Source organism: Bos indicus x Bos taurus, chromosome 10 (genome assembly GCF_003369695.1).
Source record: "Bos indicus x Bos taurus breed Angus x Brahman F1 hybrid chromosome 10, Bos_hybrid_MaternalHap_v2.0, whole genome shotgun sequence".
NCBI lineage: Eukaryota > Metazoa > Chordata > Mammalia > Artiodactyla > Bovidae > Bos > Bos indicus x Bos taurus.
The window spans coordinates 9,438,670-9,582,848 of NC_040085.1; the positions used below are offsets into that span (position 1 = coordinate 9,438,670).

Genomic DNA, 144,179 nt, shown 5'->3' on the forward strand with positions numbered 1-144,179 from the left:
TCAGCTTTAACATCATTCCTTCCAAAGAACACCCAGGATTGATCTTCTTTAGAATGGACTGGTTGGATCTCTTTGCAGTCCAAGGGACTCTCAAGAGTCTTCTCCAACACCACAGTTCAAAAGCATCAATTCTTTGGCGCTTAGCTTTCTTCACAGTCCAACTGTCACATCCATACATGACAACAGGAAAAACCATAGTCTTGACTAGACGGACCTTTGTTGAAAAAGTAATGTCTCTGCTTTTCAATATACTATCTAGGTTGGTCATAACTTTCCTTCCAAGGAGTAAGCCTCTTTTAATTTCATGGTTGCAATCACCATCTGCAGTGACTTTGGAACCCCCCCAAAATAAAGTCTGACGCTGTTTCCACTGTTTCCCCATCTATTTCCCATGAAGTGATGGGACCAGATGCCATGATCTTTGTTTTCTGAATGTTGAGCTTTAAGCCAACTTTTTCACTCTCCTCTTTCACTTTCATCAAGAGGCTTTTTAGTTCCTCTTCACTTTCTGCCATAAGGGTGGTGTGATCTGCATATCTGAGGTTATTGATATTTCTCCCAGCAATCTTGATTCCAGCTTGTGCTTCTTCCTGCTCAGCGTTTCTCATGATGTACTCTGCATATGAGTTAAATAAACAGACAGAATGTGGTCCACTGGAGAAGGGAATGGCAAACCACTTCAGTATTCTTGCCTTGAGAACCCCATGAACAGTATGAAAAGGCAAAATTATAGGATACTGAAAGGGGAACTCCCCCGGTTGGTAGGTGCCCAATATGCTTCTGGAGATCAGTGGAGAAATAACTCCAGAAAGAATGAAGGGATGGAGCCAAAGCAAAAACAATACCCAGTTGTGGATGTGACTGCTGATAGAAGCAAGGTCCCATGCTGCAAAGAGCAATATTGCATAGGAACCTGGAATGTCAGGTCCATGAATCAAGGCAAATTAGAAGTGGTCAAACAGGAGATGGCAAGAGTGAACGTCGACATTCTAGGAATCAGCAAACTAAAATGGACTGGAATGGGTGAATTTAACTCAGATGACTATTATATCTACTACTGTGGGCAGGAATCCCTTAGAAGAAATGGAGTAGCCATCATGGTCAACAAAAGAGTCTGAAATGCAGTACTTGGATGCAATCTAAAAAGGACAGAGTGATCTCTGTTCGTTTGCAAGGCAAACCATTCAATATCACGGTAATCCAAGCCTATGCCCCAACCAGTAATGCTGAGGAAGCTGAAGTTGAATGGTTCTATGAAGACCTATAAGACCTTTTAGAACTAACACCCAAAAAAGATGTCCTTTTCATTATAGAAGACTGGAATGCAAAAGTAGGAAGTCAAGAAACACCTGGAGTAACAGGCAAATTTGGCCTTGGAGTACAGAATGAAGCAGGGCAAAGGCTAATAGAGTTTTGCCAATAGAATGCACTGGTCATAACAAACACTCTCTTCCAACAACACAAGAGAAGACTCTACACATGGACATCACCAGATAGTCAACACCGAAATCAGATTGATTATATTCTTTGCAGCCAAAGATGGAGATGCTCTATACAATCAGGAAAAACAAGACCAGGAACTGACTGTGACTCAGATCATGAACTCCTTATTGCCAAATTCAGACTGAAATCAAAGAAAGTGGTGAAAACCCCTAGACCATTCAGGTATGACCTAAATCAAATCCCTTATGATTATACAGTGGAAGTGAGAAATAGATTTAGGGGACCAGATCTGATAGAGTGCCTGATGAACTATGGATGGAGGTTTGTGACATTGTACAGGAGACAGGGATCAAGACCATTCCCATGGAAAAGAAATGCAAAAAAGCAAAATGGCTGTCTGGGGAGGCCTTACAAATAGCTGTGAAAAGAAGAGAAGCAAAAAGCAAAGGAGAAATGGAAAGATATAAGCATCTGAATGCAGAGTTTCAAAGAATAGCAAGGAGAGATAAGAAAGCCTTCCTCAGGGATCAATGCAAAGAAATAAAGGAAAACAACTGAATGGGAAAGACTAGAGATCTCTTCAAGAAAATGAGAGATACCAAGGGAACATTTCATGCAAAGATGGGCTCGATAAAGGACAGAAATGGTATGGACCTAACAGAAGCAGAAGATATTAAGAAGAGGTGGCAAGAATACACAGAAGAACTGTACAAAAAAGATCTTCACTACCCAGATAATCACGATGGTGTGATCACTGACCTAGAGCCAGATATCCTGGAATGTGAAGTCAAGTGGGCCTTAGAAAGCATCACTACGAGCAAAGCTAGTGGAGGTGACGGAATTCCAGTGGAGCTATTACAAATCCTGAAAGATGATGCTGTGAAAGTGCCGCACTCAATATGCCAGCAAATTTGGAAACTCAGCAGTGGCCACAGGACTGGAAAATGTCAGTTTTCATTCCAATCCCAAAGAAAGGCAATGCCAAAGAATGCTCAAACTACCGCACAGTTGCACTCATCTCACACGCTAGTAAAGTAATGCTCAAAATTCTCCAAGCCAGGCTTCAGCAGTACATGAACCGTGAAATTCCAGATGTTCAAGCTGGTTTTAGAAAAGGCAGAGGAACCCGAGATCAAATTGCCAACATCTGCTGAATCATGAAAAAAGCAAGAGAGTTCCAGAAAAACATCTATTTCTGCTTTATTGACTATGCCAAAGCCTTTGACTGTGTGGATCACAATAAACTGTGGAAAATTCTGAAAGAGATGGGAATAGCAGACCACCTGACCTGCCTCTTGAGAAACCTCTATACAGGTCAGGAAGCAACAGTTAGAACTGGACATGGAACAACAGACTGGTTCCAAATAGGAAAAAGAGTACATCAAGGCTGTATATTGTCACCCTGCTTATTTATTTAGGAAATAGTCAAGGGTTAAAGAGGTATCTATGAAATTTTGGATTTACTTCTTTTATTTATTGATTTTTTAATCAGGAAAATCGCTTTACAATGTTGTGTTGGTTTCTGCCATAAAACAATGATTGGATTGCCTTCTTTTGTGACTTTTTCCTTTCTGAGCCCCCCACCTCCTACCCCACCGACTTCTTTCTCCCTGATTTCCAGTGCTTCTGGATCATTTCTAAGACTCCAACTTCTGTCTCATCATTCTAGTAAAACTGCTACTCTCTCAGTCAGTTTAGTTCAGTTGCTCAGTCGTGTCTCACTCTTTGTGATCCCATGGACTGCAGCACACCAGGCTTCCCTGCCCATCAACAACTCCCGGAGCTTGCTCAAATTCATGTCTATCGAGTCAGTGATGCCATCCAACTGTCTCATCCTCTATCATCCTCTTCTCCTCTTGCCCTCAATCTTTCCCACCATCAGGGTCTTTTCCAATGAGTCATTTCTTTGCATCAGGTGTCCAAAGTATTGGAGCTTCAGCTTCAGCATAAATCCTTCCAATGAATATTCAGGACTGATTCTAAATATCTCCTTTAGAATGGACTGGTTGGATCTCCTTGCAGTCCAAGGGACTCTCAAGAGTTTTCTCCAACACCACAGTTCAAAAGCATCAATTCTTTGGTGCTCAGCTTTCTTTATAGTCCAACTCTCACATTCCATACATGACCACTGGAAAAACCATAGCTTTGATTACACAGACCTTTGTTGGCAAAGTAATGTCTCTGCTTTTTAATATGTTGTCTAGATTGGTCATAGCTTTTCTTTCAAGGAGCAAACGTCTTTTAATTTCATGGCTGCAGTCACCATCTGCAGTGATTTTGGAGCCCAAGAAAAGAAAGTCTGTCACTGTTTCCATTGTTTCCCCATCTATTTGCCATGAAGTGATGGGACTGTATGCCATGATCTTTGTTTTTTAAATGTTGAGTTTTAAGTCAAGTTTTTCACTCTCCTTTTCCACTTTCATCAAGAGGCTCTTTAGTTCCTCTTTGCTTTCTGCCATAAGGGTGATGTCATCTGCATATCTGAGGTTATTGATATTTCTCCCTACAGTCTTGATTCCAGCTTGTGCTTCATCCAGCCTGGCATTTCGCGTGAGGTACTCTACATCTAAGTTAAATAAGCAGGGTGATAATATACAACATTGATGTACTCCTTTCCCTATTTGGAACCAGTCTGTTGTTCCTTGTCTGGCTCTAACTGTTGCTTCTTGACCTGCATACAGATTTCTCAGTAGGCAGGTAAGGTGGTGCTAATCTCTGCTTGAACTCAATTTGCCCACACACTGCAATAAACTATGAAATGCTCCCAGGGGAAAGCCAAATGTAGGTCTCATGGTGGCTCATATGGCAAAGAATCACCTGCAATGCAGAAGATCAGGGTTCGATCCCTAGGTCAGGAACATCCTCTGGAGAAGGGAATGGCTACCCACTCCAATGTTCTTGCCTGAAGAATTCCAAGGGCAGAGGAGCCTGGCAAGCTACAGTCCATGGGGTCCCAAAGAGTCAGACGTGACTGAGTGACTTTCATTTTCACCCAGTAAGCTTCTCTTCTTCAAGGATAATATCCTTTCCATTTCTCTTTGTGTTGTACTTTGTGTTGGTCTCTAGTGTCTTCATACAGTTGTTTTTTATATCTTATCAAAGATTTATAATTGTTATTGGCAAGAAAGTTAATCTAATACAGGCTACTCCTCCAGTCAGTAGAACTGGATAGGTGTGTTTTGAGTCAAGGTTATTTAGAATTCACTATAAAGATGAACAAGTAAATGAAACAAGCAGCAATAATATTTATATTTTAATGGGTTAGTTTCTGTTTGGTATTTTGGGTGTTTGTGATATTTAGAAAAATTTGACATGATAGGTTTGCAGTCCTAACTTACAATGTGTAATTAAATAATTTGTTTAAGTCTGTGGTTTAATGTTTAACTCTCACTTATTTTATAAATAATATGGGAAGAATGAAAGGCAGTTTAGATTCTTACTCATATTTAACTTATTGGATATACAAATATTCTTAAATACTTGAGAGAGGTCTCCCTGTAAATCAGATATTGAAATACTTAAAAAGGTAATAGACTATATTGGATTCAAAATTCAATTTGAAATGATTAACACATTTAATGAAATTTGTAAATAAGACCAGAATTAATACTAACTCCTTATTAAAGACTATTAAAATTTTCTACATTTACATGGAAAATAAGATAGTGATTAATAAGTTGAATGTTGTATTTGTAATTTTATTTTATTTATTTTTAAAATTAATTTTTATTGGAGTATAGTTGATTTACAATGTTTTAGTTTCTGCTGTACAGCAAAGTGAATCAGTAATACATATATCCTCTCTTTTTAAAGATTCTATTCCCATATAAGTCATTACGGAGTATTAATAGAATTCCCTGTGCTATACAGTATATTTGTAATTTTACTATGTTGGACAATTAATTTTAAACCAATATTCTAAATGAGTATTTATTGATATAAAGTCCATGGATTTGGACTCTTGTAACTCTTTAACTCTTGGGTTAAAGTGACTCTGGGTCACAATTTACTTAATGTCGTCCTCAGTTTCTTTATCTATAAAATGAGAATAGTGATGCTTCCCTAAAAGTACGTGTCTCAATAAATAATAATGTTCATGATAGTAATAATGATGATTTAATGATAATATTTTAAAAAGAGAGTTATAGAGCAATGTGCACAGTATGAATCCATTTATTTTGGTTAAAAATAAGGTATGCAAAGATATGTATTTAAAAATTTCCAGAAGATTAATTACATTAATTTTTACATATAACTATCATTTAAAAAATTTCCACAATGTAAATATATTATGATATCTATTTGTTGTACGTATATGTGTGTGTGGGAGAAGACAATGGCACCCCACTCCAGTACTCTTACCTGGAAAATCCCATGGATGGAGGGGCCTGGTAGGCTGCAGTCCATGGGGTCTCTAAGACTCGGCCACGACTGAGCGACTTCACTTTCACTTTCCACTTTCATGCATTGGAGAAGGAAATGGCAACCCACTCCAGTGTTCTTGCCTGGAGAATCCCATGGACGGAGAAGCCTGGTGGGCTGCAGTCCATGGGGTCGCACAGAGTTGGACACGACTGAAGTGACTTGGCAGCATATGTGTGTGTGTGTTCATATACAAAACTTCCAGTTAGTTATTTTGTGAAATACGATCATGAGTAACTTTTACTACTTGTTTTAGTAATGTATAACTAAAAATGTGTAACTTTTACTACTACTTCAATAACCAGATAAATGTATGTAACCTTGTATGTCATTTCCTCCTAGAGGCTTTTCCTGACCATCTCTCTCCCAGAGAATAAACCTTCCCTCACCTGGGCAATCCAGGCTCCATGGCACAAATACCTTTTAGAGCACCTATCACTTTAGACCATGACTGTTTGCTCCTTGAAGCTAGGGATACATCAGGATATCCCAGAACTGACCACGATCCCTGTAAAGACACTCTAATCACTTGTTAACTGTCTTGAAGCAAAAGCAATCCATTTTACTCCCTCACTGAGAAGAGGCAACATTTCTTTACAGAGGAATCCCAAATAATCTTTGTAGATACCTTCACCTCCTACTCCATGTATGGCCTGGACTGTTACTCACTTCCAAAGAGTAGCATATAGGAAGGAAAAAACAATAACTTTACAGTTCAGATAACTTGCCAATACCACCTTTATCAAGTGACAAAGGTTAACATCGTCAGTGAGTACCTTGAGCTATCTTGTAGATAGCAGGCACCCCTGATGGGATGTGATGAGAAAGGCACTTCACCTCTGCACTACACTTCCCCCAAACCTGTAACCTTAGTCTAACCTTGAGAAAACACCTGACTAACCCAGACCAGGGGACAGTCTACAAATACCTGGTCTGTACTCCTCAAAACTGTCGAGGTCATTAGAAACACAAATTTTAAAAGGAAAGACTTGAAAAACTGCCCCAGACCAGAGAAAACTGAAAAAATGATAAGTAAATGTAATGTGGGATCTTGATTTGGATCCTGGAACAGGAAAAGGACAACCTGGTGAAATCTGATAAAATCTGGAGTTTAGTTAATGGTAATGTACCATGAGAAACACTGGACTGGAAGAAGCACAAGCTGGAATCAAGATTGCAGGGAGAAATATCAATAACTTCAGATATGCAGATGACACCACGCTTATGGCAGAAAGTGAAGAGGAACTAAAGAGCCTCTTGATGAAAGTGAAAGAGGAGAGTGAAAAAGTTTGCTTAAAGCTCAACATTCAGAAAACTAAGATCATGGCATCCAGTCCCATCACTTCATGGGAAATAGATGGGGAAACAGTGGCTGAGTTTATTTTTCTGGGCTTCAAAATCACTGCAGATGGTGATGGCAGCAATGAAATTAAAAGACGCTTACTCCTTGGAAGGAAAGTTATGACCAACCTAGATAGCATATTAACAAGCAGAGACATTACTTTGCCAGCAAAGGTCCGTCTAGTCAAGGCTATGGTTTTTCCAGTGGTCATGAATGGATGTGAGAGTTGGACTGTGAAGAAGGCTGAGCGCTGAAGAATTGATGCTTTTGAACTGTGGTGTTGGAGAAGACTCTTGAGAGTCCCTTGGACTGCAAGGAGATCCAGCCAGTCCATCCTAAAGGAAATCAGTCTTGGGTGTTCATTGGAAGGACTGATGTTGAAGCTGAAACTCCAATACTTTGACCACCTGATGCAAAGAAATGACTCATTGGAAAAGACCCTGTTGCTGGGAAAGATTGAGGGCAGGAGGAGAAGGGGATGACAGGATGAGATGGTTGGATGGCATCACCGACTCGATGGACATGGGTTTGGGTGGACTCTGGGATTTGTTGATGGACAGGGAGGCCTGGCGTGCTGCGGTTCATGGGGTTGCAAAGAGTTGGATACGACTGAGAGACTAAACTGAACTGAACTGAATGTACCATGTACCAATGTTGCCTTTTTAGTTCTGACAAATGCACCATGGTAATTTAAGATGACAGTATTTGGAGAAACCAAAACTGGGTAGATGAGGAGTTCTCGGTACTACATTTGCAATTTTCTGTAAGTCTAAAATTTTCCAAAATTAAAAGTTTATTTCAAAAAATCACTCCCCATGTACTATACCCTCTGTAATAGGCTGAAAGGTTAAACATCTATGTTTGGATATAAATGGAACCTAGTTAGAAAATATGTAGTAGAATTGAGCAATTAAAGCAACATAATTTATTTTTATTTTATAGTGATTATAATGGTCTATACAAGAGAATATCAATTGGCTGCACATCCTTTCTCAACTAACTGAACCTATGTTGTCACTCAGCTGAATGGCTATATTTATTGCCTCCCTTGTAGCTCGGGTGACCCTGTGACTAGCTTCTGGTCAATGCTATGGAAACAAGGGTATGACATTTCCAGGAAAACTTCTTTAAAGGGCTAGGTGCTTCCTTCCTCTTTCCTGCTACTGGTATGGGAATGGGAAGCCTCTGAGGTGGCACACTGAGGTGGTTGGAGCCACAAGAAGGCATTAGTCTGAATCTGATGACATCTTGGAGGTATCATACCTAATCCTCACTAACACAAGATCATACACATCCATTTTTTAAAAGGGAAAAATTCAGAAAAGAATATTGTTGCATATGAAGGAAAATAAAAATGGCCTGTAATTCTACCATGTAGAAATCCAGTACCATTTGTGAGATAAATACATACATATTCAAATGAAAAAAAAAACTCTTACGATCCTATACGTGGAGTTTTCTATTTTACTTTTAAAAACTTAATATTATATCATCGACACTTTTGTATATATGTATTTTTTGAAAATACTGTTTGGAAAATTTATTATTTTGGAAATACTGTTTATCAAAATATTGTTCAATGTTTGTACAATATGCATTATGGTGATGAATGACTGTGATGAGTATGAATTTGATTCACTCTGACTCGTGTTCAAGACTCACTTGGGCCACTGGCTGTGTAACTCCGGCAAGTTGTGCCACCTCTTGAAATAAAATGGGAGTAACCTTTTAGAGTTATTGGGAAGATTAAATTAGTTAATGCATATAAGATCTAGCACAAGGCCTAGATCTTAGTAAGTTGTTTTTTTAAAAATTAATTCATTAATTTGACTGTACAGGTTCTTAGTTGGAGCATGGAGGATCTTTAACTGTAGTGTGTGGGATCTAGATCCCTGGTCAGGGATCGAACCGAGGCCACTGGAAGCATGGAGTCTTAGCCACTGGACCCCAGCGTCATCCCAGTAAGTTCTTAATAAATATAAACTACTGTGATTATCATTATCATTCTTTAGTCAGTTTCTTCTTCATGGGCAGTTAACCTGTCAGGGTCTAATTAAGAAATAGACAATCAATTAGAGTTCAGTTTAAAAAAAGAAAGCAATGGAAGCCACATGAGAACTTAGAAGAAATGTAACACAGAGAATTGGTTACAAAGGTGATAAGAAAGCTGAGAAATAAAATAGGGGAAATTAGAAACCCCAAAGATTGCCAGTAGCAAGAAGGCACTACTACTGTTAGGTGGGAGAGAGGGAAAGGTGGTAACCAGAGCCCAGGGCCAGGGTCACTGGTAGAAGCTACCATCATGGCAGACCTTTCCTATGGGAGCTCAAACCAGGGAGGAAATTCACCTACTTCTGGAGGTGCCATCTGACATGAAGAGGGCTGGATTTTCTACCTCCAGAACCTCCCATTGCAGACCCATCAAGGCACCTGGAAATGCAGTCTTCAGGGATCAGCCTTGAGATATAGAGCAGAGCAGAGGAAGAGAATCTGGATGGAGTGGATCTGATGGAAACAGACTCAGGACCAGCGTAGTCCACCCCTTTTACTATCCAGCATTCATTCTTATGCTCCCACCTATGTTTAATGTCAGATGTGAAACACCTCTCTCCTACAAAAGCCTTCTCCATCTTCCCTCTGACAAGAGGAGCTGCAAATTCCATCAGTCATCATGTTAATCTTGGAACCAACACCTCCAGGTAAATTTTAGCACTCCCCATCTAGTTTGGATGTGGCTTCTCATGGCCTAGTGAATTCATTGTGAAATTAAGCATCAACAACATTTTTCACATAAAATATGAGGGGGGGAGGAAAAGGGGAAAAAATGATCAATAGATAATAGGTCCATAAAAATATGTACAGACCCTTCAGTTCTTATTTCTCTAACTGATCACAAAGGTCATCACTGATATTTTCTCACTGAAAAAGTAAAATTTTTCATTGAGATTCCATCACCATTCCATGTTACCTTGGCTGTTAGTCAGTCCATTGGTTATTCGGGATTATTTCCTTGATGAAAAACATCTTCATACCTAAATGGTCTAAGCAGTGGAAGCCACATGAAAACTTAGAAGAAGTGTAACACAGAGAATTGGTTACAAAGGTGATAAGAAAGCTGAGAAATATGTTTCTATGGTTTTATTGGGTTACTTTCATCTTTAATTGAACTTTAATATTGGACATGCAATTACTGTTCTTTAGCTATTTCCAGATTCTAAATGGCTCCCTAATGACTATCCTAAGTCCCAAATATGGTCATTCCTGCACCAGATGTGTAGCAGCAACTTAATTTTCCCATGATAATTAACACCAATAACCCCTGACCTGCTTTCTCAGTTTGACCTGAGGAATCCTGAATGGTCAGTAGCCCCTACTCCGCTTCAAGTTTAATGGGACCATTCTTTTATCTCCTGAAGAAATAACACTTTTCCTGAGGACCTAGTTCACAAAAGTAGTAGAACCCAAGGTTTGGGGATGGGGAACAAGAGCTTGCCCAGTGATTTATCGGGTATAACAGTGAAGTGGCCCCTCCCAGTTTTACACGTTAGTTCCCAGAGCCTTCAGGGCAGCACTTCAGCCTTGTAGGGGCTAACTCTGACTTGTTGCTGCTGTTGCTGTTTAGTCACTAAGTCGTGTCCGACTTTGTCCATCAGCTGGGCAATAGAAGGTCCTCATACGGTGGTGTGAATTGCAGGAGGAGACGCACTGTAGCAAATGGTGATAGATGTAACTTGCTTGTTTCTTCCAGATGTGCTTGAACCTAATCTCACAGACAGCACTTCCAATGAAAAGAAATTGTTTCTGTTCGCACCAACCCTTATGGCTTAGCGGGTTTGAGAGCACTCAATTCATGATAGGAGGCTCAAGCCACATCGTCACTCAGAGTCCATGGTATAGTAGATGCTGTGGCACCCTGCCCCAATCCAGGACTGAGACAGCCCTTGTCTTCCTGAAATAACACTTTCTGCAAGAACATGATCATAGTCGATCCCCCTTTGGAAATCTCCCAGAGCCTGTGGAAGCAGACTTGCTCAAAGTTCTGCCCCCTTCTCTGGGGGAAGCCCACATCCAGTACCTGGTCGTTGTAGCAATATCTGGCTCCCTTTTCTCTTAAAGGCAAGACAACTCTATAGAGACAGCTCTACTCCAGAACTCCCTGTGTGATCAATTGAGGCTTCTGTTGAAACTGCATCACCATTCAACTTCTCCTCTTGCCCAGTCCTGACTCTTTTAGTCTCTTACAGTTGCTGTACCCAAGTGCAGTCCCCAATATGCCTCCTGTCTCAGATCTCCATCTCAGACATTCTCCATCTCAGAGTTGACTTTTTGGGAAACCAAACACACAGTCGAGTGTTTAAACTCTGTGAAGTCCTTGAGGCATGTCAGGGTCTGCTCAGGGGAAGAATAGTTATCAACTCAGAAAGGCACAGCTTTGCTTCAAAACTCTATGGGACTATGCTGTGATTCTTACTGGAATTTCCTATTCCACACAACTTTGAGGACTTCTCTGGTGGTCCAGTGGTTAAGTAACCACCTGCCAATGCAGGGGACATGGGTTCAATCCCTGGTCCGGGAAAATCCTGTGTGCTGTGGGGCAGCTAAGCCCATGCACCACAACTACTGGATCTATGCTCTGCAACAAGATAAGCCACCACAAGCAGCCTGTGCTCCCAGCTAGAGAGTAGCCTCTGCTCACTGCAATGAGAGAAAGCTTGCATGCGGCAATGAAGACCTAGCACAGCCAAAAACAAATAAAAATAAAGCTTTGAGTACACTGAATCTGTTGTGTCATAAGCCTGAGTGACAGCCTGTACCCACTAAAGAATTTGCTCTTATTCTGAGCCCCACTTGAAGACTTAGTCTTGCAGATCACTTGGTAGATAGGTTGGACCATCATACCCAAGTACAGAATATATACCCTCAGAAATGGTACAGATAGTTCAGTAAGATACATTAATTTTACATATACTCACTGATGTCTACTGTACATCAGTCACTCTGGGAGATGTAGGGAAAAAATGAAAAGTGGATTCAGCCTTAGAAGAATTACATCTAGTCAGTTGCAAAGCAAAATGAGCCATGATGATGGCTGTCTGTGGGCAGTGCCAGATTATATTTATGTATGAAGTGTCATGAGCATGCAAGAAGAGAGTCATCATTCCTACCCTGGCAGGCTGGAGGAGGAGGTGATATCTGGTCATATCAAACTGTGGACTGATCAGCTCAATGAACAACAAAATACTTTTCTGAAGCCAGATATTAAAAGTATTTATATGACTTATGAGATTTAATGATTTAAATTTAATGATTCTGAGATTTAAGCTGTTTCTAAGTACATAATTCACCTATCATTTAAGTTTGTTTTCTGGGTTTGGATCCTAAAAAATACAACAGAATGAATTTCTGTTTCTATTTTGTGAAGGGGTAATTTAAAAATAATTAAGATAATTTCTTCTCTTCAGAACAACAATATAATTCTCACTATTTTAATTTTCTGCTCATGGCCTGGCATTGAACAATGATTAAAAAACTATACACTTAATTATAGATTATGTGCTAAATGAATGTTCTAAGTAGATTGTTGAATATGCAATATTGGCACCAAATTTTGAGAGTTGAACACAGCCTTTCTTTTGTTTCATGAATCAGATGCAAGATACTCAGAACACCCTGGCATTAATTCTCATTTACTATTTCTAAAGTTTTTCTTTTTTAACTAGGAAGTCTTTTTGGAAATAAAATCAGGAAATGTTTAGCAACTTGGAGCAATAATCTATATACAATATATCATATACTCAAGTCAACATAATCAAGATTGAATAATTTATATTTTACTATTAACATGAAAGATTATTTTGAGATTTTTTTTTTAAAAGGAAATTTTCTGATGCCTTTTTCCCCCTAAACCAACATGCACACAGCTATTGAAATGTCTTGCTTTACATTTGTGTACTTGAGGTGATGTTGATAGCTAATAATAATGTGTGTAAATTAATATACCTCTAATAGTATAAATTAGATACATTTGATGAATTCAAGCCTTTTTGGCTGACTGTCAGACCTGATTGTTGGATGGTTGCTGATTCAAACCTTGTAAATTCACAGGAGATATGTCAGGTTTGCCCCTTTGTTGTTGTTGAGTTGTGCTTGCTTTGTTAGTGTTATCTTTGATCCAAGGTCCTTTTGTAGGCCCAATTTTACCACATGTGGGGCAGGTTACTTAAGCTAAAAGGAGATAGTATAGTCTGTAGATCCATGTAGCCCAGTATCTGTAAACTTCAGTGCATTGCCACGAGAAACCGTCAGGGGCACAGTTGTCACTGCTCCAGGGCATGGGGACGCCGCTCATCCCTCACCTCCTGGGAGTCCCCTGGAGAACACATGGATGTCATGGTATCGGTGTGATAGGAACTGAATATTATCACTAATCTAATTCTGTGTCTCTGAAATTTGACAGTAAAAGGATTTAGGGCCCAGTGAGGTAGGTGACATCTGAGGACAGAGGTCCATCAGCAGTGGCTACAGATGGACTCCACTGCTTCTAGCAGAGGTGACAGAGCTTGTGATGCTGGGCAACCCCCTCTGCAGCGGCTCCCCTGGGGGGTGGTTTAGGCCAGGGCTGTTCCAGGAGGCAGTCAGATTTTTCTGTGTACCCTGTATGGGGTAAAACTAAGCGAGCCTTTGAGGCTGGATGATGGGGAGTCTGCTGCATGATTCGGTGAGCCAGACCCACCCCCCCACCCCACCCCACAAGCGTCAGCCCCTTGGAGACCACTGCAGGGGTGTAGTTGGAAGGAGGCTAAAAGACTAGATCTTACCAAAGGGGGAAGGTGGGTTGGGATGAATTGGGAGATTGGGATTGACATATATACACTCTTGATACTGTGTATAAAAAAGGTTACTAATGAGAACCTACTGTATAGCCAGAGAACTCTACTCAGTGCTCTGCTGCTGCTAAGTCGCTTCAGTTGTGTCCAACTCTGTGCGACCCCATAGATGGCAGCCCACGAGGCTCCCGTCCCTGGGATTCTCCAGGCAAGAACACTGGAGTGGGTTGCCATTTCCTTCTCCAATGCATGAAAGTGAAAAGTGAAAGTGAAGTCGCTCAGTCGTGTCAGACTCTTAGCGACCCCATGGACTGAAGCCTACCAGGCTCCTCCGTCCATGGGATTTTCCAGGCAAGAGTACTGGAGTTGGGTGCCATTGCCTTCTCCGACTCAGTGCTCAGTGATGACCTAAATGGGAAGGAAAGTAAAAAAAAGAGGTGGCGCTAGTGGTAAAGGGAGGCCCATGCAGGAGACATAAGAGATGTGGATTTGATCCCTAGGTTGGGAAAATCCCCTGGAGGAGGGCATGGCAGCCCACTGCAGTATTCCTTCCTGGAGAATCCCATGGACAGAGGAGCCTGGTAGGCCACAGTCCATAGGGTCGCACAGAGTCGGACACGACTGAAGTGACTTAGCACGCACACATGCACGTAGCTGATTCACTTTGCTGTACAGCAGAAACTATCACAACATTGTAAAGCAACTATATTCCAATAAAAATTAAAAAAGAAAAAAGACTAGGTCGTAAATGCTCTCACCACACCGAAGAAGCGGGTCATCTTGTGGGGTGACCTTTGCCAAGAAGGAGGAATCAAGTGACACCAGTCAGAGGCTGGTAAGGTCCTGCTGGTAAGGTGCAGTCCTTGGGTCCGCAGTCCTCTTTGGGGAGGGGGGATATACTACAGAAGCCCAGAGCCGCTGGAGGGGGAGCGCCCCCTTCAGGTGTCAGGAGCCCTGCCCGAGAGCCTGTCTGTCACTCCTGCCCAGGCCCACAGTGTCCTGCTTGGTGGGGCACAGTGAGTGGTGGCTTCTCCAGCCCGGGGGCCTGGTGGCAGATCAAGAACACTCAGTCACTGTCTAGGAGAGCCCCCTCCAACCTGAGCCTGGCAGGGGACCCTCTCTGACATGCACCCAAACCTCACTGTCCTCCCTCGCTGACTCAGTCTCAGCCTTACATAGGGGCTACCGGTTGAATTTGGTAGGCTCTGCTCTGTTCATTGCCCTCCTGTGTTCTCTTTGATTTATGTTTATTTTCATATATTTAAATGTTTATGAGGGCTCCCCAGGTGGCTCTGGGGTAAAGAATCTTCCTGCCAATGCAGGAGATGTGGATTCAATCCCTGGGAGAGAAGATCCCCTGGACTAGGTAGTGGCAACTACTCCAGTACTCTTGCCTGGAGAAATCGCACGAACAGAGGACCCTGGAGGGGCTACAGTCCGTAGGGTTGCAAAAGAGTCGAACATGACTTAGCGACTAAACAATGATGACAACAAATGTTTATGAATAAGTGATACAATGATGTAGCCTGGAATTAAACAGCAATAAATGGTTATATACAGTGAAAACGCTTCCCTTCCACCCCCTAGTCCATCTTTCTCTCCAGAGGCAACTGTTACTGTCAGATCCTTGTGACTATCTGAGATTTTATATGCATACATATATCTGTGTCTCAACAAGTATCTATTTTCTATCCCTGGCAGCCTCCTGGTAGAATACCATGTACATAGTCTTACACATTTTTCACTTAATTTATCTCGGGGAGGTTTGTTTTCATAGTAGTACATTAAAAGCTTTGTTACTATTTTTGACAGTTACGTGATTTTTCCACTGTATGTATGTATCACATTTTATTTAACCAGTCACCTATTGATGGATATTTAGATGGTTTCTGATTTTTTGATGTTACTATGTTGTATAGAATGACCTGGTACAGTATAATTTCCATGTGTGAAAATATGTATAGGGATCAATTCTGAGAAGAGAAAAATCCTAAGTCAAAAGGTACGAATAGTCAGGATTTTTATAGATACTGCCAAATTATCCACCATAAATGTCATACCAGTTTTCAGTCCCTCACAGACTGTGTGAAAGAACTGGGTTTTTTGAATCTTTACCATCCGAGTGTATTATCCATCTTTTTTATTTTTGCCAGCCTACTAGATTAAAAGTGAGATCTCAGTGGGATTTTAATTTGTTTTTCCTTAATAAGAGTGAAGTTACACATAGATTCATATGTCTAAGATGAATGCATTTTTATTTATCTGTGAACTGTCTGTTCCAATCCTTTATCCATTTTTCTACTGAGTTATTTGTCTACCGGTGCTTTATATGTTCCTTTGGGTTGTACTTTGAGTATTTCTGGTACTTGCATGTTTATTTTTCTCATGGTATTTTGAGTGTGTGTGTAGTCAGATTTATCATATATGCATATATGTATGTACATGTATATATATCCCCCCTACTTTTTGCATGGCTTCTGGATTTGTGTTTTAGAAAAGGATTCCTCACTCTTACACTGAAATTTTTTCATCGTTATTTATTCTAGTACTTTGATTGTTTCTTCCATTTTTATACATACATTTTGATCCATTTGTCATTTGTCCTTGTGTAAGCTGCATGGCTACCCAAATGTTGCAATACCATTTGTTAAATAATTCATCTTTTCCCCACTGATTAGAACTATAATCTATAATTATTTATATATTTATATTTATAATTATAAACTATATTATTACCACATTCTTTCATTTAGATCTCCTGAATCTTCTATTATTTTCCATTGATTTCAGTACCACCTTTTAAATTACTATACTAAAATAAGTGAAAGGAATGTTGGTCCCTCATTATTTTTATCAGAATTCTTCTGAATATTATTGCTTATTTATTGCCTTATTGTTAAAAATAAAAACTCAGGGTTTCCCTGGTGATCCAGTGGTTAAGAATCCACCTTGCAGTGCAGGGGACACAGGTTCGATCCCTGGTCAGTGAAGATCCGACATGCTGCTGGCTAACAAAACTTGTGCACCACAGCTACTGACCCCGATGCTCTAGAGTCCGTGAGCCACGACTACTGAGCCCCTGTGGCACAACTACTGAAGACCGTGCACCCTGGAGCGCATGCTCCTCAACAGGAGAAGCCACTGCGATGAGAGGACTGCACGCTGCAGCTAGGGCGTAGCCCCTGCTTGCTGCAGCTAGAGAAAGCCCGTGAACAGCGATGAAGACGAGTGCAGCCAGAAAAAACAATCTAGAACCAGCCTGTCTATACACACGTAAAAGATGAAAGACCCATGTTAACTTAAAGAATATTGACATCTTTGACATATTGATTGATTCTTCTCATGCATGTGGTAAATTTACATTTATTCAAGTATTTTCTTGAGCCTCACAGTTAAAGTTCTCATGTCATAGATCTTGCCCTGGACTTCAAGTCTACCATCGTGTGGCCACTACTGAACCAGTGAGAAGGGTCCAGACTGTGCTAACCACCCAAGGGACTACCAGTGGTATGAATCGTTTTTTTTTAGAAAATCAACTTAATTGAGATATAATTTACATACAATAAATTATATATTATTCATGAATTTTTACTCAAAACATAACATGTAAAAGAATTTTGTTCACCACAATGAGATATCATTCTACACCTTTCAGAAAGGCTATAATCAGAAAGACAACAAATGACAAATGTTGGAAAGGATATGGAGAAAAGAGAAGCTTCATGCGCTGTTGGGAATGTAAACTGGTGCAGCCGCTATGGAAAACAGTATGGAAATACCTCAAAAAATTAGAGGTACCATCAGATTAGATCAGATCAGATCAGATCAGTCACTCGGTCGTGTCCGACTCTTTGCAACCCCATGAATTGCAGCACGCCAGGCCTCCCTGTCCATCACCAACTCCCGGAGTTCACTGAGACTCACGTCCATTGAGTCAGTGATGCCATCCAGCCATCTCATCCTCTGTCATCCCCTTCTCCTCCTGCCCCCAATCCCTCCCAGCATCACAGTCTTTTCCAATGAGTCAACTCTTCGCATGAGGTGGCCAAAGTATTGGAGTTTCAGCTTTAGCATCATTCCTTCCAAAGAAAGCCCAGGGCTGATCTCATTCAGAATGGACTGGTTGGATCTCCTTGCAGTCCAAGGGACTCTCAAGAGTCTTCTCCAACACCACAGTTCAAAAGCATCAATTCTTCGGCACTCGGCCTTCTTCACAGTCCAACTCTTACATCCATACATGACCACAGGAAAAACCATAGCCTTGACTATACAAACCTTTGTTGGCAAAGTAACATCTCTGCTTTTGAACATGCTATCTAGGTTGGTCATAACTTTCCTTCCAAGGAGTAAGCGTCTTTTAATTTCATGGCTGCAGTCACCATCTGCAGTGATTTTGGAGCCCAGAAAAATAAAGTCTGACACTGTTTCCACTGTTTCCCCATCTATTTCCCATGAAGTGGTGGTACTGGATGCCATGATCTTCGTTTTCTGAATGTTGAGCTTTAAGCCAACTTTTTCACTCTCCTCTTTCACTTTCATCAAGAGGCTTTTGAATTCCTCTTCACTTTCTGCCATAAGGGTGGTGTCATCTGCATATCTGAGGTTATTGAGATTTCTCCCGGCAATCTTGATTCCAGTTTGTGTTTCTTCCATGATGTACTCTGCATATAAGTTAAATAAACAAGGTGACAATATACAGCCTTGACATACTCCTTTTCCTATTTGGAACCAGTCTGTTGTTCCATGTCCAGTTCTAACTGTTGCTTCCTGACCTGCATACAGATTTCTCAAGAGGCAAGTCAGGTGGTCTGGTATTCCTATGTCTTTCAGAATTTTCCACAGTTTCTTGTGATCCACACAGTCAAAGGCTTTGGCATAGTCAATAAAGCAGAAATAGATGTTTTTCTGGAACTCTCTTGCTTTTTCTATGATCCAGTGGATGTTGGCTGCCTTTTCTAAAACCAGCTTGAACATCAGGAAGTTCACGGTTCACATATTGCTGAAGCTTGGCTTGGAGAATTTTGAGCATTACTTTACTAGCATGTGAGATGAGTGCAATTGTGCGGTAGTCTGAGCATTCTTTGGCATTGCCTTTCTTTGGGATTGGAATGAAAACTGGTCTTTTCCAATCCTGTGGCCACTGTTGAGTTTTCCAAATTTGCTGGCATATTGAGTGCAGCACTTTCACAGCATCATCTTTCAGGATTTGGAATGTGAAGTCAAGTGGGCCTTAGAAAGCATCACTACCAACAAAGCTAGTGGAGGTGATGGAATTCCAGTTGAGCTATTCCAAATCCTGAAAGAGGTACCATACAGTCCAGCAATTCCACTTCTGGGTATTTTTCAAACCCCCCCACCCCAAATATTAATTTGAAAAGACATATGTTCCCATATGTTCACTGCAGCATTATCCACAACAGTCAAGATACAGAAACAACCTATGTATCCATCAATATATGAATAGATAAAAAAGATGTGGTATGTGTATGTACACACACACACACACAATGGAATGCTACTCAGCCATAAGAAATAAGGAAGTCCTGCCATTTGTGACAACATGGATGAACCTAGAGGGTATTACGCTAAAGAAACAAGTCAGATGAAGATAAATATCATATGAGCTCACTTATATGTGGAAACAAAAACAAAACAATCCAACCAATGAAACAAAATGAAAAAGGACTCAGAGGACAAATGGGTGATTGCCAGAAGAGAGGAAGTGGAGGGGGGAGCAAAATAGGTGAAGAGGACTAAGAGGCACAAATCTCTGGTAATAAAATAAATGTCATGAATATGTAATATATAGCATAAGCAATATGTCAATAATGTAATAACATTGTATGGGGATAGATGGTTACAAGACTCGTGGTAAATATATGCAAATGTAAGATCACTGTGTAATATTCCTAAAACTAACATAATATTGTACATCAACTATATTTCGGTTTTAAAAAGGGAAAAAAATATAGCACATTGACACTAAGATGGAGGATTCTAGGAGCTTTTCCCAAGCCCATGAGCACATTGCTTAATCAAGGACTGCTTGGTACACTTTGTTGTTGTTTAGTCACTAGTTCAGTTCAGTTCAGTCACTCAGTTGTGTTTGATTCTTTGTGACCCATTGGACTGTGGCACACCAGGCTTCCCTGTCCATCACCAACTCCCAGAGCTTACTCAAACTCATGTCCATCAAAGCAGTGATGCCATCCAACCATCTCGTCCTCTGTCGTCTTCTTCTCCTCTTGCCTTCAATCTTTCCCAGCATCAGGGTCTTTTCCAATGAGTCGGTTCTTTACATCAGGTGGCCAAAGTATTGGAGCTTCAGCTTCAGCATCAATCCTTCCAATGAATAATCAGGAGTGATTTCCTTTAGGATGGACTGGTTGGATCTTCTTGCCATCCAAGGGACTCTCAAGAGTCTTCTCCAACACCTCAGTTCAAAAGCATCAATTCTTCAGCTTTCTTTTGTTCAACTCTCTGCAACCCCATGGATTGCAGCCAGCCAGGCTTCTCTGTCCATAGAATTTCCCAGGCAAGAATACTGGAGTAAGTTGCCATTTCCTTCTCCAGAGGATCTTCCTGACCCAGGGGTCAAATGTGCATCTCCTGCATTGAAAGGTGAATTCTTGACTGCTGAGCCAGCAGGGAAACCATATTGCATTTGCCTCCTTCTGGTCCCAGATAGGTCATATTTAACTCCTTTTTGAAGTCTATGATCCCAAAACATCATGGGTTGTTGGAACAGGAAGATGCCATTTGGAGGCTAATGAGTCCAGTTGACCAGATCAGTATTATGTAGGAGAAAGAATTATGCATTAAGGCCAAGGAGATCTGGGCATACTCATCTTGGCCCATCTGGTATCCACCTGACTGGCCAAGACTTTCAGCTTTTTTGAGAGTCAATTTCTACAACAGAGAGATATGTATTGATAATACCTGCTTGGTCTACATTTAGGATTATGAGGGTTAAATGAGATAGAGTGTACAAAAGGTATTAGTAAAGTCAAAAGGTAATGAAAATATAAGGGATTATTATCTCTGCTCTAAAGAAACTCATCATCTAATGGGGTAATATATAGCTTTTGGGGTGTTGGTTACATGACTATGTTCACTTTGTGAAAATCCATTGAGCTGTACAATGATAACTTGTGTACCTTTCTGTATGTATGTTAGGTTCAGTAGAGTTTACTGAAAAGTAAACTGGATTCATTTGAACTTTGTAATATGCATTCATAGATTTCAATGTAGCATTGCATTTTATCGGATGTTCCAATACAATTTATTTGCCTCTTCTCCTGTTGATGGACATTTGGGTTGTTTCTGGTATGGGGCATTCGTGAACAATGCTTGTGCGTGTCTCCTAGGACACATGAGCACAAGTTTCTCAGGGAGTGGAACAGCTGAATCATTGTCTGTGGGCATCTTCAAGTTTATTAGATTATGCTAAACTGGTATTTGAAGTTAAGCTCCAGTTCTCCTCCCCACCAGAACTGTATGAAATTACTCTTATTGGCTTGATGATGGTGGTGGTGGTTTAGTTGCTAAGTCATGTCTGACTCTTGCAACCCCATGGACTGTAGCCCGCCAGACTCCTCTGTCCATTGGATTTTCCAGGCAAGAGTTCTGGAGTGGGTTTGCTTGACAGTCATTAGAATTTTTGCCAATCTCACCAGTGTTCTGTGATATCTAATTGTGATGTTATTTTGCATTTTCCTCACACTGAACCTATGTGTACTGGACTTTTGGATTTCTTCATTTGAGAACTCCTTCCTCAAGGCTTTGCCCACTTCCCTACTGGGTTGTTGTTTTCTTATTGATTTGGATTGAGTATTACTTAAGAATTCTGGGACTCTGAGTGGACAAATCCTCAGACACATTCTAATATGTTCCCATGGGAAGAAGTTACAGCTCTGACATCTCTGAGGTCACCAGCTGTGCTTCTTCTCTCCACGTGTCACAGGGGAGGATGGATTTTCCATTATGTTTTTATTACTGATTCCTGTCTTAATGGCATTATAGCTAATCCTTTTGAAACTGACTTATAGCCTTACTGTATAGGCAATTTTTCTAAATATTCCAGGTGTGATGTGAAGGATGTATATTTCGCAGATGGTTGTTGTGGGTCTACACATGTGCATGATGTCAAGTGTGTTACATGAGCTATTCAAATCTGTATCCCTTGTTGATTATTTTGTCTGCTTGTCCTATTAATTACTGAGATGAATATGCTAAAATATTCCATTGAAATAAAAGATGTGTCTATTTATCCTTGTAGTTCTGTCCATTTTTGCTTTACATAAGACTGTTTCGGTCTATGTCACTTTCCATAGTACACGTCCATGTCCTTAGTCCAGCTCATTGTCAACAGGAAAACAGAGCCCCTATATCTGCCTTGTGGTGTGGCCACAACCCCTGCATCATGAATCTTTTCCTTTCATCTTCCTTTATAATCCTGCCTCACTCACTTTACAGAAGAAAGGGACTTTATACACCCTTTTCCCTTCTTACTATGGTTCTTTGCCTCCAGAGCACCAAAGGGTACTCTGAAGTATTAGTTATTAATATTAATCAAGAACCCATAAATTGAAGTCAAGGCTTTGTGTTTTTCATTAGTTAGACATATATGTGTTAGGGACACAGCATGGCATTAGATTATGATGGGATTTTGATATATAAGTTAAGACTGTTTAAAAAGCTGCATGACATTATGTAGTAAAATTTCTCCCATTTCCACCCACTGATATATATATATAAACATATTTTCTAATGATTTACATATATAGAGATGGAAAGAGGAACAGAAGTTGTGTTAATCTTTGTCTCAATCTAATCAGTTCAATTCAGTCTCTCAGTCATGTCCAACTCTTTGTGACCCTGTGGACTGCAGCATGCCAGGCTTCCCTGTCCATCACCAACTCCCAGAGCTTGCTCAAATTCATGTTCATCGAGGTAGTGATGCCATCCAACCATCTCATCCTCTGTCATCCCCTTCTCCTCCTGCCTTCAATCTTTCCCAGTATCAGGGTCTTTTCTAATGAGTCTGTTCTTTGCATCACGTGGCCAAGGAATTGGAGTTTCAGCTTCAGCATCAGTCCTTCCAATGAATATTCAGGACTGATTTCCTTTAGGATGGACTGGTTGGATCTCCTTGCAGTCCAAGGGACTCTCAAGAGTCTTCTCCAACACCATAGTTCAAAAGCATCAGTTCTTTGGCACTCAGCTTTCATTATAGTCCAACTCTCACGTCCAAACATGACTACTGGAAAAATCACAGCTTTGACCAGATGGACCTTTGTCAGCAAAGTAATGTCTGTGCTTTTTAATATGCTGTCTAGGTTGGTCATAGCTTTTCTTCCAAGAAGCAAATGTCTTTTAATTTCATGGCTTCAGTCACCATCTGCAGTGATTTTGGAGCCCAAGAAAAGAAAGTCTTTCACTGTTTCCATTGTTTCCCCATCTATTTGATATGAAGTGATGGGACCAGATGCCATGATCTTAGTTTTCTGAATGCTGAGTTTTAAGCCAACTTTTTCACTCTCCTCTTTCACTTTCACCAAGAGGCTCTGTAGTTCTTCTTCACTTTCTGCCATAAGGGTGGTGTCATCTGCATATCTGAGATTATTGATATTTCTCCTAGCAATCTTGATTCCAGCTTGTGGTTCATCCAGCCTGGCATTTTGCATGGTGTACTCTCCATCTAAGTTAAATAAGCAGGGTGACAATATATAGCCTTGATGTAATCCTTTCCCTATTTGGAACCAGTCTGTTGTTCCATGTCCAGTTCTAACTGTTGCTTCTTGACCTGCATACAGTTTTTGCAGAAGGTAGGTAAGGTGGTCTGGTATTCCCATCTCTTTCAGAATTTTCCACAGTTTGTTGTGATCTACACAATCAAAAGTTTTGGTTTAGTCAGTAAAGCAGAAATAGATGTTTTTCTGTAATTCTCTTGCTTTTTCTGTGATCCAACAGATGTTGGCAATTTGATCTCTGGTTCCTCTGCCTTTTCTAAAACCAGCTTGAACATCTGAAAGTTCACGGTTCACATACTGTTGAAGCCTGGCTTGGAGAATTTTGAGCATTACTTTGCTACTGTGTGAGATGAGTGCAATTGTGTGGTAGTTTGAGCATTCATTGGCATTGCCCTTCTTTAGGATTGGAATGAAAACTGACCTTTTCCAATCCTGTGGCCACTGCTTAGTTTTCCAAATTTGCTGGCATATTGAGTGCAGCACTTTCACAGCATCATCTTTTAGAATTTGAAATAGCTACACTGGAATTCCATCACCTCTACTAGCTTTGTGCATAGTGATGCTTCCTAAGGCCCACTTGACTTCGCATTCCAGGATGTCTGGCTCTAAGTGAGTGATCACACTGTTGTGGTTGTCTGGGTCATGAAGATCTTTTTTTGTATAGCTTTTCTGTGTATTTTTGCCACTTCTTAATATCTTCTGCTTCTGTTAGTTCCATACCGTTTCTGTCCTTTATTGTTCCCATCTTTGCATAAAATGTTCCCTTGGTATCTCTAATTTTCTTAAAGAGATCTCTAGTCTTTCCTATTCTATTTTTTCCCTCTATTTCTTTGTATTGATCACTGAGGAACGCTTTCTTATCTCTCCTTGCTATTCTTTGGAACTCTGCATTCAAATGGGTATATCTTTCCTTTCTTCCTTTCCTCTCACTTCTCTTCTTTTATCAGCTATTTGTAAGGCCTCCTCAGACAACCATTTGCCTTTTTGCATTTCTTTTTCTTGGTGATGGTCTTGATCACTGCCTCCTGTACAGTGTCATGAACCTCCATCCATAGTTCTTCAGGCACTCTGTCTATCAGATCTAATCCCTTGAATCTGTTTGTCACTTCCACTGCATAATTGTAAGGGATTTGATTTAGAGCATACCTGAATGGTCTAGTGGTTTACCGTACTTTCCTCAATTTAAGTCTGAATTTGTCAATAAGGAGTTCATGATCTGAGCCACAGTCAGCTCCTGGTCTTATTTTTGCTGACTGTATAGAGCTTCTCCATCTTTGGCTGCAAAGATATAGTCAGTCTGATTTCAGTATTGACCATCTGGTGATGTCCATGTGTAGAGTCTTCTCTTGTGTTGCTGGAAGTGAGTGTTTGCTATGACCAGTGCATTCTCTTGACAAAACTCTGTTAGCCTTTGTCCTGCTTCAATCTGTACTCCAAGGCCAAATTTGTCTGTTACTCCAGTTATGTCTTGACTTCCTACTTTTGCATTCCAGTCCCCTATGATGCAAAGGACATCTTTTTTTGGGTATTAGTTCTAGAAGGTCTTGTAGATCTTCATAGAGCTATTCAACTTCAGCTTCTTTGGGATTACTGGTTGGCACATACCCCAACCAGTTGGGGCATAGACTTAGATTACTGTGATGTTGGTTTGCCTTGGAAATGAATGGAGATCATTCTGTCATTTTTTGAGATTGCACCCAAGTACTGCATTTTGAACTTTTGTTGACTATGAGGGCTGCTCTGTTTCTTCTAAGGAATTCTTTCCCACAGTTTGAGATTGAGTTCTGGATTGAGTTATCATTGTCATTAATATTAGCATGTGCTGTGCTGTGCTTATTTGCTCAGTCATGTAGTAGTCAGGACTGTAGCCTGCCAGGCTCTTATTAATATTAGGGGCTTCCCAGGTAGCTCAGCTGGTAAAGAATCTGCCTGCAATGTGAGAGACCCCAGTTTGATTCCTGGGTTGGGAATTTCCCTTGGAGAAGGGATAGTCTACCCACTCCAGTATTCTTGGATTCCCTGGTGGCTCAGATGGTAAAGAATCTGCCTACAGTGCGAGAATCCTGGGTTGGATCCCTGGGTTGGGAAGATCCCTGGAGGAGGGCTTAGGAAACCCACTCCAATATTCTTGCCTAGAGAATCCCCATGGACAGAGGAGCCTGGCAGGCCACAGTCCATGGGGTTGCAAAGAGTCAGACACGACTGAGCAACTAAGCACAGCACAGCAGAGCACATACTAATATTAATGGCAATGATAACTCAATCTAGAATTTTTTTTTTAACATTTAGAGCTCCATGGTCATTTGAAACTAAAAAGTTTAAATCAATTTTCCCATGTCTTAGTTGCAGATAAGGATGATAAGATAATAGTTTTTAAAACTTTGAGATATAAAGCTATTTTTATGCAAAATTCTGAGTTCAAGAAAAAAAATTATGTGGAATTTTTGACTGTTAAAGATGAGTTCATTCATGTTTTAAATGGACAACAATGGGAATCAAATTGCATAGTATTTATTTTCCATTGTGTGTATTTAAAAGAATGTGAAAGTTTTTTGTTAAAATGTCAACTTCTGTGATATGCAAGAAATAACAAAAGTTTCTGAGATCAACTTTTTAAAAGTGTACAATTCTTTTAGGGGTTTGCAAGCAGAACACCGTGGAAGACCCTGACCTCATGCTGGCCTAGTCCATCTCCTGCCTCTGGGCATTCAAACCATGCCGGACATTTGAAAAACCATGGATTTCCTGGGAAGAAGTTTCCTGCCTTGGTAAAAGTGTTTCAGTAGCTCAGCACATTCACCATGTGGAAATTCTGATACTTTCCTTTTTATCTAATAGAAGGCACATGTGATAAAGGGCTTTATTGTCCAATCAGGAAAGGAGTGTCACCATGTAGCACTGAGTGCTCAGAGTACTTCAAAGGTGCTGGAGTGGTGGACCTCACTCCCTTTTTGAGCTCACGTCTGATCGCCCACCTTATTCCAGCTGGAAAGAATAAGGGAGGAAGGGAAAACGAACAGATTAATTTATGAAGTGCCTACCATGTTTGGGTACCTTACTAGCTACTTTCCTGTACGTTGTCTGATTTCTATAATGATCCATCCTACAGATGAAGAAATGAAACCCCAGGAAGATGACAGGTGTGCCAAGTTTATACAGCCAGTCAGTGGCATGGCTGGGATTTGATCCCAGGTCTCTCTGACTTGGTTATATCCCTGGCCTCAGAATCAAAAGATACATGTGCCTGCAGTCAAATTACTTAGCATCTCTGAGCTTAACCTTTCTCATCTGTAAAATGGGCTAGTAATAGCTATTTTGCAGGTTGGCATTCACAGTCTAGGGAGTTAATGTGTGGGCGTACTCAAATCTTTCACATAGGCCTGGCCCACGGAAGGCGCTGAAAATGAGGTAGTAAATAAGCAGGCACAAAGTTGGGCATTCTGGCATAATACTGTTGCCAGCAACATGATGGCTAGTACTGGGGATATAGCTACGTCTTGAAGGTGACACACTGAGGAGTGCTTGCCTTGAACTCTGAGACTAAGCAGTTAAGACTGAAGGATGGACTGGATTTTGTGGTAGGCAAAAGGAAAGGTGGCTATTGCCTCCCAGGCCTATCCATTCCACACGCTTCTCACCAAGAATTTCCCACCGTCCACTGTGTTAAGACAAAACAATGCAGTCCACAGAGCTCATTCTGCTGTCTGTTGGAGAAGAATAAAAAACCTCATGTTGCCTCATCCGGGCAAGGCAGTAGCCACAAGGGAACACCCTGCCTCCAAGACTCCCTTCCAGTTTTTCCACATGAGAAAGCAGTTTCAAGCCTAAGACCCATCCTCAGCTCAGCTCAGTAAACTTTATCAGAAAATGGCAAACAGAAAAACTCTAGGTATCCTGGGCTGAGGCAAATGTCAGAGTGAGAGCTATTCTTTATTATTTTTTATGTTTAAATCACTATTCATATAACCGTCATGATCTTTGATGGATTGGCATTTAAAGCGCTAATGTGTGTGTCTAAACCTTGCACCGAAGAGATGAATTTATTAATCCGGGAGAATCTAGCCCAATGTTCTTGGAGCCATTGGTGTTGTTTGGGTGCCACCTGGTGGCCAATGATCTTCCCTGTTGGAGAGGTTGTTGGCACTGGTCATCAGTTTTCCTAGCCCTGGCTACCTGTTAAGGATCGCCCTGAGATTCTCACAGGACTTCCAGTTGCTAGTTCTGCATATAAACATTACTCTGTCCTGATAACATGTGAAAAGCTGAGCAGATTGAAAGTCAACCAAGAATTCTTTTAGGATGCCTAAGAGAGGCAGGACACAGTAAACCGCTGCTCCCAAGATTACAGAGAATAATAGCTTAATGGAGCAGAGACTCGTTCACTAGCCGAGACAGCTACAGGAGCCAGTGCTGGCCAGGAAAACCTGCACTGTAACTGGTGAATGGGGACCCAGCCATAGTGCAACTGCCACAATATTCTGGGATGTGCCTGCAGGAGCTTGATCAGGTTCCCACAGTAAACAGCACAGAAAAATCCCCTCCAGCTTCCTGGAGCGGGACAGGAAAAGGAACCATTCTGAAATATACCAGAGCACTCTGTGCTTCTTAACACCTGTCCTCAGGAGAAACTACGTAAGCAGGGCATAGCTGAGCCTGCTCAGTTATGGGAGAACCCAACTCCAGCCCAGTCTAGGCAGCCTGTTCACCTAAGAGGGTGGGGAGCAAAACGAGAAACACTTGAGAAGTTCCCAGTCCAGCGGCAGAGGCTCACTAAGAGACTAAGACATAATCACAGGACTATAGAAATCTTCTCATATGCCTACAACTTCCCCTCATATCACTAAAGGCCCAGCACTTCCTTCTACCTGGTACATCATCTCCAGCTATCAAGAAAAAGCTTACAAACCACCCCAAAAGGCAAAAATTTGAAGAGACTGACCAAACATCAGAGCCAGACATGGCAGGAATATTGACATTATCAGTTCAGGAATTTAAAATAACTATGATTAATATGTTAGGGGCTCTAATGGATAAAGTAATGAGCATGCAAAAACAGAGGGACAATGTAAACACAGAGATGGAAATCCTAAGAAAGAACCAAAAAGAAATGCTAGAGATAGAAAACACTTTTACAGGAATGAAGAATGTCTCTGATGGGCTCATTAGTAGACTGGACACAGCTGAGGAAAGAATCTCTGAGTTTGAGGATCTCTCAATAGAATCCTCTGAGATGAAAAGCAAAGAAAACAGAGACTAAGAAACAGAACAGAATATTCAGGCTGTGGGGAAACTCTGAAAGGTGTAACACACTTAATGGAAATACCAGAAGGAGAGGAAAGGGAGAAAAGAACAGAAGAAATACCTGAAACCATGACCGGGAATTTCCCCCAATTAAAGTCAGACATCAAACCACAGAGGATAAATGCCAAAAAAAAAACCACCTTACAGGGCCTTCCGTGGTGGTCCAGTGGTTAAGAATCCACCTTCCAGGGAAGGATTGCACGTTTCATCCCTGGTTGGGGAGCTGAGATCCCACATGCCGCAGGGCAGCTAAGCCCACGCACCACATCTAGAGAGAAGCCAGCGCACCACAACGGAAGATCGTGAGTGCCACGACTGAGTCGAAGCAGCAAAATAGGTATATAAAGAAGTGAATAGTAAACAAAACACCCTACACCTGGGCACATGATTTTCTCATTACGAACATCAAAGATAAAGAAAAAATCCCGAAAGGAACTGGGGGAGCGATCTTATCTATAGAGGATGAAAGATAAGAATTACACCTACTATCTCCTCAGAACCCAGGAAAGCAAGACGAGAGTGGAGCTAAATGTTTAAAGTGTTGAGTGAAAACTCCCACCAACCTAGAATTCTGAACTGTGTGAAATTATTCTTCAAAAGCGAAGGATAGATAAAGGCTTTCTTGGACCAACACAACTGAGGGACTTTGCTGCCAGTGGATTTTCCTTCAAAAAATGTTTAAAAAGTTCTTTAGCGAGAATGAAAATAATATAGGACAGAAAACATGATTGACATTAAAAAAGGAAGAACATCAAAGAAGGATTAAATAATGGTAAAACAAAAACTATCATTTTTCTTATTTTAAAAACTTTATTACTTATCATTAAATAATATTATTATAATTTTCTTATTCTTAGTTGTTTAATAGTTTGTTGAAAATAATAATGGCAAAATATATTATGATTTTATATATATTTACATTTATATATGCTTATATATAAGTGAAATGGTTTATGGAAAATCTCTGTACCTTCTTCTTAATTTCCCTGAAAACCTAAAACTATTCTGAAAAAATAGAGTTTTTTTTTATAAGTCTATGGTCATTTTTTTTTAAGTCTATGGGGGTCATTCCCAAATGGCTTAGTGGTAAAGAATCTGCCTACAGTGCAGGAGATGTGGGTTCAATCCCTGGGTCGAGAAGATCCCCTGGAGAGGGAAATGGCAACCCATTCCAGTATACTTGCCTGGAGAATCCCATGGACAGAGGAGCCAGGTGGGCTACAGTCGATGGGATCACAAAAGGGTCAGACACGACTTAGTGGCTAAAGAACAACTTGGTAGGGAGGGACATTAGTGTTGTTTAAAAACACAACTTCACAGATGATTCTAATGTGCAGCCAGGGCTAAGAACCACTGTGTGAGGATTTCATTTTTAAATTACTGATGGGTAGTTTTCTTTATTTCACAAAATATTGTTATTGAGTTCTCACCAGGTGCTAAGCACTGTGATAAGAGATGATGAGCCAAAAAAGACCAGTCCCCTGTCCTCACGTAGATTACAGATCTTAAGAACAGGGCAGCCTGAACTCATCTAGGGGTTAGCAAAGGTTTACCTGAGGAACTGACTTTTGAAGTGAGTTCTGAAAGTTGAATTGGAATTAACCAGGTAAGGGTGATGAACTGAACTACTTAGGTAATTGCCTCCGGTGTCCTTGCCCTTTTGGGCAAATGGCCCATGAAGTTGGAGGAGGCAGGCTTTTCTTGATCTGACTCTGATTTCTCCCTAAGTGGACAATCATGTCCCTGGATAGTTGAAGACAATTATATATTTATTTCATTGAGTTAATGTAAGAAAACAATAATGTAGGAAGGCATTGTCTCTAGGGACAGCTACAAGTATGTGGATGAGGAAGGTACAGGATGGAGACAAGACGGAGCACTGAAAATAAAGAAATGCAACCTAAAACAAAAAGATGCCGTATTTCATGAAACCGATTGGCAAAGGCAGATAAATGCACAGTGCTGGTGAGAATGGAAAATCTCTCTGACACAGCAAACTCACTGTTAGAAAATTAGCCTGCAGAATTATGGGCATCGCTATGTGAAGAGTCTACCAGAGAAAGAGAGTGTGGCTGGGCTTAAATAATAGGATGGCAGCCCGGTCTGGGAGAGAGGTTTCTTTTTGAGAGAGGAAAAGTACGTATTGTGTGGGAGGTTGTCTCAGTGGCTGAATTACCATTGATCACTCCATGTGGGATTATGTAAAAGCAGATCCATGTGCAGAAACATTTCTATATAACAATCTCTCCTATCCTTTTAGTTTCAGTTCAATTCAACACACTTACTGAGTACCTGCTGATACAAGGCTTTGGCAGGGATAAAGAACTGTATTTTAATAAGGGGTAACACCTGGCTTCCTGTGCTCCAGAAACATGGTCTAGAAAGGAATGCTGACATGTGACAAATTCAAATATAGTGATTGCAATAAAATAATCAGGGCTTCCCCAGTGGCTCAGCGGTTAAGAATCTGCCTGCGATACAAGAGACACAGATTTGATCCTGAATCGGGAAGATCCTCTAGTGGGGGAAATGGCAACCCACTCCAGTATTCTTACCTGAAAAGTCCCATGGACACAGGAGCCTAGCGGGCTACAGTCCAAAGGGTTGCAAAGAGCTGGACACGACAGAGCACAGAGCACTTGGTATATTATAGGTATGAGAAAGTGAAAAGTCAAAGTTTAGTCGCTCAGTCATGTCCAACTCTTTGCGACCCCATGGACTGTAGCCTACCAGGCTCCTCTGTTCATGGGATTTTCCAGGCAAGAGTACTGGAGTGGGGTGCCATTTCCTTCTCCAGGGGATCTTCCCAACCCAGGGATCGAACCCAGTTCTCCCACATTGTAGGCAGACGCTTTACCGTCTGAGCCACCAGGGAAGTCCTAGGTATGAGAATGTGTGTTTAAATGTGTTACATGAAAAGAAAAGCACAATAAATTGTAATTGAAGAAATGTGAGTGAGGATGATTCCCAGAAGACATGACATTTGAACAGATTTTGAAGAATTAATTGGATTTTGAAAGATTTGGCATAGGAGCCGTGGAGGGGGGAAGGAGCATCTGCTTTAAGAACTTCATGAGGCCTTTTTTTACTTGATGTTTGCTGAGCTCATACTGGACATGGTATAGATACTGTGTGGGATATGGAAGTAGGAGGACCTTCTACCATGAAAGAAGCCAAATCACAAGGAGAAAAAAGGTATGATGTTAAATTACAGTGTATAATTAGTGACAATTGCATTGTCAGCAGGATCCAGGAATGAGATAGAGCCATTGCCCTAAATATTTGGAGTGTAGTGGAAAACAGCCTGCTGAGGGCAAAGGGCAAGATGAGAGGTACACTGTTACCATTACCTTTTCTCAGGTTTTGGGTTAAAATGTATCATTATTTCTTAATGCTTATGAATTATATCTGAAAATGTTTTTGGAAAAAAATTCAAGCGTAAAAAAAAAAAATCAGAACCTCCCTTTATCATTTCCAGCTCCCTCCAAGCCCACATCTCTCTGCAGATACAACTACCATTGAGTTTGGTGTGGGTCCTCCCAGAACTTTATCTATGCATTTACATATAGTTATGTGTATATAAAAATATATATAGTTTTTTTGTCTCTGTGTTTTATAGAAATGGTAATATTCTGAACATTTTAATCAACTGTTTTTTTTACTCCAATATATTTAGGGAACTCTACGTATTGTTCCATTTATATATACCTTGTTTTTTAAAACTGGTACTCCGTGGTATGGCACATCTGACTTAGTTACTTAAGTATTTCCATCTGATCAACCATAAAATGGGCAACCCATTCAGGTCCTCCTCAATGTATACAACAACAACAACAACAACAACTAATCCTAGTTTGGATTTAGTAAATGGAGCCTTGTCTTATGCCACCATTCTAGAGAGTCATTGTTGATCCCAAGATCTGAATCTATTCACAGATCCGAGAAGGAGGGGAAGCTGGGGACCCCTGAATAAGAACCCAGTGATGGCGCTAAGAGAATGAACTGAGAATCTTACTTCAAGCCATCCCCAAAGAGACTAGTGGCCATTGGCTAAGTAACAGAGTACTGAGGAAAGGGAAATACCAAGAGCTTATCTGCCATCGTTATCCACCAGTGAGGGTGGGGACTCCTAGTGGGCAAGGGAATAAATGATGCTTTGATTTGACCTCATCTCACAGTAGGCTGACTGGGACATGGACTTTAAAGATATTTCTAAGTGTTTGGGTTAGGGAAGGGAGAGCTAGATAGAGCTCTTTGCCTCACTAAAGATTAAGGAAATGAAGATTAAAACAAGATCCCCAAGCTGATTGTTAATTCAATACATTGTTTATGGGATGGAAATTGGTATTTTCCCTTTGACCCAGCATCCCCACTTTTAGGAATTATCCCTTAGAATTACCTTCACTGATGCATAGAAGAACCTGAAAGAAGCTGGTAAACATCTATTTTACTTATACCTTGGAATTTAGCAACCTCTGAGGTAAGATGTTTTGAACCTATTTGGTAATTATTTCCTAAATTCCTGAGTGTACAGTTGAAATTGATACACTGAGAAATCAGCATAATCTTCACACTGGATCCCTGAACCATGGAGTGAGAACTATTACAGTTGGAAAACCCAGACTGTCCCCCCCTTTTTTTTTACCAAGCCAAAGAGTAATATGTATCTCTGGGAAAACTGTAGCAATTAGTGCCACTGTCTAAAATTTGAAAGATGCAGAAGTGATGATTTCTATCCCAGCTTGCAATTTACCTGACAGTGTGGTTGATGCACAGTTTGGAAGAATTTGGAGAGTGTAATGACAGTGACTTCAACTGCATCTGCTTTTACAGCTGCTGTCTCTTTCATGGCCCCTGATATATATAATCAATTTGGCAAGTGCTGCTTTCTCCATCTCAAGAAACAGTGATACCAGAAGCAGCTTGCTTTTACATGGCAGGGTCTACAGAATACTTTCAATATCTTGCCTTAGACTTGTAGCAGCTCCATGGTTTTGTGATTCATTTTTTTATTTAGAGGGCTTCCCTTGTGGCTCAGCTGGTAAAGAATCTGCCTGCAATGTAGGAGATCTGGGTTTGATCCCTGGGTTGGGAAGATCCCCTGGAGAAGAGAAAGGCCACCCACTCCAGTATTCTGGCCTGGAGAATTCTGTGGACTGTATAATCCATGGGGTCGCAAAGAGTTGTATTTAGAAACCTTGATCATCTCACCAATCCACAGGATACAGTCCTGGTCCTCTACATAGATGTCATCATGCTAAGAGGGCCTGGTGAGTGGGAAGGAATAGGTCTGCTGGTTGCCTTGGAAGACACGGGCATAGCAAAGGTGGCAGATAAATACCAAGAAAAATCAGGAAACTACCACGTGAGCAAAGTTTCAGGGAGTCCAGGAGTCTGGGTCATGATGGATACTTGCTCTAGAATGAAAGACTAGTCTCTTCATCTTGTACCCTTCTACAATCGTGACAGAGATACCATACTTCTAAAAATGAACCAACAGACAACAACAGGAAAAGCACACTTTACTTTGTATTGTGGTAAAGCCAACTGGGGCTTCCCAGGCGGCGCACTGGTAAAGAATCCACCTGCAGTGCAGGAGATGCAGGAGTCATGGGTTCAATCCCTGGGTTGTGAAGATTCCGTGGAGGAAGAAATGGAAACCCACTCCAGTATTCTGGCCTGGAAAATTCCATGGACAGAGGAGCCTGCAGGCTACAGTCCATGGGGTCACAAAGAATGGGACATGACTGAGCAACTGAACACTCACATGTAGCTAATTAAACAATGTTGTGAGAGTCTCAGGTGAACAGCGAAGGGACTCAGCCATACGTATACACGTATCCTTTCTCCCCCAAAGTCCCTTCCCATCCAGGCTGCCACATAACACTGGACAGAGTTCCATGTGCTATACAAGTCTGACCTTGTTGGTTATCCATTACAAAATAGCAATGAGGAATACTTAGGGAGTTTCGGATGGCCATGTACACACTGAGATACTGTACTTTATAGGACGTTTTTGAATAAGCAAAAGCTTGCCAGCTTTGAGAGAGGCCTGGAGAGACGGAACACTTCTCAAGCTAACCAGGCTGCAAGGAAAGGATTCTGCCACCTAGCCTTTCTGGCCCAGTATATTCAATGATGCTCCAAATGTCTGTGGAAAACTGGGCTATGAGGTGCTTAGGATGAGCAGTATGCAGGCTACTGTTTACATAGCCTAATATTTCCATAACTGTAACTCTTCTGTGCTGTTACCACATGTTTTTTGTTGTTATTCTTAATATTTTAAGAAAATTTTAATTATGTAAAATATAGATGATGTGAATTTACCATATTAACCATTTTAAGTGGACAGTTTAGTGCTATTATTTACATTCACCTCATTATGCAGCCATCCAGCCCCCAAACTTTTTTTTTTCATTAAAACTAAAACTCTGTATCCTTAAATAATCACTTCCATTGCCTACTCCTCTAGCCCCGGGCAACCACCATTCTACTTACTGTCTCTATAAATTTGCTCCAACATACCCAAAGGGACTTCTCTGGTGGTCTACTGGTTAAGAATCTGACTTGCAACGCAGGGAACATGGGTTCAACCCCTGCTTGGGAAACTAAGATCCCATACGCCACAGAGCAGCTAAGCCCGCATGCCGTAACTCCTGAGCCCACTCACCAACACTTGAGTTTTTGCCCCACAACAAAAGATCCTGCCTGATGCAACAAAGATTCTGAGTGCCACGACTAAGACCCTACCCAGCAGGACAAACAAAGAAACAAACAAACAAAATAAGCTACCCCAGAGATTTCAGTTTTGATCTCCTTACAGTATCTTCTGCTCTGTTGAAAGTCAAATTTTTCCTCATTGCTCTTAAAAAAATTTCCTGAACACTATTGTACATTTGATTTTCCAGGTGAGTTTTTGAGTGAGCTTATCAAGTTTTATAAACAATTCAAATAAGGTTTCTGATCTCTCATTGAATCACCATTTCTAACATGACAATTCAAGCTTCAGAAAAAATTGTAATTTATTGAAACAAGCTAAGGTACATGACATTGTACAGGAGACAGGGATCAAGACCATCCCCATGGAAAAGAAATGCAAAAAAGCAAAATGGCTGTCTGGGGAGGCCTTACAAATAGCTCTGAAAAGAAGAGAAGTAAAAAGCAAAGGAGAAAAGGAAAGATATTCCCATTTGAATGCAGAGTTCCAAAGACTAGCAAGGAGAGATAAGAAAGCCTTCCTCAGCGATCAATGCAAAGAAATAAAGGAAAACAACAGAATGGGAAAGACTAGAGATCTCTTCAACAAAATTAGAGATACCAAGGGAACATTTCCTGTAAAGATGGGCTCAATAAAGGACAGAAATGGTATGGACCTAACAGAAGCAGAAGATATTAAGAAGTTGCAAGAATACACAGAAAAACTGTATAAAAAAGATCTTCACGACCCAGATAATCACGATGGTGTGATCACTGACCTAGAGCCAAACATCCTGGAATGTGAAGTCAAGTGGGCCTTAGAAAGCATCACTACGAACAAAGCTAGTGGAGGTGATGGAATTCAATTGAGCTATTACAAATCCTGAAAGATGATGCTGTGAAAGTGCTGCCCTCAATATGCCAGCAAATTTGGAAAACTCAGCAGTGGCCACAGGACTGGAAAATGTCAGTTTTCATTCCAATTTCAAAGAAAGGCAATGCCAAAGAATGTTCAAACTACCTTACAATTGTACTCATCTCACACGCTAGTAAAGTAATGCTCAAAATTCTCCAAGCCAGGCTTCAGCAATACGTGAACTGTGAACTTCCTGATGTTCAAGCTGGTTTTAGAAAAGGCAGAGGAACCAGAGATCAAATTGCCAACATCCACTGGATCATCAAAAAAGCAAGAGAGTTCCAGAAAAACATCTATTTCTGCTTTATTGACTATGCCAAAGCCTTTGACTGTGTGGATCACAATAAACTGTGGAAAATTCTGAAAGAGATGGGAATAGCCGACCACTTCACCTGCCTCTTGAGAAATCTGTATGTAGGTCAGGAAGCAACAGTTAGAACTGGATATGGAACAACAGACTGGTTCCAAATAGGGAAAGGAGTATGTCAAGGCTGTATATTGTCACCCTGCTTATTTAACTTATATGCAGAGTACATCATGAGAAACGCTGGACTGGAAGAAGCACAAGCTGGAATCAAGATTGCCGGGAGAAATATCAATAACCTCAGATATGCAGATGACACCACCCTTATGGCAGAAAGTGAAGAGGAATGAAAAAGCCTCTTGATGAGAGTGAAAGAGGAGAGTGAAAAAGTTGGCTTAAAGCTCAACATTTAGAAAACGAAGATCATGGCATCTGGTCCCATCACTTCATGGGAAATAGATGGGGAAACAGTGGAAACAGTGTCAGACTTTATTTTGGGGGGCTCCAAAATCACTGCAGATGATGATTGCAGCCATGAAATTAAAAGACGCTTACTCCTTGGAAGGAAAGTTATGACCAACCTAGATAGCATATTCAGAGAAGGCAATGGCACCCCACTCCACTACTCTTGCCTGGAAAATCCCATGGATGGAGGAGCCTGGTAGGCTGCAGTCCAGGGGGTTGCTAAGAGTTGGACACGACTAAAAGACTTCACTTTCACTTTTCACTTTCATGCATTGGAGAAGGAAATGGCAACCCACTCCAGTATTCTTGCTTGGAGAATCCCAGGGATGGCGGAGCCTGGTGGGCTGCCATCTATGGGGTCGCACAGAGTCAGACACGACTAAAGCGACTTAGCAGCAGCAACGGATAGCATATTAAAAAGCAGAGACATTACTTTGCCAACAAAGGTCCATCTAATCAAGGCTATGGTTTTTCCAGTGGTCATGTATGGATGTGAGAGTTGGACCGTGAAGAAAGCTGAGCACTGAAGAATTGATGCTTTTAAACTGTGGTGTTGGAGAAGACTCCTGAGAGTCCCTTGGATTGCAAGGAGATCCAACCAGTCCATTCTAAAGGAAATAGGTCCTGGGTGTTCATTGGGAGGAATGATGCTAAAGCTGAAACTCCAGTACTTTGGCCACCTCATGCGAAGAGTTGACTCATTGGAAAAGACTGATGCTGGGAGGGATTGGGGGCAGGATGAGAAGGGGACAACAGAAGATGAGATGGCTGGATGGCATCACCGACTCGATGGATGTGAGTCTGAGTGAACTCCGGGAGTTGGTGATGAACAGGGAGGCCTGGCATGCTGCTATTCATGGGGTCACAAAGAGTTGGACACAACTGAGCGACTGAACTGAACTGAACTGAAGTCTATTTAAAAAGCCATGAGACCCTAATGACTCCAAATAGAGAAGTTTTTTTTATTTTCAAATAAAAAGTCCTATACTCAGGTTAATTTTATTCAGGTCAAAAATATTTTGTTTAAATTTAACTGTAAGTAATAAACCATAATGGAAAGGAAAAATATTAACTGAAAGGATATTTTCAGGATGTTTTCATTATACCCTTACAAAAGGTTAAGACTCTTCCCATGGATTGTCAGTGATGATGCTCATGAGACTTTCTGCTCTGTCAACGTATGATGTTGGAAGGGGAGGAGAGGGGCATGGAGGGTGTTGGGGAGCAAACTAAAGACTGAAATGACAACCTCAAATTTGCAAAATAGGTTTGTATCAGACAACCTAACATTACTAACTAGATTTTAGCCATCTTGTGCCATAAAATGATTTGATTCTCCCTAAATTCCATCCTTTGTATCCTAGCCAGCCACAGGGTGAGTTTTGTTGACCCTCACAAAGGCTCTAATTCAATATGGTATGTGGAATTTTTGTAGCCCGGTAATCCTTAAGGTATTGTCTCATAACTGTACTCTCTTTGATGGTGAATGTACATGTTTAAGAACACTTTTAAAATTATGCCTAGGACCATGGAGCTTATAATGTGATGTAGGATAGTGTGCCTTTCCCAAAAGAGAAATCTATTAAAACCCTACCAGTTCCCTCTTCTAAGCAGAGGCAAACAGCTTATTTCATGTAGTAAAAAGATTGGAGAGGGTTACCTAGGAGCTGGAACTCCCAATATAGAGAGTAAATGAGGATAAATGGAATAAATGCACAGAGTCCTTCCTTAGTCTGGGTGGTAGAATTTGATGTTGGAAAATTCCTAGACTGATAATCAAATCAGAATCCAATGCATTATAGTTCTGTTTTTAGAAGCGTCCTGGCTTCACCCATCTTGGTGATGATTCTTCCATGTGTTCTAGAACATTGAAAGAAGACTTCTCTGGATGGAATTTTAATTGTACCAAATTTGAATTAACCACTTCATAAGTTGAATTATTTAAAAGGTCTATATGATCAACTACATGCTTAACATCAAAATTTATTTTTTCTGAGTGAAATAATGTATTTGCAGCAACATGGATAGACCTAGAGATGATCATACTGAGCAAAGTAAGTCACAAAGAGAAAGGCAGATACCTTATGATATCACTTATATGTGAAATCTAAAATACAACACAAGTGAATCTATCTCCGAAACGGAAACAGAGAACAGACTTGTGGTTGCCACAGGGGGAGGGGGAGGAGGAGGGAAGGGTTGGGAGTTGGGGATTAGCGGATGCAAACCATCACATATAGAATGGATGAATAACAAGGTCCTACTGTAGCACAGGGAGCTATGCTATAATGAAAAAGAATGTGTATGTATAACTGAATCACTTTGCTGTACAGTGGAAATTCATACAATATTATAAATCAATTATACTTCAATAAAATTAAAAAAAAACAACAATTTTTTACAGTGCACATGAGAAAAAACACTCCCCTCCATATTTTACAAATAGAACTTACATTTGTAATTCCTAAGATAATTTTTATATGATTTTGATTATTTTTCATGTATCAAAAAGAAATAGAGTTACATCCCACATATAAAGGCTGTGCGGTTTATGCCATGCTACTTGGCATTATTAAGAATGGGACAACCAGTTGTACTGTGTCTCTTGAGATGCAGAATGCAGTGCACAGCTGCACATCGGCAGTGCTCTTGCCTGAAAAAGAAAAAAATCTTGAACCTGAATCTAATCAACCAGTGGATCCAACCACACTTTAAACAACATCACAAGGATATAATCGGCCTAAAGCTACTTTTATGTTAAAGAATATCACTACCTTTCAGATAATTGGTATACACATTTAAACTAGTTTCAGAAAATTAAATGTTAATTCACCATAGTCAACAAGAATTCATCTTACTGCACCTTGACTAGAATTGCTTTTATAATTAATTTTTAATAATGTACACTATTTGAATTAAGCAAAATGGCTTTTGTTATATTAATTTGCATACAGTTGAGGCTAAATATATTTTAACCTATTAATTAGCTAATTAATTAATTTTTCTTTTTTTTGAACTCTTTATATTTTTTGTCTGTTGATCTGTTTGATCCTTGATGGTTTTCTTATTTCTACATGAGATCTTTATTTGGTAAAGACATTTATTATTCATCATATTTACTGCAATCTTTTTCTAGCTTCTAGTTGGTCTTTTAATTTTGTTTATAGTCTCATATAGATTTCAAACATTTTAATGTTGTTAAATATGTTGCTACTTTCCTTTGAATTTCTAACATTGCTCTTTAAATATGCAACTCTTTTTTTCTATTTATGGCTTGATGCTTATATACTTAACTCCTTGATCTACCTATATATTTTTTGCCATAAGGTATGAAGTAAGTATGAAAAGAACTTATTTCCCCCAAAATAAAAAACCAGAGGCTTGAATACCATATTGAATAATTCCTATTTTCATGTAATTATTAGTAAGTGAAGTTATAATGTTATTAAGACCCTGTGTTCCTTCTGTATTATTGATCTCGAAAGACCAGTTTTGCCGAAACCTGAATGGCTTTTGTCTGAATATATTTTGCTCTATTTTGTTGTTTCTTTAAGGTGGAAATGGGGACTAGCTTTTTCCTCACTCATATTACTGAGTAACAAACAAGGAGATCAACTCATTGGCACTGATCTTAGTGAATATTTTGCCTGTTTCACATTTTGTAAGTTAATATCATTTAATTTTCACTGGTAGCAATCACATTTTGATTCTGTTTGCATGCACTAGTCTAAAGTTAGGAAAGTCAGTTTCTTAACTCTCTAAAGGTGAAATCCTGACTGATTCTGGCTTTAAAATATACTCCTAAAGGGAAGTTCAAAAAAAAAAATCAATTCACAGTGAGAATAAATAACAGCCAGCATGTCTATTGAATTGAAGGATCATATGAAATAAAGAGAAGGTGAATTTTGTCATGGGAGGAAGTGAGAAGAGGGCTGCCTGTCTGCGGACAGTGCCAGAGCAGAGCGGGCTGCCCAGACATTCCAGTGTCGCTGTGAGATCCAGGGAGAACCCAGCAGGGCTGCATTCTGGTATGCTGCTGGAAGACGTCTTTTAATATATTTTTAAACCCCGTGGTGAAAACACTGTCTGCCTCAGATATACCACTGGGTTTAGATATACTAAATGATGCCAAAGACGGAGCATATGCCAAGTTTATATGCACCTTCTACAGCCATTCCTGTGTGTCAGATAGCACAGGGACTGAGTAGAAAAACCATCCAGGGAAGATAGTGGAGTTGTGTTAGCCATTGAATTATTAATACATTATTAAAATATTTCAATCTTCACACATCTGACATTTTGAGTGCATTCCTTTACACATTAGTAAACAAACAAGTCAAATTGTTCAGGCTAAGTTATACAAACTTTTCAAAGGTAAGAGCAGAAAATGTTCATTGAGGGCACACACCCAGCTAGACCGGAATGTCTAAATAAAGATGCACCTTAGTTTACCATGCTTCCATAGCAAATATAAAGTGTTTGTATTGACATTGCATTTTATGCTCTCTCCCCAAAGGGGGTAAAAACACTCATAAATGTCTGTCCTTAGAAGCAGAGAGTATTAATGATATGACTCATCACTGAAGGGTAGCCTGGAAAGAAAATGGAAAGCGTTGGAACAACCTGTGCCTTCATTGGACATGTAAAACATCTCCACCTGATGTCATTACAGCATAATGGAACACTCTGTGCCTAAGGTCTGTTTATCTACTGGACCAAGGTGGAATTGGCCATGCAGGTGAGTGACACAATGCAGCATCTTCAAGTGTATGCTATAGGTCTCTCCCCAACCACAACCGTTAACTCCTGGGACCCTTTGTGGGTCTCACTTTGCCCATGAACTGACAGGGATGGGGCACTAACCCCTGAATGTTCTTGCTTCTGGTCTAGCTCCCAGCAAACTCTCTACGCACTCACTGAAGAGCATTCCACAGGGGCCCACAGTTTACAGAGACGCTGTCTGGAAGGTCTCACAGACATTCATTTATATTTAGAAAAAAAGGAAAAGAAAACATTTGGGAGAACCATGGCTACTTTTGTGTGCAAAATAAAATTCTGCACAAAAAGATGTTTTGCCTTTTAAACAATAGATTCCTTTGCCGCTGAACTTCTAGACCCACAGTTTTTAGTCCTTGATTTATACTTGAAAAACGAGCAAAAGCAGATGGTGAAAGATGTCTGCAAGGTTGTGGAGAGTATTGACGTCAGAGTCAGAAGAACAGAGTTTAAATTTCTGTTCATTTAGTTTCTAACTGTGTGATCTTGAGCAAGCCACTTGACCCATAAAAGACATAAACAAAATAGAAGAAAAAGTTAATATTAACAGATACACACTAATGTATTTAACATCCCGTATCCTCTAAATAATCTTTACAAGATTGTTTTCTATAATAATCAGTAATAATAATTTTCTTGATTTGTTCTTTAGCTTTGTAACAACTATTTAAAAATAATAATCAATATAAATCTTAAAGAAATTTCACACGTGAAGTAAAATTTGCACTTACCAATAAAAAATATATTTCACAATGGACACGCTATTTCAATTTTCAATTTTAAACACAAGTAAAAACTCCAAGTCAAACCAGTCAATCCTAAAGGAAATCAACCCTGAACATTCATTGGAAGGACTGATGCTGAAGCCGAATCTCCAATACTTTAGTCACCTGATAAGAAGAGCCAGCTCTTTGGAAAAGACCCTGATGCTGGGAAAGATTGAGGGCAGGAGGAGAAGGGGACGGCAGAAGGATGAGATGGTTGGATGGCATCACAGACTCAATGGACACGAGTTTGAGCAAACTCCAGGAGATAGCGAGGGACGGAAGCCTGGAGTACCGCAGTCCATGGGGTCTCAAAGAGTCAGACATGACTGAGCCACTGAATAACAACAAGGGAAATACTCCCAAGAGGTCATGAAGAGTGATGAAATTGAAGTACCTCAGGCTCTGCTTCTTCATCTTTATAACTTGTGTCATCTTTGCTTATGTCAAATTTACCATCTAAACGCATCTAAATGCACCTAAAATTGCATCACAAGCTCTGTGGGCGCGTACAACATCAAAGAGAACTTGAAGAATCATGAATGGTTTGAGCTGAACCTCAAAACTAAAGTGCATAGGTGAGTGTTGGGGTCAGCTATATAACTGAGAGTTTTTCAAATTAGTCTCCACGTAAAGTATGATGCTTACCAAAGTATGTGATAGACAAATGTGCTAATTTGGAGCTTACACGTATGTTCTTAAAATTCAACAATAACTACTATTGTTTAGAATGTAGACCAATAACATTTTTTAGAGGGGGAGGGAAGAGTATTTTTTAAAAAAATTTATTGAAGTATAGTTGATTTATAGTGTTATGTTCATTTCTGCTATACAGTAAAGTCACTCACATAAATATCTGAGTCATATGTATATGTCTCTCTGAAGCATATATATATATATATATATACACATACATATACATATATATATATATACACATGCTGCTGCTAAGTTGCTTCAGTCGTATCCGACTTTGTGCGACCCCATAGACGGCAGCCCATCAGGTTCCACCGTCCCTGGGACTCTCCAGGCAAGAACACTGGAGTGGGTTGCCATTTCCCTCTCCAATGCATGAAAGTGAAAAGTGAAAGTGAGTCGCTCAGTCGTGTCCGACTCTTAGCGACCCCATGGACTGCAGCCTACCAGGCTCCTCCGTTCATGGGATTTTCCAGCACATATACATACAGTCTTCTTGGGTCAGCAAGATCCCTGGAGAAGAAATGGCAACCCACTCCAGTATTCTTGACTGGGAAATCCCATGGACAGAGGAGCCTGACGGGCTACAATCCATGGGGTTGCAAGTCAGACATGACTTGGTGAATAAACCACCATCACCACCACTATATATATATAAATCAGATTCTTTTCCATTAGTTTATCACAGGATACTAAATATAGTTCCCTGTGCTATACTGTAGGAACTTGTTGTTTAATCCATCCTAGATATTAATATAATAGTTTGAATCTGGTAATCCCAAACTCCCAATGCTTCTCTCCCCCTGGAGAAGAGTATTTTATCATTGACATTTTTTAGAATTGTCAAAAGTAGTGATAACAGAAAGCAGATCAGCTTTTAGTCAGTTTTAATATTTTAAAATTCTCTTCAATGTTTCCCTGTTGCCTGCTTCCTTCGCCCTTGGTAATCCACCCTCCCAAGTTACTTGCATTTTGTGACTTTAACGGTGAGACAACCACTGACTCACTCCCGGCCTCACCCACCGGCCGGCCTATCATGGCCCAGACCTCGTATTCACAGATCTGCCATATATGAGGCTACACTTGTGGCCACAGAGATAGACCAGCAGGAATGAAGGAAGATGTTCACCTTACAATTTTTGACTTGTGTCATTACTGGACTGCTACATGTACATTAATTTTGTTTAAAAATCTGAAATTTTCTTGTGATTAGCACAAGCATAATGGATTGTACATTTGAGGTATTTAAAATAGGTGTACTACCCAAAGCAGAAACTAACATCACATTGTAAATCAACTATACTCCAATAAAACTTTTGAAAAAAGTTATAAGTAAATATTAAAATGTACCACAATTTTTAATAACCGTTTTGTCATTTCTACAAAATGACAAAGTAGTAGGTGTATTGAGCCTGTAAGCACTGCTAAAGTGAGCAATCCTATGAGTTTTCCAGGGACTCGGGTTTTCCAGGATACAGGACATTCAGTGCTAAAATTGGGACAGTTCAGGCAAACCCAGGTGGTGAGCCACCCTACCTGAGCCCCTCAGAGAGCAGCACACCATGATCTCACAGAAGGCTGGTTTCTCACTGGCTGAGTCTTTTCTGGAGGGATGGAGAAGCCAGCCATTTCTTATTGATGCTGAAACTGGCTCTCAGACTAGGAGGCTTCAGCCTAGAAGCATGGCCGCCTCTTTATACTGATGTCCTCTCCTCCCTAAACTGACCACCTTTCTCTGACTCAAACAGAGCATTTGTTTGATGACAACAGCAAATGCTATTAGGGAATGTCCTTTATATAAGTCACCGTAGAGTGTTTTACAACTAAACACATGGTGAATGTAGAAATTTTGCAATTTTTAAAGAACATAGCAGAGACTTAGGTTTCTAAAGATCCCCGAGGCTGCTGCCACACCTGTGTGATGTAAATCAGAAAGCCCTAGATTTGGGGTTCCAGAGTTGAAATTTGAAGTGTCCAAGATAGTTGGGGGATCCAAACCCTTGAATATGTAATGAAACAAGAGGCTTGGAAAGTATATTATCCTGCTAAAACTGTACCCCGTGTGAGTTAAATAACTAAAAAATCAATACATAGTGTTACTGACAACCAAGCTATTGTCTTTTGGCGATTTTGTGCTGAAACAGACAGTTGTAAAAGAGAATGATGGTGTTTTTCATGCATCATATGTTGCCCTCAAACCAATGGCATGATCTATAAATAATGATTTGTGGCCAGACTCAAGCATTGAGATAAAGTCATTTGTGAAAGTTTGATGAACACCTTTGCCTGTTTTTATTTTCAAAACAGTAAAATAAAAGACATCCAAGCCTGAAAGATAATGTTTAAAGAATAGGTTACAGCTTTCTGATGGCAAAGTCTGAAAAAGATGTGAAGAAGTGATACTTCACAAGGGGAATGAAAGAAGGAAGAACAGGCCATTTTCTCCTTCAGGTTTGGCCCTCAGGTGGCTGGAGAGAACAAGTATGTGGTGTTGCCACATCTGTGCACTCTGCAGTGACACTTTTGTGCACGTCACTGATCCTTCTGGCAAGGAAGCCATCTCCTGTGTAACTGGTGGGATGAAGGTGAAGACTGACTGAGATGAATCATCTCCATATGCTGCTATGTTGGCTGCCTGGGATGTAGCCCAGAGGTCATGGAGCTGGGTGTCATTGCTGTCCACAGCAAACTCCAGGCCACAGGAGGAAATAGGACCAAGACTCCTGGCCAGGGGTCTCAATCAGCCCTCAGAAGCCTGCTTGCTCAGGAATGAAGATTGGGCAGATTGAGGATGTCACACCCATCCCCTCTGACAGCGCTCACCAGAAGGGGGTTGCTGTGATTGCCATCTGTGAACAGGACTCCTCAAATTATTATTGTTTTCTGTTAAATTGCTGTGACGTAAGCTCAAAAAAAAAAAAAAAAAAAGACTAGGTTACAGAAATGTCATCCACTGACCACTTAAAATTTGGCCTTTTGCCACACCTGTGAGGCTTAAACTTCAAGGTCAGTCAAAACAAAGGCAGTTGTTGTTGAATGATTGAACATGCATTAGCTTTCTGAAAGTGGAGCACCAAACAGGAAGGTCCCACTACTAGAACACTAGCATCTGTGTTTGTTGGAAGGTATATTGGTACAAATTTTTGGAAGGTCATTTGACCTTATAAACAAAATTTTAAATGCAATGTCCTCTGATCGAACAAGGCCATTTCTAAGAATTTGGTACATTAACATAATGGCACAGATTTGCAAAACAAGGAAAGCTTATTGCTGAACATTGATAATATTTGTGATAGTTGTCCATCTAGACAACCTGAATCTAACAGTAGAGTTAAGAACTTTATTGTAGTTACCAGAGGCAGAGGTATGGGGAGGGAGGACTGGATGAAGATAGTCAAAAGGTACACACTTTCAGTTATAAGTACTAGAGATGTAATGTACTACGGATGTAATAAATGTCATTAACACTGCTTTAATTTATATAAGAGTTTAGAGAATAAATCCCAAGAGTTCTCATCATAAGAAAAATATTTTTTTCCTATTTCTCTACTATTGTTACCCATATGATCACTAAGTTTATTGTGATAATCATTTCATATGTATGAAAGTCAAATCATTGTGCTTCCACACCTTAAATTTATACAGTGCTGTATGTTAATTGTATGTCAGTAAAACTGGAAGAAAAACAACTTTATTGGTGTTCCACATTGAAGAAAACTAGCCACCAGGAAGACGGAGGTAGGTTATGTGCATTGGCTTGGGAATAAGGCTGGAATATACTGGGGAGAAGATGACAAGTTGCAGAGCAGCATGCATCGTGTGATTTTATCTTGTAAAATAAATATAAGAAAACAATCTGCATACACATTTGTGTGTGCACTCATAAATCATTTAGGAAATATGTTCATGGCAAACTGTTGAGTGGTTAATGCTTAGAAATGGGAGCAGAGGTGCTCCATTTGAATTTTTTGGGATGTACTTACATTACTTTCTCTGTTTGAAGGCAGAATTTCCTTTTTGTTTCTTTTAAGAACAAGGAATCATGTTTTCAGTTAGGTCCTGACTGAAAATCACTGTACTTCTTTCTTGCACTGACCATATCAGAGACGGATGGCAGTGTTGACTGGATATAAAAAGACACCATGGACAGTAAGTAAAATCAGTCCTCTCCACCTAAAGAGAGAGCCGCTCTATCCTACAGTACTTCTGGCAAAAGGCTTCAACCAGGTAATGTACTAAAATCACTTATCAAATAAAGGTAGTATATTATTTATGGAATTAGAATTATCTATTTGTATCTATTTATATCGCTCTATTTCAAGTTTGGAGGATGAAGGATGCTTTTTCCTCTTACCCAAGTTATTTCTCTTCCCAGACCTACATCTGTCTCTCCCTAGACACTACTCAATTAAAATAAATTTTAAGATATTTTAAAACAGGAGGCAGAAGCTATCTCACGAATGGTTCTAAAAGAAGTGTTATTTCTGGAAGTTTCCAAATGGGCTAAGGGAATAGAGTGGGTCAGCACATACTTGTGGGATCCAACAAGTAACCCAACAATTATTAAGAGACCGAAGAGCAACTACCCGAAGACCAAGAGTAACTCACCAATATGGCACTTGTATCTCCACCTGTTAACAATGCCTGTCTATCAAGTTAGTACCTGTGAAAGCAACCCAAGAACTAACAGAAAGTGTTAAAAATATATTACTCAATTACTTTGAATAATAGCAGTTTAATCTTGTAAAACATCATTTGAATTTTTAAAAGGGATTAAAAAATGTTCACTGCAGTATATAAACGCAAAATTACACATATAATAAATGAACAGCTTGTTAGATTTTCACAAACGCAACTCTTCCATATAAACGGCATCCAGATTAAGAAACAGTACATTATCAATACCCCAGAAACAACTAATTTTTTTAAATGTCAGGGGACAATATATTTGTGGGCCTGTTTTTGGATTGTCTTGGGAAAGATCAATGTCACAATATTGAATTCTCCAATTTATGAAGGTGGTTTATCTTTGTAATTTAACAGGGAAGCTTTGTAATTTAACAGCCTTCCTGGAAATGCTGGAAAATCAGGAAGAGTGACTAAGTCCATCAGTTTCCTCTGAGAGTCCCTGCAGGGAGATGTCCTGCTTCACTGCGTCCTCCTTGACTTCGTGGTATGGGTAGAAGTGCCCAGGTGAAGCCTCCAGTTTTCTAGCCATCACTCTCATCTTACCATCCCAGTCACGGCAGGCGTTCAGTGTCTTCCTCCCTGCACAGAACATGCTCCATCATCTTATGCCACTTTTTCCCCTCCATTTCCTCTGCCAAGAATTTGTAGGTTGGCTCAGAGCAACGCACTTTGGTGATCTTCCATCTTAGTGTGGGGCTCTTGGTCCAGCCTCCTTCTTTGCTGGTCATTCTAGTGGTGCTGCTGGCTGGTCCTTGTAGATTTTGACCTCCTATCCAGGAACTTTCCTTAATTTGTTCTTCATACAAGTATGTCTTCAGGGCAAACAGGGATATATTCTTAAAGTATACTTCTATACGTTAAATAGAAGTATATAAAGTATATATTGATGCACAATATAAGTCACAGGTATACAACATAGGATGCACAACTATTAAAGGTTACACTCCACTTATTATAAAACATTGCCTGCATTCCCTGTGTTGTATAATATATCCTTGTAGCTTAATTTATACCTACTGGTTTATACTTCTTAATCCCTACCCCTATGTTGGCCCTCCCTTCTCTCGCCCCACGGGTAACCACTAGTTTATTCTCTATGTCTGTCAGTCTGTCCTTTTTCTTATAGTATTCACTAGTTTGTATATTTTTAGATTCCATATATAAGTGATACCATACAGTATTCATCTTTCTCTGTCTGACTTCTTTAACTTTAGCATAATGCCCTCCAAGTCCATCCATCTTGCTGCAAATGGCAAAATTTCATTCTTTTTTAAATGGCTGAGTAGTATAGCATTGTGCGTATGTATACCACATCTTTATACATTTATTTGTTGATGGATGTCAACAAATATCTTGGCACGTTCCATATGCCATATCTTGGCAATTGTAAATAATGCTGTTATGAATATTGAGGTGCATGTATCTTTTTGAATTAGTCTTTTAATTTTTATAGCAGTATAGTTGATTTACAATGTTGTGTTAGTTTTAGGTATAGAGCCAAGTGAATCCATTATACATACACATATATCCATCTTTTTTAGATTCTTTCTCCATATAGGCCACTACAGAGTACTGAGTAGAGTTCCCAGTGCCATACAGTAGGTCGTTATTAGTTATCTATTTTATATAGTAGTGTGTGTTTGTAAATTCCAATCTCCCAATTTATCCCTTCTCCTTCTTCACCCCGGTGACCATAAGTTTATTTTCTACATCTGTAGATATAGCTAGAAGTGGATCTATACCCAGGAGTGGAATTGCTGGGTCATATGGTAGCTGTATTTTTAGTTTTTTGAGAAACTGCCATATTGTTTTCCACAGTGGCTTTACCAATTTACATTCCCACCCACAGGGTACAATGGTGCCCTTTTCTCCACATCTTCCCAACGTTTGTTATTTGTGTTCTTTTGGATGATTGCCATTCTGACAGATATGAGATGATATCCCAACGTGGTTTTGTTCTGCGTTTCTCTGATGATTAGCGATGTTGAACATCTTTTCACGTGCAGTTTGGACACCTGCATTTCCTCTTTGAAATAAGTGTCTATTGAGGTCTACGGCCCATTTTTTGATTGGGTTATTTGTTATTTTTATGCTGAACTGTATGAGACAAAAGGGATACGTTCTTAACCTGAAATGCTTCCCCCTAATTTCCATGATAAAATTTTTAACATAAAAAAAGAACAAATTGAATAGTTCATCAAATAAGCTAGAGTTAACAATTGTTAATGTTGACCATATTTGCCACACTGATCTTGTTAAGATGTTGTAAAACAGATATTATCATATTTCACCCTAAATATCAGAAGGCATCTCTAAAGTTAACACCTTTTCCTACATAACCAGAAAACATTATCATCTCTAACAATATTAACAATAATTTCTTCGTATAATCTAATATCTAGAAGTTACTTAAGATTTTCCAACTGTTTCCAAAATATCTTTATATCTGGTTTATTCATGTTATTTCATTGTATGTTTCATCTTTTTTATGTGTACCATTTTAAAAGTCTTTATTGAATTTGTTATAATATTGCTTCTGTTTTTTATGTTTTGGGTTTTTTTTTTTTTTGGCCACAAGGCTGTAGGATCTTTGTTCCCTGATCAGGGATCAAAGCTGCACTCTCTGCAAAAAAGGCGAAGTCTTAACCACTGGACCACCAGGGAAGTCCCTGCATGTTTCATCTTCAGCTACCTTACCATTCACTTGTTGAAGCACCGTCTAGATTTATCTGTTTGCTTCCTCACAGCAGTGTGAGTTGTTTCTTCATCTCTTCTACTTCCTTTTACCTAGAAGTTAAACATTTTTCGGCAGAAAATACTTCATAGGAGAGGTGATATATACTTTCTATTTCATCATATTAGAAGGCTCATGAGTCTGATTCTCTTAATATTTGCAACGCTAAGATTGATCCTTGGATTAAGATGATAACAGCCTGATCCTAGGATTATAAAGTTACATTTTCTTGCTTGTGCATAGCAAGTAATCTTTGAGGTGAAATTTTGCAAATATGTAAAACACTGGTTCCCCATTGATCTTTCACATAATGCTTTTAACATCTTTGTTGATCCTTGCCTGAATAAACTATTTCACTAAGGGATTGTAAATTGATTTCCTAACTCTATTATTTTTTACATTTATTATCTAACATTCTTCTATTACTAAGACTCTCATCAGCAAGGTTTAGTTGATTATGCTGATAATAATTCCTAATGGAAAGTGGAATAAATGCCTAATTACTTTCTTTTAAAAACCTGTTTTCAAAGTAAGAAAGTAATTAACAATTTTCAAAGTTACTGTTATAGCCACCACCACTGATAAGAAGTGAGTTTATTGTTTTATTCTTATTTGAATATTTTTTGTGGATTTTTAGTATGATATCATTATGAATTCTAAATATTTCAAACAATAACATTAAGTATTTTTTGGTGTTCACATTGTTATACTTTTGGCCAGTAAAACCCCTTCAAGCTGGCTTATTCCTTTGACAAACTTAAAAGCCTTTGAAAGTTCTTTACTTTCTGACATAACAAGATCACCCAGGCTCACCAGTTCATCAGCTTGAACAAGTTTCTTAAACTTTCCAAGCTCCAGCATCTTCATTTGTAAGATACTAGCAGTGGTACCTACCTCATAGGATTAATATGAAGAATAAATGAGATAGTGTGGTTTGGCATGGTAACTGACATTCAGTAGGCAGGTAAGGAGTTTCAGTATCTTTTATTATTATTGGCCCAAGCTCTGCCTTTAACAACACTAGTGTTCTTGTTGTTTAGTCGCTCAGTTGTGTCTGACTCTTTGTGACCCCATGGACTGTGGCTCACCAGGCTCCTCTGTCCATGGGATTTCCCAGGCAAGAATACTGGAGCGGGTTGCCATTTCCTACTCCAGGGGATCCAATTCAGGGATCAAACCTGAGTTCCTTGCATTGGCAGGCGAATTCTTTACCGCTGAGCCACCACGGAAGCCTCAATAACACTAGTAACCTTGGATAAGACATTTGTCCTCTTTGGGCCTCAGCTTCTCTCTCTGTACAATGGGAGATTTAAATTTGAAGTCCTTTCCACTTAATTTTTTTGGGTAACCAGATCAGTGGTTTTGTATGAACTTAATAAGAAAACACAAACAAAACAACAGAAAAGTCCCAAGAAGGGAATTTATGAAAATCCCATGGCTAACATTGTATTCTGGAGAAGGCAACGGCACCCCACTCCAGTACTCTTGCCTGGAAAATCCCATGGACGGAGAAACCTGGTGGGCTGCAGTCCTTGGGGTCGATAAGAGTCGGACACGACTGAGCAACTTCACTTTCACTTTTCACTTTCATGCATTGGAGAAGGAAATGGCAACCCACTCCAGTGTTCTTGCCTGGAGAATCCCAGGGACGGCAGAGCGTGGTGGGCTGCTATCTATGGGGTCACACAGAGTCGGACAGGACTGAAGCGACTTAGCAGCAGCAACATTGTATTCAATGGTGAAAGACTGACAGTTTTCTCCTTTCTCCTGAAAGTTTGATCCTTAATATCAGAACCAAGACAAGGCAAGAATGTTCTCTTTCATCACTGCTGTTCAACATTATACTGGAAGTTCTGGCCAGAGCAATTGGCAGTTGAAACAAGTTGAGGAAGCATTGGAGGAGTGCCCTAGGATGGAGCCAGAGTGAAAGGGTTAAGAAAGGTTTTTTTCTCTGTGTATCTCTTTATGTCTGTCTCCCATTCAGTTTGTGGTATCCAAGGAAATCTGTCAAAATGTTAGCTGAACGTAAGTTAAATGCTAGCTGAACAAAGCTAATGGAGGTGATGGAATTCCATATAAGACTTCAGAGATCACATATAATGGAGATTACAGACTTTACAAAAATAATTTAAAAAAGTAATTCAGCAAACAAACAGCTAAAGCCTACAGTAAACAATGAAAACAAACACAGAGAAAAAGAACAAACTGAATTTCCAGAGTTGCTACATTATAACATTCAAAATGCCCAGTTTTCAAAAATTATGAAGCATGAAAAGAAACAAGAAAATATAGCCCATTCACAGAAAATGTTAACAGAAACTGTCCCTAGGGAAGTTATTGAACTTAAAAGACTTAAATCAATCATCTTTTTTATTCTCAAAGAACTAGTGGAAACCATGAACAAATAGATAAAGGAAAGCTGGAGAACAATATGACAAAATATGAAATATTAACACAGAAACAAAAATGCTAAAAAGAGCCAAACAGAAGTTCTGGAGCTGAAAATTACTATAATGGAAATGGAAACTCACTAGAAGACTTCAAAAACAGACTTGAGCAGGAAGGAGAGAAAAATGGTAAACTTGAAAATAGATCAATTGAAAATACCCAGTTTTAGGGACAGAAAGAAAAAAGAATGAATAAAACCTAACAGAGCCCAAGAGACCTTTCAGACACCATCTATCATACCAATGTATGTACAGTGAGAAAAGAGAAAGGTACACAGAGAATATTTGAAGAAATAATGGTCCAAAACTCCCCAAATTTGATATAACATTGTGAATCTACACATTCAAGAAAGTCAACAAATTTCAAGAAGGATGTGTGGATCCTGTGTGGATCACAAAAAACTGTGGAAAATTCTTGATGGGACTATCAGACCACCTTACCTGCCTCCTGAGAAATCTGTATGCACATCAAGAAGCAACAGTTAGAAGTGGACATTGAACAATGGACTGGTTCCAAATCAGGAAAGGAGTACATCAAGGCTGTATATTGTCACCCTGTTTATTTAACTTATATGCAGAGTACATCATGTGAAGTGCCAGGCTGGATGAAGCATAAGCTGGAATCAAGATTGCAGAGAGAAATATAAATAACTTCAGATATGCAGATGACACCACCCTTATGGCAGAAAGTGAAGAGGAACTGAAGAGCCTCTTGATGAAAGTGAAAGAGGAGAGTGAAAAAGCTGGCTTAAAACTCAGCATTCAAAAAATTAAGATTATGGCATCTGGTTCCATCACTTCATGGCAAGTAGATGGGGAAATAATGGAAACAGTGACAGACTTTCCTTTCTTGGGCTCCAAAATCACTGCAGATGGTGACTGCAGTCATGAAGTTTAAAGACGCTTACTCCTTGGAAGAAAAACTATGACCAACCTAGACAGCATATTAAAAAGCAGAGACATTACCTCGCCGACAAAGGTCCATCTGGTCAAAGCTATGGTTTTTTCAGGAGTCATGTATGGATGTGAGAGTTGGACTATAAAGAAAGCTTAGCACAGAAGAATTGATGCTTTTGAACTGTGGTGTTGAAGAAGACTCTTGAGAGTCCCTTGGATGGCAAGGAGATTCAACTAGTCTACCCTAAAGGAAATCAGTCATGAATATTCATTGGAAGGACTGATGCTGAAGCTGAAGCTCAAATCCTTTGCCCACCTGATGCGAAGAACGGTCTCATTTGAAAAGACCCTGATGCTTGGAAAGACTGAAGGCAGGAGGAGAAGGGGATGACAGAGGATGAGATGGTTGGATGGCATCATCAACTCAATGGACATGAGTTTGAACAAGGTCCTCGAGTTGGAGATGGACTGGGAAGCCTGGCGTGCAGCAGTCTATGGGGTCGCAAAGAGTCTGACATGACTGAGTGACTGAACTGAACTGAAAGGAGAAATTGAAACATCCCTGTGTGTGTGTGAAGTCAAGTCAGTCCTGTCTGACTCTTTGTGACCCTATGGACTGTAGCCCACCAGGCTTCTCAGTCCATGGAATTCTCCAAGCAAGAATATTGGAGTGGGTTGCCATGCCCTACTCCAAGGGATCTTCCAGAACCAGGGATTGAACCCATGTCTCCTGTGGCTCCTGCATTGCAGGCAGATTTTTTACCACTAAGCCACTGGGGAAGCCCTAGGACATCCCTAGATGGATACAAGCTAAGAGAATTTATTGGTAATAGAACTGCCATACCAGAAACACTGAAGGTGTTCTTTAGGTTGAAGGAAAAGGGCACTAGCAGTAACCCAAAGCCATATGAAAAAAAAATCTTTTGTAAAAATAACTACATAGGTAAATATAAAAGCCAATATTATTGGTTTCTAACTCCACATTTTACATCCTACATGAATAAAGACAAATGCATAAGACAATTATAAATTTGTGTCAGAGGGTGCAAACATATAAAGATATATTTTGTGAAAACAACAATATAAAGGGGGAAATGGGGCTATATAGGAGCAGTTTTGTACGCTAATGGAATTACATTGGAATAAATTCAAGCTACATTGTTATAAATTTAGAACATTCATTGTAATCCCCATGGAAACTACTGAGAAAATATCTAAAAGATACACAAAAGCAAGTGAGAAGGAGGCAAAAATTGCACACTACAAAAAATTAAGTGCAAAAGAAGGCAGTAATAGAGAAAATGAGGAACAAAAAGGTGTAAGACATACAGAAAACAAATAGCAAAGGGCAGAAATAAGTCCTTCCCTATTAGTAATTACTTTAAGTGTAAATGAGTGAAATGACTCTAAAAAAAAGGCAGAGATTGGCAGAACTTTAAAAAAAATTATCCAGCTATATGTTGTCTATAACAGAGGCACTTCAACTCTGAGAACATGCATGGGTTGAAACTAAAAGGATGTAAAAAGATATTCCCTGCAAATGCTAACCAAAAGAACTGGAGTAACTAAACTGAAATCAGAGGAAAGAGACTTTAAGTTAAACACTATTACAGGAGACAAAGAAGGACATTATATATTATTTGTAAAAGGGTCAATTCATCAAGAAGTTACAGGGACTTCCCTGGTGGCCCAGTAGTTAAGAATCTGCTTTCCAGTGTAAGAGATGCTGGTTCAATACCTGGCTGGGGAACTAAGATCCCATATGCTGCAGGCAACTGAGCCTACATACTGTACAGCCCAGGCCACAGCTAGAGAGAAGCCCGTGTGCCACAGGGAAAGATCCTGCGTGCTGCAACTAAGATCCAACACAGCCAAAATAAACATACGACAGGCCCCCCAAATACATGAAGTGAACAGCCACGGAAGAAATAGTCCTACAATAGTAGCTGGAGATTTCAATATTCAACTTTCAATAATGAATAGAACATCTAAACAGAAGGTCATAAGAAAATAGCACGACAATATAATAATAGAGCGACACTATACACCAACTAGATTTGACAGACATATTGGACAGTCTACCCAATAGCAGCAGAATACACATTCCACTAAAGTGCATGTGGAACATTCTCCAGGATAGCCCACGTTTTAGGCCACAGAAAAATCTCAGTACGTTTAAAAAGGCTGAAATCCTCTGAAGTTATCTTTTTCAACCACCATGGAATGAGGCTGCTGCTGCTGCTGCTGCTAATTCGCTTCAGTTGTGTCCGACTCTGTGTGACCCCATAGACGGCAGCCCACCAGGCTCTGCCGTCCCGGGGATTCTCCAGGCAAGAACACTGGAGTGGGTTGCCATTTCCTTCTCCAATGCATGAAAGTAAAAAGTGAAAGTGAAGTCGCTCAGTTGTGTCTGACTCTTAGCAACCTCATGGACTGCAGCCTACCAGGCTCCTCCGTCCACGGGATTTTCCAGGCAAGAGTACTGGAGTAGGGTGCTGTTGCCTTCTCCATGGAATGAAGCTAGAGCTGAGCAATGTAAGGAAAACTGGGAAGTTTTAAACTGTGTGCAAATTAAACAATGTAGTCTTAAACAACCAAGGGTCAAAGAAGAAAGGGAAATTGCAAAGGGTTTAGAGATGAGTGAAAATGAAAACACCATATACCAAAACATATGGAATGCAGTGAAAACAGTATCTGGAGGAAAAATCTATAGCTGTAAATGCCTATGTTAAAAAAGAAGAATGATCTCAAATCAATAACCTAAATTTACAACTTAAGGAACTAGAAAAGGTATAGAAAATTAAACCCAAAACAAGCAGAATGAATTAAGTATAAAGATTAGAGAGGAGATAAGCAAAATAGAAAATAGAATTATCTATTTTTATAGAGATTATCAATGAAATCTGAAGTTGGTTCTTAGAAAAGATCAATAAAATTTACAGACTGTTAGCTAAAATTACCAAGAAAAAAAAAAAAAAAAGAGAAGAATGAATTTAAACAACTAAAATCAGAAATGGAAGTGGGACATTAATACTGACCTTATGTGAATAAAAAAGTTCGTAATAGAATATTGTAAAGAACTGTATGCCAACAAATAGGATAACCTAGATGAAATGGACAAACTCCCACCAAACTGCCTTAAGAAGAAACAGAAAATCTCAGTAGACTGCTGGGAGCCGGCGAGAGACATTCCACTCGTGACAAAGGTCATGAGGAAGGAGGCTCGACATACGCAAAGGCGGGATCCAGCCTCGGGAGTCCCCCCGGATATTCTCGAGCATCTTCCCCCAAAAACCAGAGTCTGCCTACTTTATTGCTTTGTGCTCTCACCTCTGACTTTACTGGGGTCTGTCCCCCACCACCATCTCACTCTCTCTGTCAAAGAGCTAACTTACAGCTCCAGTTAATAAAGTTCCTGGGCAACTAGGAGTGTTTAAATCCAAACCCCTCAGATGGCTCTCTAACTCGCCTGACAAGTTTACCCGGACTCCTACAGCTATGCATACGATTGTTTACAGTCTCCCAGCCTCGAGAGGCACGGGAAGCTTAAGATATTCAAATAGCTTAGAGCCTCTCAGAGAGTTAGAAACTGTCAGAATAAAACTAGTAAAAGATTTCATTGATGAGCCAATGTTTGTTGCCAAGTTTTCACATCCCCTGAATTGTATCCTTGAATGTGTATTAATTAATATAGTTGGTATGTAGAAAAAATAAGTAGTGGCCTTGGTGTTAGTAACTTTAGACCCTTAAGGTAATAAATTCTTTCCTTTGTTGTAAACCCATTACACATCCGCCCTATAGGAATGCAATTTTATCTTCGGAAGATGGCACCAAACCTTAAAATAATTACTCTTACAGAAGATAAGTCTTTGTTGATAAGTCCTTGTCAAGAGTCATAAAATGTTAATAAGCCTTCTGGCCAGAAGATGATGTAAATCACCTAAACCATTTGTATACGATAAATTTGCAGGAAAGAAACCCTGGTTTTTGATAAGGATCAAAGACTGCTGACTTTGCACCCCCTATTATCTTCTATGTGTAACTTAGGGTATAAAAGCCCCTGTTGAAAATAAAGCTACGGGCCTTGCTCACCAAAGCTTGGTCTCCCCATGTCAATTTTCTCCTTAACCTCCAGCTGAGTCTCCATCTGGAGCGCGGATATCCTCTGCAACCATTTATTTGCCTGGGCTTCTAAGACCCACTCGAGAAGGTGTCTAAGGTGGGGCACCTTCCGCTATTTGAGAGGGCGCCTGCGGCCTCCGTGGTCAGAGCTAACCTGGTGTCATGGGTTATATTGATTTTCTGCGTAAACCAAGCTACTCAGCTTCTTTTCTCCACTGAATTTTCCTACTGAGCTATCCTCATTCTATTACTCTTTATATCTCTAATTAACATTTGAATAGGTCGCCGACGCAGTCTCCCCTTCGAATACCCTGGATCAGCCGGGGCTGGACCTCGGCAGTAGACCATCAACAAGTAAAAAGACTGCATCAGTAATTAAAAAAATTCTCAATTGTAGAAAAGTCCAGAACAAGATGGTTTCAATAGTGAATTCTGTGAAACTCTAAAGAATAATTAATACTAATTCTTCTCTAACTCTTGCAAAAAATAGAAGAGGAGGGAACACTTCCTCAGTCATTCTACAGAGCTAGTATTACCTTGATACCAAATCCAAAGATGTCATAAGAAAGAAAACTATAGAACAGTATATAAATATAGATGTAAAAATTCTCAACAAAATACTAGGAAACCAAATTCACAGCATATTTAATAAGGACTATACACCATGATCAAGTGTGGTTTGGCTTTTTTCATTCAGAGTTCTTTGGAGATTCATCCAAGTTGTCACATCAATAACTCTTCTTATTGCTGAGTAATATTCTGTGGCATAGATGTACCAGAGTTTGTTTAACCATTTATCCATTGAATGACAATTGAGTTGTTTCTAGTTTTTTGATTATTATGAACAAAGTTGTTATTCACATTCAGTTTTTGTATAAGTACATTCTTAAGTATCTTGGATAAGTGCCCAAGACTGTATGTAATTCCTGAGTCATATAACTGTTTCATGTTTAATTTTATAAGAAAATGCCCAACTGTCTTCTAGAATGGCTACATAATTTTATATCCCACCAGCAATTCCTAGTGATCCTGTTTCTCTTATCATCAGTAACATTTGATGGCGTCACTATTTTAATTTTAGCTATTCTAATGTGTGTGCAGTGGTATCTCATAGTGATTTTAATTAGCAGTTCTTGAAGGGGACAGAGGATGAGATGGCTGGATGGCATCACTGACTCGATGGACGTGAGTCTGAGTGAACTCCGGGAGTGGGTGATGGACAGGGAGGCCTGGCGTGCTGCAATTCATGGGGTTGCAAGGGGTCGGACACAACTGGGCGACTGAACTGAACTGAACTGAATGACCAATAATGTTGAACATCTTTTCATGTGTATTATTTGTCACCTCTATATCCTCTTCAGTGACATGTCTGTTTATATCTTTTGCTTATTTTCTAATTGAATTTTTTTCTTTTAATCTTCAGTTTTGAGAACTCTTTATATATTCTAGATACTAGTCCTTTGTCAGATTTGTGGTTTGCAGATATTTTCTCTAAGTTGGTAGCTTTTCACTTTCTTAACAGGGTCTTTCTTTGAGCAGATGTTACTAATTTTTATGTTGTCTAACATCAAATTTTCTTTCTTGTATAGATTATGCTTTTAGTTTCAAGTCTAAGAATTTTTCACTTAGTCCTAGATCCTAAAGATTTTATCCAGTTTTTTTTCCTTAAAAGTTTTATACTTATATCTGTAATTCATTTGAAGTTAATTTTTATATAAGGTGTAATGTTTGGGTCAAGTTTCATTTTTTAAACTATAAATGTCCAATTGCTTTAGCACCATTTCTCCAAAAAAAAAATTATCCTTTTCCATTGAATTGTTTTTGCATTTTGGAAAATATCAGTTGAGCAGATATGTCTGGGCCTATTTCTGGATTTTCTATTCTGTTCCATTGATCAATGTGTCTATCCTTCTGCCAATACCACATAGTCTTGATTGCTGGTTAACACTTTTAAAGCTCTGCACTAATTATAAAGTGCAGTAAGGACTGCTGGAGTTAGAGAAAAGGTCCCAAGAGATATAACATTTGATGACAAGTTTGCTGCACTTAGATTCAAATGACTTGGGTTTTGTAGTCATTGCATCAGGATGTGACTGGGTGACCTGGCCAAATCATTTAGTCTGGGACTCATTTTTCTCATCCATAGAATTGTGATGCTAATACCTGTGTGGCCTACCCTCCCAGTATCCTTGTGAGCATAAAAGAAAAATATAGAGTCTATAAGGTTTAGACTAAAGCCAGTATTCAAATATAAAGGGTTATTATTTGAGGGATAAGGACAATAGACATTAAGGTCCTTCTTACCTAAGGTCGCCTCAAATCCCTTATGATTATACAGTGGAAGTGAGAAATAGATTTAAAGGACTAAAATAGATACAGTGCCTGACGAACTATGGACGGAGGTTCATGACATTGTACAGGAGACAGGGATCAAGACCATCCCCATGGAAAAGAAATGCAAAAAAGCAAAATGGCTGTCTGGGGAGGCCTTACAAATAGCTGTGAAAAGAAGAGAAGCAAAAAGCAAAGGAGAAAAGGAAAGATATAAACATCTAAATGCAGAGTTCCAAAGAATAGTAAGGAGAGATAAGAAAGCCTTCCTCAGCGATCAGTGCAAAGAAATAGAGGAAAACGACAGAATGGGAAAGACTAGAGATCTCTTCCAGAAAATGAGAGATACCAAGGGAACATTTCATGCAAAGATGGGCTTGATAAAGGACAGAAATGGTATGGACCTAACAGAAGCAGAAGATATTAAGAAGAGGTGGCAAGAATACACAGAAGAACTGTACAAAAAAGATCTTCATGACCCAGATAATCACGATGGTGTGATCACTGACCTAGAGCCAGACATCCTGGAATGTGAAGTCAAGTGGGCCTTAGAAAGCATCACTACGAACAAAGCTAATGGAGGTGACAGAATTCCAGTTGAGCTATTTCAAATCCTGAAAGATGATGCTGTGAAAGTGCTGCACTCAATATGCCAGCAAATTTGGAAACCTCAGCAATGGCCACAGGACTGGAAGTCAGTTTTCATTCCAATCCCAAAGAAAAGCAATGCCAAAGAACGCTCCAACTACCGCACAATTGCACTCATCTCACACGCTAGTAAAGTAATGCTCAAAATTCTCCAGGCCAGGCTTCAGCAATACATGAACCGTGAAATTCCAGATGTTCAAGCTGGTTTTAGAAAAGGCAGAGGAACCAGAGATCAAATTGCCAACATCCGCTGGATCATAGAAAAAGCAAGAGAGTTCCAGAAAAACATCTATTTCTGCTTTATTGACTATACCAAACCCTTTGACTGTGTGGATCACAATCAACTGTGGAAAATTCTGAAAGAGATGGGAATAGCAGACCACCTGATCTGCCTCTTGAGAAACCTCTATGCAGGTCAGGAAGCAACAGTTAGAACTGGACATGGAACAACAGACTGGTTCCAAATAGGAAAAGGAGTACATCAAGGCTGTATATTGTCACCCTGCTTATTTAAGTTATATGCAGAGCACATCATGAGAAATGCTAGGCTGGAAGAAGCACAAACTGGAATCAAGATTGCTGGTAGAAATATCAATAACCTCAGATATGCAGATGACACCACCCTTATGGCAGAAAGTGAAGAAGAACTAAAAAGCGTCTTGATGAAAGTGAAAGAGGAGAGTGAAAGAGTTGGCTGAAAGCTCAACATTCAGAAAACGAAGATCATGGCATCCGGTCCCATTACTTCATGGGAAATAGATGGGGAAACCGTGGAAACAGTGTCAGACTTTATTTTTTCGGGCTCCAAAATCACTGCAGATGGTAACTGCAGCCATGAAATTAAAAGACGCTTACTCCTTGGAAGGAAAGTTACGACCAACCTAGATAGTATATTGAAAAGCAGAGACATTACTTTTTCAACAAAGGTCCGTCTAGTCAAGACTATGGTTTTTCCTGTGGTCATGTATGGATGTGAGAGTTGGACTGTGAAGAAAGCTGAGCGTGGAAGAATTGATGCTTTTGAACTGTGGTGTTGGAGAAGACTCTTGAGAGTCCCTTGGACTGCAAGGAGATCCAACCAGTCCATTCTAAAGGAGATCAGTCCTGGGTGTTTTTTGGAAGGAATGATGCTAAAGCTGAAACTCCAGTACTTTGGCCACCTCATGCGAAGAGTTGACTCATTGGAAAAGACTCTGATGCTGGGAGGGATTGGGGGCAGAAGAAGGGGACGACAGAGAATGAGATGGCTGGATGGCACCACCGACTCGATGGACGTGAGTTTGGGTGTACTCCAGGAGTTGGTGATGGACAGGGAGGCCTGGCATGCTTCGATTCATGGGGTCGCAAAGAGTCGGACACGACTGAGAGACTGAACTGAACTACCTAAGGTCATCTTCAATTTGATTAGGTAGCATTAGCCAGAAAGTTTCATATGTTATTCAACAGATACTTACACATTCTTCCAGACACTGTGAAAAGTCCGTGGGACATAGATACAAAAATACAAAGTCCTGTCCTTACAAATCTTCCTTTTGTGTGGGAACGTATTCCATTTTTCAAAAGTTAAGTGAATTCAAGTTAAATGTATATTGAGCACTTCTTTAGAATTCTGGGACCTTTCTAGGTCGATGGATCCATGGAGCAAAAAATCATAGTGAATTCTATGAAACTCTAAAGAATTAATACTAATTCTTCTCAAACTCTTCCAAAAAATAGAATAGGATGGAACACTTCCTCATTCATTCTACAGAGCCAGTATTACCTTGATGCCAAATCCAGACAACTATGCCACAGGAAAGACTGCTGCTGCTGCTAAGTCGCTTCAGTCGTGTCTGACTATGTGCGACCCCATGGACTGCAGCCTACCAGGCTCCTCCGTCCATGGGATTTTCCAGGCAAGAGTACTGGAGTGGGGTGCCATTGCCTTCTCCCAGCAAAGACTATAGAACAGTATATAAACATAGACATAAAAATTCTCAACAAAATACTAGGAAACCAAATTCACAGCATATTTAATACAGATTATACACCATCCTCATATTTTCAGGAGCTGCACACTGACCTTAGCAGAGCCAAAAGGAAAAGGGGAGGATTTTCCTGGACAAAAGTAAAAAACTCTGAGGCTCACATTCTTGTCACCCTTTCCAGCTAGTTTCATCTCTATTTCCGTTTCTTTGCATGCATTTATTAAAATGAAACGAAAACATCCCATGAAGCCAATTTAGAGTCCTGTACATTGTGAATAAAAAAACGTATTTGCCTACCTCAAATAGGACAGAACCTGTTGAAAGGATCAGCCGGCCTCATCTCTATTTTCCCAGGTCTCATTTTACAAACTGATTGCAGTCCCTTGTCTGCATCGTACATTGCTGAAATCAATTTGTAAAATGAAGTAGTTTTAACAGTCAGAGAAAGACCGGTATGCATCATTCCTCTAGACAGCCTGCAATAAAGAAAATCTCACTTGGAGAAAAAGGCTATTGTCCTTTAAAGTGTTTTTACATGCTACTTGGTGTATAGAAAACAAAGCATGAGCGTAAAACAAAACACACAACAGCAAAACGTGCTTCAGCACAACAAAATCAGAATCCTGTTCCTAGACTCATAGCTGGAGGGATATTTGGAAATAATTGCCAAGTATAATGCCATCCTAGCCATTGGTGGGGCTCTGCTGCCCCCAGGTGGCTGAAGCCCTTCTCTGACAACTCCAGTGTTCCGTTCAGAAGTCAGTGATTTTTAGAACGGAGCAGAGAATGGATGGATAGGGCGATGATTGGGATTCGTTCATTTATTTATTCAATTAATAAACATAGAATTTCAACTATATTGCCAGTCACTGTGTCAAGTGCTGTTAGGAAATGACATTTGAGATCAAAGATCTGAAAACTGCCTTATCATTAAGAAGTCAAGGGCCATGCTCAGGGCTGCCCTGGGCATTGGTCTCAGGAGAACAGTAGGAGGGAGCAAGGACTGGGGAAGTGACCGATGATAATGGAGGCAGGGTTTTCCAAATATGTTTCTTCCCCCAGGGGCACAAACATATCTTATAGCCTATTATTAATAATTTAAATCCATTGGGTTAACAAGAATAGAAAGTAAAGGTAAATGTGAGCATTAGATATACACTAGAAGGTTTATACAAGGAAAGTTTGAGGTGGGGACAGGAAGAGAAAATAGGCAAAACCCTTTGCTTCACTGAAAAAAATAAACAGATTAATAAAAAGCAGGATGCCATATTTAACATGGCTTATTCTCAGAGATTACGACAGCCAGTATTAGTAAGTCACTGTAGTCTTGATAGGTATGGAAACTGGCGCATTCTATTTGACACAGCAAATCTGGCATTAGGAATTCATTGTGCAGAACTGCTTGTGGAGGTATGTAGAGAAAAGAGCAGATGATAAGACCACGTGCCCTTCATTTCACCTAGGCTTAAATGGTGGCATCACAGATGCTTAGAGTTCCTCAGGGGTTCCTTCTTGAGATCAAAATTGTGTTGGCAGTTGTCTCTGTGGCTGGTTACTACTCTTATCTCCTGCTATGATTCTGTAAAAACATTTATAAAATCCCCAACCTTTTAATTTCAGTTGACCTCAAACATTCACTTGCTGAGCTCCTGTTGAATGTAAGACTTTGGCTCGTTGGGAAGAACAATGAAGGAATGACTTAGATTTGGTTCCCTGCACTCAAAGACCTTGGTCTAGAGAAGTTTGACTTGTAAAAACATAAGCTACAGTAATTCAGTAAAATAATGGCTATAACAGAGCATTATGGAAATATGTGATAAGGAAGATACAGTTCATTCTAATTAGAGAGATAAGGGAGGGGTGGATTCCTAGTAGATGTTATATTTGAGACTTGAAATATTTGAGTCAGGTGGCACTGTGATAAAGAACCTGCCTGCCAATGCAGGAGACACAAGAGATGTGGGTGTGATTCCTGAGTCAGGAAGATCCCCTGGAGTTGGAAATGGCAACCTGTTCCAGTACTCATTCCTGGGAAGTCCTGTGGATAGAGGAGCATAGAGGGCTACAATCCATGGGGTCACAAAGAGTTGGACATGACTGAGTGAGCACACACACACACCACTGCCCCCACCTCCTCTAAGCTTCCAGATTTTGAAAAAAAAAAAGTTATTGTTTTTATTTTCTATCAATCATATGAGCAATGCATGTTTGTGTTTTTTTTTTTTCCCAAATGATCTCTAGTGTATTTATGTGAATATATAACTCTGCTGTGATTTTACATAAATGGATATATGTGTTTTTCTGCACTTCAGGAAAAACTCAGTACCATATTTTGGATATTTTTCTATGTTAGTACATATAGTTTAAACTCCTCCTTAACTAGAATTTCACAGTAAGGCTATTTCACCATGTCCATTTTGATGGTCCATGAAGTGAGAGAAACTAAGGTCTTATTTGCATAAGCAAAGCAAGCAAAAAAACCCACCTCAACTCTGGACCTAACAAACAGACATCTTTTTTTTCATATTTATTTATTTTTATTGAAGTATAGTTGATTTGAAATGTGTTAATTTCTGGTGTACAGCACAGTGATTCAGTTATATATATATATATATATATATATATATTTCCTTTTTCACTATAGTTTATCATAAAATATTGAACATAGCTCCCTGTGATATATGATCTTGTTTTTATCTACTTTATATATAGTAGTTTGTATCTGCTAATCCCAAACTTCTAATTTATCCCTCTGCCACACTTTTCCTCTTTGGTAACCATAAGTTTGTTTTCTATGTCTGTGAGTCTGTTTTTTAAATAAGTTCATTTGTATAATATCTTAGATATATAAGGGATATCATGTGATATTTATCTTTGTCTGATTTACTTCACTCAGTATGATAATCTCTAGGTCCAGCCATGTTGCTGTGAATGGCATTATTTCATTCTTTTTATGGCTGAGTAGTATTCTATTGTATACATAATATACTACATCTTCTTTATCCATGTCTCTCAAACAGATATCTTATTTTAAACTCTCACTTAAAGCTCCTCACCCAATTCCCTTGAACTCTACCCTGGAAAGAGAGACACAAACAATCTTTGCAACCTCCAAACCTGTCCAGAGTTCTGTCTGAAAACTGCAAACTTTCTTCTCTACTCCAAGAAATTTTACTCTTCGTGGGGGAAGTAGATCTTCCATCTCCTGAATCCACCCCAGTCTATGGACTTTGCTCTCCCACATGTCCAGTTTCCTTGATTTTTGATATCCAAAGCAAGTATATCCACTAAAATACAAACAAAACAAGTTTACAAAACAAAACTTTTTACCTGAGCAGTAGCTCCTACAACTGTATTTTGACTTTCAATCTCACCATGAATTGGTAAAAACTCAGGTCCTCTTTTAAGTCTCTGAGATTCTAGCTGGCCTTCTCTAAGGCAAGTGCATTGATATCTCAATGGTGGCATGAAAGGGAACAGGACAAGGAAGCCCAGATGATATCTCAAATATGATCTACTAGAACTTGAACATTTTCCCAAATTAAGTATATTTTATAAGCATCATTTTAATGGTTGCCAAGTATTCTAACCAACAAATATAATTTACTATTCTCTTATTTTAAAAAAATATATTATAGATGATCTATTATGGTTATCTTATGACATATTCCCTCTCACCCTGAATTTGTGTAATTTACACAATCGCCAGTCAGTCAGTTCAGTTGCTCAGTCACGTCCAGCTCTTTGCGACCCCATGGACTCCAGCATGCCAGGCTTCCCTGTCCATCAACAACTCCCAAAGCTTGCTCAAACTCATGTCCATCGAGTTGGTGATGCCATCCAACCATCTCATTCTCTGTTGTCTCCTTCTCCTCCTGCCTTCAATCTTTCCAAGCATCAGGGTCTTTTCAAATGAGACTGTTCTTTGCATCAGGTGGCCAAAGAATTGGAGTTTCAGCTTCAATATCAGTCCTTCCAATGAATATTCAGGACTGATTTCCTTTAGAATGGACTGGTTGGATTTCCTTGAAGTCCAAGGGACTCTCAAGAGTCTTCTCCAACACCACAGTTGAAAAGCATCAATTCTCCAGCGCTTAGCTTTCTTTATAGTCCAACTCTCACATCCATACATGACTCCTGGAAAAACCATAGCTTTGACTAGATGGACCTTTGTCAGTGAAGTAATGTCTCTGCTTTTTAATACGCTCTCTAGGTTGGTCATAGCTTTTCTTCCAAGGAGCAAGCATCATTTAACTTCATGGCTGCTGTCACCATTTGCAGTGATTTTGGAGTCCAAGGAAAGAAAGTCTGTCACTGTTTCCATTGTTTCCATATCTATTTGCCATGAAGTGATGGGACTGGATGCCATGATCTTCGTTTTTTGAATGTTGAGTTTCAAGCCAGCGTTTTCATTTTCCTCTTTCACTTTCATCAAGAGGCTCTTTAGTTCTTCACTTTCTGCCATAAGGGTGCTGTCGTCTGCATGTCTGAGGTTATTGATATTTTTTCTCCCTGCAATCTTGATACCAGCTTGTTTCATCCAGCCTGGCATTTCGCATGATGTACTCTGCATATAAGCTAAATAAGCAGAGTGACAATATACAGCTTGACATACTCCTTCCCTGATTTGGAACCAGTCCATTGTTCCATGTCTGGTTCTAACTGTTGGTTCTTGACCTGTATACAGATTTCTCAGGAGGCAGTTAAGGTGGTCTGGTATTCTTATCTCTTTAAGAATCTCCACAGGCTGTTGTGATCCACACAGTCAAAGTCTTTGGTGTAGTCAATAAAGCAGAAGTAGATGTTTTTCTGGAACTCTCTTGCTTTTTCAGTGATCCAATGGATGTTGGCAATTTGATCTCTGGTTCCTCTGACTTTCCAAAACCAGTTTGAACATCTACAAGTTCATGGTTCACGTACTGTTGAAGCCTGCTGGGAGAATTTTGAGCACTACTTTGCTGGCGTGTGAGATGAGTGCAATTGTGCAGTAGTTTGAGCATTCTTTGGCATTGCCTTTCTTTGGGACTGGAATGAAGACTGACCTTTTCCAGTCCTGTGGCCACAGCAGAGTTTTCCAAATTTGCTGGCATATTGAATGCACTTTCACAGCATCATCTTTTAGGATTTGAAATAGCTCCACTGGAATTCCATCACCTCCACTAGCTTTGTTCATAGTGATGCTTCCTCAGGCTCACTTGACTTGGCACTCCAGGATGTCTGGCTCTAGGTGAGTGATCACACCATCATGGTTATCTGGGTCACGAAGATCTTTTTTGTACAGTATTCTTGCCACCTCTTCTTAATATCGTCAGCTTCTGTTAGGTTCATACCGTTTCTGTCCTTTATTGAGCCCACCTTTGCATGAAATGTTCCCTTGGTATCTCTCATTTTCTTGAAGGGATCTCTAGTCTTTCCCATTCTATCGTTTTCTTCTATTTCTTTGCATTGATCACTGAGGAAGGCTTTCTTATCTCTCCTTGCTATTCTTTGGAACTCTGCATTCAAATAGGTTTATCTTTCCTTTTCTCCTTTGCCTTTAGCTTCACCTATCCTATTTGCTTCAAATGCCAAATGACAGTAGAATGATTGACATTGAGTTCTTTGACAACTTCTCCTGTAGCTATAAGAGGATTATCTTCGATGACTGCTCTCAACTGGTCAGTTGTTAACTTCAGGTGGCTGGCCACTATGCTTCCCCATTTTGACATTTCCGAGTTGTTGTAACGGCCAGGCTATTTGTCTGTCTTTCTACCAGTCACTTCCTTCTGCACAGCAACCTTGTTTTAGGCACAGCAAGTCCAGTTCCTGGAATAGGCAAAGGCCACCACACTCACCCTTTAAAGCCTCAATGTTCCCCTGGGCATCAAGATTTTGGCAGGGAAGCCCTGCCTTCCCCTGATGGAAACCCACTCGAGTATTCTTGCCTGGAAAATCCCATGGACGGAAGAGCCCGGTAGGCTACAGTCCATGAGGTCGCAAAGAGTCGGACAGGACTGAGCGACTTCACTTCACTTCACTTCACTTCCCCTGATAAAGGCTTCCAAGGCTTAGCAACCATGTGTAGGGGGGCGGGGCCAGGCGCCGTGGCCCCACCCACTGTGTGCGGCGCTAATAGGGGGCGTGGCCACGGCCGTTCGCGATCCTCAACCCCGCCCCCCTCCCCAGGGCTTCTGCGCTTGCGTGCTGGGGACAACCGTTGCGGGGCGCCCGGGGCCCGAGGAAGGACGGTCGTCCCGCCAACCCCCTCCCCTTTCGGACTGAGGTACCCGGCCTGGTGGCCCCAGGACGTTCCCAACGCATGGCGGAGTGTTGTGGATGATGCCCATGAAGTTCTTAGTCCTTCTAGTTGCGCTGCTGCTATGGCCTTCGTCCCTGCCAGCGTATCGAAGTGAGTGGCCAGAGGCGGCTGCCACTCCAGGGGACACTTGTGGGGGAACCTCCCGGGGTTCCCGGGCCCGCCTAAGACCCAGCTCTTCCTTTTCTGGGTCCTACATGCCTCCCAAACCCCATTCTCCAGGGGCTTGGCCTCAGGTGCCGAGTTGTGTCCCAGTTCTGGTCCGCCCCACCTGCGCGTGGTGAGGCAGTGATCCAGGCTTTGGGTCCCAAGCGTGGCTGGGGTGAGCCGGACTGGGCACCTGGGACACCCCGGGCAGAGACAACCCTTGTTCACCTGGCCTCGTTTACGGAGAGTCGCTGCAGGTGTGGTAAAGCAGGGTGGGAGCACCTGCGGCCAGCAGGCCGGGGCGACCGGGTTTTGGATGGCTGCCTGGCTGGCTGGGGGGCATGGTTTTTACATTGTTCGCTACCTTTTTCGCTGTAAATGTAATCTTTCGTAACATATGCAAAAGTATGAAATTCCAGTTTCATTGTTCGTCAAGTTTTGTTGAAACACAGCAGTCCAGGTTGCTTTCCCGCCTTTTAATAGCAGAGTTCAATAGTTGCCACGGAGACAGGATGGGCTGCAAAGCCAGAACTATTCTCTTTCTGGCCCTTGACAGAAAGACTTTGAGCCCATGTTTAGACAGGGAGAGTGTGTGGATTGTGGACAGCTGTCTAGGACTTTCGCTGACCTATGCACGCCCACTGAGCATCCTTAGGTGCACAGAATTCAAAACCTTAGTAGAGCAGAATTATGACTTAACTACTTGTCCCTCCCCAGTGGCTGAAAATTAATAAGGTCATATTCAGGGGTGCTGAGACTGCTATATTAATATCACATGAACACCTTGAGGTATTTAAGTGTCTGATATCTGGTATTCCAGATAGACCATGAGGCCTATTCATCTAGACTAACTTTAGTTTACTGTCGTATCTAGTGATGTTGGGGTTTGGTTTAACTATCTAAATAAAATTTAACAGGTAGGTGTGAAAAAAGTATTAAAGTGCATGCTAGTTATGCAGAGCTATATTTCAGACTTGTTAAAAGCTCTTAGTTAACAATTAAATTTCAAAAATGAAAACACAGCACAACCGAAGTCATAAATAGTAGTGGATAAAGTTCTGAATAAAGTGCCCTAGGTAACTAAAGTCAGCCCTTTCAGTACTAGCACTTAATGATTGTTAGTTGTTTTAAACAAAAGTCTTTGCAAAAATTTTTGCTGTAAAGAACTGAGCACTGAAGAATTGATGCTTTTGAACTGTGGTGTTGGAGAAGACTCTTGAGAGTCCCTTGGACTGCAAGGAGATCCAACCAGTCCATTCTGAAGGAGATCAGTCCTGGGTGTTCTTTGGAAGGAATGATGCTAAAGCTGAAACTCCAATACTTTGGCCACCTCATGTGAAGAGTTGACTCATTGGAAAAGACTGTGATGCTGGGAGGGATTGGGGGCAGGAGGAGAAGGGGACGACAGAGGATGAGATGGCTGGATGGCACCACCAACTCGATGGACGTGAGTTTGAGTGAACTCCGGGAGTTGGTGATGGACAGGGAGGCCTGGTGTGCTGCGATTCATGGGGTTGCAAAGAGTCGGACACGACTGAGCAACTGAACTGAACTGAGCAGAGCATACTGAAGATGATAATTGTCTTTTCTTGCTGTTACTAGTGGTCATTATTACTAACACCAGAGATTGAATTTTGGTAGTTGTAGAGCAGTAGGTCACAACTGACTAATATATATGCAGACTTCAGCTGAAGTGAAATACTGTCACACAGTATTCTCTGAGACTGCTTGAAAGCAATACCTGGTTACTCAACTCAGTTCGATCTCTTGTCTAATTCCAAAACTCCATGGCCTGTGCTCTTTCTTTGTACCCTCTTAACCTAAATTTTCTTAAGTAGAAAATGAAAAGATACTTCTCAGAAAAAGGAATGATTTTGTGTTGAATATACAGATGATACAATAGAAAAGGAAATATATATACAGGTCATAGATCATGAAGATCTCTTAGAAAATGTACTTTACATCTTTTCCATAGAAGTAGATTCAGGGGATATGTAGGGCAGTGCTAACATGGCTACTTTTCCTGTGAAACCAGGTTTATCACTGTGTTCAATTTAAATCGGGTATGTATTCTTTGATTTGTATGTCTGCTCTTCCAACAGTACTGTCAAGAGAACCATATAAAACACTGCTCTCTCATGCCAAATAAAAGACACATTGGTTTTTTTAAGGAAAAGTGCATCTTTAACAATTTTTTTAGAATACTAGATAGCTTGGAGGTTATCTTAAGCAAACATCACAGGAATTATTATATTTGTTGAAAATATCAGTACTTCTTTGGCATCTGTCTTTGTCTTTAGGAAGACTTTAGTCTTAATGGACCACAAAAGGCAAGGGAAGTAGTAAGGCAATAAATACTCATATCTATTGGCAACTGATTGGAATTGAAAGGGAAAGCAGATTGCTTTTATTTCAAGAACACTGAGAAATTCATTTGGTTCTGCTGCTGCAAGTTCATTTTTCACTATTTCAAGGCTCAAGGCCGTGGCACTTGGGAGAGTCTTTCAAACCTGTGAATGGAATGTTATGACACACTTCATTAATGTTTTGGATAATGAGGAGTGTGTCTTCTAATGCAGATGTCAAAGGGTGGCCTTTGGGGATATAGTAGTTTCATTAGCCTATTAATATTTTATGGGAAAAATTCTGTCTTTCTGTTCTTTGGAGCTCTTGTCCGTGTTCTTTTGATAGGGTTTCATGTTTTTTAAGACTTCTTATTTTCTGACAGTAACCAGTTGTACCAAGACCACTTTGTATATTCTGTGTTCTGAATGGGATTAGCCGTCCTTCTGAGAAGACAAAATAGTACATGGTGTTAGAGAGCCAAGTACTTGGGATATATATCAATGCTGAGGTAATATTATTATTTAGGTCATTTTACTCAACAGAACTAGAAGAGATATATTTCATGGTCATGAATTTGTTTGGGTTCTGATTAAATTTTAACATTACTCATAAGATAACTTTCTGATTTTTGACTCTTCACCTTAACTAAATGTGTATTCCTTTTTCAAAATAAATTTAGTATAGTTATTTTGGTTTTCTGTTGCAGCATAAAAGACCACCCTCAAATGTTATCATTTCTCACGATTCTGTGGGTTGTCTGCACTCAGCTGAGCCGTTCTGCTTCATGTGGTGGAACTGAAGAATGAAGAAGCTCAGTTTGGATGAGAACATCCAGCATGGCTGCTCATCTTTCAGGGTCTTTCTCTACATCACTTCTCATTTCTCAGTAATCTAGCCCAAGTGTCTTTATATCATGGGAGCTTGCTTCCCAGACAGAACTTTATAAGCCCTCAGTATGCAAGTTTTTATAAAGCCTGTGCCACTTTGGATTTGCTAGTGTCCTGTAACAGGCCAAGACAGTCACACGAGGAGAACCTATATTCAGCGTGGGAAGAGACACGTTAACCCAAAACATAAATACCAAGAAGAGTAAAGCCATAAAGTAATGTTTCTTCTTTTTTCAGCTTCATTGAGGCACAATTGATTAATAAAATTATAATATATTTAAAGTGTACAATATGATAATTTGACATATGTATTAATATATATATATTAACTCCCACCATGGAATTAATTAACACATGTCACCTCACATCTTTACCTTTTTGTGTGTATCATCAACTATTTTCACCATATTATACATTAGATCCTCAGACTTTATTTTTCTTATAACTGAAAGTTTGTATTTTTTTTTTTTTACCAGACTTTCTCCCCATTTCCCCTATCCCTGACCCTGAAGTTGTTTCCTTAACATGAACACTTAATTAATATAACATAATTACTTGTTTGTTTTACCTGCTAGCAAAAGTTAAAATTTGAATTAACAAATTCAAATTTTGAATTAACAAATTCAGGAAAACTGCTGCATGAATAACAAGATACGACATTTTCTTTTCTGATCATTCTTTGAGTATACCCTACTAATGAAGCATAGTTATTACAGCTTTGAATTGGAAGTACTTCAGCTCAGTTATTCAAGTTTCTTATAATTTGAAGGTGTTGGTGTTTTAGCTGGAAGTTCTTACATGCTGACAGCTTTCAGGTATTCTTACTTGCAACACTTCTGTAGAGTATGGGAAGTCTGTTCTTTATGAGCTCATTTCATGATTTGGATGGAAAATACAAGCAATTTGTTCTCTAGAGCTAAGACATTCAGGCAGAGTCTGGCCCATTTATAAATGATTCAATGCGTGGGTATATGTTAAGCTTTATATACATGAATTCTTTGTTGACAAAGCCACTCACTCTTGTGGTAATACAAATCCTAGTTATATTTGAATCTTTTAAAAGATGAGCATCCACGATTCTTGTTTTAAATTGGGTGCAATCACCAAGTACTATGTTAAGATTACAGTAAAAACATATGAGTTCTAAAGCACAATGACCAATCATATTCTGTTGAATTTTAACTTCTTTTGTCTGTATCTGAAAAGTTTAAAAATTTATCTTTCCTTCTTTACCGAGCTACTATGTTTCCCCCAGTTATATTGAACATTTTGTTGTTACCTTTAACTTACCTGGTATTTATTGTTATGCCAATTTTTTTTGGTTTAAATCAATAATATTATTGGGCTTTAAGGCCTTAGTTTTTAAAAACATAAATTACATTTTAAGCACATGATCAGATAGCACTCATCTTATTTTGTTGTTCAGTCGCCAAGTCGTTTCTGACTCTTTGTGACCCTGTGGACTGCAGCACGCTAGGCCTCCCTGTCCCTCATCATCTCCCAGAGTTTGCCCAAGTTCATGTCCACTGAATCAGTGATACATCCAACCATCTCATCCTCTGTTGCCCTTTTCTCCTTCTGCCTTCAATCTTTCCCAGCATTGGGGTCTTTTCCAGTGCATCAGGTGGCCAAACTATTGGAGTTTCAACTTGAGCATTAGTCCTTCCAATGAATATACGGGGTTGATTTCCTTTAGGATTGACAGGTTTGATCTCCTTGCTGTCCAAAGGACTCTCAAGAGTCTTCTCTAGCACCATAGTTTGAAAGCATCAATTCTTCAGCACTCAGCCTTCTTTATGGTCCAACTCTCACATCCATATGTGACTACTGGAAAGACCATAGCTTTAACCATACGGACCTTTGTCAGCAAAGTGATGTCTTTGCTTTTTATACGCTGTCTAGGTTTGTCATAGCTTTCCTTCCAAGAAGTAGTCATCTTCGAATTTCATGGCTGAAGTTACCATCTGTAGTGATTTTAGAAGAGGCAGTCTGTCATTGCTTCCACCTTTTCCCCATCTGTTTGCCAGGAAGTGATGGGACCAGATGCCATGATCTTAGTTTTTTTAGTATTGAGTTTTAAGCCAGCTTTTTCACACTCTTGTTTTACCCTCATCAAGAAGCTCTTTAGTTCTCTGCTTTCTGCCATTGGAGTGGTGTTATCTGCATATCTGAGATTATTGATATTTCTCCTGGCTGTCTTGATTCCAGCTTATAACTCATCCAGCCCAGCATTTCACATGATGTATTCTGCATATAAGTTAAATAAATGAGGTGACAATATACAACCTTGTCATACTCCTTTCTCAATTGTGAACCAGTCAGCTTTTCCATATAAGGTTCTTGACCTGCATACAGGTGTGTCTTCTGCATACCTCAGAAGACAGGCAAGATGGTCAGATATTCCCATCTCTTTGAGAGTTTTCCACAGTTTGTTATGATCCACACACTCAAAAGCTTTAGCATCATCAATGAGATAGAAGTAGATGTTTTTCTGGAATTCCCTTGCTTTCTCTATGATCCAGCAAATGTTGGCAATTTGGTCTCTAGTTCCTCTGCCTTTTCTAAACCCACCTTGTACATCTGGAAGTTCTTGATTCAAGTACTATGGAAGCCTGGCTTGAAGAATTTTGAGCATAACCTTACTAGCATGGCAAGTGAGCACAATTGTCTGATAGTTTGAACATTCTTTAGTACTGCCATTCTTGGGAATTGGGTGAAGAATGATCTTTTCCAGTCCTGTGGCCACTGCTGAGTTTTCCAAATTTGCTGACATTTAGAGTGCAGTACTTTAATAGCATCATCTTTTTTTTTTTTTTTTTTTTAAGATTTTAAGTAGCTCTGCTGGAATTTTATCACCTGCACTAGCTTTATTGGCAGCAGCGCTTCCTAAGGCCCACTTGACTTCACACTCCAGGATGTCTGGCTCTAAGTGAGCGATCACACCATCATCGTTATCTGGGTCATTAAGGTCTTTTTCCATACAGTTCTTCTGTGTATTCTTGCCATCTCTTCTTGATCTCTTCTGCTTCAATTAGGTCTTTACCCTTTCTGTCCTTTATTGTGCCCGTCTTTGTGTGAAATGTTACTTTGATATCTCCAGTTTTCTTAAAGAGATCTCTAGTCTTTTCCCTTTTGTTGTTTCACTCTTTCTTTTCATTGTTCATTGAAGAAGGCCTTCTTGCCTCTCCTTGCTATTCTCTGGAACTCTGCATTGTTAGGTATACCTTTCTGTTTCTCCCTTGCTTTTTACTTCTCTTCTTTTCTCAGCTATTTGTAAGGCCTCCTCAGATAACCACTTTGCCTTCTTGCATTTCTTTTATCTTTGGGATGGTTTTGGTCAGTGCCTCCTGTACAGTATTACAAATCTCTGTCCATAGTTCTTCAGGCACTCTGTTTACCAGATCTAATCCCTTGAATCTATTCATCACATCCACTGTATAATCATAGGGGATTTGATTTAGGTGGGATTTGATTTAGGTCATACCTGAACTGCCTAGTGGTTTTCCCGGTTTTCTTTAGTTAAGCCTGAATTTTGCTAAAAGAAGCTGCTGTTCTGAGCCATAGTCAGCTTACGGTCTTGTTTTTGCTGACTGTATAGAGCTTCTCCATCTTCGGATGCAAAGAATGCATAATCAGTCTGATTTCAGTACTGACCACTTGGTGATATCCACGTGTAAAGTCATCCCTTGTGTTGTTGGAAAAGGGTGTTTGCTATGATCAGTGTGTTCTTTTGGCAGAATTTTGTTAGCCTTTGCCTTGCTTCATTTTGTACGTCAAGGCCAAACTTGCCTGTTACTCCAGGTATTTCTTGACTTCCTACATTTGAATTTCAATTCCCTATGATGAATAGAACATTTTTTGTTGATAGTAGTTCTATAAGGTCTTTTAGGTCCTCATAGAACTGGTCGACTTCAGCTTCTTTGGCATCAGTGGTTGGGGCGTAGACTTGGATCACTGTGATGTTGAATGGTTTGCCTTGGAAACGAACTGAGATCATTCTGTTTTTGAGATTGCATCCAAGTACTGCATTGGGGCTCTTTTGTTGATTATGAGGGCTACTCCATTTCTTCTATGGGATTGCAAGGGAACTCATCTTACATTGATAGATGTTTTTTTAGGATTTAGGGTTTTTTAGGATTCTATCTTGTAGTGTTTTTGAGCATATTTCTTTGTACTGCCTGGGTATTACATTATGTATACATAACTTATTACAGTCTATTGGTATCAGCATTTTGCTAGTTTCAGTGAAATGTAGAAACCTAACCTCCCTTTATGTTCTTTTACCCTCTCTCATTCATACTGTTAATTGTCATATATATTTCTTTAGCATACATAGAGAACCACATCAGATAGTATTATAATTTTACTTCAGCTGTCAATCATAGTTTGAAAAACTCAAGAGGAAAAGAAAAGTTCACTGAATTTTCCCATATTTTTGCTCCTTCTGTTACTCTTTCTTCCTTGCCGATGTTCAGGATACCTTCTTTTATGATTTCCTTTTTTTTAATGTTGTTGTTTTATCCCATGGATGGAGGAGCCTGGCAGGATAGTCCATGGGGTTGCAAAGAGTCGGACCCAACTGAGCCACTTCACTTGTTTAGTTACTAAGTTGTGTCTGACTGTTTTGTGACCCTCTGGACTATAGCCCACCAGGCTCTTCTGTCCATGGGATTTTCCAGGCAAGGATACTGGAGTGGATTGCCGTTTCCTTCTCCATGGAATCTTCCTGACCTAGGAACTGCACCTGCGTCTCCTGCATTGTAGGCAGATTCTTTACTGCTGACCCACTAGGGATGCCCTCCTTTCTGTTTAATGAGCTTAGTTTAGTTATTCTTTTAGAATAGGTCTTATGGCAACAACTTATCTTAATTTCCCTTCATCTGAGAGGTATTGATTATCCTTTCATTGCTAAAGGATATTTTCCCTTGATAAAGAATTCTGGATTGATAGTCCTTTCCTTTTATCACTTGAAAAATATTATGCCTTTTACTTCTGACATTCATGATTTCTCTTGAGAATTCAAATTGTAATTTAACCTGCTTCTTTTCAAGATTTTTTTCTTTGTCTTTAGAGTTTTTCTTTGTCTAAGATGACCATGATACATCTTAACATGGATTTCTTTGGGTTTATTCTGTTTTGAGATTCAGATTCTTGAATCTGTAAATTCATGTCTTTTGCCACATTTGGGAAATTTTCAGTAATTATGTTTTTGAATACCTTTTCTGTTTATCCTTTTTCTTTTCTCTTTCCAAGGCTCAGGTGACATGAATGTTAGATCTTTTTGTTACAGTCTCACAAGACCCTGAGGCTCTTTTCATTTGTTTGCATTTCATTTTTTCTCTTTTATTCAGATTGGGTAATTGCTGTTATTCTATCTTCCAGTTCACTGCTTATTTCCTCTTTCCTCTCCATTCTGCTGTTGAATCTATCTACTGAGTTTTTCAGTTCAGTTATTGTGTTACTCAATTCTAAAACTTAATTCATCCTTATATATGCTATTTCTTTGCTGAGATTTTCTACTTATTTATTAAAACTTTTTATTTTTCATTTGTTTCAAGAAATCCATAATTGCTTGTTGAAGCATTTTTATGATGGCTGCTTCTAAATCCCTGTCAGATAATTCTGACATCTGCATCATCTCAGTGTTGGCATCTGTTGGGTTTCTTTTCTTAATCAAATTGAGATTTTTCCTGGTTCTTGTAATGACCACTAGCCTTTGATTCAAACCTGGATATTTTGGGTATTATGTTGTAAGACTCTGGACCTCATTTAACTCTTTTGCTACAGATTTAAATAGGTCTTTGACACCACTTTAATGGTGGATGCGGGGTGTTGCCTTGTTACCACAGGAAGGAGCTGAAAGTCCTAGCTCCTTACTTGGCCTTCTCTGCTTGAAAAGAGGAGGTATTCATATTTGTTGCAGCACTTTGTGGGATAAGGGCAGAGGAATTGGGGAAGCTTAATGAAACTTGATGAGGGTGAAAGTCTATGTTTTCCACTCAGCCTCTGCTGATGGGGGTAGGATTGCAAGGTTTTCTGTGCTTTTGGCTTTTTTTTTTTTAATTAAAGGATAATTGCTTTACAGAATTTTGTTGTTTTCTGTCAAACCTCAACATGAATCAGCCATAAGTATACATATATCCCCTCCCTTTTCTGTCTTGCCAGTTTACTCTTTTCCTGGTCCTTTGGCCATGAAGAAAGCAGTCTTTCTCTTTGAGCCTTTTTGGTCTGTGTCCATTGGTGTTTTTGGATTGCCAGCATCTCCAGTTCCCAGTCTAGGATATATATGGCAAAAAGAAAACCCAGGGAACTCACTGCTGTGTCGTTACTCAGGTCCTGAAGTCCCTAGTTGGTCTACCTTCATCGCTCTGCCTTTCAGAGTCTTTTCATCTCATGCTTGTCTTACATATAATGTTGAGGATTTTTAACTGTTAGTAGGAAGGATAGAGGGAAAATACATATTGTCTATCTTTTTGGAAGTAGAAGTCCAAATATATTGTTTTAAAACATTTTATTTGGGGCTTATGGAAGAGGCATTATGTTTTACAAGTAAACAAGATTACCTAAGTAGAACACACATAGGAATTGTGTGATGACCTGTTTTTAATTTTGGTCAAAATATGTTGGAATTAAGTTTACAGTTGTCTTGTCTATGTTATTTTCCAGTTTGTGTATAAGGTATGTCGACTTAAAAAAAAATGCACAATGTGAGTGTTGTGAGTTAAGTTTTATTTGGGAAAAAATGAGTGTAGCCCGGGAGACAACACCTCAGATTTTGGAGGAATTGCTCCAAAGAGGCAGGGGGGAAGGTCAGTATATATGTGATTTTGGTTAAGGAGGAATACATGCAACCAGACACATATTTTTCCAGAAAGCTTCTGCTAGTCTTGTGAAGCTTTCTGCCTGTCATGAGGATCATTCATCACCATGCAGGATTTTAGTGCTTTTTAAAATATGAGTAGATACAAGAATTGGGCTCATAAAATCGGCTCCTGAAAACATCTAACTATCTGAAGACCTGTCCTGCCAGTTTTTCCCTGAGTAGGGTGCCTCATTTCTGTTCACCCTGAACTCTTTTTGAGGGGGGCAGGTATTGAAAATCAGCAGCTGCAGTAGCACATGATTTAATCCTTGTAGAGGTGGATGGCAAGTGCCAGTGGCAAATGCCAATTTGTAGTTGATAGGTACTAGTTATTGGAAAGAAGAGAGAAGTCTTAATTGACTATCAGATATCTAAGTTATTTAGATACAATTTTATCTGAGTAGTGATTCATAGTACTCTAAATTAGAAAGAGACTATAAATAAACTCAGTATTTTGAGAGTTTATTTAAAATTGTCCTTTAATTTTTTATTATTATAAGCAATTAACCAGTATACTTTATTTTACTAGCAAAAGTAAAATTGTTTTTACTTTAAAATGTTTGATACCAAACCTCAAGTTTTTGTCTTTTAAAAGCCTTTAGATTAATACATATGCTATTAATTTAAAATTGTTTTAGTTTGCAGGTTCATAATTAAGAATGTCAGGAATTATAACCAAGTTAATGTCAAAATAAAATGCAATTCATATTAAATGTTGTCAGAGAATTATAGCAGTTAAAGACTATACATAGAATATTTTAATGGAAAAATTTTATTGGTCCTTATGATTTTACAGTATTGTATAAGTTTTATAATAACCAGTTTTTGAGATTCCAAGTGTTTGGTTTGTAATACATTTCAAGTGAAATCCCATATTTACATTTTATGTATGTGTTGCTTGATACTGTTCTTGAAAAGTTTAGCTATATGGACTTCAAGTGCAAAAATCCAAATTCTGCATAGATTTGGATGTGTCCTTACTTTCCAGTTTTGTATTCTGCGATAACTACACAATCACCACATAAATAAAACACAGAAAAATATGTTTTTAAAAGTAAAATTTTTTAAAAGTCTTAAGATTTACCACTTTTCTTTTGAGATTTTAAATTGTTACATTAAATAAGGAACTTACCAAAGAAATATTAAAATTACCTAGTTTTCTTACAGTCCTACTTTTTATTACCCTTTGAAGTAAAGATTTCTCATATTAAAGCTTCCAAATTTGAGGGTATACATCTTTTAAAAATTGTAGCTCCTTTCCTTTTTTTTAACCAAAAAGCTGGAGTTTTTAGTTTAGTTTTTCTTTTTATTCAGCTTAGAAGCTATTGGTTCTTTGATCAAGATCTAGGGTGACATTTTTTTTTCTTTTTTTTTGTTGTTTATTTTTTTTAAATTTAATTTTATTTTTAAACCTTACAATATTGTATTAGTTTTGCCAAATATCAAAATGAATCCACCACAGGTATACCCGCGTTCCCCATCCTGAACCCTCCACCCTCCTCCCTCCCATACCCTCCCTCTGGGTCATCCCAGTGCACCAGCCCCAAGCATCCAGTACCGTGCATCGAACCTGGACTGGCGACTCATTTCATACATGATATTATACATGTTACAATGCTATTCTTAACACTTTAGTCTCAAAGGAACTAAGTAGGAATCTTTCTAATAAGCTTTTTAATGTTAGCATTAGTGTCATTGCTTTTTATTGTTATTTTTGGCATGTAGTCATCTCACACGCTAGTAAAGTAATGCTCAAAATTCTCCAGGCCAGGCTTCAGCAATACGTGAACCATGAACTTCCAGATGTTCAAGCTGGTTTTAGAAAAGGCAGAGGAACCAGAGATCAAATTGCCAGCATCCGCTGGACCATCGAAAAAGCAAGAGAGTTTCAGAAAAACATCTATTTCTGCTTTATTGACTATGCCAAAGCCTTTGACTGTGTAGATCACAATAAACTGTGGACAATTCTGAAAGAGATGGGAATAGCAGACCACCTGACCTGCCTCTTGAGAAACCTATATGCAGGTCAGGAAGCAACAGTTAGAACTGGACATGAAACAACAGACTGGTTCCAAATAGGGAAAGGAGTACGTCAAGGCTGTATACTGTCACCCTGTTTATTTAACTTATATGCAGAGTATATCTGGAGAAGGAAATGGCAACCCACTCCAGTGTTCTTGCCTGGAGAATCTCAGGGACGGGGGAGCCTGGTGGGCTGCCGTCTATGGAGTCACACAGAGTCGGACACAACTGAAGTGACTTAGCAGCAGCAGCAGCAGAGTACATCATGAGAAACACTGGGCTGGAAGAAGCACAAGCTGGAATCAAGATTTCCGGGAGAAATATCAATAACCTCAGATATGCAGATGATACTACCCTTATGGCAGAAAGTGAAGAGGAACTAAATAGCCTCTTGAGGTTAAAGAGGAGTTAAAGAGGAGAGTGGAAAAAGTTGGCTTAAAGCTCAACATTCAGAAAACGAAGATCATGGCATCTGGTCCCATCACTTCATGGGAAATAGATGGGAAAACAGTGGAAACAGTGTCAGACTTTATTTTTCTGGGCTCCAAAATCACTGCAGATGGTGATTGCAGCCATGAAATTAAAAGACGCTTACTCCTTGGAAGGAAAGTTATGACCAACCTAGATAGCATATTAAAAAGCAGAGACATTACTTTGCCAACAAAGGTCCATCTAGTTAAGGCTATGGTTTTTCCAGTGGTCATGTATGGATGTGAGAGTTGGACTGTGAAGAAAGCTGAACACCGAAGAGTTGATGCTTTTGAACTGTGGTATTGGAGAAGACTCTTGGGAGTCCCTTGGACTGCAAGGAGATCCAACCAGTCCATTCTAAAGGAGATGGGTCCTGGGTGTTCTTTGGAAGGAATGATACTAAGGCTGAAACTCCAGTACTTTGGCCACCTCGTGGGAAGAGTTGACTCATTGGAAAAGACTCTGATGCTGGGAGGGATTGGGGGCAGGAGGAGAAGGGGACGACAGAGGATGAGATGGCTGGATGGCATCACCGACTCGATGGACGTGAGTCTGGGTGAACTCCGGGAGTTGGTGATGGACAGGGAGGCCTGGCATGCAGCAGTTCATGGGGTGGCAAAGAGTTGAACACGACTGAACTGACTGAACTGAGTCACTTTTTAGTTGCATAGAAACTCATGCCCCACCCCACTTTTTAGTGTAAGTTTTCTGGAAAAAATTTTTAGTTAGAACAGTTAATGTACTTTGCTGCTGCTGCTAAGTTGCTTCAGTTGTGTCCGACTCCTAGTGACCCGATGGACTGCAGCCCACCAGGCTCCTCCGTCCATGGAATTTTCAAGGCAAGAGTACTGGAGTGGGGTGCCATTGCCTTCTCCATAATGTACTTTAGTTTTACTAATTAGGAAAATCTCTCCAGAAACAGATAAAGGTATAACTGTTGAGGTTTTTACAAAACAATACATTTATATATTTCCATTCTTTTAAATGGATATTGTGAAAGAAATTATTTTTACACCTATTACGAATTGAAGTTTTTATTTATGCAGTTTTATATTAGCTTCCTCATGCTTTAAAATAGTAAAATTTGGCATATGTTATGGCATAATGATCCACTCCAGTGTTCTTGCCTGGAGAATGCCAGGGACGGGGGATCCTGGTGGGCTGCCGTCTACGGGGTTCCACAGAGTCAGACACGACTGAAGTGACTTAGCAGCAGCAGCAGCAGCAGCAGCATCGCATAATGGCATAATGAAAAGATATAGCATAATGAAACTGATAAATAAAACACTTGGTTTATGCATGACTTCAGTTAGAAAGATGGTAATGATAACCCTGTATGCGAGACAGCAAAAGAGACACAGATGTATAGAACAGTCTTTTGGTCTCTGTGGGGGAGGGAGAGGGTGGGATGATTTGGGAGAATGGCATTGAAATATGTATAATATCATATATGAAACAAATCGCCAGTCCAGGTTCGATGCACGATACTGGATGCTTGGGGCTGGTGCACTGGGACGACCCAGAGGGATGGTACGAGGAGGGAGGAAGGAGGGGGGTTCAGGATGGGGAACACGTGTACACCCGTGGCAGATTCATGTTGATGTATGGCAAAACCAATACAATATTGTAAAGTAACCTCCAATTAAAATAAATAAATTTATATATAAAAATAAATGAAAATAACTTCTATTGATAAAATTAAATTTTATTCTAGCTCTTTTAAAATGATTTTTAAAATCTTTGTGTTAATGTCCAGTAAGTATAATGCAAACCAGTTACCAATATGAGATTTTAAATATATAATATACATAGAATAAGGTGCACAGTCTAATGTATAGTTTAATCAATTTTTATAGTTAATGCTTCTGGGTAACCAATGCATAAACAAAGAAACAAAATATTTCCAGCTAGTTTAGTTTGCAAGTGTTATATTTTAACGTATAGAAATAGTTGAAATCTTACATAGAAATTTATTTTTTATTTTTTAAAATTTATTTTAATTGGAGGCTAATTGCTTTACATTACTGTCGTGGTTTTGTCATACATTGACATGAGTCAGCCATGGGTGTACATGTGTTCCCCATCCTGAACCCCCTCCTACTTCCTTCCCAATCCCATCCCTCTGGGTCATCCCAGTGCACCAGCCCTGAGAACCCTGTCTCATGCATCGAACCTGGACTGGCAATCTGTTTCACATATGATAATATACATGTTTCAATGCTATTCTCTCAAATCATTCCACCCTCGCCTTCTCCCACAGAGTCCAAAAAGACTGTTCTATACACCTGTGTCTCTTTTGCTGTCTTGCATGTAGGGTTATCATTACCATTTTTCTAAATTCCATATATATTGCCAGGAGAAATATCAATAACTTCAGATATCCAGATGACACCACCCTTATGGCAGAAAGTGAAGAGGCACTAAAAAGCCTCTTAATGAAAGTGAAAGAGGAGAGTGAAAAAAGTTGGCTTAAAGCTCAACATTCAGAAAACTAAGATCATGGCATCCAGTCCCATCACTTCATGGCAAATAGATGGGGAAACAGTGGAAACAGAGGCTGACTTTATTTTTCTGGGCTCCAAAATCACTGCAGATGGTGATTGCAGCCATGAAATTAAAAGACACTTGCTCCTTGGAAGGAAAGTTATGACCAACCTAGACAGCATATTAAAAAGCAGAGACATTACTTTGCCAATGAAGGTCCATCTAGTCAAGGCTATGGTTTTTCCAGTGGTCATGTATGGATGTGAGTTGGACTATAAACAAAGCTGAGCTCAGAATTTATGCTTTTGAACTGTGGTGTTGGAGAAGACTCTGGAGAGTCCCTTGGACTGCAAGGAGATCTAACCAGTCCATCTTAAAGGAGATCAGTCCTGGGTGTTCATTGGAGGGACTGATATTGAAGCTGAAACTCCAATACTTTGGCCACCTGATGCAGAGAGCTGACTCATTTGAAAAGACCCTGATGCTGGGAAAGATTGAGGGGCAGGAGGAGAAGGGGACGACAGAAGATGAGATGGTGGGATGGCATCACCGACACAATGGACATGGGTTTGGGTGGACCCTGGGAGTTGGTGATGGACAGGGAGGCCTGGTGTACTGCGGTTCATGAGGTTACAAAGAGTCAGACATGACTGAGCGACTGAACTGCACTGAATTGATACTGTATTGGTGTTTTTCTTTCTGGCTTACTTCACTCTGTATAAAAGGCTCCAGTTTTATCCACCTCATTAGAACTGATTCCAATGTATTCTTTTTAATGGCTGAGTAATATTCCATTGTGTATATGTACCACAGCTTTCTCATCCATTCATCTGCTGATGGACATCTAGGTTGCTTCCATGTCCTGGCTATTATAAACAGTGCTGTGATGAACATTGGGGTACATGTGTCTCTTTCAATTCTGGTTTCCTCAGTGTGTATGCCCAGCAGTGGGATTGCTGGGTCATAAGGCAGTTCTATTTCCAGTTTTTTAAGGAATCTCCACACTGTTCTCCATAGTGGCTGTACTAGTTTGCATTCCCACCAACAGTGTAAGAGGGTTCCCTTTTCTCCACACCCTCTTCAGCATTTATTGCGTGTAGACTTTTGGATAGCAGCCATTCTGACTGGCATGAAATGGTACCTCATTTTGGTTTTGATTTGCATTTCTCTGATAATGAGTGATGTTGAGCATCTTTTCATGTGTTTGTTAGCCATCTGTATGTCTTCTTTGGAGAAATATCTGTTTAGTTCTTTGGCCCATTTTTTGATTGGGTCGTTTATTTTTCTGGAATTGAGCTGCAGGAGTTGCCTGTATATTTTTGAGATTAATTCTTTGTCAGTTGCTTCATTTGCTATTATTTTCTCCCATTCTGAAGGCTGTCTTTTCTCCTTGCTTATAGTTTCCTTCATTGTGCAAAAGCTTTTAAGTTTAATTAGGTCCCATTTGTTTATTTTTGCTTTTATTTCCAATATTCTGGGAGGTGGGTCATAGAGGATCCTGCTGTGATTTATGTCAGAGAGTGTTTTGCCTATGTTTTCCTCTAGGAGTTTTATAGTTTCTGGTCTTACGTTTAGAGCTTTAATCCCTTTTGAGTTTATTTTTGTGTATGGTGTTAGAAGTGTTCTAGTTTCATTCTTTTACAAGTGGTTGACCAGTTTCCCCTGCACCACTTGTTAAAGAGATTGTCTTTTCTCCATTGTATATTCTTGCCTCCTTTGTCAAAGATAAGATGTCCATAGGTGCGTGGATTTATCTCTGGGCTTTCTATTTTGTTCCATTGATCTATATTTCTTTGTGCCAGTACCATAGTGTCTTGATGACTGTATCTTTGTAGTATAACTTGAAGGTTGATTCCTCCAATTCCATTCTTCTTTCTCAAGATTGCTTTGGCTATTTGAGTTTTTTTGTATTTCCATACAAATTGTGAGTGGAATTTGATTCCTCCAATTCCATTCTTCTTTCTCAAGATTGCTTTGGCTATTTGAGTTTTTTTTGTATTTCCATACAAATTGTGAAATTATTTGTTCTAGCTCTGTGAAAAATACTGTTGGTAGCTTAATAGGGATTGCATTGAATCTATAGATTGCTTTGTGTAGTATACTCATTTTCACTATATTGATTTTTCCAGTCCATGCACATGGTATATTTCTCCATCTATTTGTGTCCTCTTTGATTTCTTTCATCAGTGTTTTATAGTTTTCTATATATAGGTCTTTTGCTTCTTTAGGTACATATATTTCTAAGTATTTTATTCTTTTTGTTGCAATGGTGAATGGAATTGTTTTCTTAATTTCTGTTTCTGATTTCTCAGTGTATAGGAATGCAAGGGATTTCTGTGTGTTAATTTTATATCCTGCAACTTTACTATATTCATTGATTAGCTCTAGTAATTTTCTGGTGGAGTCTTTAGGGTTTTCTATGTAGAGGATCATGTCATCTGCAAACAGAGTTTTACTTCTTTTCCAATCTAGGTTCCTTTTATTTCTTTTTATGCTCTGATTGCTGTGGCCAAAAATTCCAAAACTATGTTGAATAGTAGTGGTGAAAGTGGGCACCCTTGTCTTGTTCCTGACTTTGGGGGAAATGCTTACAATTTTTCACCACTGAGGATAATGTTTGCTGTGGGTTTGTCATATATAGCTTTTATTATGTTGAGGTATGTTCCTTCTATTCCTGCTTTCTGGAGGGTTTTTTTTTTTTTTATCATAAATGGATGTTGAATTTTGTCAAAGGCTTTCTCTGTATCTATTGAGATAATCATATGGTTTTTATCTTTCAATTTGTTAATGTGGTGTATTACCTTGATTGATTTGTGAATATTGAAGAATCCTTGCATCCCTGGGATAAAGCCCACTTGGTTATGGTGTATGATCTTTTTAATGTGTTTTTGGATTCTGTTTGCTATAATTTTGTTAAGGATTTTTGCATCTATGTTCATTAGTGATATTGGCCTATAGTTTTCTTTTTTGTGTGGCATCTTTGTCTGGTTTTGGTATTAGGATAATGGTGGCCTCATAGAATGAGTTTGGAAGTTTACCTTCTTCTGCAATTTTCTGGAAGAATTTGAGTAAGATAGGTGTTAGCACTTCTCTAAATTTTTGGTAGAATTCAGCTGTGAAGCCATCTGGACCTGGGCTTTTGTTTGCTGGAAGATTTCTGATTACAGTTTCAATTTCCATGCTTGTGATGGGTCTGTTAAGATTTTCTATTTCTTCCTGGTTCAGTTTTGGAAAGTTGTACTTTTCTAAGAATTTGTCCATTTCTTCCACGTTGCCCATTTTATTGGCATATAGTTGCTGATAGTAGTCTCTTATGATCCTTTGTATTTCTGTTGTCTGTTGTGATCTCTCCATTTACATTTCTAATTTTGTTGATTTGATTCTTCTCCCTTTGTTTCTTGATGAGTCTGGCTAATGGTTTGTCAATTTTATTTATCTTATCAACGAACAGCTTTTGGCTTTGTTAATTTTTGCTATGGTCTCTTTTGTTTCTTTTGCATTTATTTCTGCCCTAATTTTTAAGAATTCCTTCCTTCTACTAACCCTTGGGTTTTTCATTTCTTCCTTTTCTATTTGCTTTAGGTGTAGAGTTAGGTTATTTATTTGACTTTTTCTTGTTTCTTGAAGTAAGCCTGTATTGCAATGAACCTTCCCCTTAGCACTGCTTTTACAGTGTCCCATAGGTTTTGGGTTGTTGTGTTTTCATTTTCATTTGTTACTAAGCATATTTTGATTTCTTTTAAATTTCTTCTGTGATTTGTTGGTTATTCAGCAGCGTGTTGTTCAGCCTCCATATGTTGGAATTTTTAATAGTTTTCCTCCTGTAATTGATAATCTAATCTTACTGCATTGTGGTCAGAAAAGATGCTTGAAATGATTTCAATTTTTTTGAATTTACGAAGGCTAGATTTATGGCCCAGGATGTGGTCTATTCTGAAGAAGGTTCCATGTGCACTTGAGAAAAAGGTGAAATTCATTGTTTTGGGGTGAAATGTACTATAGATATCAATTAGGTCTAACTGGTCTATTGTATCATTTAAAGTTTGTGTTTCCTTGTTAATTTTCTCTTTAGTTGATCTATCCATTGGTATGAGTTGGGTATTAAAGTCTCCCACTATTATTGTGTTATTGTTAATTTCCCCTTTCATACTTGTTAGCATTTGTCTTACATATTGCGGTGCTCCTATGTTGGGTGCATATATATTTATAATTGTTATATCTTCTTCTTGGATTGATCCTCTGATCATGATATAGTGTCCTTCTTTGTCTCTTTTTATAGCCTTTATTTTAAAGTCTGTTTTCTGATATAAGTATTGCTACTCCTGCTTTCTTTTGGTCTCTATTTGTGTGGAATATCTTTTTCCAGCCCTTCACTTTCAGTCTGTATGTGTCCCTTGTTTCGAGGTGGGTCTTTTGTGGATAACATATATAGGGGTCTTGTTTTTGTATCCATTCAGCCAGTCTTTGTCTTTTGGTTGAGCCATTCAACCCATTTACATTTAAGGTAATTATTGATATGTATGATCCCATTGCCATTTACTTTGTGGTCTTGGGTTCGAGTTTATACACCCTTTCTGTGTTTCCTGTCTAGAGAAGATCCTTTAGCATTTGTTGGAGAGCTGGTTTGGTGGTGCTGAATTCTCTCAGCTTTTGCTTGTCTGTAAAGCTTTGATTTCTCCTTCATATTTGAATGAGATCCTTGCTGAGTACAGTAATCTGGGATGTAGGTTTTTCTCTTTCATCACTTTAAGTATGACCTGCCATTCCCTTCTGGCCTGAAGAGTTTCTGTTGAAAGATCAGCCATTATCCTTATGGGAATCCCCTTGTGTGTTATTTGTTGTTTTTCCCTTGCTGCTTTTAATATTTGTTCTTTGTGTTTGATCTTTGTTAATTTGATTAATATGTGTCTTGGGGTGTTTTGCCTTGGGTTTATCCTGTTTGGGACTCTCTGGGTTTCTTGGACTTGGGTGACTATTTCCTTCCCCATTTTAGGGAAGTTTTCAGCTATTATCTCCTCAAGTATTTTCTCATGGTCTTTCTTTTTGTCTTCTTCTTCTGGGACTCATATGATTCGAATGTTGGGGCATTTAACATTGTCCCAGAGGTCTCTGAGGTTGTCCTCATTTCTTTTCATTCTTTTTTCCTCTTTGCTTCTTTTATTTCTACCATCCTGTCTTCTACCTCACTTATCCTATCTTCTGCTTCCATTATTCTACTGTTGGTTCCCTCCAGAGTGTTTTTGATCTCATTTATTGCATTATTCATTATATATTGACTCTTTTTTTATTTCATCTAGGTCCTTGTTAAACATTTCTTGCATCTTCTCAATCCTTGTCTCCAGGCTATTTATCTGTAACTCTATTTTGTTTTCAAGATTTTGGATCATTTTCACTATCGTTATTCTGAATTCTTTTTCAGGTAGATTCCCTATCTCTTCCTCTTTTGTTTGGTTTGGTGGGCATTTATCCTGTTCCTTTACTTGCTGAGTATTTCTCTGCCTTTTCATCTTGTTTATATTGCTGTGTTTGGGGTGGCCTTTCCATATTCTGGCAGTTTGTAGTTCTTCTTTATTGTGGAGGTTCCTCACTGTAGGTGGGGTTGGACATGTGGCTTGTCAAGGTTTCCTGGTTAGAGAAGCTTGTGTCAGTGTTCTGGTGTGTGGAGCTGGATTTCTTCTCTCTGGAGTGCAATGAAGTGTGCAGTAGTGAGTTTTGAGATGTCAGTGGGTTTGGTGTGGCTTTGGGCAGCCTGTATATTGAAGCTCGGGGTTATGTTCCTGTGTTGATGGAGAATTTGCATGGTATGTCTTGCTCTGGAACTTGTTGGCCCTTGGGTGGTGCTTGGTTTCAGTGTAGGTATGGAGGCTTTTGATGAGCTCTTATCAATTAATGTTCCCTGGAGTCAGGAGTTCTCTGGTGTTCTCAGGTTTTGGACTTAAGCCTCCTACCTCTGGTTTTCAGTCTTATTCTTACAGTAGCCTCAAGACTTCTCCATCTCCTTTAGAAGACAATGGGCTGCCTTTCTGGGTGCCTGATGTCTTCTGCCAGCATTCAGAAGTTGTTTTGTGGAATTTGCTCAGCGTTCAAATGTTCTTTCGATGAATTTGTAGGGGAGAAAGTGGTCTCCCCGTCCCATTTCTCCACCATCTTAGGACCGCCTCCTAAAGTGTTTTCAAATAACCAATATTTTTAAGTCTATGAGATAAAGGGCAGATTTAGTATCTTAATTTTATAGTTAAGTAAATATTCAGAGAAATTTAGTAGGTAGTAATTTAATAGTAGAGAAATTTAGTAGTAGAGAAATAAGGTCATGATGCTAGAAAGTGGTAGAACCAGAACCAGAATGAAAGATATTTTTTCACTGCACTAGGTCACAAGTTAATTTTCCTTAGTATTTTCCTTCAGAAAAACCTCTAGATTCAGGACAATGCATTTTATAAATATTTGCTTTTGTTTAGTCACCAGGTCGGGTTCGACTTTGCTACCCCATGGACTGCAGCACACTAGGCTCCTCGGTCCTACACTGTCTCCTGGAATTTGCTCAAACTCATGACAATTGAGTTAGTGATGCGTTTCAACTGTCTCATCCTCTGTCATCCTCTTCTCCTCCTACCCTCAATCTTTCCCAGCATCAGGGTCTTTCCCATTGCGTCAGCTGTTTGCATCAGGTGGTCTAGGTATTGGAGCTTCAGCTTTAGCATCAGTCCTTCCAATAAACACTCAGAGTTGATTTTCTTTAGGATTGATGACTAGTTTGATCTCCCTGCAGTCCAAGGGACTCTCAAGAGTCTTCTCCAGCACCACAATTTGAAAACATCAATTCTTCACCACTCAGCCTGCTTTATGGTCCAACTCTCACATCCATCCATGACTACTGGGAAAACTATAGCTTTGACTAGATGGACCTTTGTCTACAAAGTGAGGTCTTTGATTTTTAATATACTGTCTAGATTTTTCTTAGCTTGCCTTCCAAGAAACAAGTATCTTTTAATTTCATGGTGCAGTCACCATGCAGTGATTTCATCCCCAAGAAATTAAAATCTGTTAGTGCTTCCACTTCCCCCTTCTATTTGACATAAAGTGATGGGATCTGCAGCTATGATCTTAGGTTTTTGAATGTCAAGTTTCAAGCCAGCTTTTTCACTCTCCTCTTTCACCCTTGTCAAGATACTCTCTAATTCCTCTCTACTTTCTGCCATTAGAGTGATATCATCTACATATATGAAGTTTTTGATATTTCTATGGGCAGTCTTGATTACAGCTTGTGATTCATCCAGTCTGACATTTCACATGATGTATTTTGCATTTAAGTTAGATAAGCAGGATGATAATATACAGCCTTGTCATACTCCTTTCCCAATTTTGAACCAGTCAATTGTTCCGTGTCCAGTTCTAACTGTTTGCTTCTTGACCTACAAACAGGTTTCTCAGGAGTCAGGTAAGGTGGTATGGTATTACTCTTTAAGAATTTTCCACAGTTTGTTGTGATTCACAATGTCAAAGGCTTTACCCTAGTCAGTGAAGCACAGGTAGATTTTTTTTTTGCCTGGAATCCCCTTGCTTTCTCTGATACAATGAATGTTGGCAGTTTGATCTCTTATTCCTCTGCCTTTTCTAAACCCAGAAATTTTCCAGTTATTTCCAGTTGTATATCTGGAAATTCTTGGTTCACATACTGCTCCAGCCTGACTTGAAGAATTTTGAATATAACCTTACTAGCATGTGAAATGAGCACAATTGTATGGTAGTTTGAACATTCTTTGCTATTGCTCTTCTTTGGGGTTGGAATGAAAACTGATCTTTTCCAGTCCTGGGGCCATGGCTCAGTTTTCCAAATTTGCTGGCATATTGAGTGCAGTACTTTAACAGCATCATCTTTTAGGATTTTAAAATAGCTTAGCTGGAATTCCATCACCTCTGCTAGCTTTGTTGGTAGTAATACTTCCTAAGGCCCATTTGACTTCACACTTCAGGATGTCTGGCTCTAGGTGAGTGTCCATACCATTGTGGTTATCTGAGTCATTAAGATTTTTTTTTTTTTGTATAATTCTTCTATGTATTCTTGCCACCTCTTCTTAATCTCTTCTTTTTCTGTTAGATCCTTACCGTTTCTGTCCTTTATTTTGCCCATCCTTGCATGAAATATTCCCTTGATAGCTCCAGTTTTCTTGAAGAGTTCTTTAGTCTTTCCTATTCTGTTGTTTTCCTCTATTTCTTTTCATTGTTCATTGAAAAAGCCCTTGTTATCTCTCCTTGCTATTCTTTGGAACTCTGCATTCAGTTGGATATATCTTTCCCTTTGTCCTTTGCCTTTTGCTTCTCTTCTTTCCTTAGCTATTTGTAAAGGTTCCTCAGACAACCACTTTGCCTTCTTGCATTTCTTTTTCTTTGGAATGATTTTGGTCACTGCCTCCTGTATAATGTTACTAACCTCCATCCATAGTTCTTCTGGCATTCTGTCTACTGGACCTAATTTAATTTATACACATAAGAATATGTAAATAAGTATTTTCTTTTTAAAATATGGCCTTTAATTGTTTACTGTGTTAAATGATTGGGTGTGTGTGCTTAGAGAGTAAAAGTTAAGACCCCTTTAATGTCCAACTTCAGTCCCATTCTCTCTCCTCAGGGGCAAATGCTCACATAAATTTGATAATGATATCCTTCTAATCAGTAAAAAAAAATCTCAATTCCCAGACAAATGTATGATGCTATATCATTTATTCATAAAAAATTATGAGGATAATATACAAATAAATCTACATTCTCTTTCTTTTTTCATGTATCATCAAATGGATCTTGAAGTATGCCAGACTTTTCTAAACATGACATAAAATGCAGAGTCTGCTTTTAGAATCTAGATCTCTAGTAGACATGTCTAGTATCTTTCCACTATCACATTGCCTATTAAACTTCTGATTAAGACTTTTTTAAAATTTAGAAATGTGCTTTCAACTTTGATTAAAATTCCATCTGGTCTAAATTTAACAGATGAGTTAAGAAAGAGAGGAGGAAAAGCATTTGGGGACTACTTTGTGCTTGCTAAAGAGCTGAATAAAAGTGCCTCCTGGGCAGAAAGTTTGTTATTCCATTTTGCCTGCAGAGGGAATGTTCAGTTAGAACTTATTCACTAGTGTTTGGGGAAAAGTAACTTACCTCCTTGAATTAAATCAATTTCTATCCATCAGAGTAGGGGAGTTGAACAGAATTTCAGAGTATATTATTCAGTAATCTTTTCTGTTTTCCACATTGGAAATGAGAAGATGCAACAAAATACCAGTATAAATAGAACTGCCATTTTATTGTAAGAGTTAAGTGTTGATGATTTAAACGAGAAATCAGTAAACTTTTTCTGTAAAGGCCCAGATAGTTTTCTAGGCCATAAAGTCTCTGTTCCAACTATTCAGCTCTACTGAACAGCCAAAAGTAGCCCTATACAATACATAAACAAAGGAGCAAGACTGAGTGGGAAAAAAAAAACCCACTTTATTTATAAAAACATTTGGGTGGATATGACCCACAGGCTGTAGTTAGATCTTTTCTGGGTTGAAAGGAGTGGTGATGGTCTAGTTGCTAAGTTGTATCTGACTGATATACTGATAAATATTTAACAACTGGCTTTTCTGAGAGATGAGTACACCCTGACTTATAGCATTTGCCCATTTACATGGTATAAATACTCTCACCATGGTCGAGTTCAAACTACCTACTTGACATCACTTCAACAGGGAGGTGAAAGAGATAAACAGAGGCATACCATTATATAGGATTTATAATGTACTAGAAGGCAATGGCAACCCACTCCAGTACTCTTGCCTGGAAAACCCCATGGATGGAGGAGCCTGGAGGGCTGCAGTCCATGGAGTCGAGAAGAGTCAGACACGACTGAGTTACTTCACTTTCACTTTCATGCATTGGAGAAGGAAATGGCAACCCACTCCAGTGTTCTTGCCTGGAGAATCCCAGGGATGGGGGAGCCTGGTGGGCTGCTGTCTATGGGGTCGCTCAGAGTTGGACACGACTGAAGCAACTTAGCAGCAGCAGCATAATGTACTAGATACAAATTTTCCAGACAAGAATACTGGAGCAGGTTGCTATTTCCTACTCCAGGGGATCTTCCTGATCCATGGATTGAACCCACATTTCCTACATTGGCAAGCAAATTCTTTACCACTAAGTGACCTGGGAAGCCAACCACTACATAGCATTTATAACATACTAGATATAAATAACCTCAAGAGCATAAATAATAGTAATATGAAATAAAATAATAAGAAAGGATGAGTTTTGAGTATTTATTACCTTGTTTTGAATATATTTACTTAATTGTAAATACAGAATTTAATTTTTAATGTCTGTGTTTACCATCTGGCTCATGATGTTCATTAAAATTTAATAGTTGGCTTTAATGAGCCACTGTGAGTCTACTATAGCACACCCCTGTGTTAGAGAACATAACCAAGAATTTTGTTTTGATAAGCTACCTACTGAATCGTAAGTTATATGGGAGAGTAAAAGCAAAGAGAAATAGAGAATTGTGTTAATATGCAACTTTTACAGTAATCTTGCTCATGTATTTTAATAAGAATCTGAAAAAATAATTTTGTTTACTTAGGTAAGAGTTGACTGTGTCAGGTGCTTTATTTCTTGGTCCTTTATCTCAACTTTTAAGTGATAGCACGTGAAGTAAACTTAGGCGAGTAGATACTGTCAATATGTCATATATAATAATAAATGTTACTTTTTCTTTTTTCCTTAAGGAGTAACTGTGACGCCTGATGAAGAACAAAACTTGAATCATTACGTACAAGTTTTACAGAACCTAATACTAAGTGTTCCCACTAAGGAGCCAGGTCGTCAGAAAAAATCAAAGTCTCCAAATAATGCTAATTTCATAGGACCGAGAGTATCAAGAGTTAAGGAGCTAAAATATACACATGATGTAGGTCCAGGTGACAATGATGTTTTAATCAATCCTGTCAGTGAAGAAACTACAACTTTCCCTACTAGGGGCTTCACACTGGAAATAGACAAGAAAAAACGTACTAAAAGCACAGCATTCTGGTCGATTAAACCAAGTAATGTTTCTGTTGTTTTACATGCAAAAGAACCTTTTATTGAGAAAGACGAGCCAGAGCCAGAGCCAGAGCCAGAGCCAGAGCCAGAGCCAGAGCCAGTTGAACATCGCACTGGGGCACCAACGCAAGTGCCAAGTGTTACTGAACCAAGTCAAGATGTCACCTCTTTAAGTGGGAGCACTGACTTGGGTACCGCCACGGAAGAAGAAGATGTTCCTCAGCTCTCAGGTGACAATGAAATGGATTATCTTGAATCACATGACATGTATAATGAAGACGTTTTGAAAAGAATTGCAGATATTAATTCACAGTTGCATCATGTCCCTCTTCCTGAGAGCTACAAGCCAGAATATAGAGCGGACATTCGAGCTTCTAAAGAACACCTAAAACGAAGCCTTGCTCTAGCCATAGCAGCAGAACATAAATTAGAAAAAATGTATAAATCCCAGATGTTACCACAAGGACGAAGCAGTGGTGGAGTTTATGACATTATAACTGTTATTAACATGCTGTATAGTTCTAGATATAAATTATCTGAATATTTAGATATAAAATATGTTCCATTAGAGATGAGAGGAAAAGCTACTGTAGTAGTCCATACATTGAAAAGAATACTATGTGTTGGTCATGGAGAAGAAACTCACAACCTCCTTAAGCAGTTATTAAATAATAATATAAGAATTTTACACATACTTGATACTCATGACAAAGATGATTCAAGCTAACTGCATTCATTCATGGGAGAAATATGCATACTAGTGATTCAAAAATTGTATGAAAATATTTTCTATTGTAGTTCACTGTGTTAACATCTTTATATGTCACATGTTATGAAAAATTTTCATATGCACTGAAACCTAGCAATTTAAAATAAAATTTTGGTTCAGGAGTTTGTATTTTCTCTCATTAATTTTAAAAGTTATGAATATCTAATCTTTAAAGTGTTTAAGCTTTGATTTTACTTGATAGGTTAGTAAATTCTCCCGTTTTATAAGACTTAAGAGACTGTGCAGTCCACTATATATGTAGTAGTGGTAGTGGTAGTCGCTCAGTCGTGTCCAACTCTTTGCAACCCCTTGCGCTGTAGCCCACCAGGTATCTGTCCATGGGATTCTCCAGGCATGAAAACTGGAGTGGGTTGCCATTCCCTTCTCCAGAGTAGCTGGTTTTAAATAATTGCATATAAATGTAAAATTTTAGGATATGTTATCTTATTACTCTTTTAGAGGATCTGAGTATTCTATCCAAATAACATAATTGGAGCTTGTATCAAAACTTTTATCTGAATATATATGTGCCACCTTTGAAAGGTAGATGATATATTAAGATACATCCCTATTCCTTTGTTGTTAAATACTTCTGGAGTATCAGTAAAGGACTGTAACCTGGATTTGTAATGAGATCATTCTCACTTATTTTCTCTTTTTGTTCGTTTATACACATATACATGGAAGCCTTCCAAATTTTGTATTTGGGAGTATGAGTAACATGGTCTTCCCTGGTGGCTCAATGGTAAAGAATCCAACCAGCAGTTCAGGAGTTTCAGGAGATGCAGTTCCGATCCCTGGGTCAGGAAGATCCCCTGGAGGAGGGCATGGCAATCCACTCAAGTATTCTTGCCTGGAGAATTCCATGGACAGAGGAGTCCGGCAGGCTGTATAGTTCATAGAGTTGCACAGAGTCAGACACAGCTGAAGTGACTTCACATGCACACACACATGACTAACACCATTAAGGTTAACTGTAATTTTGTAATTATGGTACAGGTAATTCTGTTTCACGATTTGTGGTGGTTTTGTCATTAAGTCATGTCTGACTCTTGTGACCTCGTGGATTGTAGCCTGCTAGGTTCCTCTGTCCATGGGATTCTCCAGACAAGAATACTGGAGTGGGTTGCCATTTCCTTCTCCAGGTGATTTTCCTGACCCAAGAACCGAACCCAGGTCTCCTGCATTGCAGGAAGATTCTTTACCGACTGATCAGGCCAGTCATTTATAGTTTAATAAACATTTATTGACCTTGTGCAGGACAAAATGCTAGATTTTGGGAATGCAATAGTAGGGTTTAGTTCCTTCTCTCTTTGAAATTATAGCATCAAAGAGACATAACTTCAACAGTTTTAAACTTCAATTTTGATAAGTTGTTACAAAAGTTTGAGAAATTTGACCTCATCAAGACCAAAAATAATGGGAAAGCTACCCGGAGAAAGTAGCATTTAAAGTGAGATCTGTAGGATAAGGTTGTATGTAAGGAAGAGGGCATTCCAGGTAGAGGGAAGAGCACGTGTAAATGCTGTGAGGTGAGAATGAGGAATGGCAAGTTCAAGAAGCAGCCGGAGTATAGAAAGGTAGGGGAGAGTTAAATAAATGAAATAAAAGAAAAAGAAAGGTAGGGGAGAGCACCTCCAGATGGAGCTGGTAAGGTACACAGGACTGGACTAGATCTTGCAAATCCTCAAATTGCACATTGAATAATTTTAGCCTTCATCTGATAGTTAAGTGTGAAGTTGTCAGTAGATTCTAAGCAAAGGCTAGATATGATCAAATTTGTGTTCTTAAAAAACCCCAGTCTGGCTACAGTTTTGACAGTAGGCAGAAGTAGAAGTGTACTGTGCACAGGTCAAATTTAGCTTGGACTAGATGGGAGGAAGTGACAGTTAAGAGGTAGAATCAACAGGATTTGGTGATTGAATGGATACGGTGACTGAGGGAGTAGCAGGGATCAAAAATAACTCCCACACAGGTAGCTGTATTATAAAAAGGAGTATAAAAGTTTTGTTTCAAAACACTTTTACTGTTTACTACTGTTGCTTATTTTATTTTATAAAATCATTGATTTATTTATTACTCTGGACTATGCTGGCTTTTCGTTGCTGGGTGAAGGCTTTCTCGAGTAGTGACTGGCCGGGACTACTCTCGTTGCAGGGCACGAGCTTCTCGTTGCAGTGGCTTCTCTTGCTGTGGAGGACAGACTCCGGAGTGGGTTTCAGTAGTTGCAGCATGTGGGCTTAGTAGTCGTGGTGTGTGAGCCCTGGAGTGCAAGGGCTTTGTTTCTCCATGGCCTGTGGGGTCTGCCTGGACCAGGGATTGAACCTGTGTCCTCTGCACTGGCAGGTGATTTCTTTACCAGTGGACCACCACGGAAGTCCACTGCCACTTATTTTTTAAAAATAATTTTGCTATGGAAAATTTTAAACGTGCAAAAGTAAACAGATTAATAAACCCATGTACCCAGCATCTAGTTTCAACAGTTATCTACTAATGACCAATTTTATTTCACCTAACCCCCTTTTCTCTTTCCTATTTTTGTGTTGGATTAAGTACTAGGTACTTTTTCATTTTATTTGTAAATATGATAGTGTGAAGCTCTATTAGCTTAAAAAAAAAAAAAAAACACTACCAAAAATGCCACACATAAAAGTTTAATAATTCTTTAAATCATCAAATCTAGTCAATGTTCAAATTTCTGATTGTGGAATAATTTTAAAATTTTATCAGCCTGGACTTTGGTGGCACAGTGGATAAGAATCCGCCTGCCAATGCAGGGAACATGGATTTGATCCTTGGTCCGGGAAAATCCCACATGCCCCCGAGCAACTAAGCCTGTGTGCCCCAACTGCTGAGCCCCTGCTGTAGTGCCCATGAGCTGCACCTACTGGGCCTGTGTGCCCCAGCTACTAAAGCAAAGCCCGCGTGCCTTAGAGCCCCGTGCCGCAGCTGTTGAGCCTGTGTGCTGCGCTAGTGAAACCTGCGTGCCCAGAGCCCATTGGCAGCAAGAGAAGCCGGCACAGTGAGAAGTCCAGCACGACAACCAGAGAGTAGCCCCTGCTTGTCACAAATAGAGAACCCCTGTGCAAAGCAACAAAGATCAAGCGCAGCCAAAAATAAATAATAAATAAAATTATAATAAAAAATTTAGTTTGAATGAGACTAAATAGATCCAAATAACATTTACATATTGAGGTTAGTTTATTTAAATCTCGTTTAATCTATACCTCTTCTTTTTCCCCTTTTTGAAATTTGTCAAAGAAATTGGTCATTGGACCTATGGTTTTACACAGCATGGATTTTGCTGATTATATCACCCCATAGTACCATTTAGTATGGTTTTGGTAAGTTGGTAGTTAGATTTAGAGAGGCTTTGTCAGACTCAGGTGGATTGTTTTGTTTTTTGTCAAGATGTGCTGTCAATCTGGTATGTCTGTTTTTATATTGTTAGCAGCCTTTGATGATTATTACATGGGTAGATTAATTGATCAGGTGTTAAAAAAGGGGATGTCATTCCTTCCTTTATTAGCTGAGATATGTCTTATAAAGAGAAAGTGCCTCCCATATGTTGTTTGAGTCCCCAGTGGTCCAGTGTGTTGGAAAGGCATTGCGTGCTTGAATCTTCCTCTATGTTTAATAATTTTCAGAACAGCTAGTTCATAGAATCCTCCAATGGGACCAGTTTTTAAAAATCAGATCTTTATTCTGTTAGAGCACTCGTAGGCATGCAAAAAAATTTAAAAGGAATACAAAGTTCGTATGTACCTTGCTCTCCTCCCCCAAAATCTCCCCTGTTATTTATAGCTTATGTTAGTTTGGTACATTTGTTACAACTGATGAACCACTGTTGATACATTATTATTACTGAAGTCCATAGTACCTTAAGCTTCACTCTTTGTGTTGTACATTCTTTCAGTTTTGCCAAATGTAAAATGCCATGTATTCACCATTACAATATCATACACAATGGTTTCACTATCTTAAAAAATGCCTTGTGCATCACCTACTCATCTCTCCTTCTCCCAACCTTCCATCTGTTGTTCGGTAGCATTGGAGAAGGAAATGGCAACCCACTCCAGTGTTCTTGCCTGGAGAATCCCAGGGACAGGGGAGCCTGATGGGCTGCCGTCTATGGGGTTGCACAGAGTCGGACACGACTGAAGTGACTCAGCGGCAGCGGCAGCAGCTAGGTCGTGTCTGACTCTTAGCAACACTATGGACTACAGCATGCCAGACTCCTCTGTCCTTCACTATTCCAGAGTTTGCTCAGATTCATGTGGGTGATACTATCTGACTATCTCATCCTCTGCCTCCCTCTTCTCCTTTTGCCTTCAATCTTTCCCAGCTTCAGGGTCTTTTTCAATGAGTCGGCTCTTCGCATCAAGTGGCCAAAATATTGGAGCTTAGCATTGGTCCTTCCAATGAATATTCATGGTTGATTTCCTTTAGGATTGAGTAATCTGATCTCCTTGCAGTCCAAGGGACTCTCAAGAGTCTTCTTCAGCACCACAATTTGAAAGCATCAATTCTTGAGTGTTCAACTTTCTCTGTGGTCCAGCTCTCACATCCCTACATGACTACATAGCTTTGACTACACGGACCTTTGCTGGCAAAGTGATATCTCTGATCCAGCCCATGGAAGTACTGGTATCTTTACTGTATATTTTAGCCTCTTCCAGAATATCATATAATTAGAATCATATAGTACATAACCATTTCAGATTGGCTTTTTTCACTTAGCAATATGCATTTAAGTCCCCTCCACGTCTTTGTGGCTTGACAGCTCATTTCTTCCAGTACTGTATAGTATTCCATTGTACGGATGTACCACAGTTTATCCATTCACCTATTGAAGGGATATCTTGGCTGTTTCCAAGATGTGGCAGTTATGAATAAAGCTGCTCACTGTTTATAATAGCCAGGACATGGAAGCAACCTAGATGTCCATCAGCAGATGAATGGATAAGAAAGCTGTGGTACATACACACAATGGAGTATTACTCAGCCATTAAAAAGAATACATTTGAATCAGTTTTAATGAGGTGGATGAAACTGGAGCCTATTATACAGAGTGAAGTGAGCCAGAAGGAAAAACACCAATACAGTATACTAACGCATGTATATGGAATTTAGAAAGATGGTAACGATAACCCTGTATACGAGACAGCAAAAGAGACACTGATGTATAGAACAGTCTTATGGATTCTGTGGGAGAGGGAGAGGGTGGGAAGATTTGGGAGAATGGCATTGAAACATGTGAAACGTCATGTATGAAACGAGATGCCAGTCCAGGTTCAATGCACGATGCTGGATGCTTGGGGCTGGTGCACTGGGACGACCCAGAGGGATGGTGTGGGGAGGGAGGAGGGAGGAGGGTTCAGGATGGGGAACACATGTATACTAATTAAATAATTTTCTATTAAAGAAAAAAAAAGAAAAAAACATGAATAAAGCTGCTGTAAACATCCGTGTGCATGTTTTTGTCTAGACATGCACTTTCAGTTGTGCCAGTTTTTTCACACCTTTGAAAGTGAGATACTTGATCAAACTTTTACATTTGTCCAATCTGATAAGTGAAAAAAAATGCCAGCTAGTAATTATTATAATGTATATTTCTTAGTTATGAGTTGAACATTTTTTCATATTTATATTTTATCTGTGGAAATAGTCTGTTCATGTCTATTTCTCTATGGTTTGCTCTTTCTTAGTGATGCATACAACCTTTTATATAATAAGGAAAATAGAATTTTGTGTCATAGTTTTACAAATATTTTTTCAGGTGTATTGTTTGTATTTTGATTTTTCCATGTAGAAATTTAAAACACTTATAAAACCAATTTATACATTTTTTTCTTTGAGAGTCTTTATGCTTTGTGTCTTGCCCTTCCCACTCTGAGATTTGGAATATCAAAAGTAGAAACAAAAAAATGTAACTCTGTAAACCCGTGACCCAAAGAGAATCACTTAGTGATAAATTAGTATGTTTTTTACTTAATATATCTTGAACATTTTCTTGTCAGTAAGTGTTCTTAAAAGCATAATTTTTAGATAATTCCATTGTATGTATGTACTATATGTAAATTGTAAAATCATTCCCAATTGTTAAACATGGGCTTGTTTCCAAGTTTTTCTATTGCAAACAAAGCTGGGGTGAGCATTACTGGTTGTACATCTTTGACATTTTTATTTTTCTTCAGATGGATTCTTGAATTTGGGTTACTAGGTCAAAATTTAGAAACGTTTTTTACAGTTAACACTAGCAAATGTACGTACTCCAAGGAATATACAAGAGCAATTTTTCATGCAACTTAGTCATCTTTGGATATATTTTTTTAATTTAGGGTTTTTTTTTGCCAATTTCATAGAAAGACGATTATACCTTATTAAAGTTTTAATTTGTATTCCTTTGAATGCTGATAAAATTTTTTTTCCAAATTCTAATAGCAATTTTATTTTTTTTTAATTATATATACACATCTATTTCCCTATCATTCTGGAAGAATTTTACTATTTTAATTATTAATTTACTAAAGCTTTTAAAAAAGATTTTTACTAAAACTTCTAAAAATGTTTATTTTAAAGCTTTTTGTAAAATGATTTTGTTATCCTATGCCGTATATGCTTGCTACAGATATTTTCCCCAGTTTATTACTTCTCTTTTTTTTTAACTGCAATTTTTAGTTTGAGATACTTGTATATTCACAGTAGTTGTAAGAAATAGTGCAGAGAAATTCTGTACAGCCTACACCAGTTCCCGCAATGGTAAGATCTTACAAAATTATAGTAAAATATCATAACCAGTATATTAACATTGGTACAGTCGATATACAGAACATTTCTATCAGCACAAAGATCCTTCATGTTGGCTTTTTTATAGCCACACTTTTCTCCAGCCCCCAGTCCTTCATTAACCCCTGACACAATGATTGTGTTCTACATTTCTATAATTTTGTCTTTTAAGAATTTTGTATAAGTGGAATTGTGTAATTGTAAATGTTTGACATTGCCTAATTTCACTAAGCACAATTATCTGTAGACTCACCCCAGTTGCTGTATCAATACCTCCCTCCTTTTCATTACTGGGTAGTATTTCACGAAACAGGTGTACCAGGGTTTAACCATTCCACCCATTCTAGGACATGGGAGTTATTCCCAGTTTTTGGCTATCACAAATAAAGCTGTATAAGAATTCTTATATAGCTTTCTATGTAAACATAAGTCTTAATTTCTCTGGGATAAATACTCAGGAGTGCAATAACTAGATTGTATGGAAACTGTGTGTTTAGTTTTCAAAGAAACTGTCTTAACTCTTTTCCATAGAGGTCATACCATCTAACATTCCCACCAGGAATATGTAAATGATTGTTATGATTGTTTCTCTTTATCCTTGTCAGCATTGGTGCTGTTATCCTTTTTTTTTTAAAGAAATTCTAATGTGTATGTATTGTAGATTATGGTGGGTTTAATTTGCATTTTCATAATGGTTATTCATAGTATTCGTGTGCCTATCTGCCATCACTATGTTCTCTTTGGTGAAATGTCACTTCGTGTATTTTGTCTTCTCATTGGATTCTTTCTTATTTCCTTTTCCTTTTGTTTCCCTGTTGAATTTTGAGAGCTCTTTATGCATACCAGTTGCTAGTCTTTTGTTACATATGTGGTTTGCAAATACTTTGTCCCCATCTGTAGCTTGTCGTTTCATAGTTTTAACATAGTCTTTTGTAGGGCACAAGTTTTATTTTGATGAAGTCGGTTAATCCTTTTATGAATAATGACTTTGGTGTCAAGACTAAGAGCTCTGGTTAGCCTTGTACCTGGAAGATTTTCTCCTATGTTTTTATCTTAAAGTTTTATAGTTTTAAATTTTACTTATAAGTCTATGATCCATTTTGAGTTAATTTTTACATAAGCTGTGAAGCTAAGCTTGAGGGTTTGTTTGTTTTTAATCTATGAATGTTCAGTTGCTCAAGCACCATATTTTGAGAAGTCTATCTTTCTGCCATTGAATTGCTTTTGTATCTTTAAAAAAAATCAATTAGGCATGTATGCGGAGATCTATTTATTTCTGAATACTTTATTCTATTGGTTTAGTGTTTATCCCTTTACCAATAGCACACAGTCTTGATTACTGTCTTTAATAAATCTTGGAATTTCTCTTATTTCTTCCTTTTTTTCCTGCACTGTGGGGTATGCAGGATCTTAGTTATTCAGCTAGGAACCAACCCAGTGCCCCCTCCATTGGGAGCATAGAGTCTTAACCACTAGACCACCAGGGAAGTCCCTCTCCCATTTTTTCTCTTATTTTAAATAGTTATTCTAGCTTTGTGGCCTTTCCATGTAAATTTTATAAAAAAACTTGCCTATGTCTACAAAAAAAAAAATCTTTGTGGGATTTTGATAGAAACTGCATCAAACTTAGATATCAGTTTAGAGATGAGTAACATCTTTACTGAATCTTCCAATCCATTCACACAGTCTGTCTCTCCATTTATTTAGATCTTTAATTTCTTTCATTAGTACTTTGAATTTTCTGTAGACAAGCCTTCTTACGTTTTGCTAGGTTTATACTTATTTCAGGGAAGGCAATGGCACCCCACTCCAGTACTCTTGCCTGGAAAATCCCATGGACGGAGGAGCCTGGTAGGCTGCAGTCCATGGAGTCGCTAAGAATAGGACATGACTGAGCGACTTCACTTTCACTTTTCACTTTCATGCATTGGAGAAGGAAATGGCAACCCACTCCAGTGTTCTTGCCTGGAGAATCCCAGGGACAGCGGAGCCTGGTGGGCTGCCGTCTATGGGGTCGCACAGAGTCGGACATGACTAAAGCGACTTAGCAGCAGCAGCATACTTATTTCATTTTTGAACCACTTAGAATGGTATTTTAATTTCAGTGTTCACATGGTCATTACTAAAATACAGGAGTATAACTGATGAGAAATCCACTGCCATTTGTTTTGTCTTTTCTTGGTGGTAAGATGTCACTTCTTTCTCACTGCTTTCGAGGATTTTTCTTTGACTTTAATTTTGAGACATTTGCTACAATATGTCTTGGTGTGGATTATTTTAGATTTATCCTATTTGGAATTTGTTCAGATTCTTTTATCTATAGGCTTATGGGTTTTGCCAAATTTGCGAACTTTTCATTCATTATTTCTTTGAGTACTTTTTCAACTCTACCTTAATCTCTCTTCCTAGGACTCTAGTGACAGGCATGTCATTTTATTACAGTACTATGGATTCTGGGGCTCTCTTCATTTATCTTTTTGGTTTGCTTTCTCATTCAGATTTGTGTAATTTCTATTACTCTGTCTTCAAGTTTACTTATTCTTTCCTATGTTCCCTGACTCCTGCCCCCTATTCTTCTGTTGAGACTGTTCACTTAGCTTTTTGTTTCAGCTATTTTATTTTTCAATTCTAAAATTTTCATTTGGTACTCCTTTATATCTTCTGTTTCTTTGGGGAGATTTTATACTTTTTCATTTATATTGATTATATTTATAATGTTCACTGAAGCATCTTATGATGGCTACATTAACATTTTTGTCATATAATTCTAACATCTCTGTCATCTTGGTGTTGACATCAGTTGATTATCATTCCTGCTAAGTTAGTGGTGAACATTCTGAGTCTCCACTAGGCCTCCTTTTTCACCACTGTAGTGGTGAGCAGGAAGGATGACTTACTACTGCTGAATAGAGGTAGAAAAGTCCAGGCTGTCCCCATGGTCTCCACTATTTAGTACACCCATCAGGGATGAAATTTCTGGCTTCCTACTCCCCTTTCTCTGGCACCACACTGGTGAGGGCAGCATCCCTACTTGGGTTTTGCTGGTAGAGATGGTTGGACTGGAGGTCAAAGTTTTTCTGTATTATTTTGTGGGAATAGAGTGGTTACTATCTGCATTGTTAGCCTGCCCCTTCCCAGATCCTTTGACTAAAGGGAATGACTTTTATGGGGGTTTTATGTATGTGCTGCCTCCTTTTGCAGAGTTGTCAACTTCTTCAGCTCCAAGTCTGGGGTATATGAGGCAAAGAAGGAAATCTGGAGAATGCACTGCAAGTGAAGTTGCTCAGTTGTGTCCAACTCTTTGTGACCCCATGGACTGTAGCCTGCCAGGCTCCTCTGTCCGTGGGGTTTTCCAGGCAAGAATACTAGAGTGGGTTTCCATTTCCTTCTCCAGGAGATCTTCCCACCCCAGAGTCAGAACGCAGGTGTCCTGCATTGTAGGCAGACACTTTACCGACTGAGCCACCAGGGAAGTCCATGGAGAATGCACTACCATGTCATTTCTTGGGTTTAGAGGTCTTCAGCCAGTATACCTTTTTTTGTTCACCTTTAAGAGTCTGTATCTTATATCTAGTTTATATGTAATGTCCAGGGATTTTAGTTGTATTTAGGAGTTTGTTGGAGAAGGAAATGGCAACCCATTCCAGTGTTCTTGCCTGGAGAATCCCAGGGACAGGGGAGCCTGATGGGCTGCCGTCTATGGGGTTGCACAGAGTCGGACACGACTGAAACGACTTAGCAGCAGCAGGAGTTTGTACTTTGTCCTAAAGACCATAAGAATATTTTAAATGATTTTAAACATTTTGAACAAGTCATTCTAGTTGGCTGCAGGGTACATAAAGGAGGGAACAAGATTGGGAGTAGAGGTCAGTTAGGAGACTACAGGAATCTGGTGAAAGACGATGTTCTGGATCTGGAAGGTAACAGAGGGAATAGAAATAAGTAGTTGAGTTTAAGAGATATTTAGGATTTAAGAATCAATAGAACTTGGTGATTGATGTCTAAGACAAAGGAATGCTCAATAATATTAACACATTCAGTTCAGATCAGTAGCTCAGTTGTATCCAAAGCTTTGCAACCCCATGGACTGCCCCACACCAGTCTTCCCTGTCCATCACCAACTCCAAGAACTCGCTTAAACTCATGTCCATTGAGTCAATGATGCCATCCAACTATCTCATCCTCTGTCATCCCCTTCTCCTCCTGCCTTTAATCTTTCCCAGCATCAGGGCCTTTTCCTATGAATCAGTTCTTTGCATCAGGTGGCCAAAGTTGGAGCTTCAGCTTCAGCATCAGTCCTTCCAATGAATATTCAGTTTATTTTCTTTAGGATTGACTGGTTTGATCTCCTTGCAGTCCAAGAGACTCTCAAGAGTCTTCTCCAACACCACAGTTTAAAAGCATCAATTTTTCAGTGCTCAGCTTTCTTTATGGTCCAACTCTCACATCTATACATGACTACTGGAAAAACCATAACTTTGATCAGATGGACCTTTGTCAGCGAGGTAATGTCTCTGCTTTTTAATATGCTGTCTAGGTTGGTCATAGCTTTTCTCCCAAGGAGCAAGCATCTTTTAATTTCATGGCTGCAGTCACCATCTGTAGTGATTTTGGAGCCCAAAAAGATAAAGTCTGTCACTGTTTCCATTGTTTTCCCATCTATTTGCCATGAAATGATGGGACTGGATGCCATGATCTTCATTTTTTGAATGCTGAATTTTAAGCCACCTTTTTTACTCTTTTCTCTCACCTTCATCTAGATGCTCTTTAGTTCCTCTTCACTTTCTGCCATAAGGGTGGTGTCATCTGCATATCTGAGGTTATTGATATTTCTCCCTGCAGTCTTGATTCCAGCCTGTGCTCCATCCAGCCTGGCATTTCTCATGATGTACTCTGCATGTAGGTTAAATAAGCGGGTGACAGTATACAGCCTTGATGGACTCCTTTCCCAATCTGGAACTGGTCTGTTGTTCCATGTCAGTTCTAATAGTTGCTTCTTGACCTGCACACAGATTTCTCAGGAGGCAGGTAAGATGGTCTGGTATTCCCTTCTCTTTAAGAATTTTCCACAATTTGTTGTGATGCACATAGTCAAAGTCTTTGGCGTAATCAATAAAGCAGAAATAGATGTTTTTCCAGAACTCTCTTGCTTTTTCTATGATTCAACAGATTTTGCCAATTTGATCTCTGGTTCCTCTGCCTTTTCCAAATGCAGCTTGAACATCTGGAAGTTCTCGGTTTAAGAGTAAGCAAATTTACGGATGAGATTATTTTGGAAATGCTATTTTTTAATATATTTAAGATGCCTATGAGACATGTACCAGTTAGATATGTTGGTCTAAAGCTTAAGAAATAGCTGGGAATATAAGTATTTAGGAGCTATTTGTGTATAAATGGAAATATAAACCATTGAAATAGCAAGATTCTCTATGTAATATATAGAGAAGAGAAGAAGGCTTAGAACTAAGGCTTAAGGAACTCCAATTTAAAAAGACAAATAACAATATTGTAAAGTAATTAGCCTCCAATTAAAATAAATAAATTAAAAAAAAAAGACAAGGAAAAGAAGCTCCTAAAGCAACTGGGGGCAAGAATAGAGAAGTAAGAGGCATACTAGGGAAAGTGTAGTTAAATAGAAGTCAAGTGAAGTGAAGGGGAAGTCGCTCAGTCATGTCCAGCTCTTTGTGATCCCCTGGACTGTAGCCCACCAGGCTCCTATATCCGTGGGATTTCCCAGGTAAGAATACTAGAGGGGGTTGCCATTTTCTTCTCCAAAATAGAAGCCAAAGGAAAAGTATTTCAAGAAAGAAGAATTTGCCATCTTTGGGATCTTCCTCCTCATGCTCATCTTCCCTGGTGGATATTTGCCACCGGTACTTTGGGCTTTGTGCTTCCTTTCCTTTTTTTCCCTCTCGTTTACTTATTTAACTAAAACACTGTCTTGGTTTTCTTCTGCTTCACAGCAGTATTCAAAGCGTCTATTCTTTTCAGCTATTCTTCCTTCATGATGAAATGGGCAAATGTGGAGCCTGGAAGAACCCTGCTCCTGTGTCATTTCAAGAACATACTCACTGATGGGGTGCCCCTCGCGGGGGAGGTGGTCCATTCCTCCCTGCTTCTCTTCTTTCACTGCCTTTCTCCACTGCCCTCACTTCTCCCGCAAAGCTCAGCATCTTATCCCAAGCCATTTGCTCAATAATATCCCTGTGCAGGCTTAGTAACAATATCTGCCTCCTGTACTTTCAGTTGGAACTAAAGTCTTTATGTGAAATATATAACTTGGGAGGAATTGACACTGTTGTAATTGAGAAATCGAGATAAAGACCAAAGATCTTGTTCTCAATTAGTGCAAAAATGGTTGTGGTACAGGTGTTAATGAGGAAGGCATACTGGACAAATAAGTTAAGAAAATAGAGATATAAAATAGAGACAATTCTTTTTTTAATTTAAATTTATTTTAATTGGAGGCTAATTACTTTACAATATTGTATTGGTTTTGCCATGCATCAACATGAATCCTCCATGGGTGTACACGTGTTCCCAATCCTGAACCCCCCTCCCACCTCCCTCCCCATACCATCCCTCTGGGTCATCCCAGTGCACCAGCCCCGAGCATCCTGTATCATGCATCAAACCTGGACTGGTGATTCATTTCTTGAGATACTTAACTGACTAGAATGAGAGGAAAAGATGATTATCTGGAGGGGAAAGTAAAGATGATTATCTGGAGGGAAAATATTAGTTTGTTATATTGAGATAGGTGAGACTCATGTTTAGGAGCTGATGAGAAGGAGCCAGAAGAAAAGGAGAGATTGAAAATGGGTAGGGTGAAATGGAGCAAATGAGATACAGAGTTCTGGTAGAGGAATTTTTTTTCTATAGATGAAAAGATTAACACCTCTTTTATTGCAATAGGAGGGAAGGAGAAAGAATGGGCTCAGATAAAGGTGAGCTTATAGGTTCTGTAGCAAAAATTTGAGGGAATTCCAGATTGTAGCTTCTATTTTTTTTTTTCAATGATGTAGAATACCTGTTGATATTGGGTGAATTAAAAAGTTTAAAAAGAATAGCATATGTGAAGGGACTGGTACATACTAAGTGCTTAATAAATGATAGCTTTGTGTTACTTGCAGCTTTAAAGAGGTTTTCTATGCTTATACAGGGTCAAAGCTGTATAGCATGATTTGAGAATATTCAAAATATCTCCTCTATAGTCTGGCAAAGTTCTTGAAATGTTCATTTGAAAATTCTTTCTTTAGTCCTTGCTTTCCAAGATACATATGATAGTGTATATTTTATTATGAGTTTTATAGTATGAACTCTTATATTAATACTTAGGTCATTGATCCATTTTGAGTTAATTTTTGTATGTGATGTGGATAGGAGTTGAACTTTACTCTTTTGTATTTGAATATCCAGTTGTCCCAGCACCATTTGTTGAAGAGGTTAGTTTTTCCCAATGAATGGTCTTGCACCAGTGTTGAAAGTCAACTGGCAATAGATAAATGAGTTTATTTCTGAACTCTGAATTCTACTCCATTGATCTACATGTTTGCTGCTGCTGCTGCTGCTAAGTCACTTCAGTCGTGTCCGACTCTGTGCGACCTCATAGACGGCAGCCCACGAGGCTCTCCTGTCCCTGGGATTCTCCAGGCAAGAACACTAGAGGGGGTTGCCATTTCCTTCTCCAATGCATGAAAGTGAAAAGTGAAAATGAAGTCGCTCAGTCATGTCTGACTCTTAGCAACCCCATGGACTGCAGCCTACCAAGCTCCTTCATCCATGGGATTTTCCAGGCAAGAGTACTGGAGTGGGGTGCCATTGCCTTCTCCGGATCTACGTGTTTATCCCTGTGCTATTATGACACTATTTTGGTTACTGTAGATTTGTAATAAGTTTTGAAATGGGGAAGTGTGAGTTCCCCAACTTTGTTTTTCTTTTTTAAGATTGTTTTTGCTCATTCAGGGCAACTTGCAATTCCATATGAATTTGAGAACTAGCTTTTCCATTCCTTAAAAAAAAATAAAAAAGACTGCTTTTAAAAGGGATTGCATTAAACCTGTAGATATCCTTGGGCCTTAAAATAGAAATATTCCATCAACAAAGGATTTTTGTTTGTTTGTTTATTTAGGTCTTCTTTAGTGCCTTTTAACAATGTTTTATATTTTTAGTGTAAAAATCACCTCTTTGGGGAAATTTATTCTCAGGTACTTGATCGTTTTGAATGCTGCTGTAAATGGAATTGTTTTCAGCTTGGTCATTGTTGATGTATAGAAACATAACTGATTTTGTCTACTGTGCAACTTTTCTGAATTTATTATAGTGTGTAGTTACTATATAATACTATATAGTTATTGTAGCTATGTGGATTATTTGGAATTTCTCTATATAGGATCATGTCATCTGCAAATAGAGATAGATAGACATCTTTTCCTTTTGGGTGCATTTAATTTCTTTTTCTTGCCTTATTGCCCTGGTTAGAACTTCCAATAAATGTTGAATAGCAGGGGAGAAAGTGATCATCTTTATCTAGTTCCTGTTCTTAGGGGGAAAGCTTTCGGTCTTTCACCACTGAGTATGATGCTAGTTGTGGGTTCTTTTTTTATAAATGCCCTTATCATGTTGAGAAAGTGCCAATCAATTCTAGTTTTCTTAATTTTTTTTTTTAACATGAAAGGGTGTTGAGTTTTGTCAAATGATTTTTCTGCATCAGTTGGGAAGATAATATGATTTTTTCATTTCTTTTATTAATGTGGTGGATCATGCTGATTGATTTTCTTATACTGATTCACATTCACATTCTTGAGATAAATCCTACTTGGACATAGTGTCTATTCTTTTTAATATGCCAATGGATTCTGTTTGCTAGTATTTTCTTAAAGAATTTTGTATCTATATTCATAAAGGATATTGAGCTATAATTTTTCTTGGAATGTGTTTATCTGACCTCATAGAATGAATTAGGAGGTATTCCCTCCTCTTCTGTCCTTTGGAAGAATTGTGAAGGATTGATGTTAATTTTTCTTTAAATGTTTGGTAGATTCACTGGTGACACCATCTAGCTCTGAGCTTTTCTTTCTTGGGAAGGAGGTTTTTGATTATGGACTCAATCTTTACTGACTATAAGTCTATCAAGATTTTCTATTTCTTCTTGAGTCTGTTTTTAAGATCTGTGTTTCTGGGAACTTGTACATTTCATACAGATCTAATTTTTTGGCATACAATGGTTTATAGTATTCTCTTATAGTTATTTTTATTACTGTAAAGTAGGTAGTAAAGTTCTCATTTTCATTTCTGATTTTAGTTATTTGGGTCTCCTCTTTCTCTTCCTGTGTTATTCTAGCTAAAAATTTGTCAATTTTGTTGGTCTTTTCAAAGAACTAACTTTATTTTCACTTATTCTGTTTTCCTATGCTCTAACTTTGTTATCTTCATTCTAATATTTATTATTTTCTTCCACCTTCTAGCTTTGTGTTTATTGTGTTCTTTTTCTAGTTTTTTAAGGTGTAAAGCTAAATTATTATTATTTTATTTTTTGGCTGTGCAGCACATGGGACCCTAGTTCCCTGACCAGAGATGGAATCTGTGTTGCCTGCACTGGAAGCACAGAGTTTTAACCACTGGTCTACTAGGGAAGTCCCTAAATTATTCATTTAAAATATTTCTTTGTTTTAACATAGGCATTTACTGCTATAAGTTTCCCTCTGAGTACTGCTTTCATGGCATTCAACACATTTTTGTATATTTTTTATTTTAATTCATTTATTTTTTAAATTGAAGGATAATTGCCTTACAAAATTTTGTTGTTTGCTATCAAACCTCAACATGAATCAGCCATCAGTTCAGTTCAGTTGCTCAGTCATGTCCAACTCCTTGCGACCCCATGAATTGCAGCACACCAGGCCTCCCTGTCTATCACCAACTCACGGAGTTCACCCAGACTCACGTCCATCGAGTCAGTGATGCCATCCAGCCAACTCATCCTTTGCCGTCCCCTTCTCCTCCTGCCCCTGATCCCTCCCAGCATCAGAGTCTTTTCCAATGAGTCAACTCTTCACTTGAGGTGGCCAAAGTACTGGAGTTTCAGCTTTAGCATCATTCCTTCCAAAGAAATCCCAGGGCTGATCTCCTTCAGAATGGACTGGTTGGATTTCCTTGCAGTCCAAAGGACTCTCAAGAGTGTTCTCCAACACCACAGTTCAAAAGCATCAGTTCTTCTGCGCTCAGCCTTCTTCACAGTCCAACTCTCACATCCATACATGACCACAGGAAAAACCATAGCCTTGACCAGACGAACTTTTGTTGGCAATGTCTCTGCTTTTGAATATTCCATCTAGGTTGGTCATAACTTTCCTTCCAAGGAGTAAGCACCTTTTAATTTCATGGCTGCAGTCACCATCTGCAGTGATTTTGGAGCCCAGAAAAATAAAGTCTGACACTGTTTCCACTGTTTCCCAATCTATTTCCCATGAAGTGATGGGACTGGATGCCATGATCTTCATTTTCTGAATGTTGAGCTTTAAGCCAACTTTTTCACTCTCCTCTTTCACTTTCATCAAGAGGCTTTTTAGTTCCTTTTCACTTTCTGCCATAAGGGTGGTGTCATCTGCATATCTGAGGTTATTGATATTTCTCCTGGCAATCTTGATTCCAGCTTGTGTTTCTTTCAGTCCAGCGTTTCTCATGATGTACTCTGCATATAAGTTAAATAAGCAGGGTGACAATATACAGCCTTGACGTATACTCCTTTTCCTATTTGGAACCAGTCTGTTGTTCCATGTCCAGTTCTAATTGTTGCTTCCAGACCCACATACAAATTTCTCAAGAGGCAGATCAGGTGATCTGGTATTCCCATCTCTTTCAGAATTTTCCACAGTTTATTGTGATCCACACAGTCAAAGGCTTTGGCATAGTCAATAAAGCAGAAATAGATGTTTTTCTGAAACTCTCTTGCTTTTTCTATGATCCAGCGGATGTTGGCAATTTGATCTCTGGTTCCTCTCTGCCTTTTCTAAAACCAGCTTGAACATCAGGAAGTTCATAGTCAACATATTGCTGAAGCCTGGCTTGGAGAATTTTGAGCATTACTTTACTAGCATGTGAGATGAGTGCAATTGTGCAGTAGTTTGAGCATTCTTTGGCATTGCCTTTCTTTGGGATTGGAATGAAAACTGACCTTTTCCAGTCCTGTGGCCACTGCTGAGGTTTCCAAATTTGCTGGCATATTGAGTGCAGCACTTTCACAGCATCATCTTTCAGGACTTGAAATAGCTCAACTGGAATTCCACCACCCCCACTAGCTTTTTTCGTAGTGATGCTTTCTAAGGCCAACTTGACTTCACATTCCAGGATGTCTGGCTCTAGGTCAGTGATCACACCATCGTGATTTTCTGAGTCATGAAGATCTTTTTTGTACAGTTCTTCTGTGTATTCTTGCCATCTCTTCTTAATATCTTCTGCTTCTGTTAGGTCCATACCATTTCTGTCCTTTATTGAGCTCATCTTTGCATGAAATCTTTCCTTGGTATTTCTAATTTTCTTGAAGAGATCTCTAGTCTTTCCCATTCTGTCTTTTCCTCTATTACTTTGCATTGATCGCTGCATTAACTTTCTTATCTCTTCTTGCTATTCTTTGGAACTCTGCATTCAGACAGCCATAGGTATACATATATCCTCTCCCTTTTAAACCTCCCTCCCATCTCCCTTCCCATCCCATTCCTGAGCCATACAGCAAATTCCTGTTGGCTATCTATTTTACATATGGTAATGTAAGTTTCCATGTTACTCTTTCCATACTTCTCACTCTCTCCTCCCCTCTCACCATGTCCATCAGTCTATTCTCTATGTCCATTTATCCATTGCTGCCCTGTAAACAAATTCTTCAGTACCATTTTTCTAGATTCCAAATACATGTTTTAGAATACGATATTTATCATTCTGTAACTTACTTCACTTTGTATAATAGGCTCTAGGTTCATCCACCTCATTAGAACTGACTCAAATGCATTCCTTTTTATGGCTGAGTAATACAGTATTGTGTATATGTTACCACTACTTCTTTATTCTGGACATCCAGGTTGCTTCCATGTTCTAGCTATTGTAAATAGTGCTGCAATGAACAATGGGATACATGTGTTTTTTTCAATTTTGGTTTCCTCAGGGTATATGCCTAGGAGTGGGATTGCTGGGTCGTATGATGGTTTTATTCCTGGTTTTTTAAGGAATTGCCATAATGTCATCCATAGTGGCTGTATTGATTTACATTCCCATCAACAGTGCAAGAGCGTTCCCTTTTCTCCACAGACTCTCTGGCATTTATTGTTTGTAGACTTTTTGATGATGGCCATTCTGACCAGTGTGAGGTGATATCTCATTGTGGTTTTGATTTGCATTTTTCTAATAATGAGTGATGTCGAGCATCTTTTCACGTGTTTGCTAGTCATTTGTATGTCTTCTTTGGAGAAATGTCTGTTTAAGTCTTTTTCTCACTTTTTGATTGGGTTGTTTGTTTTTCTGGTATTGAGTTATCTGACCTGCTTGTATATTTTGAAAATTAATCCTTTGTCAGTTGTTTCATTTGCTATTATTTTCTCCCATTCTGAGGGTTGTCTTTTCACCTTGCTTATAGTTTCTTTTGCTGTGCAAAAGCCTTTAAGTTTAATCACGTCACACTTGGTTTACTTTTGTTTTTATTTCTATTACCCTAGGTAGTGGGTCGTAGAGGATCTTGCTTTGATTTATGTCATTGAATGTTCTTTATGCCTAGAGATTTATAGTTTCTGGTCTTACGTTTAGGTCTGTAATCCATTTTGAGTTTATCTTTGTGTATGGTGTTAGGAAGTGTTCTAATTTCATTCTTTTACATGTAGCTGTCCAGTTTTCCCAGCACCATTTATTGAAGAGGCTGTCTTAGCCACATTTTATATTCTTGCCACCTTTGTAAAAAATAAGGTACCCTCAGGTGCATGGGTTTATTTCTGGGCTTTCTATCTTGTTCCATTGGTCTATATTTCTGTTTTTGTGTCAGTACCATACTATCTTGATGACTGTAGCCTTGTAATATAACCTGAAGTCAGGAAGGTTGATTCCTCCAGCTGCATTCTTCTTTCTTAAGACTCCTTTGGCTATTCAGGGTCTTTTGTGTTTCCATATGAGCTGTGAAATTTTTTGTTCTGGTACTGTGAAAAAAATGCCATTGGCAATTTGGTAATCACATTTAAACTGTAGATTGCATTTGGTAGTATAGTCATTTTCACAATATTGATTCTTCCTACCCAGGAACATGGAATATCTCTCCATCTGTTTATGTCATCTTTGATTTCTTTCATTAGTGTCTTATAATTTTCTGTGTACAGTTCTTCGGTCTCCTTAGGTAAGTTTATTCCTAGATATTTAATTCTTTTCATTGCAGTGGTGAATGGTATTGATTCCTTAGTTTCTCTTTCTGATTTTTCACTGTTAGTATATAGAAATGCAAGTGATTTCCATGTTTTGATTTTGTATCCTACAACCTTGCTAAATTCACTGATAGCTCTAGTAATTTTCTGATACTATCTTTAGGGTTTGCTATGTACAGTATCATGTCATCTGCAAACAATGAGAGCTTTACTTCTTCTTTTCCAATCTGGATTCCTTTTATTTCTTTTTCTTTTCTGATTGCTGTAGCTAGGACTTCCAGAACTATGTTGAATAATAGTGGTAAAACTGGACACCCTTGTCTTGTTCCTATCTTAGGGGGAATGCTTTCAGTTTTTCACCTTTGAGAATGATGTTTGCTGTAGGCTTATCATATATGGCCTTTACTATGTTGAGGTAGGTTCCTTCTATGCCCATTTTTTGAAGAGTTTTAATCAAAAATGGGTGCTGAATTTTGTCAAAGGCTTTTTCTGCATCTATTTAGATTATCATCTGGCTTTTATCTTTCAATTTGTTAATATGGTATATCACATTGATTGATTTGCGTATATTTAAGAATCCTAATTTCCTAGAATAAACCCAACTTGATCATGGTGTGAGATGAGTGCGTTGTGTGTAGTTTGAGCATTCTTTGGCACTGCCCATTACTTTATGGGAAATAGATGGGGAAACAGTGGAAACAGTGTCAGACTTTATTTTGGGGGGCTCCAAAATCACTGCAGATAGTGATTGCAGCCATGAAATTAAAAGACGCTTACTCCTTGGAAGGAAAGTTATGACCAACCTAGGTAGCACATTAAAAGGCAGAGATATTACTTTGCCAACAAAGGTCCGTCTAGTCAAGGCTATGGGTTTTCCAGTAGTCATGTATGAATGTGAGAGTTGGACTGTGAAGAAAGCTGAGCGCCAAAGAATTGATGCTTTTGAACTGTGGTGTTAGAGAAGACTCTTGAGAGTCCCTTGGACTGCAAAGAGATTCAACCAGTCCATCCTAAAGGAGACCAGTCCTGGGTGTTCATTGGAAGGACTGATGCTGAGGCTGAAACTCCAATACTTGGGCCACCTCATGAGAAGAGTTGACTCAATGGAAAAGACCCTGACTGGGAGGGATTGGGGGCAGGATGAGAAGTGGACGACAGAGGATGAGATGTCTGGATGGCATCACCAACTTGAAACACATGAGTTTGGGTGAACTCTGTGAGTTGGTGATGGACAGGGAGGCCTGGTGTGCTGCGATTCATGGGATTGCAAAGAGTCGGACACGACTGAGCTGAACTGATCATGGTGTATGAGCTTTTTGATGTGTTACTGAATTCTATTTGCTAAAATTTTGTTGAAGATTTTTGCATCTATGTTCATCAGTGATATTGGCCTATAGTTTTCTTTTTTGTGTTGTCTTCATCTGGTTTTGGTATCAGGGTGATGGTGGCCTCATAGAATGAGTTTGGAAGTGTTCCTTCCTCTGCAATTTTTGGAAAGAGTTTTAGAAGGACAGACATTAGCTCTTCTCTAAATGTTTGATAGAATTCTCCTGTGAAGCCATCTGGTCCTGGGCTTTTGTTTTTTGGGGAGATTTTTCATCACAGCTACAATTTCAGTGCTTGTAATTGGATTGTTCATAATTTCTATTTCTTCCTGGTTCAGTCTTGGAAGATTGAACTTCTCTAAGAACATGTCCATTTGTTCCAGGTTATCCATTTTATTGCCATATAGTTGTTCATAATAGTCTCTTATACTCCTTCGTATTTCTGCATTGTCTGTTGTAACCTCTCCTTTTTCATTCCTGATTTTGTTGATTTGATTCTTCTCTCTCTTTTTCTTGATGAGTCTGGCTAAAGGTTTGTCAATTTTGTTTATCTTCTCAAAGAACCAGTTTTTAGTTTTATTAATCTTTACTATTTTTTATTTTTTTCATTTATTTTTGCTTGGATCTTTATTTCTTTCTTTCTTTCTACTAATTTTGTGGTTTTTTGTTCTTTTTTTCCAGTTGTTTTAAGTGTAAAGTTAGGTTGTCTATTCAATGTTTTCTTGTTTCTTAAGGTAGGATTTTATTTCTACAAACTTACCTCTTAGGACTGCTTTTGCTGCATCCCATAGGTTTTGAGTTGTTGTGTTTTCATTGTCATTTGTTTCTAGAAATTTTTTGATTTCCCTTTTGATTTCTTCAGTAACCTGTTGGTTATTTAGAAACGTGTTGTTTCATCTCCATGTTTTTGTGTTTCTTATACTCTTTTTCTAGTAGTTGATATCTAGTCTCATAGCGGTGTGGTCAGAGAAGTTGCTTGATGTGATTTCAATTTTCTTAAATTTACTAAAAAAAAAAAAAAAAGACTTGTGTTTCCCTATTAACTTTCTGTTTTGATGATCTGTCCATTGGTGTGAGTGGGGTGTTAAAGTCTACTATTATTGTGTTACTGTCAATTTCTCCTTTTATGTTTGTTAGTGTTTGTCCTATATATTGATGTGCTCCTATGTTGTGTGCATAGATATTTACAATTGTTATGTCTTCCTCTTGGATTGATCCCTTGATCATTATGTAGTGTCCTTCTTTATCTTTTGTAATCTTTATTTTAAGGTCTATTTTGTCTAATATGAGGATTGCTACTCCAGCTTTCTTTTGGTTCCCATTTGCATGGAATATATTTTTCCATCCTCTCACTTTCAGTCTATATGTGTCTTTAGGTCTGAAGTGGGTTTCTTGTAGACAGCATATATATGGGTCTTGTTTTTGTATCCATTCAGCCAGTCTGTTTCTTTTGGTTGGAGCATTTAATCCATTTACATTTAAAGTAATTATTGATATATTTGTTCCTATTGCCATTTTTTTTAGTTGTTTGGGGTTGATTTTGTAAATATTTTTCTTCTCTTGTATTTCTTGACTATATAAGTCCCTTTAACATTTGTTGTAAAGCTGGTTTGGTGGTACTGAATTCTCTTAACTTTTGCTTCTCTGAGAAGCTTTTGATTTCTCCATCAATTTTGAATAAGATCCTTGCTGGGTACAGTAATAATCTTGGTTGTAGATTTTTCCCTTTCAGTACTTTAAATATATCCTGCCATTCCTTTCTGGGCTGCAGAGTTTCTGCTGAAAGATCGGCTGTTAAACATATGGGATTTCCCTTGTATGTTACTTGTTGCTTTTTCCTTGCTGCTTTTTAATATTCTTTCTTTGTGTTTAGTCTTTGTTAGTTTGATTAGTATGTGTCTTGGCATATTTCTCCTTGGGTTTATCCTGTATGGGACTCTTTGCTCCTCTTGGACTTGATTGACTATTTCCTTTTCAATGTTGGGGAAATTTTTGACGATAATCTCTTCAAAAATTTTCTCATACCCTTTCTTTTTCTCTTCTTCTTCTGGGACCCCTAGAATTCAAATGCTGGTGCACTTGATGTTGTCCCAGAGGTCTCTGAGAGTATCCTCAATTCTTCATTCTTTTTACTTTATTCTGCTCTTCAGAAGTTATTTCCACCATTTTATCTTCCAGCTCACTGATTCATTCTTCTGCTCCAGATTTTCTGCTATTGATTCCTTCTGCTGCTGCTGCTGCTGCTAAGTCACTTCAGTCGTGTCTGACTCTTCGTGACCCCACGGACTGCAGCCTACCAGGCTCCTCCGTCCATGGGATTTTCCAGGCAAGAGTACTGGAGTGGGGTGCCATTGCCTTCTCTGATTGATTCCTTCTAGAGTGTTTTTAATTTCAATAATTGTGTTGTTTGTCTCTGTATGTTTATTCTTTAATTCTTCTGCTGCTGCTTCTTCTAAGTAGCTTCAGTTGTGTCCAACTCTTTGCGACCCTATGGATGGCAGCCCACCAGGCTCCTCTGTCCACGGGATTCTCCAGGCAAGAATACTGGAGTTGCCATTTCCTTCTCCTTAATTCTTCTAGGTCTTTGTTAATTGATTCTTGCATTTTCTCCATTCTGTTTTCAAGGGTTTTTTTTTTTTTTTTTTTTAATCATCTTTACTATCATTATTCTGAATTCTTTTTCAGGTAGTTTGCCTATTTCCTCTTCATTTATTTGGATTTCTGTATTTCTAGTTTGTTCCTTCATTTGTGTAGTATTTCTCTGCCTTTTCATTATTTTTTTTTTCTTTACTTATCGTGTTTGAGGTCTCCTTTTCCCAGATGTCAAGGTTGAATTATTTCTTCCTTTTGGTTTCTGCCCTCCTAAGTTTGGTCCAGTGGTTTGTGTAAGCTTCATATAGGGTGAGATTTGTGGTGAGTTTTTGTTTTGTTTTGTTTTTTTCCTCTGATGGGCAAGGCTGAGTGAGATGGTAATCCTGTCTGCTTCTGACTGGGTTTGAATTTTTGCTTTATTTGTTGTTTAGATGAGGCATCCTGCACAGGGTGCTACTGGTGGTTGTGTGATGCCAGGTCTTGTATTCAAGTGGTTTCCTTTGTGTGAGTTCTCACTATTTGATACTCCCTAGGGTTAGTTCTCTGGTAATCTAGGGTCTTGGAGTCAGTGCTCCCACTCCAAAGGCTCAGGACTTCATCTCTGGTCAGGAATGAAGATTCCACGAGTGGTTTGTTATAGCATTAAATCAGATTAAAACAAATACTCCAAAATGAGAAACCAAAGATCAACCCCAGACAAATGGCAGCTACAAAATTAGGCAAATAATAATTAAATTAATGGAATATACACATATACATATACATCCATAAGCAAAATCAAAACAGTCCAACTAAAGTACAGTAGATTGACCAGCAAGCAAAGGAAATCAAAAATTATATCTACCAGTTAAGAAACAAACTAAAGCACAAACTAAAACAAAACTAAAGCAAGGTGCTAAGTGGTGAACACAGCAATGAAAACAAAGCTAACAAATATGTTGAGAGGAAAGGAAAGGAAGAAAGAAAATAGATATGCAAAGTTAAATAGAGGTAGATAAAGAAGATTTATATAAATTAAATATTAACTGCAAGGGGAAAAGAACACTAGGAAAAGCAAACAAAGAAATAAATGTAGACAAAATATAGTAGGTTTTAAAAAATTAAAGAGAAAAAAAGAAGAAAGAAAAAAAAAAAAAAGAAAACTCCACAGAACTGCAAAAGCCCAACATAGAGGCAGAGGTTTATAACAACAATAAAGAGTGTGACTAAATATATACATATACACCCATAAGCAAAATCACAACAGTCCAGCTAAAATAAAGTACAATAGATTAGCCCAGCAAACAAAGGAAACCAAAAATTATATCTACCAGTTAAGGAAAAAACTAACTAAAACACAAACTGTAAAATGAAACTAAAGCAAGGTGCCAAGTGGGGAAAAAGCAATGAAATCAGAAGTAACAAATATGTTGAGAGGAAAGGAAAGAAAGAAAGAATAGACATGCAAAGTTAAATAGATGAAGATTTATATGCATTAAAGATTAACTGCAAGGGGAAAAGAACAGTAGGAAAAGCAAACAAAGGAATAAATGTAGAAAAAATATTTATAGGTTTAAAAAAATAAAATTGAGAAAAGAAAAATAAATGGGAAGAAGAAAGAAAAAAAAAGAAAAGAAAAACTCCACAGAACTGCAAAACCCCAATGTAGAGGCAGAGGTTTATAGCGACAATATAAAATGTTACTGAGGAAAAGACAAAGAAAATCTCAAAAGCTTAATTAGATTTCATAGTGCCAATAAAATTGACAACTATAACAGAGGCGGGGGGGAGAAAAAAAAGTAAAAAAAATCCAAAAGAATCTACAAAACAAGTCAAAATATAAGAATAATAAATGTTTTTCTTGAGTCACTGCTGTCAGAGTCCTTTCCCAGACTGGGAGTCACAGTCTACCTTACCTCCCTAGGATGCCCTCCAACACTGTGCTGGTCTCTGGACTTGCTGTGGAGGCAGCTCAGATTCTAACCTGGTCATACTCCTATGTGTTCTTGCCTCCAATGTCCACAGCTATCAGAACTAGTGTGTGTTCTTTTGTAGGGGCTCTCAATGACCTTTTATATATTCCATAGGCACAGAGTCTGCCTAGTTGATCGTGTGGATTTAATTTGCAGCTTGTACATCTGATGGGAGGGTTTTGGGTCTTCTTCTTTAGTCACACTGCCCCTGGGTTTCAACTGTGGTTTTATTTCCACCTCTGCATATCTGTCGTCCACTGGGGTTTGCTCCTGAGGCTGCCCTGGAGGACTTGGGTTTACCCCTGTAAGGGTCAGGTGTGGAGGTGGTGCAGCTGCTTGGGTCACTGTGGTTCTGGCAGTACCAGGTACTCAGGGGAGTTGGTGGCTAGGGCGGCAAGAAATACAGCGCTCTAGAAGGGTATGGCACCCAGTATTGGCCATTACACTCCAGTATTCTTGCCTGGAGAACCCCCCTGACAGAGAAACCTGGCAGGCCACAGTCCACAGGATTGCAAAGGGTCGGACATGACCCAAGTGACCTTGCATGCATAGATGCAAGACTTTTTTGCCTGTGGCAGCTCTGCCCCATGAGGGTTGAGCATGAAGGTGGTGCAGCTGCTTGGCTTGTGGGGACCCTGGCAGTGCCAGTTGTGCAGGGACACAGTTGCATCTGCCCCAGGAGTTGTGGCCCTATCAGAGTCTTTGTTTTTTTTTTTTTTTTTTGAGCCTCTTGTAGCTGGTGATCAGAAAGCCTCTTTGGCCAGTCTTTCTCTGTAGCTCTGCTCATTCAGGCACTTAGAAGGCACCCTTGCCTGGGATCCTTCTCTGTTGTTTGGAGTCAGGCACATAGAGGGGACCCCCTGACTGGGGTCCTACTCTGTAGTTCCACACATCAGTCACTTAAAAGAGCACCCTTGGTGGGGTCCTACTCTGTAGTTCAGTACGTCAGGTGTTTGGTGGACCAGCCTCTCCGTTGTTCAGCTGCCAGTGGTGGCGTGTGGGGAGAGAGAGGCTATGGCGATGGCTCTACTGCTACTTGTGACTCAGCAGTATCGCCTTGCTTCATGGCTGCCTGGCTTTCTTCCACAGGCATATCCTACTTCAGTCTCCTCCCTCATATCCCCTCAATCTGTCTTTCCTCAGTCAAGAGCAGCGCTTGCCTTGGGATTGCTCCACAATCCCTAAACTCCAGCTCCCAGCTGCTGCACCTTCCAGGGGACCTGTGTCCCTGTCCAGGGTGTGAATGACTGCGGCAAGGACTGTCTGATTCTCATTCCATTTAGGCTGCCACAGATCAGCTGTTTCACTCTCAGCCTTAAATGTTTCTCCTCTGGCCCAGACAATTGCCCCATGTGGGGATCAGACCCCTGCTTCAGTTCCCCCACCTGCTGAAGGCACATCCAGTCCTGCCAAGGTCCAGCCCCGGCTGATCCAGGGAGTTTGAAGCAGGGACGGCGTCGGCGAGGATCAGGATACAATAGCTTCAATTAGATATTAATTGGAGACGTAAAGAGTAATAGAATGAGGATAGCTCAGTAGGAAAATTCAGTGGAGAAAAGAGACTGAGTAGCTTGGTTTATGCGGGAGACCAATAAAACTTCAAGACAAGAAGTTTGCACCACTTACGTAGGCCGCAGGCGTCCTTCTGTTCTCCCGAAGGAGAGGAGACACTGAGACCTCCCCGGTCAGATCTTAGAAGCCCAGGCAAAATTAGTAAGCTTGGTGGGTTCCACGCTCCAGATGGAGACTCAGCCAGAGTTTGAGAGAGAGCGCGACATGGGGAGACCAGTATTTCGAGAAACTGATCCCAATTCTTTATTTTCCATGGTCTACTTTTATACACTGAGATGTTATGCAAAAGTCACGTGGGGTCAGCAGTCCTGACTTTTATCAAAGTCAGGTGCTTCATACAAATGTATACAGAGGTCTTAGGGGTGTTACATCATCTTCTGGCCAGGGGGCCTGCTGACAATTTATGACAATCTATTGACAGCGGTCAGTCAACCAGAACACTTATTTCTCCAGGGGTGATTATTCTTAAAAAAGACTCCATCTTCCGAAGGTATCAGATAAAGTTACATTCCTATAGGGTGAGGGTGTAGTGGGTTTTAATTAAGGAAAGAATTTACTTAGCCTAAGGTCTAACGTGATTTATATCAAAGGTTAATACTTATTTCTTCTATATATTCATTAATGTGTGTAAGGGCAGGGGATGTGGAGACTTAGCAACAAACATTGGCTCAACAAATGAAAAACCCTTCACCAATACAATTTCTAATCAGCCCACTATACTTATACTAATGGTTTTCTAACTTTTCTAAGGAACCTGTTTTTAGAAGGTTTAAAGCATCTAGTGCCTCTCACAGTTGGGAGGCTGTGAGCAATCACATGTGGCTGGACAAGCCTGTCAGGCAGGCTAGAGAACCTTCAGAGGAGTTTGTAGGTTAAAACACTCTTGTCACGCCCAGGAGCTTTTATTAACTGGAGCTCTAAGTTAACTCCTTCTCCGAAAGAGGTGGTGGGGGACAGCCCCCCGTAAAGTCAGAGGTGTAGGTGAGAGCACAAAGTAGTAAAGTAGGCAGGCTCTGGTTATGGGGGTAGATGCTCGAGGATTTCCAGGGGGACTCCTGAGGCTCGATCCCGCCTTTGCGTATGTCGAGCCCCCTTCCTCATGACCTTTGCCACGGGCGGAGTGCCTCACTCTGGCCCCCAACACAGTCCTACTAACACTCCTGTTTTTCCCCCTAGTTCCTTCATCCTACCGAGTTTTGCGTGGGTCTATATATTCTTTCCACTGGTCAGGTACTCCTGTCCGGTCTCAGCTGGTATTGTGCATGCACTTCTGTGTCTGAAGGTGTATTCCTGGTGTATCCGTGGAGACAGATGTACTCCACGTCCACCTACTCCTCCTCCATCTTGTTTCCATTTTTGTATGTTTTCATTTTCATTTGTCTCTAAGTACTTTTAATTTCCCTTGTAATTTCTTCTTTGATCCATTGGTTGTTTGAAAGTGCATAGTATTAATTTCCTCATATTTGTAAATTTTCCAGTTTTACTCCTGTTATTGATTTCTTGTGTTTTTTTTTTTTTTTTTCTATTATGTTTGGAGATAATACTTTGAATGATCTCAATCTTTTAAAATTTACTGAGACTTTTTTGTGAACTGATATATTGTCTAATTTAGTGAGTGTTCTCTGTGTACTTGAGAAGAACAGGTATTTATATGTGTGTATATATATATACATACATATATATATATATACACATACATGCAGAGTATCTCTGCTGCTGTGGAAAGACTCCTCCGTGGAGCATGTTCTATGAGTCTTGGGGAGGGCTTGGTCTCCCATTTGTATCACTAACTTTAGCAGGAGTGAGAGACGGTGTCACCATTTCAACATCAGCTGGACTTCCCTGGTGGCTCAGACAGTAAAGTGTCTGTCTACAATGCAAGAGACCTGGGTTCGATCCCTGGGTCGGGAAGATTCCCTGGAGAAGGAAATGGCAACCCACTCCAGTACTCTTGCCTAGAAAATCCCATGGACGGAGGAGACTGGTGTCCATGGGGTCGCAAAGAGTTGAACACGACAGAGCGACTTCACTTTGGAAATCTAATACTAAATTAACCCACTCAGGGGCAAAGGAAGAGGTTATTGCCAAATATCCTGGCTGCTATGGATATCTCTGCTCTTGCTTTGAAGGAATGGCTAGGAGTCTGGAGGTAGGCTTTTGGATTTGTCTCTGCTAGAGCGGGTTGGGGTTCCTCCCATCCTTACTTTGCAGGAGTGAGCTGAGCAGGCAACTAACCTTGGGTGGCCAGTTCCCATTGACTGGGATTCCTCAATCCTCAGTACTTTATCCCCATGTAGGTGGCAGGAGATGAGGATAGGGCCATATTTCTTACATACTTCCCCAGAGGTCACTGGTGTTTCTTAAAGAAGGCAGGGGTTGTCAGATGAGCTTTCTGGTCTGGGTCACCTAGATGGGACGTGGGGGATGTGTCAACCAGTAGCCTCTGGGCTTCACTTTGGGGCACAAAACAGCTTTCCCTGGCCAAGCTTCATAGATCTGTGCCCATGTAGTGCTGAAAATCAACCTTCAGAAGGCCTAAAATATGACAACTTGGGAACATACAAGGATACCCTAACCCACCAGCCCACAAAGTTGTTTTTAAAAAACATCAGCATGAAATCTCCTAGACTCTCAATGTGTTAAAATTGGAGGAGATCTGCAAGCTAGGCTGACTGCAGCCCCTCATTTTACAGATGATAAGACAAGACATCATGAGAGGGGAGGCCTTGCTCAGGATCACCCTGCAAGCCAGTGGCATGACCAGGACTGCCCCAAGTCCACCCACTGCCCCACCACCAGTTTGGGAATGAAGGTCAGCACATTCTGATTTTCTTATTCTTGCTGCTCCTTGAAGCTCATCTTTTGAATTCTGTGCCCATGATCTTTCTTATCTAGTCCTACTACCACTGCCTTAATTAAAGTCTCTTTCCTCTTGCCAGGATGGTGATGATGGTGAAAACAGTATTAATGATAGCAGCAGCTTACACTGGTTGAGTCCTTCCTTCTCACCTGGCCCTGTTCTAAACTTTACAAGTATGAATGCTTTAAAACTGAACAGCCCCTTGAAGGAGATGATAATATCACTCTCATCTCGTAGATGAAGAAACTGAGGCACAGAAAAGCACAAGGTGGGCTTCCCTGGTGGCTCAGTGGTAAAGAATCTGCCTGCCAATGCAGGAGATGTGGGTTCAATCCTTGGGTTGGAAAGATCCCCTGGAGAAGGAAATGGCAACCCACTCCAGTATTCTTGCCTGGGAAATCCCATGGACAGAGGAGCCTGGTGGGCTATAGTCCATGGTGTTGCAGAAGAATCAGACACAACTTAGTGACTAAACAACAGAGATGGCAAGTGGTGAAGCCAGATTTGAATTTGAGCAGTTTGACTCTGGAGTTTATGCTCTCAACCATTTTATTAAAGTGCCTTGAATGTATATTAGCATAATGGATAACATTACAGACTCCTGTATTACAGACCCCATTTTACAGACCAAGAAACTGAGTCTTGGTGAGATTAAGCAAGGTCATAAGGCTAGTAAGGAGCAGAGTTTGTTCTCAGACCAGAGCTCTGGCTCTTAAACACCAGTTATACTTCCTTCTTGTCATCATGACCTCCCTGCCACCATCAACCTGACAAAATCTAAACCTCCAACATGCGGGCCCCAGAAGCTGTGTTTTTAACAAGCAAACTTAAGAATCACTGATATCAGGACTGCTATATTTAAAAATAGATAACCAACAGGGACCTACTGTATAGCAGGTCTCTGCTCAGTATCATGTAACAACCTAAATGGGGAAAGAATTTGAAAAAGAATAGATACATGTATATGCCTAACTGAATCACTTTGCTGTCCGTCTGAAACTAACACACTGTTAATAACTGTATTCCAATATAAAATAAAAAGTTTTCAAAAAGGAACTACTGGGATCAATGGTCAAGATTAAGGAATCAAACAACACAGAGTGGGATCCTGGGCCTATCACTTTAACCCCTTTAAGCCTCATTTATCTCTCCTCTAAAACAGGGGCATTAGTTATTTTAAACCACAGCTAGCATTTATCATCTGCTCACTGTTGTCCAGGCCCAGCGTCTCACATGCATAGTTTGATCTGCTCACACTGCTATCCCACCAGGTTGCAGAGGCAGGTAAGTAGACGACACCAAGCATTGAGCCAGTGTGGGTTCACACTCAGCAGACAATAGATACCACCTTAGCCACGATTATTGCTCTTCATCCGTTTTGGGTCTGCCTCCCCTCTGAACAGGAAGATTCTCAGAGTTATGACATGTGTCTCACTCATTTCTGTGTCTGAACAGGATCTGTCTCATAGTCAGCTTCCAGATTGTAGATATCTGTTGACATGAAGGCTGAGAGCATGTCCTCTGCTTGGCTTCCAGACCCTTATTGATTTTTTTGGCTGAAGTGAGCCTCTTGCTTTCCATTTTCTTCCAGCTATTCCCTATTCTTCTACAAACTCAAGCTATGCATGCTTCAAGTGATTTACGTTTTTACTTTAGGGATAAGGACAGCACAGGGTGGATTTTTGAGACTTGCAGAAGAGGATGGAAAATCTGGGCAGTTGGGACCAGCCGTCATCACAGTGTAATGTAAGATGTGAGCTGACATGCTGGTAGCCAAGGTGACTGGTGATCTCACCACCTCATCTGTCTGCATTTGAGTTCTCAGAAGGCTCATTGCTGCTGCTATGGAAGTACATCTCTTGATCCCATAAAGTGGGGTGACCACTGCTTTGATGCATCACAGGGTCACTGTGAAGATCAGATCAAATAACCACATGCTAGTGGAGGATTTTGCTAACTGTAAAGTTTTATACTGGGGCTATGCTTCAATCAGGTGGGCATGTGGTTCTTGGTGAGTCGCCCCTCCCCTTGGTGGGGACGTCCCTCTCCAAGACTCGGGGCCTTACCTTCTCATTGTTCTCTCTTCCTGCTCCTCTGCTTGCTTAGATCAAACCAGGCTGGGCTTTCCTCACTTGCTTCTGAATCCCTTTCAGACCCATCTTCCTTATCCTTGTCCCCTTGCTTTCAGATTCTTAACTGACATTTTCATTTTTCTACAGGAACCAGAGTCTTTCCAGCATTCCCATCTTACTTTAGCAGTGCCCTGTGTCTGCTGGTAAGTGTTATTTGGCAGTCTTGGCTCATGGACCACTGCCTGAGCATGCAGCTGTCTGATGAGCTCCTAGCCATTGGGAGGAGGGAGTCTGTTCCTGTCTTCCTTTACCACACACATACAAGCCTCCTGTGTCCTGGAGCATCCTGTCACATTGCTTGTCTCAAGCCAAGATCTCGCCTTTCAATAGAACCTCATTCAGTTTGTTTCCTTACTGACATCATGTCGTTCCACCCGGATGATCTTCTGGTCTCTTGGTGGCCCTTTCAGTCTCTCCAGCTGGTGGGATCTAACCCAGACTTCTGAGAAAACAAACCTGCTGTTGTAACCAAGAGCTAACAGACAGGGTGCTGTGAGTAGGCCTTGTGCCTGCAACACCTGGTACAGTCCCTGCAGGCCCCACAGGAGGCTCTGCTCCCTGCCAGTCACCCTCAGAAGCCCCGTGCAGAAGGTTGGAGGGCAAGCACCACCAGTATCCAGGTAAGGGGACCAACTGACCCAGGTTGCTTGGGGCCAGGGATTTTGCAGGGCACAAAACGTTCAGTGCTAAACTGAGAAAGTCCTGGTCTCCTTATAGCCAGGACAGTTCAGCCTCAAGAGGCCAAAAGGGGGTCCTTCACTTCTGTTAAATTAAAAAAAATACAGAACATGAGAGCGGTGAATTAAGTTTTATCTGGGGCAAAATGACGACTGTACCCCAAGAGACAGTGTTTCAGATAGATCTGAGAAGCTGCTCCAAGGAGGTGAGGGAAGGAGTCAGGATATAAAGGAGTTTTACAACAAAGGGCAGGTGGTCAGAACATCAAAAGATTACTGTTAATTAAAGAAAACTAGATATCCCAAGTTAAGGAATTTAGCACTTTTCGAATGTGTGGGAAGATGCAAGAGTCTGGGCTCACTGAAACTGTTCCTTTGATTTTTCAGCTATCTGGGGCCAGGATCCTGTGTTCTCACATCTTGATTTTTCTCAGGGCTCACCAGCTCATGGTGGAGGACTGGAATCACCAATGACTGTAACATTCTTGTTTACTGATACGCAGGAAATATTTCACTTTTCACTTCTTATTTGGCTTCAAGACCCCTTCATTGATTTTGCTCAGTTGATGAGGATGTAAGCAGTGGTTTTACCTGAGCTTGAAAGCTCTGTCCCAGTCCAGATGAATGGTGATAAAAGACAGGTCCAGGCAAGCCCATGTTGGCCCTCAGCAGCCTGCTTGATGATGTGGGGAAGTGAGGCTCACACACAGGAGGAACAGAGAAAGAGCACATCTATTTTAGTTAAGGTGGCAAGCCTCCATCAATACAAGAGAAACCCCAGGAAACAATGATGCAGATCATTATCAGGTAAGTTTGCTGTTGACCAACAATGCCCATGTGTGGGGTTCTGCAGAATGTACAAATCAGACATTTTCTTCAGGCAAATACAGCGGGGGAAAGATTTAAAAATGTGTTCTTGACAATATAATTCAACTGCTTCCAAAGCTACCTGCCCACCTACCACCTCTCAACACACAGAGGCATATGCACACACACACACATATGTACACACACACGGCCAGCTTCTTTTTCCCTCTTACACATCCTTGCAGGTCCTTTGACCTGTGCTGCTTCTGTATCTAGACCGTGGCCCCCACTGTGCTTCCAGATCCTCAGAGAGAGCTGAGACTCTTGGGCGATGACTTTCAGTGCTAACAGCCTCCCTGGCCTCACAGATGTCCTCATGTTGCCCTTTGGTGCCTGAGGGATTGCTGCCTCTATTCTCCTGCCCTAATCATTCCAGGGTCAGGTACCAGACAGCTCAGGATAGCCCCTGTGCCCCAGAGCCACTAGGATTATTTTAAAAACCAGTCATAAGCCTGCATACCCTGCCTTACCCATCTTTCCCATGGAAGCTGCGATAAAGGCTCTTACCTGTTGGGAGCCACCACAGGAGATCCCACCCATGACAAAGGTCATGTGGAGAAGACCTGACAGGTAAAGGCGGATCAGGACTCAAGGGATTTCCTGGACCTGTTTAGACATCTACCCCAAAACCAAAATCTGTCTGTCTACTGTTTACTATATTATGTCTTTCAACCACTCTTCTGATATTAGCAGGGGGCTATCCCCGACCACCTTTTTCTGGAGAAAATCAACTTAGGGCTCTAAGTTGATAAGTCTCCTGGGCATGAAAGGAATATTTTTATTCTAACCCCTCTGTTGGCATTCTAGCTTGCTTGACAGGTTTTTCCTTCCTCTTACAACTAACGCACATGATTGTTCACAACTTCCCAACCAAGAAAGGCACAGGAAGCCTAAACATTTTAAAAGTCTTCATGGGAATAGAGCCCTTTAAGGGGTGAAAAATTATTAGACTAGTACTGGTTAAGGGCTTCATTGTTGGGCCAGTGCTTGCTGCCAAGTTCCCATATCCCTTTTCCAACTAATGCACTCCCAGGTGCGCAATGTGGTTGGAATGTAAGAAATGTAGTTGGAATGTAAGAAAAACAAGTAGTAGTCTTGGTATTAACCACATCAGACCTTTGAGCTAATAAGCTCTTTCTTTGTTGTGACCCACTGCACCTTCACTCCGTGAGAATGTCAATCTGTTTATTACTTTCTGAGGCTGACACAGATTAGAAATATAAAGAAAAAAAAACACTTCAGGGAACACTTGTGTGTTCACTTGAAGTGAAAGAACATTTCAAGGGAAAACAAGTTTCCTGGTTTATCAACCTTTATCAAAAAAAGGATCATAAAATGTCAACAGGCCTCCAGGCCAGAAGATAATGTACGTAACATAAGACCCTTGTTTACGGAAAGGCATACAGAAAAAAATCCTGGTTTCAATAAGGGCAAAACTGCTGGAGTGTTTGGGCTGACTCTGCATGACCTTGCATCTTTCATCTCCCTCTATGTACAAGTCAGGGTATAAAAGCTCCTTTTGAAAATAAAGTTGCAGGCCTCGCTCACTGAAGCTTGGCCTCCCTGTGTCATTCATTTGCCGACGCTGTCCATCCTGAGGGTACCTTTGGATCCTGCTGGGGCTGGACCCCGACATTACCCAGTTTCCTCTGCCATCTCTGCCTTCTGACTGGGCCCTGGTATTTCCCCGTGTAGACCTGCAAGGTTTCCATGCCTCCTGTTTCTAGGGATCTGTGAGTATAACACGCTTCTTCCCTTGTGAAAGTTGTTTCTGTTTCTGCATGTCTTACCCTACCTGCCGAAGCAACAGGTACTTTTGTTACAATCAGGCACACATCCAAACACTCACTGTGCATGGATCATCTCATTAAACCTCAGCACAGTCTGTGTGTGTGTGAGTTAGTCGCTCAGACGTGTCCGACTCTGCGACCCCATGGACTGGCTTCCTCTGTCCATGGAATTCTCCAGGCAGTTGAGGTGGGTTTTTTGTTTTTGTTTTTGTTTTGAGGTGGGTTTTATTATATTTTGCAGATGAGGAAATGGAGGCCTGAGTACATACAATTAAAATAACAGAGCCAGGATTAAGAAATCAGGCATGCCAATCTGAAAGGCTGTACTCCCAACTTCCCCTCTGATCTGCCTCAATCATTATTGAGTAGCTGTCTTAATATTACATTAGCAGGCAGGGGCAGGGTAGTATGTTGTCTCCAGAAGCTCCCATGTGAGAGCAGAGGTCAGTTGGGAGAACTGAGCTGTGTATCTGGTTCTGGTCCTAAGTGGCCCCTCTTGAGAGCTTTAAAGGGCCCATAGAGGAGCTGGGTACGAGGTGGGAGGCAACCTCCTGGAGCATCCTGTCTTGATGGATTTGAAGGGCCCTAGGGCAGCCCCTGCCTAGAACTCTCGTTCAGTGATCTGTTTACAATCACCCTATACCCCCAGCATCTGTCAATCAAGGAGGTTTTAAGTTATGAGCAACAGATACCAGCTCTGGGTAACTTCAGTGACACTGATCAGAAGACTATTGGTACGTTAACAGAATCAATAGAGAAGTTAGAAAACTGGTGTAAGAATCATCACACACCAAAAGGAAACTGGTGGCTAGAACACAGCAAATTCACCCTCAGGAACAGTGTGATCAGGATGCCACCTGGGGCCCGTGTCCCTGCACACGCACTGTGGCTACTCCCACATTGCTGTGTCTTCCTGACACTGATTTAAGTATCACCATCAGTGGGCACTTTGAGGGGTGATGGTTATGTTCACTGTCTTCATTGTGGTGACAGTTTCATGGATCTATATATAGGTCAAAACATATCAAATTGCCCATTTGAAATATTTGTAGTTTATTGTATGTACTCTTGCCTTAATAGCACTTTTTAAATCATGGAGTCTGAAGACAGCCCTGGTGCCTAGAGCTGAGGGGTGACAGAGGGAAGTGGAAGATAAAACGGAAAACGGGGGGGCAAAGGTCAACAGGCCAGCTTCGTGAAGAGGGGCAAACTGGTTCCTCTTCCTAGGTCTTCTAGAGGGTTCCAGATCTCTTACTGGGTCATAGTTTGTCAATAGCAAGTTAAATTTGCAATTGATGTCAGCTTTGATAGACTAACTACTACTTCTTCCTTCTTAGGCCTTGTTTTCAGCTCCTCTAACCATCTTTTCCTCACCAAACTTCAGCCTGGGAGGGACAACCTCTCTTCCTTTAGGAGCGGCACTGAGACAGGTCTCAATGGCTAGACTGTTGAGGGATGGCATTGCTCAGATGGGTTGTCCCAAAGCAGATAGTGAGGCATGAATTTGTATTAAGTTCCCAGGGGACACAGGTAAGAGGATGGGGAAGCAGGACAAAGCCTGGGGACCCTCAGACAAAGGCCTATGAGGGCAGCTTCTGCCAATCCCACAGGGTAGCCTGGAGTATGAAGAACACTTCAAATGTCCTAGGCTGGGCTGGGCTCTCATGCTGCCGCCTACCACCCACTGGGAGAAGAGGAGGAGGACACCTACTTCCAGGAATGCCCTGAATTCTTCACTTTAGCATGGGGCCACTCCAGCAGCCGAGGGCAGTTTCCCCCAGGAGAGGTGAGGGTCTACCGTGGGAGGAGGGCAGGGGCCCGGGAATGATGCCAGGTGGTCAGAGTGCAGCACCAACACTGTCCACGACATGCCGGCGTCTCCTTTAAATCCCAGCAAGTCCAGCTCGGTTGATAGAGGTGGTGGAAAGGCAACCTCATTTGGAGGAAGGTGAGCCAGAGACCCTAGACTTAATTATCACACAATTCTTTTACTTGGCTGTGTGTTTTCAGCCGATAGAGCAAAGCAGGCTTAGCTACACACACCTGACACATTCTTCCACTGCTCATGTCAGAGGTATTCAGGATTATCAGTATTCAAGAAGTGCTACACCTTCTGTTTTAGCCACTCTGCATTATGTTGGAGATGTACGGGGTCTCTGCCCAAGGGGGCTGTGGGGTGAGAGGGAGAGCAGGGGGAGTGTGGGGGCAAGTGCTTAAAAAGGCTCTGTTGACTGATCCCAAGGCAGGACTATTCGCTGCCTGCACAGAACAGGACATGGAGACTGGAAATGTGAAGATCATTTAGTTCAGGGGCCTCACTGTACAGAGGCCCAGAAAGGAGAGACTGTCTACTCCTTCAGTGCCTCTCTGTGCCAGGGCTTGTATCAGAACCTGGGAATAGAATGCCAGGATGTCACAGACCCCAGCCTTTTAGCTTTTCACCTTGAAATAATTATAGATTCATGGGAAGTTGCAAATATGGTACAGAAAGGCCCCACATGCCCTTCACACAGCTTTCCCCAGTGGCAATGTCTGGACTAAAACCACAGTGTAATATTAAATCCAGGAAACTGACATGGGCACAGCCACACAGTGTTCACATGTACATGTTCATCTGTGTGGGTTCATGGTGTGTATGTAGGGGTGTGTGTGTGTGTGTGTGCACGTGTAGTTCTGCGTATCACACGTATAGATTTGTGCCCATCATGACAATCGCGATACAGAGCTTTTGTATCACTGCAAAGGAGCTCTCTCTGAGTCTGCTTTATAGTTGTCCCTACCCACCCCCACCCCACATTCCTGGGCCTCTGCTAAACCACTTTCCATCTCAGCCCTTGCTATTGGTAGGCTCACTTCTTAGGAGGGATAGAGATGCAGATACAAATCTTGGTAATGCATGGAATATTAAATACCTACATAAGTATAGGAATGAAGTTATACCATGACACTCAGCTGCAATTAATGTCGCACTCCTGATGGTGTCTAAGTCAGGTTGAATCCATTGAAAGGGGACCAGAAGTTTCAGTCATTAAAGAGAACAAGTGGCACTGAGTGAGCTGACGTAGAACAATCTTCAGAGCAGATGACATTCTGATGCACAGGTGTGTGTGTGTGTGTGTGTGTGTGGCAGCTATGTAATCAGATGTCATGTGTATACCACCAACAGTACTCATAGCATCACCTGTGGGAAGTGAGGCCAGCAGGGAGGGAGGTGGGAGGGATGTTCCTCTCCTTGCCTGTTCTCTTGTGCTTTCGCAGTTTTCACTACATAATAAAAGCATGGCTTGCTTTTATTGAAAGGAAATGGAATTATTTTGGACCCTCCTTAACTAGGAGGAGTGTATCCTGTATAGTCATATCCTTCATATCCTTATATAGTCATATCGTTGCTTTTTCCTCTCCCTTGGGTTTACAAAAGGCCCTCTAGGGACTTAGCATTCTTAAAAGGGGGTTTTGCAGCCTCTAGTTGCCATGGTAGCTGTTGCTCCTGGTGACACAAGATGCAGGCCTGGCCCTCACGGCCCTGTGTGCAGGGAGCTTGGAATCCCCACCCGGGGATGACAGCACCCCCACATCACCCTGGGTCCCAGATGTTTAAAAGATGTCGCTATCAACGCTAGCGTGGGAATGAGTCAGCTGTGTCATTTCAGGAAGACATTGTGTGATCTGTGCTGTGTGGTGTACTCTTTCTAAAGACAAATGCTCTTCACCTAAAAACACATTTACCTCTGTCTTAGAGCACCAGACCCGTTCTCCTCCCCTCCAGGGTAATCTGGTTTAACTGCCTCCAGCTAAACATAAGAGTCCTATTTAGACGTTGTAGAAGGGCAGCCCATTCTCACACCAGGGTTCCCTCCCAGCACACACAACTTCCTCTCAGAGCCAGAAACAGGAAGAATTGTTTATTGCTTCTTAAGGGACTGGAGAATGCTTGCTGACCATAGGAAGAAAACTGAATTGACTTCCAGTGTGTGGGCTGCTTCAAGATAGTTATTGTTCTTTCCCGGTAAGTCAGTAAGAGCAATAGATGACGTAAGTTAATTTGTTAATAAATTATTGTGGTATATTAAATTCCCATGAAATTCTTCTCCTTCAATAACAGAAAGGTCTTGCTTTTCATAGGTGATACCGTTAGTGGTATTTGTTTGTGTATGTACACATGACATCTGATTACAGAGCTCTCTCTCTCTCATACACACACACACACACACACACACACCCCAGAATGTACCATTCAACATTGTGTGTTGACAGAACAAAAGTAAAGTTCAGTGAGAATTGGAGGAGAGAACTAAGTAAGCTCTTCTCTTGGGGAGGAGTGGGCTGGGGAGGGAACATTTGTGGTGGCCCTTGAGGTGGGCTAGGAATTCACCAGGTGGAGATATAAGGAGGAGAGCTATCACATCCTTGTTGCTAAAACCAGGGTCCTGAGTCTGTCCAGAGATTTTCCCAACTATGTCATGCTGCCATGGCCCTGAGCCCTCTTCAAGTCAAGGATCAAAGGTGTAGTTTCGGGTGAACACAAAGCCTGGAGAGAGGCAATGCCTTCTTGTCAACTAACCAGAATATGTTCAGTCCAGATGGAGCCTTCACTATGCCGATGTGCACTGAATTGCCAGAGACTCCACTTCTTCTCTAGTGGAACCAGTGTCCTGGGGACAGGCTGGGGCTGCTGCCCTAAAGTAAGGCCTTGTCATTCATGCTGTGATTTCTGTGGGTGCAAACTAGATAAGGTTAAAGGAAGGAGAGGGAGGGAAGAAAAGAAAGGCAAGGCAAGGTGGAGAAAGCAGGGAAGGCCAGGCAAGTCTACTCTGTGGCAGGTCTCAAGCCACGACTCACAGTGGGAACCAGAGACAGACATCCTTCAAGGCCTGATGTTTGAGGGCCACATTTCCTCCCTCTGGGATTCCCAAAGCCTAATGGTTCTTGGCGCCTCTCAAAAACAACAGGCAAAAATTATGTTTTAATTTCTTCCAATAAAAGTTTGAGTTATAAATACTGATCTTGTTCCAAGAACCAATTCTTAGGAAATAGGATTAAGACATAAATTTACTGAGTTCCTGGATCAGCCTGGATTCTTTCCCACTTAGGCCACATGTGCTCCACCCTGCCTTCTTTCTGCCTGTGTCTGAGATACAGAGGCCAGCCTCAGGGTTTGTAATCACCCCCTTATCGTGGAGCCTTGTGGGAAGAGTCTGCGTTAGGGGACTAGGACTCTAGTTCCATCTCCACCAACTCCTGAGTGACTGTCAAGAGGCCACATCCGCTCCAAGGACTCTGTTTCCCCATCTAGAAAAGAAAGGTTGGTACTTCCTTGGTGGTCTAGTGGTTGAGAATGTGCCTTGCAATGCAGGGCACATGGGTTTGATCCCTGCTCAGGGAGTTAAGATTGCACATTGCCATGGATCAACTAAGCCCGTGTGCCACAACTAGAGAGTCTGTGTGCCACAGCAGAGATCCTGTGTGCTGCAGCTAAGCTCCGACGAAGCCAGATGAAGAAATGAACAATTTAAAAAAAAAAGAAAGAAAAGGTTACACTAGATGTTTCATAGGAAAAAATCTGCATACACAATTTTAGGGAGGTGAGTCGGTTAAAAGTTTACCCAAGTAAGTAAAAACTAATTTTAAGTGTTCGGAAGTCATGGAACAAATCAACTTCAAGCCTATGTGCTGTGCTGTGTTTAGTCGCTCAGTTGTGTCCGACTCTTTGCAACTCCATGGACTGTAGCCCACCAGGCTCCTCTGTCCATGGGGATCCTCCAGGCAAGAATACTGGAATGGGTTGTCATGCCGTCCTCCAGGGGCTCTTCCCAACCAGACCAGGGATCGAACCCCGGTCTCCCGCATTGCAGGTGGATTCTTTACCATCTGAGTCACCAGGGAAGGCCAAGAATACTGGAGTGGGTATCCTTTCAGTTCTCCAGGGGAAGTTCTCCAGGGGAACTTCTCAATCCAGGAATCAAACTGGGGTCTCCTGCATTGCCAGACAGATTCTTTACCAGCTGAGCTACCAGGGAAACCCCTTCAAGGCTATATCCAGATCTAAGTTCTATATGTCTTTAGACTTCTCCACACTCAAAAGTGGAAGCAGAGTGGGGAGGAGGGAGGTGGCTTGTCTTCTACAGCTGGGTCCCCCACAGCAACCCTCCCACCATTGCCCTCTTTTATAACAGGAGAGTGTCTCACACATGTCTTCTGTCTCTTGGGCTGGAATGGTGGTGGTAGCAGCAGCTGGCCCTCGTTGCGTGTGTTTCTGATGGCTGGAGCAGCAAAGGCATTTCCTGTGCTAAGGGTGTAGACAGGGGTGGGAAGAGAGTGGGGTAGCCGAGGACAAGAGGTTCTCACCCAGCCTCTAGGTCCTTCCCCATCCTCTCTGAAGAACAGCCCCCTCCAGAAAGGAGAAGGAAGGGAATCAGGAGCATGTATCCAGTGGAACCCACTGGAATGTGTACTTGCAGGGTCTCAGTGGAGCCACATAACGTCACAGGAGTGAGTCTGGTGTTACTGAGTCCAAGCTCGTCCTGCTTACTGCACATCAGGCCAATCAATAGAGATGAGTTGTTAGGCCGAAGAATAGGAGTTTTATTCAGAAAGACAGCAGACGAGAAAATGGTGGACTAGGATCACAAAGAACCGTCTTGCCCAGGTTTGAACGCTACTTTGTTTGCTGTTTGTTTTTCCCTTAAATAGAACAAAGAGGGGGAGGTAAGGAGGTAAAGTAAAAAGAAGGTGCTAAGTTGCATGTATTTCCTGCTTCTGGCCAGACTCCCGAGGGAATGTGTTGTCTCTTCTTGCCTGCAGCCATTCACAGGTGGGTCTGGTCAGGGGGTTTCCTGTGAGCTAAGCAAAGGTATTCTAGCTTAACGCTCAGGTGTTCCTTGGCAGAGTTCCTTGTTGTTGTTTACTGGCTAAGTCATGTCTGACTCTGACCCCATGGACTCTAGCCTGCCAAGATCCGCTGTCTATGGGATTTCCCAGGCAGGAACATTGAAGTGGATAGCCATTTCCTTCTCCAATGGGATCTTCCCTATTCAGGGATTGAACCTGTGTCTCCTGCATTAGCAGGTAGATTTTTTTTTTTTTTTAACCACTGAGCCACCAAGGAAGCCCACAGGGTTCCTAGAGAGGGGCAGTTATGTATACTTTAAGCTACAGGCAACATCCCTTTAGTAGCAAAAGCAATACAACACAAAGGTTAAAGTGAAAGAGACATCCAATGTGGAGTCAGATTTGTTTTTCCCTGTTTCATGAGCAGTCCCTTTCTACAGGTAAGGAAAGTGAGGAATGTGGAAAGGAAGCATGTTGGCTTACAGCATCAAGCGCTGAGCCCAAAATACCCATGCTGAGGGTGGTTGGATGAACAGGAGCATCAGGACCATGACCCCTGGAGGAGGCAGTTGGGGTCACATGCACTCACCAATTCCTGCTTCAGAAAGACTAGCCAGGATGCTTTTTCTGGGATTTGGGAAACAAAGGAGGTGGTTGGGAATAATAAAAACAGCCTTCTGAACAAGTGAAAATAAACTGAGTGTCTATTCCGGGACAGGTGCTTCCTCATATGGTGCTTTATTTAGTCCTCAACAGTGTGATCTGGTAGGCAGGGCAGACACACCTCCACCCACCCTACACAGAACCCTCAGAGAAGGTCAGAGGGCTTCCAGGGAGGGCAGAACTCCAGTCAAGCTCAGCCCCTCTCACTCACAGGTCTCGATCCTATCAAGGGACCCACTGGCCACACCTACCAAACAGCTGATCGTCCTGTGTGATTTCCTGGAGTACAGTCAGCCCGCCCCCCCATCCCATGCCCAGTGCTGGGTATGGAGGAGATGCTCAGAATCAGAGCACAAGTGTTTTCCAGCCTATTTAAAAGTAATGGAAGCCACTGTTGTGAATTGGTCTCCCCACGCCTCTTTCCACCTGCCAGAGTGTGCCAGAGTGACTTCCAATAGCTAGGTGGGAAAATAAATCTTTCCCTTTTGCAGGAAATTATACCTCAGGGGGTCCTAGGAAAAGAGCACTGTGCTGGGAGTCCTGCACTGGATCAGCCACAAGCCTGCCGGGTGCCTCAGTTTCCCCATCTGGGCCACAAGAGTGGCTTTGGTGTGCCTAAAGGCCTCTTCAGAACCCACGAACTCTGACTCTTTTGGGGTTGGAGCTTCCAGTCTCTCCCAGAAGGAATTCCCTTCTAGGCTTGCTGTCCAGAGGCAGCCCTGCTCAGGCCCCATCTCTGTGGTCCTTCCTGCTTTTCTACTTAAAAATAGTCTTCGCTAGGCTATGACCAGATAAAAGAGACACACGCAGCTGGAACTCGCTGGCCAGAGACTGTCACTATTAACTCCTGCCTGCTGGTTACAGATGAATTATAGCAGGTCCCACGGGGAATCATAGCAGGGACATAAAGAATAAATGGGCTTCTCTGGTAGCTCAGATGGTAAAGAATCTGCCTGCAGTGCAGGAGACTTGGGTTCAAACCGTGGGTTGGGAAGATTGCCTGGAGTAGGAAATGGCAGCCCACTCCAGTATTCTTGCCTGGAGAATTCCACGGACAGACCATGGGGTCACAAAGAGTTGGACACAACTGAGTGACTAACACTATCACTATCAAAGAATAAATAAGGAATATGAGTTTTGTGAGGGCAGCAATCATGGATCATCTATTTATTGCAAGGATGACATAGAATATTTCATGACAGCAGGAAGAGCCTCCAGAATGTGGACTTTGGGCCGGCTCTTGAGGGATGAGCCCAGTTTGAGGGGTGTGGTGCCTCCAGATGCTTGCCCGGAAGACCAGGCAGTTCCTGCAAAGGTTCTGTGTTGAAAATGAGCAAAACATGCTCAAGTTTTCCAACAGAGGCTGTGTCTCTGCTTCGAGAGATGGGCTAGTGGGCAGGACTGATGGAGCTCAGAGTATTCTGTTCCAGACTCTGCCCCTTAGTTTGTCTGATAGATGGAGCTCAGAATATCTGCCCCACTGGGATCTTGTTGGGATTTCCTGGGATGTATTTGCACAAGGATTTTGCTCTGGGAAATGTTTCATAAATACCCATTGTAACCCCAAGGGGAAACCTGTTGCTTGAGGCAGGCACAGTGTTGGCTCTCTCCACATTTCCCTCAGGCTGAGGGCAGCTACTCAAGGTCCCAAATGCTGACCAAATCGGTAACCAGCTCATGGAGCCCCATGGTTGTATACAAGAGGAAGAAAACAGGTCCCAGCCTTCCAGAGCTTAAAGAGGAGATAAGAAAAGCTGGTGAAAACTTAATATCCTCTGAGATTTTGTTTATCAGTTTAAAAGGATGATAGAACTTGCTGGAATGATATTAAGTCAACTTAACTGCCCTGTTTTCTACGAGGTCATTTCAACCCCAGAGAGGTAAGACTAGGGTGGGGTGATAGGCCATATTCAATCTCATTAAAAAGAGACCTAGTGACATCAGCAGGAAGACAGAGCCTCTGTTTACTTTCCTTGGCCCCAGGAACAGCACCCTGTGGGCCTCTCTCCCAAACACAAAGTGCACAGTGAGGATGAAGTGAAGTGTCAGTCACTCAGTCATGTCCAACTCTTTGTGACTCCATGGACTGTGGCCTGCCAGGCTCCTCTGTCCATGTGATTCTCTAGGCAAGAATACTAGAGTGGGTTGGCATTTCCTCCTCCAGGGGATCTTCCTGACCCAGCAATTGAATCTGGGTCTTCTGCATTGCAGGTGGATTTTTTACCATCTGAGTCACCGGGGAAGACCAATGTGGATAGGTCAATTTTAATGGCTTTAAACGTGTATATCCCTGGGACTGCTCTTATAGTGTGTTTCAAGGCAGGGAGAACAGGAGAACATCTCCACTGAGCAGATGAGGGACTGGATCTGGAACAGGGGATGTGACTTTCCTAGGCCAGAAAGTGAGTTAAGCTGGCCATGGAAGCCCCTTCTCCTGATTAATGCCTGGAGCTGGTTCGGTTCCTGCTGGCCCTGGTTAGAACTGAGTTGGGTGTTGGGAATGGTTGACTGAAGTCGGGGGCTTCCTCTGTGGGATGCTGATGTGGCTAGCCCACTAAGCTGCATGCTCGCTCAGTCACGTCCAAATCTTTCTGACCCCATTGCTGTAGCCTGCCAGGCTCCTCTGTCCGTGAGGCTCTCCAGGCAAGAATCCTGGAGTTAGTAGCCGTTCCCTTCTCCAGGGGATCTTCCTGACCTGGGGATCGACCCCAAGTCTCCTGCATTGGAGGCAGATTCTTTACTGCTTGAGCCTGCTAAGTCACTCACTAAATATGGACTAACTGTTACAGTCCAAGCACTGCTCTAGTGTTGAGATTCATTCAGAATGAAACAGACACAAGTCCCTACTGTCATGGAGCTTACATTCTAGAGTGGGGGAGGCAGACAAGGAACAGTAAGAAAGCACTTTATATAGCACACTGGAAGATGATACATGTCACAGAAAGAAGAGGGTAGATCAGGGTAATGGGAACCAGTAGTTTGGGGTGGGTGAGATTCAACTTTAAGACAGGATGCTCCAGGTAGACTTCATTAAGCAGATGTGAGATGAGTAAAGGCTTGAAGGAGGTGAACGAGTTAGCCAGGTAGATCTCTGGAAGAAGAACGTTCTGGGCAGAGGGAATGGTCAGTGCAACGGCCCTGGGGCAGAAGTGTGCCTGGGATGTTCAAGAGATACTGAGGAGGCCAGTGTGGCTGGAGCTGAGTGAGCAAGGGGAGAACCTGAGGTGAGGGCACATGGGTCATGGGGTCATGTCATGGGGAGGGTTATGGAGGGCTTTGTGGTTATTCTAAGTGGGATAAGAGCAGGTAAGTACTCATCTAACTTGCATTTGAACAGGATCTCCAGGGCAGCCAAATAGAGAACAGACTCTAAGGCAATAATGGTGGAACAGAGGGTGAGTTAGGAGGCTGTCAACATGGTCCAGGTGAGCAGTGATGGTGCCTCTGGCTAGGCTGGGACCTGTGGAGGCGCAGTGAGATTCTGCATCTATTTCTAATGTGGATGTATAAGCTACAAGGTTGGCTTGTGGGTTAGATGTCAGACATGTAGGAAAGAAAGGAATAGATGTGTACTCCATAGTGCTGAGGGGAATGGGGCAGGGGTCATTTACTGAGATGGGATTACCAGCGGGCTCGGAGTTAGGAACTGTGAATCCAGTTTTGGGTGTGTTAAATTTTAGATGCAGATTGACATCCAAGTGGTGATAGTAACTGGGGCAGTTGGAATTACTGGACCACAGTTCAAGGCCAAGGTTGGGGATGGAGACATGCACTTGTAGATGAGCTGGTTAACTTAACAAGGAATTATTAGTTTAGATAGAAAAGATAGGCTAAACC

At 40.2% G+C, this 144,179-nt stretch overlaps 1 protein-coding gene and 1 pseudogene across 1 annotated transcript; both read left to right on the top strand.

The window, feature by feature from the left end:
• Window positions 1-44,927: 44,927 nt before the first annotated feature.
• Window positions 44,928-69,800, top strand: LOC113899298 (annotated as a pseudogene).
• Window positions 69,723-97,020, top strand: SPESP1 (sperm equatorial segment protein 1). The gene is made up of 2 exons (XM_027553067.1): window positions 69,723-69,927; window positions 95,814-97,020. The coding sequence occupies exons 1-2, from the start codon at window positions 69,855-69,857 to the stop codon at window positions 96,854-96,856; spliced, it is 1,116 nt and encodes a 371-aa protein (XP_027408868.1). The 5' UTR covers window positions 69,723-69,854; the 3' UTR covers window positions 96,857-97,020.
• The last annotated feature ends 47,159 nt before the right edge of the window (window positions 97,021-144,179 follow it).

What these genes read in the sequence shown, in the direction of transcription:
- SPESP1 (XM_027553067.1), top strand. Translation starts at nt 69,855, where the DNA reads ATGATGCCCATGAAGTTCTTAGTCCTTCTAGTTGCGCTGCTGCTATGG. An exon ending in GTCCCTGCCAGCGTATCGAA is followed by an intron (nt 69,928 to 95,813) that starts GTGAGTGGCCAG and finishes TTTTTCCTTAAG; the next exon opens with GAGTAACTGTGACGCCTGAT.